Source organism: Rhamphochromis sp. 'chilingali', assembly GCF_963969265.1.
Source record: "Rhamphochromis sp. 'chilingali' genome assembly, chromosome: 1".
In the NCBI taxonomy this organism is placed as follows: domain Eukaryota; kingdom Metazoa; phylum Chordata; class Actinopteri; order Cichliformes; family Cichlidae; genus Rhamphochromis; species Rhamphochromis sp. 'chilingali'.
The window spans coordinates 9,269,028-9,400,402 of record NC_137929.1 but is presented as its reverse complement, the minus strand read 5'-3'; the positions used below and the strand labels follow the sequence as shown (position 1 = coordinate 9,400,402).

The window sequence follows — 131,375 nt, the reverse complement described above, 5'->3', positions numbered from 1 at the left end:
ACACATGGGAAACAAATGATCATTTGGCCATTTATTTTTAGCTCAAAATGACAACATTAACACAGTAAAACAGGTCTCTTTCTTAAACAGAAGCCTGTCATGCTTAACTTTTGAGAATAAAAGTAAATCTTTCTTTAAAAGAACTCTGTCCTGCTTAATTTAAAATTATATAAATTAATAGAAAACAATAGAAGGCACCATTTCCATTGAGAAAAATGGACATTCAAAGTTTGAAATTTTTTTTTTTTAAAAGAGCCATGGCTTGAAAAGTGAAAACTGCAGTAATAAAGGCCCCAAGTTGAAAAGTGCCAGAAAAATAAGTTTCACTATGTCCTGAAACTTTACCAGTGCTGGCTTAAAAGAAAGGATGGTACATATTCGAAGAGGTAAACATGTTGTTCCCACATCATAACTGGAAAACTGTTCAATCGTACAGTCTGGTCCTGAAAACCTGGGCCTTCTTTGAAAGGCTGTTCCTTTTGAGCTCCATAACCAGTTTCTATAATATCTCAAAGGTATACTTTTCCAGTGGGTAGGTGAGGTTCAAAGTGTACATTAGTCCAAACAGCATTGCAGCTGCTAGGGTATAGTTATCCAAATCCTGCCAGACTCTCTGGCCTTCAAGGACTATCCTGATGTCCTCAAGGCTGCCATTGCCATCTCTTGACTTTTTGATGTAAATTCCCATGGTTGTTTCCTTATTAGATCGTTGGATAATGGCTTCATCTGTGGCCTAGAAAATGCAGAATTCCAAAATTTAATTAAACAGAACACTGGTCAAAGAACATTATACCAAATCTTATTTTAATCTGTGTCACTATTCCAAAAAATGTTAACATTAACACATTAGGTGAACAAAAAACGGATTCATTACAGCATGTGATTTGAGTCCTCAGAATGCTTAAAAAGGTAATGCATGAAGTGAAATCTCCATGCAAAGAAGCAGAATACTGTCAGAGCATAGAGAGGTGTTCAACTATGAACTCCACACATAGTTCTAATGCAGGTAAAAGAAAAAAAAAGAAAAATAAATGCACCCATGGTAAATTGTGAAAATCCCAGGTGATTTTCAACATACTCCTGGCATAGAGTGACAAGCAGCCTTTTGTTAAAATTATTATTTTCCCTAAAGTGTATACACAAATTAATTTTTTTCTTACCTGGGCCGTGGGCTCCAGAATGTTCTGAAGTCTTCTTCCTATTTGTCCTTCTCGACTTTTCAAGACCTTTATTAGTTTGTCAGATAGCACATCTATCTGCGAGAGTAATCTGGACTGCAGTGGCATGGTGGTAATGCGCTTAAACTCTGCATTTATCTAAAAAGAGAAGTTGTCACATAAAAATGCTGCCAAAATCTCAAATCTCACAAGGTTACATCCACACAAAGTTGTTATTTTATGTCATATTACTATTTATTAGCTATGGGTCCCATGTTTTTTTTGTTTTTTTTTTTGATTTTTTTTTTTGGCCTGTCCCGTTTGGCTCTTTTGCCATCAGAATTGTTGTCTAAAGGCAAAGAAAGATGCCCAACGGATTTACTTTACCAAACTGACCATCCCAGCCTTGCCGTAATGGTCCATTTGATTCACCTTTTATTGTTTATTTTATTTTCACTTACTGAATACGGGACAGACTTGACTGGGGGAAAGAAGGTGTTAAGGTTCAAAATTGAGGAAGGAGAGTACAAACCACCCTTGGTCCAGAAGCTCTTGGTCAAACAATGATTTTTAATGAATACACACGTGTGGGAAGAACACTCTGTGCGCAGACAGCAAGTGGTCTTCGACTTCCTCAAAGCATACACAGATTTTATACCGTCAGGGCTTGATTTACTGACGCCCCTTCATGCGTCACAGACAGGATATATACACATACGTCAATATCAAAACCACAATGACTTTTAACACAGTTTAAAAGAACGTTGTCTTCGTCTCGTCTGGAACACGAGCCCCACATCCTGCCAGACGCTGTTCCTCTTTCCAGAGACAAACATGACCAACTTCTCACCTATAAATGAGTCTACTAATGTGTGTGTGTGTATGTGTTGACCTTACATGCCCTCTCATCTCACCCGTTGCACTTCTGACCTTTTACCAGACCAGAGGCTCATCCTTATGTGTAATAACCTAACTGAAACTATATGTACTATGTTGAATAAATGTTTTAATCAAGAACCTCTACTAAGAGCTTAATAAAAGAATATAAAAGTATAACAGACAATTTGAATAACCTAGTAATTCAAATAGCCTCGTCTAACCTGCTCAGAATAACTTAGACTCTGCTTTCACTTCTGCTTTCCCTTCTGCAAACTCTCTGCAACTTCCTGTCAGCCTGCAACTTATTCTTTCTAAAACACACACACTGTTTAAACCTCTGAATACAATATTAATGCTGCAGATTCTATTATTAATGCAATGGTAATGATGATTATTTAACAATAGCAGTAAAATAATTTCCCTGCTCCACACTCCCTCTCTCGACCTCTGGAACACCAGAGGTCGCAATACATTGTGTCCTCGCTCAGCAAATCAGACAACCTCATGTCATCTAATTGGTCCAGAAATAAACACCCGCTCCCATTCGAGAACACTCCATGTGTAAGCTTAGGTTTCCTTGGTCCCTCTCTTGTGGTCCATCAGGCCTCGGACCTCCAGGATCCTCACCCCCCTGCGGTCACCGAGATCTTCTGCAAAGGAAACAAAACACCTTTCCTGCACCTCCCTAACTTATCATATTTGGGACTTCTGTAATCAAAAGCCTGATCCTAATTATGTTCTTAACTTATTGACCTGTATTTATATATTCTTATATATTCTACTACAAGCTCCAAAAGAAAACAACCACTTTAATCAATTAAGTTTAAGCATATAAGAGAAACAACTCCTGTGTGTTAACACTAACTTCATTTTAACCTCACATTTCCTATGTTATAACCTGTTTTTGGTATAGCCTTTTTATTTCATTTTGCTCATTTTAATGTAACAATACCTTCTAATTCTAGTTTATCAGATTTAACCAAAATATATGCTTTCCTTCCTCTTTGGTCCTTCTTTAAGTTCAGTTAAAAGCTAAATGAATTTGAGGCCTTTTGCCTGGACTCTATACTGTCATGTGTGTTTCTGGACTCTGTGTCTGTAAGCGCGTGCAATCCTTCAATAACTTCAATAACTCATATCAAAAATTGCAATATGTATAAAAATCATTTCTATTTATAAACTCTCCCCTTTATCCTAAAAATAAATCTATGTAATATCTGTATGTGTAAGCCTACATTATAACCACTTCTTCTAGAAATCAAAAGAAATCCAACCTGTTCTCCTCCTTCAACCCTCACTAATTTTCCCCAAAGGATATCTTTTTGTCAACGTGTCCCACAATTTCCCTCTAAGATTTGTACACAGCTTTAAAACCCTGGTATTGTATCTTCTAAACAGGATTCAGTTCTTTAATCCTTTAACCTTAACATAAAAATAACTGTTTCAGTTTTACCATACCCAAATGACCAAAAACCCCAAAAAGTCCTAAAATGATCCTAAATTATTAAACAATTATTAAACCCTAAATTCCCCCTTTATTTTGACACATGAAATGTGTCACAATACTATACAAAACTTAAAATGCTCAGTTTTCCCCACTCATGATCCAATCTGTGTCTTACAAATAAACTTAAAACAGAACAATTATCAGTCATGTGTTCCTCCAATTAAGAAAATGATTCCCCTTTAACATTTGGCATTCTCCCAACCATATACTATAATCCCATAATCTAACCCCACTCAATAAAACAGAAATTTTCTCTGGTAAAAGCCAATTGTTTGTCCACATTTATTCATCCACCGTCATCCAGCCACACATTCACATGCAGTCACACCATATATTGCTAATAATGGAGCAAGTGATCAGATTCTCCACCCTCAGCAAAATGAGCTCAGTCATTTTTTATTTTCCACAGGAAAATATTTCTTTATGCTTTTGGACTGGATTGACTCGCATAAAATCCTTTTTACAGGGACTTACGACCTGAATAGTCCCCACAGGTAGCTCTCCTCAGCCAATTGTAATCTGGAAAGCCCCCTTATATTTGCTCTTCCCGAGAATTTTCAGCGCCGTTATTCACTGTTGCAGACCTGCTTAAAACAAAAATGAGAAAAAATAGAGCTGATTATTAGCTCATGAAAACACAAAACAAAATCACCTGACAGGTTTTCTTTAAGTGCACTGTTACAAAATAATGGGCCCAATTTTAGACATGTCGATGTTTCCTAAAACTCCCTCTATTAAAAACAAAAACAACAACCCAAACCTAACTGACAGAATCAACCCATCACCACAACAACCTCAACAACCTTAAACACACAAGTCTTGCCACCACATAATTTCACCTCCTCAATACACCGAAAGTCTCATTAAAACCACACAATTTGCACACAAAAATCACCCCCTTTAACATACTTAAATTCAGCATAAAACCCCCTTACGACAACATATAATCACTAAACTATAAACTATTTCCTACCCAAATCTGTACTTCTCTTGTCTGCCATGCTTCCTCTTCTGAAAGTCACTTCCTCAGTCACACACACACACACAGGAAGTTCCTTCGTCATCACTCACTCCAGCTAATTTGCATACTGAGTCATCTCTCAATGAGTTGCTGTAACAACAGAAACATATGTTTAAACATTACCAACTCATTAAATCATTTTATTTCTTTCTACAGTGATCACTACTTGATCACTCAGTACGAGAGAGCACTCCTAAGTCACTCTTTTAAAACTACTTTAATCACCGTTTGTTTTCATAACTCACTCCCTTCGTCATATAACTTCTTTGAGTTATTCCTCAGCTTCAAACTCAAGTGTATTTCATTAACCATTCACACCATTCTACCACTCATACAAGTAGCAAGCTGATCTTCATTGCGTATCTTTGTGTTCTAAGCCAGGTTTAATCAGTATCTATACAAATAATCATCATGAGCTTGTCTTGTCTTTATAAGGTTAATGCATTTTCTGTTTGTGTATGTTGCTTTTGCAGTGTGTCAGACTCCTTCATAATTCTCCACTTAAGCCGTCAGTTTCTTTCCCAAATTTACTAACCCTCATTTTGATTTCCCCTTAAATAACAGCATTCCTTGTCCTCAGCCAGAAGTTAGGGCTCCACTTGCCACTTACCCCCTCCGCCTTAGCCCAGCGGCTTTACCCTTGAGGTCCCGTCTTCTTCACTTCATCTCACCAGTGAGTCTGAGCTCACAGGGACTGAGTGAGGCCGAGTAATCGTGACTGTGCCTGCCTTAGGTTGTCCCAGGGTTTCGAGGTGGGATCTTACCCGTCATGGGCTATCCAGCCTTCCATACTCGCCTGATACGGGGACCAAGTGGGCACGGGTGCTATGAGGGGAGGGGAGACACTGGCTCTGGAAATTAAAGGAGTTTAAGCTGCTTCCTTCATTGCATCTTATATTAAACTATCTCACTTCTGATTCTTTCCAAAAATAATTTCACATGTAACAATTTGTGTATGTGTGTTTTCTATTCATTAATGTAATTGTCAGTTATTTTCTCTCTTTATTTTACTTTTTTATCTGTTTGTTTGTGACGTTCTACTTTGGTTCTACTAAATCTTGATGTAAAAACAATACACCCTTATTTCACGCACACACACTCTGCAGACTTCCTCTGTTCACACACTCGCCTATGAGTTATTATTATTAGTTATTTATTATTTTGTTCAAATCACACAGAATCATTCAAATCGAGTACTCACAGCATTCACATCACAACCTTCAACGTGCTCACTTTCAATCCTGCAAGACGCAGAGATGGACATCTCCTTCACCTAACATAAACTAAATTACCATATCAACATACAATTACTGAAATTCAGACTCAAATACACCGTCTGTTTTAATAAAGTCAAAGAGTAAACGGGTGTACCAAGTGTATGTACTTATGCGTTCTTGAACTGAAAGAAAAAGAAACTCAAACTCTTATAACATCACTCATGCCTCTCTCAAATTAAAAACACTTTCAAACTTTAAAACATCCTACTTTACATTACCAAAGAAATACCTCTCACACCTTTATTCCTCATTCAAAACCTTCTAGTCACCGCATTCACACTTAAACTGTGACCAGAGTTGAGGAATATAACTCAAAACACACTTTCCTAAGAGTATTTTAGACATGCTTGTCATAATCAGAAAGAGCAAGTCAAAAACAAACAAACGAAAAATTGAAACCTCCATTAATTCTCACCGCACACACAAGAAATTGAAAAAATAAACCACACCAGCAACTAATGCTGGAGAAAAGTTACTACTGAAAGTAATGTGTTAGTCTTAAGTATATACAGTGCACTCAATATATTTATATATCTACATCCAAACTCAGTCAATTACTATACATCCACTACGGCAACTCAAAACTTTATTTATAGTCCTCTAATAAACATAAATGGCATCTTAAACACACTCAACAATGTTTGCAGCAGTATTTGTGAAACCAACTGTGGTTTAAACAGTTCACTGCTTACTCATTTGCATTTTCACACTCACACACACTCCGTCTAAAAATAGCTCCAGCATTGCCTCAGACTCCTTTCACACAGAGATCTCTTATTTTATATTACAAAGACATCTTATATTTACAACCACTGTCAGATCTGTCAGCTTTAGCGCCTACACAATTTCGACAAATTTAAAATAACCGCCCAGCGGATAAACTCCCTGAGTTTTTTGCGACCAATTAACCAGTCTCGGTCCCGGACCGTGGCCCGATTTCTATTTCCTTAATAAATTTATAAGCGTTAACCAACCCAAACTTTGCCTGAAGCTCTATTTTTGGCATTACCTCATTACAACCTCACCTGCAGTCAGCCTGGAATCCAGAGCCACACCACTGTGCCAGCCTCTCTCTTCACATGTTGCCTCCTGTGAGATTCCTGACACCCCTCCCCCACCCATCACCTTCACTCAATACCAGGTTGAGATGCAAATGAGGAGACTTCACTCAGGCAAGTCTGCTGGACCAGACGGAGTGAGTCCCCTTGTCCTCAAGGCCTGTGCCCCCCAGCTGTGTGGAGTCTTTCATAAACTGTTTATGCTGAGTCTGAGTCTGCAGAGGGTCCCGGTGATGTGGAAGACATCATGCCTCGTCCCTGTACCAAAGACGCCTCGTCCCAGTGGCCCCCAGGATTACAGGCCCGTGGCACTGACCTCCCACGTCATGAAGACCCTGGAAAGGCTCATCCTGGACCAGCTGCGACCCATAGTAAGACCACATCTGGATCCCCTTCAGTTCGCTTATCAGCCTCGTCTCGGAACAGAGGACGCCATCATCTACCTGCTCAATCGTGTCTACACCCATCTGGACCAGCCGGCGAGCACTGTGAGGGTCATGTTTTTTGACTTTTCCAGTGCTTTCAACACCATCAGGCCGACCCTCCTGGGTGATAAGTTAGCAGCGATGCAGGTGGATGCTTCTCTGGTGTCCTGGATTGTTGATTACCTGACAGGAAGACCACAATATGTACGTCTCCCACAGTGTGTGTCTGACAAGGTGATTAGCAACACAGGGGCACCACAGGGGACTGTCCTCTCCCCCTTCCTCTTCACCCTCTACACCACAGACTTCAGCCACTGCACAGAGACCTGCCATCTTCAGAAGTTTTCTGATGACTCTGCGGTGGTTGGATGCATCAGCAGGGATGATGAGACAGAGTACCGGGCTGTGGTCGACTCCTTTGTCACGTGGTGTGAGCAGAATCATCTGCAGCTCAACGTGGCAAAGACCAAGGAACTGATCGTGGACTTCAGGAAGACCAGGAAACACTTGACCCCTGTTTCAATCCAGGGGGTCAGTGTTGACATTGTGGAGGACTATAAATACCTTGGAGTACACATTGACAATAAACTGGACTGGGCTAAAAACACCACAGCACTTTACAGGAAGGGCCAGAGTCGTCTCTATTTTTTGAGGCGACTGAGGTCCTTCAACATCTGCCAGAAAATGCTGAGGATTTTCTATGAGTCTGTGGTGGCCAGTGCGATCCTCTATGCTGTTGCATGCTGGGGGAGCAGGCTGAGGGTCGCAGATGCCAACAGACTTAATAAACTGATCCGTAAGGCCAGCAATGTTGTGGGGATGGAGCTGGACTCCCTCAAGGTGGTGTCGGAGAGGCGGATGCTGTCCAAGATAAAGACAATGTTGGATAACACCTCCCACCCACTCCATGACATGTTGGTCAGTCACAGGAGCTCGTTCAGTGAGAGACTGAGATTACCGAAAAGCACCACTGAACGACACAGGAAATCATTCCTGCCTGTGGCCATCTCCCTGTACAACGCATCCACTTAACACACTGTTTGCTGCTACAACTACACATGTTTCTTTTCCAAATATTTATTTATAAGTGACTTATGTATGTATGTATGTATATATATGTATATATTGTACTATTCTTAGTTAGCGTATTGTCTGTCTTGTCTTAATGTTGGTTTAAAATGGAGCACTGTAACAAAAATAATTTCCCCCAGGGATCAATAAAGTATTCTGATTCTGATTCTGATTCTGATTACACAGCCAAGGCTTACCCTGAAGTTTTAAGTTAAAGTTACACGCCCGAAGTCCAACTTCTTCTGACCAAAAAAGCGCAGACTACCGTTCCAAACGGTAAGGAGACTCTAACTCCTAGTTATTCTGGAGTGCCCCAAGCTCCACAGTGACCAACTGACTATCCCTCTTCGAGGACAATGCCTAAGCGTCCTTGGCATTGGCAAGCGTTACCTCTGAGCACTGCGCTTCCTAGCAGACTCTAACTGCCGTTCTAGAATAATTTATAATACTTTGAAACAACAATCAACACCCAAAACAAGTGTATGACTGAGGCAGATCGACCCTGATGGACAATGGGGACTCTAACCCACAAAATGACCAACAAAGGTCTGACCTAATGACCAACCGGGACTTTAACCCACAAAATGACCAAATTCCCTACCAAACTACTTGAGACTCTAACTCAATTTCTTTGGGACTTCAACCCAGTATTTAAACTTTTCCTAGCAGACTCTAACTGCTTTAGCAGACTCTAACTGCTTTCATTTCTTCTTGGCAGACTAACTGCTTTAGCAGACTCTAACTGCCTTAACTCATGAGATTTTTCATCAAAATCAAAACAGACATCCACCAGTAATTTCAGTGAGTAGACTTAAATTTTATCATATCCAATTTGGCACACTTTGGAAATAATTCAACAGGTCGTGCCTTACCTTTGGATAAGCCGGCTTATGCCCACTCACTTCGACCACTGGAATTCATGTCTGCCCATCAGACCACCTCAGACCACGAATTTCTCCATCTACACCTCCAATTCTCCCTCCTCAATTACCGGACGAAGCCCCCAAATGTTAAGGTTCAAAATTGAGGAAGGAGAGTACAAACCACCCTTGGTCCAGAAGCTCTTGGTCAAACAATGATTTTTAATGAATACACACGTGTGGGAAGAACACTCTGTGCGCAGACAGCAAGTGGTCTTCAACTTCCTCAAAGCATACACAGATTTTATACCGTCAGGGCTTGATTTACTGACGCCCCTTCATGCGTCACAGACAGGATATATACACATACGTCAATATCAAAACCACAATGACTTTTAACACAGTTTAAAAGAACGTTGTCTTCGTCTCGTCTGGAACACGAGCCCCACATCCTGCCAGACGCTGTTCCTCTTTCCAGAGACAAACATGACCAACTTCTCACCTATAAATGAGTCTACTAATGTGTGTGTGTATGTGTTGACCTTACATGCCCTCTCATCTCACCCGTTGCACTTCTGACCTTTTACCAGACCAGAGGCTCATCCTTATGTGTAATAACCTAACTGAAACTATATGTACTATGTTGAATAAATGTTTTAATCAAGAACCTCTACTAAGAGCTTAATAAAAGAATATAAAAGTATAACAGACAATTTGAATAACCTAGTAATTCAAATAGCCTCGTCTAACCTGCTCAGAATAACTTAGACTCTGCTTTCACTTCTGCTTTCCCTTCTGCAAACTCTCTGCAACTTCCTGTCAGCCTGCAACTTATTCTTTCTAAAACACACACTGTTTAAACCTCTGAATACAATATTAATGCTGCAGATTCTATTATTAATGCAATGGTAATGATGATTATTTAACAATAGCAGTAAAATAATTTCCCTGCTCCTCAAAGGGGAGAAAGAAAGAGGGAAAGAGAAACAGCTGAGAAGAGGGACGGGGGAGAAGGGCAAAAGACAAAAACCAACAGAACGGGCAGAGAAAAAAAAATGCATATATCAATCACCTGGATCACCTGCTGAGAAAGAAAAAAGAAAGCAAGCAGAAGAGAACAAGAGTAATAGAATAAACAACATCACAATGATATATGGGAATATGACAGTAAATACTAAATGTTAAACATTATTGTGCAGCACATAAGATCAACAGAACACAGTGTGCTTTGAGGTAGGAGCCAAAAAGGGTGTAGTTTGTGGGTGTGATCACCCGTGTGTACACCTGTGAGCATGGACGCGCTTGTTTTTTGTTTTTTTAAAAGGTTCCTTCATGTAATAATCTGCTAGAGGGTGTGGGGGGGCCACAGCCCCGTCCTCCAGGGCGTGAAGCAGGTGTGGAGGAGATCAAAACTCCAGACATCCAGAGGCCCCCAGAACACAAGAGACCAAGGAAGACCAACAGAGGGGTAGCTGCGCCACTGTCCCGGAAAGAGCTGAGGAGAGTCCCAGATGAGGGCTCACTCAGCAGCCGCGGAGCAGAAGCCAGGGGGAGTTGCAGTGACGCGCCCGTGAGCTCCGCCGGCAGCCAGCTGCGCCTGAGTGACCGAGCCGGGGGCACCCCACCTCCGAAGTGGCCCGAGCGAGCCCCAGGCTCCAGGCCCCGATAAGCGGCCGCCAAGGAGTGAGCCGGTGTGTACCTGGACGCCCATCCCCGGACACAAAGAACCACCAATGCACCGATGTCTGAGGGGGTCCGCCACTGGCAGGGGAAGTGGTGGTAGGGGGAGATAGGCCTCCAAACCTTGGAGGGCCTGAGATGTCCCCAGAGAGGTGGCGCCTGACACCCAACCTGACATATAGACACAGACATACAGGCACACACAGATACAAACATCCATTCCCACCCTCATGCTCTCATATGCACTTACTCCACACTCAACCAACGTGGAGACAGACATAAAGAGACGTTGTACACACGATCACACTCCCCAAGCGTACTCTACAAACCGGGTCTAGGTGCCCCCGCCCCTGGAGGGGGGAACTGCACCCAGACCCAGGTGGTGTTTCCCTTTTCCCTGCGGTGGGGGGAGGCAGACCGCCCCGACTCCGCAGCAGCAGGAAGGCTCCACACTCCAGACCGCAGTCGGACGGCCTACTCCTCCTCCTAGTCCTAGCCCCCCTGCTCCAGCAGGTCGCAGAGAACGGGGGTGATGAGAGAAGACTCCGAACCTCCCTCCACCCGCTCATTGTAATGTTGATGCATGTGTGTTCTAAGGTGCATTTAAAACCCAGGAGGGCTTGGAGCTACCTGCCAGAGAGCAGCAGGTAAGCGCATGGTCCCTCCTGCTAGCCCTCAATGTCTACGTGTATTTAAAATTGAGAGGTGGGCAACGATGCCAGGGGTGGGGTGTACACCCTGATGGTACTTTGGACTCCGTGTATCGTGCCCACCCCCAAGATCCTATATGTATGTGTAATGAGAGTGTGAGTAATGTGAATGTCTAAGTTGTGGGATAAAATTGAGGCAGAGGCAGCCAGAAGGGGACAGGGGGGGGGGGGGGGGGGGTAGCCTCCTCTGCACCCTGGTGACATACCCCTACTCCAAGGCCCTGCATGTGTGGGTGGTTGTGGTGGAGCGGGAAGAGGGAGGCAGCTGGAGATGGGGAGGGAAGGAAGGGAGGGGCAAGTGACCCCTCCCTGGGGCCAGCTCCCCCGCTGACCCCAGTAGGCACCCCCATACTCCGCGACCCACCAGGGAAAGTGGGCCCAGGCCCATCCAGACCGGGCCCAGTGCAGCAGCGCCGCCCGGCCCCACAGAGCCCGGGACAGTCCACCCAACCCCACCACAGAGAAAACTGCACCCACCCCACCATCCACTCATCTTCCAGACTACATAAGACAATAAACACCCAGGCTGAGATCTTCCTCCACCTCTCCTGTATCTCCCCCTCCTGCAGAGGCAGCTCCTGAGGAGAGGAAAGCTCCTGCAAGATGTGACAATCTCCCCCACCAGTTGAAGAGCCCCCCAGGTGGCTCGACGCACCGGCGGCACCCTGCTCCAGGGCTGGGCCCCCATGCACCCACCCGCCCACAACCCCGGCAACACACCAACCAGGACCCAAGCCCCCGAGGCCCGGTCCGGGTCCCAGCCCAGAGACGGAGCGCCCCCAGAACCTCACGCCCATCCCGGACCCACCCAGGGGCAGCCAGGCTACCAGGTCAGTAACCCACGTCCGTCAGCACAGACCCTCCCCTAGCCCCGCTGCACGCAGCCGCGAGGAAACAGTCACCGGAGAGCCAACAGAGCCCCTAACCGGACATGACCGCTACCCCGGGTTGAGCCCCCCAAGGAAGATGCCTCCGGGGAACCCCCCGATGCCCTAAGCCTGTCCCTACCCCCACACCAATCACAACAGTGAAGGCGGGACCAAACTATGACCCCCCCCCCCCCCCCCCCCCCCCCACTAGGTGATGGAGCTGATCAAAGGAGCCCAGAGCAATTGATCTGATGTGGTGGCAGAGGCTGTATCAAGACTAATGTAATCTAATAGATAATTTCTATATTGGTTAGAATTAAGATTATTTTTATTTTTCCAGTTCATGAGGACTGTTTTCTTGGCTATGCATAGGGCAGTGAAAACCATATGGGCGATATTCTTTTCTGAAGTGACATTATCTAAGCTGCCCAACAAACACACTAAGGGGGAAGTTGGAATGTTACATTTCAGACACTTCGATAAGTCTTCACATATCTCGCGCCAAAACTTCTGAACTGGTGGACAGAACCAAAGAGCGTGGATATAATTGTCCGGTGAATTGGTTTGGCAGTGTGAGCAGTTGTTGGTAGACGTAAAGCCCATCTTGAACATCCGATGACCTGTATAGTGCACTCTATGTAATATTTTGTATTGAATTAATTGAAGACTGGGATTTCTAATTAGATGAAAGGTTTTTAAGCAAATCTGAGACCAGAAGTTTAGGTCTAAGTTAACTGATAAATCCGCTTCCCATTTTGCAATAGGAAGTGATATTGATTCATCTGTTTTAGAAAGCATTCTGTATATTTTGGATAGTAATTTGGGGGGTTTAAGAGTAAGAAATTGAACCACACTTGGTGGTGTTTGTAGTTCAACTTGACCCGGTTTAAATTTCTTTTTTACTATGGATTTAATTTGTTGATATTCTAAAAATCTTTTCTTGTTGATCCCATATTGTGTAACTAGTCCGTCAAATGAAATAAATTCTGTTCCTTCTAGTATATGTTCTAAATATTTGATTCCTTTATCACTCCAATCTGAAAAGTTTATCATATTATTGTTTTGTAATATGTCAGGGTTGTTCCAGATAGGTGTATGTTTGCATGGGATTAATGAAGACGCCGTCAATTTTAGAAACTCCCACCATGCTGTCAGAGAAGAGCTGATGTTGATGCTTTTAAAGCATTCATGTCGTTGGATGTTTGAGCTGATAAATGGTAGGTCTGAGATCTCTAGATTATTGCAGAGTGCTTGTTCTACATCTAGCCAAGGTTCATCTAAGAGGGTGTGTTTTAGCCATCCTGAGATAAACTGAAGCCTGTTGGCTAAGAAGTAGTGCTGAAAGTTAGGCAGTTCTAGTCCTCCTTTATCCTTGGTCTTTTGTAGTGTTTTTAAGCTTATACGTGGGGGTTTATTTTTCCAAAGGAATTTGGACATACATGAATCTAGAGATCTGAACCAATCTTGTGGCGGTTTAGTTGGGATCATTGAGAATAAATAATTTATTTTTGGTAAGACCATCATTTTTATAGCGGCAACCCTTCCCATGAGTGATATGGGTAGACATTTCCATCTAGCCAGATCATCTTCTACCTTCTTTAAAAGTGGGATATGGTTTAATTTAGTTAAATCTCACAAGGTTACATCCACACAAAGTTGTTATTTTATGTCATATTACTATTTATTAGCTATGGGTCCCATGTTGCTGAGCAGTTCCATAGTTGCCCTTACTTCCATACCACCCAAAGCCTGTTTGCAACCACAGCAGTTGCCTCCTTCTGGGCCATTTTGCAGTTCTGCCAAATGACCCAGAAACTACATCTATTATTGTCATATACACATCAAGGTCTTTCATTAATACTTAGTTAAATTAGTTAATTTGACCTTTCCAGAAAATTTACCTTACAGAATGTGAGATAACATATGCAAATCTTCACTAGTAAATAAAATAATGTTATTAAAACCTTAACTGTAACACCTCTACGTAACAGCGCTAGAGAATTGTTCTGAAGCAACACCAATCTGCCCTTCAGCAGGGATAAGCACCATATATCGATACAGAAAAAATAAATTTAACATATTTATATTGTCATTATTTTTATCTCTTTAAGCCCTCCTCTCAGTCTCTCTATAAATCAGTTAAAACAATTTGGTGTCATGCCCTAAATAAACCGACTTTAGTGAAGACCCCCCCCCCCCCCCCCCCCAACCAACACACACACAGAGCCCACCCCATGGCAAACTAGCTTATTTAACTGTTTAACTAAAACATTTTAGGTGCAACCAGGGGCCCGTTCTTCGTACCTCACTAAGTAAGTTAGCTGGATTTGATTGTTGACGATTTCGCGTGATCTTGGATCGTTCGGTTCCCCGAAGCTCATCCGGGACTTGCTGTCATAGCAACAGAGCCGTAAGCGTAAACCTGCTCGGGAGCAGGTTTACTTTATGTAAACAGGATTAGATCGCGGCCACGCAGGTATGTCCGCTTCATTTATACGAAAGCAACAGCGATATTCCACCACTGTTTCACCATAAATAAATAACATCAATGTAACTAAAGATAATGCAGCACTTGATCCTTGTATTGATGTCACACAGATACATACAGGTCATTTCCTAAAAAAGGGAAATGTACTATTAACATTCTATTACATGTATGTGATTATTACAGATGTAATTCATATTTCAGAGTAGTAATTGTAAATTACTTCGTGTAATCAAGATGAGAGACCACGGCTATAAAAGCGAAGGTGGATTTGGGAAGCCTGTCGCAGCCATGTCCTGTCCGTATACGCGACCAACCCATTGCGGAAGGTGCAAGATTGATAAGGAGAGTCCCCAGAATTCAGCGTATATTGCGGGATAGACAGGATCCTTTAGCTCAGCGCGACAGTGTGCTCATTGAGAGATATCGATATTCCCGTGAGGGTATTATTTACTTAACCAACTTGTTGACGAGGGGGTGCAGGACCACCACCTGTCTTTTTTTCCTCTGCCCTTTTCTTGGTTGCTGTTATGAACAAACTAACAGAGTATTACAGGCCAGTATTACCTTGCCAAGAGACGAAAAGCAATCTAAGAGATAAATATTACCATTCTGCAGAATACTCCTGTATTCCACTTTTACTTGTTCCCATGTTCTTGTGGGTCCTGTTGTGGCTCTAATGTGAAAGGGGATATAATATAACATATTATAATATAATATAATGCCATATGATATTGGACAATATAGTGTCATATGATAGATCTACCCTACCGCCTACTGGTGTTGGCCAGAGGGGCCGATGGCGCGATATGGCAGCCTGGCTACAACCGTAGCTGCTTCCACCAGTGTGTGAATGTGGGAGTGAATGAATAGTGGTATCGTAAAGCGCTTTGGGTGCCTTGGAAAGCGCTATATAAACCCAATCCATTATTATTATTATTATTAAATTACCTACGAGTTTGATTTGTCAGCAACTTTCTGCCAGCCCTCTCTCCTTGCTTTTGCAGCCTTTGCAGTGTTCTCTTGCGTTTTAATTAAACTCTGAAACTCCTGAAATCCCTCACTCATGAGTTCTTGCTCTGCTGCCGGAAAATACCGAGCACGCCCCTTCGACATTTTCGCCGACCAATCAGCGGGTTGCCGATCAATGTTTCTACTATCGATGCGTAGCCCCTTTTACGACACCCAGTGATGTCACATTACTGCGTCCAGCTGTACTAATCGTCAACAGCAGGTGTGTTCGGGGAACCGGATTAGCGAGCTCACGGTTAGCGCGATGGTTTGGTCTTGGATGTGTCATTTGATCTTGGATGTAGTAAGCGACGTACGAAGAACGGGCCCCAGTTAACTAAATGGACACAAGTTTGTTAGTCTGTATTCACTGAGAAAAAACAAGCGAATGTGACTGGGCACACACTGAAAAAAAGCTAATGCACATAATATTGTCTCGCAGCTTAAGCTAGCATTATCGTTAGTTAACTTAAGGAATGACTTGTTTTTTACATTATGTTGCACAACAGCAATTCATGAGAAAAACTTCCCCATCTAATGGATGTTCTCTTCGTGTCCTCTCAAACATGTAGTTTTCAGTTTACCTCTACAAAGTAAAGCTCAGCACCAAACGTAAACGAAGCGAAGACAAAAAATGGCGGACCGCCACAGTGAATTTTCCCTCGCAGAACACACCCGGGGGGGGGGGGAGTTTCAACAGAAAGCATAACTATTTTCTGTTATTTTGATATGACTGGTTTTAAAAGACTGAACATCCTTCTAAAACAAGTGAAAGGCGTGAGACTTAATTATGTTTATGTTCCGTTATTTGAGGTTATGGATGTTCCTACCACTTAACATTTACCTGATACTACAGTTTAGACCAAAAATATAAATGATTCATGTTGGATATATTTACTGTATTTTTACTAATTTAACAACCTCATCATTGCATTAGTCGCTTTATGCTATAGCATTACGCTTACATTAGCTTGAAGCTCAAGGTCGTCATTTTATTTAATTTCTTTTTCTGGGCTTACAAACAGGACACACAACATTTAGATAACCGTTACACTGAATCTTGGGTCTGTGTTGAGTCTTCCAGCTGCTGACTACAGAAGCTAGATTGACCTTTCAGCATGTTTATAGCGGCTGTGGCTATGTGCTGGTAATGTTACCATGTGTGAGCAGTCACATTGGCAGCAGACACGTTTCAACAAACTAGTCATATCCCAGCCCTACATTAGCTTGTTTAATGGTTAAGACACTGCAGGTACCACCACTTACTACAGACACCGATGCAAGTTTGTAATAGTCTGTTAATTTAGACTGAAAGAATATACAAACAATATTAACTCACATTATATATGTTAATTACTAATTTGCTTATCGCATAATTTCGGTTACCATTAGCTAACTGGAGCCTTACATTAGCCTTTCATGGTTTTCGATAAACAGCCCACATACCTGTAAAATAACAACACCCCAGTAAAAGTCCACATATATAAAGGGTCTACACTCTTTCTCACTGGTGTGTTAGCTTTAAAATCTTATTTACCTTCAAGTGTAAAACTCCAGATGGTAGTAGATTTTCCAAAGCGAGAGACAAAAATGGCGGACAGTGCAGCCGATTTTTCCTTTCCAGGGGGCGGAGCTTGAGGATAAAACACGACTAACTTGTTTCTTTTCAACATGATTTGTTCTAAAAGAATGAATATTCTTAAAGAATATGTGAAAATTAAAAGACAAAAATATGTTTAGATGTGAAATTTAAATTAGTCATGCTGGATATATGAAGTAATTCTATGCAAATTCAACAACCACCCTATTGCATTTTTTTCAGTGTGCTTAACTTTTGAGAATAAAAGTAAATCTTTCTTTAAAAGAACTCTGTCCTGCTTAATTTAAAATTATATAAATTAATAGAAAACAATAGAAAGAAAAATATTCTTGTAACAGTGCACATTTAGTGCATTTAGTGCAATTGGCTTCAGTAGAGGCATTATTTCAGCTTTTGCTCCCATTTGTAAACCCGCTTGAGTACGCATCTTAACTCATCATCATTATTCATCTATGTATTACTTTTATGTATTAGTGATCTATTTGTTGTAATCATCTATCCTTGCAGTTGTCTATTACACAAAATAAATTATATTATCACACTTCTGGCCACATAGCGCTGATATTCACTGCACATGCCCATATTAACCTTAACCAGAGGGTTTAAAAAACAAACCAGTGTTTACATACCATATCTGCTTCTGCCGTGGCCTGGTGGACAAGAAATTGGTTAAGGGTTCCCCGAGCTTTCACGCCCCTCATGTTCTTCATGTGCCCACCACTAGAAGCATGCCTATGGAAAAAGTGCGCCGGCACACAGTGCAGTGCGCTTTATAGGTGTTATGGTGACCTTTTCCAGCCAGGTGTTTCCCTTTTCCCATTCCTCCTGTACTTTTGCAGCCTTTTTTATTTCTCTGAGGGAAACAAACATTTCTCGCTCGTCAGGGTGTCACCGCAGCCGCTCACACTGCTCACGCGCAAACACGTAAACGTCGGTGAAAAAGACGGAGCAGCACGGCTGTGCAGCGTGTGATCTGGACACAAGCGATGGAGACACAACTTGTAGAACTTTGGAAAGCTCATCTGAGCCTTTTCGATGTGGCATCACAAAATGATCACGACCACAACAACCGTGAAAATAGTTGGATTTACATTGCTGCTCAATCACAGCTGCCTGATCAATGTTTTTCATTAGCAATTTAGCAAAGTTGATGGTGGTGGTGTGTCTGTGTGAGTGAAAGAAAGGAGAGCGAGCGACAGATTTTCTGTTATAAGCTTCATTTTATGGAGGCACAGTGTGAGCACTCGGGTCGCATCAGAGCATCGGGCGATATAGTGTGAGACCTGCATCGTGACCTACGAACTTATAACCCCTGCGAGCCAATCGTGCAGTTTGAAAATTGCAGTGTCTGCCCAGCTTTAGGTGTACTGTCTTCCGAGACTTGCACCGCAGTGTCGGCATTTGTTTCCCCGTTGGCCAGGGCTGGACTGGGACAAAAACTCAGCCTGGGCATTTTGACTAGAGACCGGCCCCCCAGGTATTAAAGCCATAAAGCCTTTGAATGAAAACAAACGCTGTTGTGACAGTGATGTACAGTCTTGTTGGTATATGTATGATTTCTATACATTTTACATCAGATAAAAAACTTTGGTTGTAAGATTCAGATAATTATTTGTTAAAAGCGAGACATTTTAAATGAGAATAAGAAAGAAAAGTGTTTCTTTGTGCCCCCCTCTCCCTGTTAATGCCCTACCTGCCCCCCTGGCAACACTTTGCTAGACCCGCCCCTGCACAGTTACCAGCTGTCAGCTACATAGAAAAGGATCCTGGTGTAATTTGTCTCTCAGAAACAGTTCATAACTTCAACTCATTCATGTCACCTGAAAGGTAAACCTGTTTCTCCATCACCTGTTCAGCTCTGATGATCCAGTAAGGACATCTCCTGGTTTCATCTTCATGTTTCCCTCTCACCACATATCCAAACTGATATTATGACCAGCAGCTTTTACAGCTGTGGCTCAGCATGAACGTTTGTTTTGGTTTTTTTCTGCCCATGCCTGTGATGCCGCCCCCACCACGCTTTAATCATGGACTGTATTTTAGGTGTTGCATTTCTTCTTGTTAATTGCGTAGAATGATGCACAGAGTGAACCTCAGCCAAGACCAGTGCGCTGGAAAAAACGTGACAGACAGGGAGATTTTATTCCTCAAAGACCATCATCCAGTCGAAGTACTAGTTGCCATGTGGTCAGTATTCACACAACCATTGATTTTATCTCACAACTTGTTTTCACCAAAGAATTTCAGTAAGTAAATATTCTTCGATCTCTTTTCCCCCCCAGTGTCTGCAGATCAGCATCAATGTCCACGTGAAGAACCTAGTTATGTTGCCAGTGTCAACCCAACAAAAGGTACTTTACCTTCTTTTATATGTTGTGATTCCTTTTTTAAAGTTTGCTTTTATATTTGTTGTTATAGTTGAGTTAGGCAGGGCTTTTGTGCAGTCCTAAGAAACATACTGCCTAGAGTGTTTTTCACTTTGTGGAAGAGTTTCTTTATTATTTTCTGTTAGTGTGTGGAACTGAGGTGCTTCGTCAGGAGCTCCTTCAGTTGTTGGAGGATGGAGAAGAGGACGCAGCCATGACTTGTGAGACGTTGTCTGAGTCAGCTGCTACTCACTGGGCGATCAGAAACATGGTGTCCTTGCTAAAGTGGAAAGAGGCCAGGCCTTGTCTTATAGACAATATGTTAGCTACTCTGGATCCACAGTCACACCGTGTGTGTCAGTGTGGCAAACAAGTAGTTGTGAGGTGTTTGGACTGCCTGCCTCTTCCATTCCTTTGTGCTGACTGTGATATTGCAGTTCACACACGCTTTGTCCTGCACAGCAGAGAGGCAGTAACAGGAGGGTTTTTGAAGCCTTCATCAGAGTTTCACAGGCCAATAGGTACGGTTTTTAAGTCCTATGCATTTCTTGCTATGTACTATGAGTGTGTGCTGTTATTGTATATTTATTGTGTATCAGTTCATTTCTAATTCTTTTTGTATATATTGTGTGTTTTAATGTTAGTTCGGCTGTTGCCTGTGCAAAGGCCAGACTGTGTGTGACTGCCCAGCAGGTAACGTTGAGGTTTCACCCGGTGCAATTGTGGCTCTTGTAACCATAAATGGTAAGTTGCTCTTTTGTCACACACTACATACACAATAGATGTGTTTGCAGGTTTTAGTGCAAATTGTACATTGCTACATTGTTTTGAATTACCCTCGGCCCGCAGTATATGTGGGCACCTGTCAAAGGTCATTTGGATTTACCAGACCGCTTTGAAAACAACATGAAATCTAGTCTAATCTAATCTTATTATGACTGTCCTTGAATATTCTGTTGTTTGTCCTCTACTTAAAAGACTGGCCGAATATCAGCTGATGCCTTCAGTAAAAGTTTCTTGGAGTGGAGTGCTGTAAAGTGTGAAGTGGACAGGATGTGCAAGGAGCCATGCTTTAGCTGCCCTGCCTGCACTCCAGACATGCTCGCCGTGTCAGTTGATGGAAACCGCAAGCTTTATCGCTTTCAATCAAATGCAAGGTACGTTATGCATTGTGGACATAAATCAAATATGGATTTGTACAAAAATTGTATTTTGATGTTTCTTTTCAAACAACTGTCACTGTGTTCGTTCAGCACTTCAGAGCAGGGGAACTTTGAAGGTGTCTTCATTGAAGAAAATGAGGAAGTTGCTGAGTTTGTGAAATACATCCAGAGACACACAAATGATGTAAGATACACATATATATCAGTGCTGTCAGCGTTAATCTTGTTAAAATGACGTTAACGCCATAACCATATACTCATACGTGTGTGTGTGTGGATACATATTTGGATGGGTGGATATTTATTTTGTTTTTCTCTTGGTGTTGTCGTAATACTATTTACTTGACTTTATCTTAATGCATACTTCATTTTGTCACCATGTGTATTTAACAAAAAAAATGATGCAGTGATAAGTGGAACAAAATTCTTTCTTTCAGATTCAAATGATTCATGTTATGCAACAAATAATGTTTAACACATTAATTTTGAGGAAGCATTTTCACTATCACTCGCAGCTCAATTCACTTTGATTTCCTTTTGTTTCCAGATTCAGATCAATCATGGGAGTGGCTCTTCAGTTTGGTTTCTGTAGCTAACTGACCTGTTCAAATGTGTTAAGGCTTAATAAAGCCAAAGTTCTTACAGGCTACCAGCCAGTGGCAGTCAATAGTAACATTTTATCAGACCCAAAAGTGCAACAAGTAATGCTGTAAAAACAAAAATTAGTAACTTTTAAACTTTTCGTTGCATCTCACTCAAAAATAAAGACCTGCCTTACTACAAACAAAAGCTTGTCAGTCCAACAAACCCCACCCTGTAGTTGCTGTGATGCGTGTTTTCAAGCTATATAACACAGACTATTTGTTTTTCCCTGAGTAAACCAGCAGATGATAGTAACGTGCACGTGAGCCTGGTTGTGAATGTTGTACTTGTCTGAGCAACGCCCAGTAGAAACTGACTGTTAGTCAAACCTGAGTAATTATACAAGTTTGAACTGGTCTAGTTCACTGTGGTTATTTTCCGTGTGAAACTCAAGTGTATTGATTCACTTCCACACACACTTTAATTTGTAGTTCAAATGCATTCTTTGCCTTTGAACATTAAATCTGTTGCAATAATTTGTACAGAGCTGCATGAGATATCAAGACTGTAACAGTTCTCCAAAACCACATTCAAGTTAACGCCTCCATTATTGGGCCACAGTTTGTGTTGATACCTGAATTTTTATTTAGAGAGAAAAAAAAACAAAAAAACAACTTTTTACCTCAGGCCTGATCAGCTGATTATGACTACATAATGAACAAAACTCAAATCCATTATTGTAAAATGTTTCCAGTTTACTCTTCATGTGAACAACCTGCAAAGATCACAGCTTTCATTAGACCAACATGCCTCAGTGACTCATTAACAGCTTCAACTATCACAATACAAGAAGATGGAACCATGACATGATACTGGAAATGTTTCCGTTTCAGAGTAATTGAAAACCAAGATGCACCCCATGTGAACTGTTGTATTCAAGGATTCATTCAATATATTTTTTACTCAACCAAAATTTCTGTGTTTCTTGAAATTGGCAATAAATGCCATTGAAGCTGGCATTTATTTTCTGTTGAGAAGTTGTTCTCTTGTGTGTTTTCCTGAAATTTGGATTTTGGCTTTTGACTTCTCTGGATTTTTGGGTTAGCTTTTTAATCCTTTCTGCCTGTGAGTTCACATTTTGGTTCTCATATACCCACAGCTACGAGGAGTAAAAACTTTAGGACTCTAGTGGAACATTCTAAAGTGCAGATTTAAGAGTGGATATTTTTTTTACAGGTTTTATTGATTATTTGTAAAAAAAAAAAAAAAAGAAAAAAGACTAAAGTAAAAAAAAGAGTTGTCTTTAATAAGTCCCTTAAACCTTTAATGGAGTTAGATTGGTTTTAGGGATTTTTTATCATTATTTTTTTTAAATTAACCACACTAAGAAGTGTGGAAATGATTTAAATGTGTTGTTGTGCAGTTAAAGCTGTTTATGTGACACCCTGACCTCCGGTGGAGCAGCTCTGAAAGAAATAGTCAATCGGCAGAGGACACATCGACAGTTTAGTCCATTCACAGAAGAAAAGACCAGAGAAAGGCCTGGACTTCCACAGAAGACACGTGTGGATGATCCAGATCCTATCACGGTAAAAAAAAGCCTTCATCACAACATCAGCCAAGTGAGGAAGACTCTCAAGGAGGGAGACCATCATTACCCAAGTCTTCCATTAAGAGAGTTCATTGTAAATCCAGTGTTTGTAACTGTCTCTAAAGCCAAACACCAAAACAGACCACATAAAAGTAAAAATTAATACAAGCTCAATTTATCTATTCTGTTGGTTATGATTAACAGAGCAAACAGTGGATCATGACAGATACATTTTTCTGTTTCAGTAATTCTTGTTTACCTGCTGTTGTCATACACTTTCTTATGAAAAAGAGTCAATATACTTTGTTTTTTTAAAACTAAGAAAAAAGGGGGTTGTGTTTGTACAATATCTAAATGTATGTGTTTTTTCTAAATTGTGCTAAATTTGCCCACTGAAATTTGTCCATTTTGTACTGAAATCCAGCGACTGAATACCTTCTGTAACATCGCCACTTTGAATAAAATTATGTTTGTTTTTAGGCAGCAGTTCATTTTTTGGTAATTCATAAATGTGTGTAAATATGATGTTAAGACGACTGTGTATTTATCTTTCAATTTTCTGAGTGATTGACAGACTGATTTATGATATGTTAACATGATAAATTTTGTCAGTCTAATCCCATCAGGATAACAAATATTTACTTCCTGTTGTAGAAAATCCATTAGTTTGTGAAGCAGTGTTTTGAATCAGATACTTACATATTTAATATTTATCTGAACTCCAGATATCAAATGTCATCTGTTCATCAAACTATTTGATTCCAGCCACACTAGAATTTCACATGTCAAATCACAAAAAAGTGATCTATAATATAAGAAATATATAAGTTTATGGTAAAAAGAAGAGAGACTTACAGGTTGTTCAAACAGAGCAGAAGCTGAAGAATCTCTACTATACACCCAAGGTTTGTCACTGTGTTCTTGTCTCAACTTGTGTTGTCTGGCTCCAAATGTTCATCAGCTTTGCTTGTTTTTCTTGTTTGTATTTTTTTTCTCCACCCATTTGATTAAGGGTGCATTGGGAATATAAAATACCATAAAGGCACAAATAAGTCACATAAAAAACAAACAAACAAAAAACAGCACAGAGTGATAAAAAAGTTTACATTTATTTTTTATATCTCTCTTTGAATGTGTTGGTGTGAGATTCTATCCAGAAAGAAGAAAACAGGAAACTGAGAATAATACACAAATTATTTCATTTAAAAATAGTTTTAAATATTCTTGTTACTGCAGTCAGTAGGTTTTAATTTGTTTAGAATAAATTCATAATTATTCTATAGATGTCACATTGACTCCAGAAAAAAATAAAATAATATAAATATATATATATATAATATAAAAACATAATATAAAAATAAAATTAAATAATAAATAATAAATAAATGCTTCAAAGTGTTAAAAGGGCACGAAAGAGAGCATGTGAGCACAAAGGCATGACCATGGCAGTCAAGAAAAAAAAGGTTAACCGTTGTATTTCAGACCAACCCATTCTTTCTACATCTCAACCCCATTAAATGATCTTGCTGTTTGCTCTCATTTACATGTCGTCTCAGGCCTAAATGTTTGCTTATTCCAGTATCATTCCATAGATGTTTTCTAATCTAATCGAGGATGTATTCCCTGCTAGTAAAATTAATAATGTAGTTAACAAGTAGAAAAAAAAAATATGTGAGTGCCCTGTGTGAGAAAACAATTTGGTTTATTCTGCTGATACCCCTCCATTATCCAAGTGTGTGCTTTTTTAATGACTTAAAAGTATAAAACCTCAATTTCAATTCCATGAATACAAACTTTGTGTCGTGGATTATGAATCTATAGATTAAAGGTCATGATTACTTCACAGCCTGGCTTGAGACAGAGTTGTGAGACTGTCAGTCTACATTGTCTCTGCAGAAAATGACCCTATGAAACAAACTACAGCTGATTATTTTACACACACCAGACTGGATTTATTTAACCTCCCAGCTTCAGGACACATTTGATCATTTTAAACCAAAATATCAATCATCATATGTTAAAAATGGCATTAAAATCAGCTGACTACACTTCCTGCAGGTGAAGAAATAAAGTAGAATTTTATTACAGCTATAAATTTTGTGAACAGCAATGTTAACATTACTTTTATTTTTGTTACACAGAACTATAAAAACAAGAACTTGTGAGCTGCAGCCACATAAGTCTAATTTCCCCCTGTGGAAACCTGCAGATAATGTGCACTCCATGTCAGTGTTTTTTATCATGGTTTGCAATCCATACCGGGTGCTCTGCCATGGTGATGTGTCCTCATGTTCCACACACACTTTAGTATGCAGTGTGTGTTTCCTCTTTGCCTTTGAACATTAATATATTATTAAAGAATATTTCTTTAGTGGGAAGAAGGAACAAAAGACAGGGAAACAGTGCAGCTGCTCAACATCTGGAAGCCCCCCCCCCTACACAACCAGAACTTTGTTTTTGTTGTTTGTGCAACAAGGATTTCTGCTTCTTTGAGGAGCACAATGCAGCTGGAATTTAGGAGTTACCCTCCTGAGCTGAAAATTTACATTTACATTTGCAATGATTGATTACACAGCAGTGGGGAGTAGATGTCATCACAGTAGATGTCTTTCTGAAAGTGCTGTAACTAAGTTTAAGAATATAATGCACCCACTGTTATCATCTTCAATGCCCTGTACCAACATAGAGCAGAGCAGCTATCTGAACGCTACCCCAACAGAGGTCGATTATCTTGTTAATAATTTTACCTCCTCACTACGTACGACTCTGGATACTGTAGCTCCTGTGAAAACTAAGGCCTCAAATCAGAAGTACCTGACTCCGTGGTATAATTCTGAAACACGTACCCTAAAGCAGATGACTCGTAAGCTGGAGAGGAAAATTTAGAGGATCATCATTTAGCCTGGAGAAATAGTTTGCTGCTTTATAAGAAAGCCCTCCGCAAAGCCAGAACATCTTACTATTCATCACTGATTGAAGAAAATAAGAACAACCCCAGGTTTCTCTTCAGCACTGTAGCCAGGCTGACAAAAAGTCAGAGCTCTTTTGAGCCAACCATCCCTTTAATGTTAACTAGTAATGACTTCATGAACTTCTTCACAAATAAAATTTTTATCATTAGAGAAAAAATTACCAATAATCATCCCACAGATGCAATATTATCTACAGTTACTCTTAGTACCATTGATGTTAAGTTAGACTCTTTTTCTCTAATTGATCTTTCTGAGTTAACTTCAATAATTACTTCCTCACTTCACTGTTAATTCCTCCATCAACGGTTAGCTGAGCTGGTCAGAGCGTGGTGCTAATAATGCCAAAGTCATGGGTTCAAGTTTTTTTTCCACTATGTTGAAGTAATTTCTTGTAAACACACATTTCTCTTGTGTTCTTAACAGTTCTTCCACCCTCTTTTTTGGTATATTGGACAACAAAAGGGGTCGGTTTAGGCACAAGTTGTGGGCCGGTTAGCTCAGCTGGTCAGAGCCTGGTGCTAATAACGCCAAGGTCATGGGTTCAATCCCCATACTGGCCATTCCAGCAGCCATCTAAGGTGCTGTCTGGTGATAGATTATGGATTTTATTTGGTGCGATCCAAGAAAAAACCTCTGCCAACTTCCAGGTGAGTGATGTACGCAACTACAAATGACAGCAAACCACAAAATTCACTGACACATGACACGCTAATGAATACATTACATGCTTAGCTACAATCTCCAAATCACTTTTCCAGCTACTTTCTGGATAAATCACTCATTTCCAAAGTCTGACACAGCATACTGCATCAAAAACTGCTGCTTTATATCTTCACCTATCGACCCTAACAGTAGAAGACGCACACCATGTATTGTTTTGTGGCAAATTTCTTCTGAAAGCATTTTTTGTAAGTCAACAGAAGAGGTTTTTTTCCCACTATGTTGAAGTAATTTCTTGTAAACACACATTTCTCTTGTGTTCTTAACAGTTCTTCCACCCGCTTTTTTGGTATATTAGACAAAAAAAAGGGGTCGGTTTAGGCACAAGTTGTGGGCCGGTTAGCTCAGCTGGTCAGAGCGTGGGGCTAATAACGCCAAAGTCATGGGTTCAGTCCCCATACTGGCCATTCCAGTATGGAAGGTGCTGTCTCATGGTAGACTGTGGTTTTGTTTGGTGGGATCCAAGAAAAAAACTTCTGCCAACTTCCAGGTGACAGATCGGGCCACGTAAGCTTTATGACGTCCATTGGCAGTTGATACTCTGGCTTAGTGGGTGGATCCACTGTGCATGTGGCAGGTAGGACTACGTTTTTAAGAGCGTGATACATGGGAGAAATGCTGTGGCATGCACTTATTTCAAGCAACAATCAATTATTTCAAGCAACAATCAAGCAATATCCACCAGCCACGTGACCAACCCAACACCAGCAGTTGGCTCAAGCAGACTCCAACGAACGTTCGTGAAAAGTGGGAGCTTCTGCCAGACCACGTGGCCTAACGGACAAGGCGTCTGACTTCGGATCAGAAGATTGAGGGTTCGAGTCCCTTAGTGGTTGGTTGTGAGTCCTTGAGGAGCAGGCATGCGTTCGCAGCATGCCAACCTCAGCTCCTTTATGTCATCCAAAATTGCTACGCTGTTGTCAACTTCATGTCCTTCAACAGAGACTCTACGAGTTCTCAAACGAGGCTCGAATGGCCAGGTTGGGGACTGAAGCCATGAACTTGGCCTTATCAGTGCCAGGCTCCAGTAGTCTTGGCTTAGAAGCAACCATAGAAAGTCAATAACATGCCATGACCTCAAGCGACACGGGTGAAAAAATCACGACTTGGAAGCAGGCTGTTGGTGGAACTCCACCTGCATAGGTGGCTTCTGATCAGTAGGAGCTTCCAAGAGTTGGCTTTCATTGGTACAGCTTGAAGTAATTTCTTGTAAACACACATTTCTCTTGTGTTCTTAACAGTTCTTCCACCCTCTTTTTTGGTATATTAGACAAAAAAAAGGGGTCGGTTTAGGCACAAGTTGTGGGCCGGTTAGCTCAGCTGGTCAGAGCGTGGTGCTAATAACGCCAAAGTCATGGGTTCAATCCCCATACTGGCCATTCCAGTATGGAAGGTGCTGTCTCATGGTAGACTGTGGTTTTGTTTGGTGGGATCCAAGAAAAAAACTTCTGCCAACTTCCAGGTGACAGATCGGGCCACGTAAGCTTTATGACGTCCATTGGCAGTTGATACTCTGGCTTAGTGGGTGGATCCACTGTGCATGTGGCAGGTAGGACTACGTTTTTAAGAGCGTGATACATGGGAGAAATGCTGTGGCATGCACTTATTTCAAGCAACAATCAATTATTTCAAGCAACAATCAAGCAATATCCACCAGCCACGTGACCAACCCAACACCAGCAGTTGGCTCAAGCAGACTCCAACGAACGTTCGTGAAAAGTGGGAGCTTCTGCCAGACCACGTGGCCTAACGGACAAGGCGTCTGACTTCGGATCAGAAGATTGAGGGTTCGAGTCCCTTCGTGGTTGGTTGTGAGTCCTTGAGGAGCAGGCATACGTTCGCAGCATGCCAACCTCAGCTCCTTTATGTCATCCAAAATTGCTACGCTGTTGTCAACTTCATGTCCTTCAACAGAGACTCTACGAGTTCTCAAACGAGGCTCGAATGGCCAGGTTGGGGACTGAAGCCATGAACTTGGCCTTATCAGTGCCAGGCTCCAGTAGTCTTGGCTTAGAAGCAACCATAGAAAGTCAATAACATGCCATGACCTCAAGCGACACGGGTGAAAAAATCACGACTTGGAAGCAGGCTGTTGGTGGAACTCCACCTGCATAGGTGGCTTCTGATCAGTGGGAGCTTCCAAGAGTTGGCTTTCATTGGTACAGCTTGAAGTAATTTCTTGTAAACACACATTTCTCTTGTGTTCTTAACAGTTCTTCCACCCTCTTTTTTGGTATATTAGACAAAAAAAAGGGGTCGGTTTAGGCACAAGTTGTGGGCCGGTTAGCTCAGCTGGTCAGAGCGTGGTGCTAATAACGCCAAAGTCATGGGTTCAATCCCCCTACTGGCCATTCCAGTATGGAAGGTGCTGTCTCATGGTAGACTGTGGTTTTGTTTGGTGGGATCCAAGAAAAAAACTTCTGCCAACTTCCAGGTGACAGATCGGGCCACGTAAGCTTTATGACGTCCATTGGCAGTTGATACTCTGGCTTAGTGGGTGGATCCACTGTGCATGTGGCAGGTAGGACTACGTTTTTAAGAGCGTGATACATGGGAGAAATGCTGTGGCATGCACTTATTTCAAGCAACAATCAATTATTTCAAGCAACAATCAAGCAATATCCACCAGCCACGTGACCAACCCAACACCAGCAGTTGGCTCAAGCAGACTCCAACGAACGTTCGTGAAAAGTGGGAGCTTCTGCCAGACCACGTGGCCTAACGGACAAGGCGTCTGACTTCGGATCAGAAGATTGAGGGTTCGAGTCCCTTCGTGGTTGGTTGTGAGTCCTTGAGGAGCAGGCATACGTTCGCAGCATGCCAACCTCAGCTCCTTTATGTCATCCAAAATTGCTACGCTGTTGTCAACTTCATGTCCTTCAACAGAGACTCTACGAGTTCTCAAACGAGGCTCGAATGGCCAGGTTGGGGACTGAAGCCATGAACTTGGCCTTATCAGTGCCAGGCTCCAGTAGTCTTGGCTTAGAAGCAACCATAGAAAGTCAATAACATGCCATGACCTCAAGCGACACGGGTGAAAAAATCACGACTTGGAAGCAGGCTGTTGGTGGAACTCCACCTGCATAGGTGGCTTCTGATCAGTGGGAGCTTCCAAGAGTTGGCTTTCATTGGTACAGCTTGAAGTAATTTCTTGTAAACACACATTTCTCTTGTGTTCTTAACAGTTCTTCCACCCTCTTTTTTGGTATATTAGTCAACAAAAGGATTAATTTGCACACAAGTTGTAGGCCGGTTAGCTCAGCTGGGCAGAGCGTGGTGCTAATAACGCCAAGGTCATGGGTTCAATCCCCATACTGGCCATTCCAGCAGCCATCTAAGGTGCTGTCTGGTGATAGATTGTGGATTTTATTTGGTGCGATCCAAGAAAAAACCTCTGCCAACTTCCAGGTGAGTGATGTACGCAACTACAAATGACAGCAAACCACAAAATTCACTGACACATGACACGCTAATGAATACATTACATGCTTAGCTACAATCTCCAAATCACTTTTCCAGCTACTTTCTGGATAAATCACTCATTTCCAAAGTCTGACACAGCATACTGCATCAAAAACTGCTGCTTTATATCCTCACCTATCGACCCTAACAGTAGAAGACGCACACCATGTATTGTTTTGTGGCAAATTTCTTCTGAAAGCATTTTTTGTAAGTCAACAGAAGAGGTTTTTTTCCCACTATGTTGAAGTAATTTCTTGTAAACACACATTTCTCTTGTGTTCTTAACAGTTCTTCCACCCGCTTTTTTGGTATATTAGACAAAAAAAAGGGGTCGGTTTAGGCACAAGTTGTGGGCCGGTTAGCTCAGCTGGTCAGAGCGTGGTGCTAATAACGCCAAAGTCATGGGTTCAATCCCCATACTGGCCATTCCAGTATGGAAGGTGCTGTCTCATGGTAGACTGTGGTTTTGTTTGGTGGGATCCAAGAAAAAAACTTCTGCCAACTTCCAGGTGACAGATCGGGCCACGTAAGCTTTATGACGTCCATTGGCAGTTGATACTCTGGCTTAGTGGGTGGATCCACTGTGCATGTGGCAGGTAGGACTACGTTTTTAAGAGCGTGATACATGGGAGAAATGCTGTGGCATGCACTTATTTCAAGCAACAATCAATTATTTCAAGCAACAATCAAGCAATATCCACCAGCCACGTGACCAACCCAACACCAGCAGTTGGCTCAAGCAGACTCCAACGAACGTTCGTGAAAAGTGGGAGCTTCTGCCAGACCACGTGGCCTAACGGACAAGGCGTCTGACTTCGGATCAGAAGATTGAGGGTTCGAGTCCCTTAGTGGTTGGTTGTGAGTCCTTGAGGAGCAGGCATGCGTTCGCAGCATGCCAACCTCAGCTCCTTTATGTCATCCAAAATTGCTACGCTGTTGTCAACTTCATGTCCTTCAACAGAGACTCTACGAGTTCTCAAACGAGGCTCGAATGGCCAGGTTGGGGACTGAAGCCATGAACTTGGCCTTATCAGTGCCAGGCTCCAGTAGTCTTGGCTTAGAAGCAACCATAGAAAGTCAATAACATGCCATGACCTCAAGCGACACGGGTGAAAAAATCACGACTTGGAAGCAGGCTGTTGGTGGAACTCCACCTGCATAGGTGGCTTCTGATCAGTGGGAGCTTCCAAGAGTTGGCTTTCATTGGTACAGCTTGAAGTAATTTCTTGTAAACACACATTTCTCTTGTGTTCTTAACAGTTCTTCCACCCTCTTTTTTGGTATATTAGTCAACAAAAGGATTAATTTGCACACAAGTTGTAGGCCGGTTAGCTCAGCTGGGCAGAGCGTGGTGCTAATAACGCCAAGGTCATGGGTTCAATCCCCATACTGGCCATTCCAGCAGCCATCTAAGGTGCTGTCTGGTGATAGATTGTAGATTTTATTTGGTGCGATCCAAGAAAAAACCTCTGCCAACTTCCAGGTGAGTGATGTACGCAACTACAAATGACAGCAAACCACAAAATTCACTGACACATGACACGCTAATGAATACATTACATGCTTAGCTACAATCTCCAAATCACTTTTCCAGCTACTTTCTGGATAAATCACTCATTTCCAAAGTCTGACACAGCATACTGCATCAAAAACTGCTGCTTTATATCCTCACCTATCGACCCTAACAGTAGAAGACGCACACCATGTATTGTTTTGTGGCAAATTTCTTCTGAAAGCATTTTTTGTAAGTCAACAGAAGAGGTTTTTTTCCCACTATGTTGAAGTAATTTCTTGTAAACACACATTTCTCTTGTGTTCTTAACAGTTCTTCCACCCGCTTTTTTGGTATATTAGACAAAAAAAAGGGGTCGGTTTAGGCACAAGTTGTGGGCCGGTTAGCTCAGCTGGTCAGAGCGTGGTGCTAATAACGCCAAAGTCATGGGTTCAATCCCCATACTGGCCATTCCAGTATGGAAGGTGCTGTCTCATGGTAGACTGTGGTTTTGTTTGGTGGGATCCAAGAAAAAAACTTCTGCCAACTTCCAGGTGACAGATCGGGCCACGTAAGCTTTATGACGTCCATTGGCAGTTGATACTCTGGCTTAGTGGGTGGATCCACTGTGCATGTGGCAGGTAGGACTACGTTTTTAAGAGCGTGATACATGGGAGAAATGCTGTGGCATGCACTTATTTCAAGCAACAATCAATTATTTCAAGCAACAATCAAGCAATATCCACCAGCCACGTGACCAACCCAACACCAGCAGTTGGCTCAAGCAGACTCCAACGAACGTTCGTGAAAAGTGGGAGCTTCTGCCAGACCACGTGGCCTAACGGACAAGGCGTCTGACTTCGGATCAGAAGATTGAGGGTTCGAGTCCCTTAGTGGTTGGTTGTGAGTCCTTGAGGAGCAGGCATGCGTTCGCAGCATGCCAACCTCAGCTCCTTTATGTCATCCAAAATTGCTACGCTGTTGTCAACTTCATGTCCTTCAACAGAGACTCTACGAGTTCTCAAACGAGGCTCGAATGGCCAGGTTGGGGACTGAAGCCATGAACTTGGCCTTATCAGTGCCAGGCTCCAGTAGTCTTGGCTTAGAAGCAACCATAGAAAGTCAATAACATGCCATGACCTCAAGCGACACGGGTGAAAAAATCACGACTTGGAAGCAGGCTGTTGGTGGAACTCCACCTGCATAGGTGGCTTCTGATCAGTAGGAGCTTCCAAGAGTTGGCTTTCATTGGTACAGCTTGAAGTAATTTCTTGTAAACACACATTTCTCTTGTGTTCTTAACAGTTCTTCCACCCTCTTTTTTGGTATATTAGACAAAAAAAAGGGGTCGGTTTAGGCACAAGTTGTGGGCCGGTTAGCTCAGCTGGTCAGAGCGTGGTGCTAATAACGCCAAAGTCATGGGTTCAATCCCCATACTGGCCATTCCAGTATGGAAGGTGCTGTCTCATGGTAGACTGTGGTTTTGTTTGGTGGGATCCAAGAAAAAAACTTCTGCCAACTTCCAGGTGACAGATCGGGCCACGTAAGCTTTATGACGTCCATTGGCAGTTGATACTCTGGCTTAGTGGGTGGATCCACTGTGCATGTGGCAGGTAGGACTACGTTTTTAAGAGCGTGATACATGGGAGAAATGCTGTGGCATGCACTTATTTCAAGCAACAATCAATTATTTCAAGCAACAATCAAGCAATATCCACCAGCCACGTGACCAACCCAACACCAGCAGTTGGCTCAAGCAGACTCCAACGAACGTTCGTGAAAAGTGGGAGCTTCTGCCAGACCACGTGGCCTAACGGACAAGGCGTCTGACTTCGGATCAGAAGATTGAGGGTTCGAGTCCCTTCGTGGTTGGTTGTGAGTCCTTGAGGAGCAGGCATACGTTCGCAGCATGCCAACCTCAGCTCCTTTATGTCATCCAAAATTGCTACGCTGTTGTCAACTTCATGTCCTTCAACAGAGACTCTACGAGTTCTCAAACGAGGCTCGAATGGCCAGGTTGGGGACTGAAGCCATGAACTTGGCCTTATCAGTGCCAGGCTCCAGTAGTCTTGGCTTAGAAGCAACCATAGAAAGTCAATAACATGCCATGACCTCAAGCGACACGGGTGAAAAAATCACGACTTGGAAGCAGGCTGTTGGTGGAACTCCACCTGCATAGGTGGCTTCTGATCAGTGGGAGCTTCCAAGAGTTGGCTTTCATTGGTACAGCTTGAAGTAATTTCTTGTAAACACACATTTCTCTTGTGTTCTTAACAGTTCTTCCACCCTCTTTTTTGGTATATTAGTCAACAAAAGGATTAATTTGCACACAAGTTGTAGGCCGGTTAGCTCAGCTGGGCAGAGCGTGGTGCTAATAACGCCAAGGTCATGGGTTCAATCCCCATACTGGCCATTCCAGCAGCCATCTAAGGTGCTGTCTGGTGATAGATTGTGGATTTTATTTGGTGCGATCCAAGAAAAAACCTCTGCCAACTTCCAGGTGAGTGATGTACGCAACTACAAATGACAGCAAACCACAAAATTCACTGACACATGACACGCTAATGAATACATTACATGCTTAGCTACAATCTCCAAATCACTTTTCCAGCTACTTTCTGGATAAATCACTCATTTCCAAAGTCTGACACAGCATACTGCATCAAAAACTGCTGCTTTATATCCTCACCTATCGACCCTAACAGTAGAAGACGCACACCATGTATTGTTTTGTGGCAAATTTCTTCTGAAAGCATTTTTTGTAAGTCAACAGAAGAGGTTTTTTTCCCACTATGTTGAAGTAATTTCTTGTAAACACACATTTCTCTTGTGTTCTTAACAGTTCTTCCACCCTCTTTTTTGGTATATTAGTCAACAAAAGGATTAATTTGCACACAAGTTGTAGGCCGGTTAGCTCAGCTGGTCAGAGCGTGGTGCTAATAACGCCAAAGTCATGGGTTCAATCCCCATACTGGCCATTCCAGTATGGAAGGTGCTGTCTCATGGTAGACTGTGGTTTTGTTTGGTGGGATCCAAGAAAAAAACTTCTGCCAACTTCCAGGTGACAGATCGGGCCACGTAAGCTTTATGACGTCCATTGGCAGTTGATACTCTGGCTTAGTGGGTGGATCCACTGTGCATGTGGCAGGTAGGACTACGTTTTTAAGAGCGTGATACATGGGAGAAATGCTGTGGCATGCACTTATTTCAAGCAACAATCAATTATTTCAAGCAACAATCAAGCAATATCCACCAGCCACGTGACCAACCCAACACCAGCAGTTGGCTCAAGCAGACTCCAACGAACGTTCGTGAAAAGTGGGAGCTTCTGCCAGACCACGTGGCCTAACGGACAAGGCGTCTGACTTCGGATCAGAAGATTGAGGGTTCGAGTCCCTTAGTGGTTGGTTGTGAGTCCTTGAGGAGCAGGCATGCGTTCGCAGCATGCCAACCTCAGCTCCTTTATGTCATCCAAAATTGCTACGCTGTTGTCAACTTCATGTCCTTCAACAGAGACTCTACGAGTTCTCAAACGAGGCTCGAATGGCCAGGTTGGGGACTGAAGCCATGAACTTGGCCTTATCAGTGCCAGGCTCCAGTAGTCTTGGCTTAGAAGCAACCATAGAAAGTCAATAACATGCCATGACCTCAAGCGACACGGGTGAAAAAATCACGACTTGGAAGCAGGCTGTTGGTGGAACTCCACCTGCATAGGTGGCTTCTGATCAGTGGGAGCTTCCAAGAGTTGGCTTTCATTGGTACAGCTTGAAGTAATTTCTTGTAAACACACATTTCTCTTGTGTTCTTAACAGTTCTTCCACCCTCTTTTTTGGTATATTAGTCAACAAAAGGATTAATTTGCACACAAGTTGTAGGCCGGTTAGCTCAGCTGGGCAGAGCGTGGTGCTAATAACGCCAAGGTCATGGGTTCAATCCCCATACTGGCCATTCCAGCAGCCATCTAAGGTGCTGTCTGGTGATAGATTGTGGATTTTATTTGGTGCGATCCAAGAAAAAACCTCTGCCAACTTCCAGGTGAGTGATGTACGCAACTACAAATGACAGCAAACCACAAAATTCACTGACACATGACACGCTAATGAATACATTACATGCTTAGCTACAATCTCCAAATCACTTTTCCAGCTACTTTCTGGATAAATCACTCATTTCCAAAGTCTGACACAGCATACTGCATCAAAAACTGCTGCTTTATATCCTCACCTATCGACCCTAACAGTAGAAGACGCGCACCATGTATTGTTTTGTGGCAAATTTCTTCTGAAAGCATTTTTTGTAAGTCAACAGAAGAGGTTTTTTTCCCACTATGTTGAAGTAATTTCTTGTAAACACACATTTCTCTTGTGTTCTTAACAGTTCTTCCACCCTCTTTTTTGGTATATTAGACAAAAAAAAGGGGTCGGTTTAGGCACAAGTTGTGGGCTGGTTAGCTCAGCTGGTCAGAGCGTGGTGCTAATAACGCCAAAGTCATGGGTTCAATCCCCGTACTGGCCATTCCAGTATGGAAGGTGCTGTCTCATGGTAGACTGTGGTTTTGTTTGGTGGGATCCAAGAAAAAAACTTCTGCCAACTTCCAGGTGACAGATCGGGCCACGTAAGCTTTATGACGTCCATTGGCAGTTGATACTCTGGCTTAGTGGGTGGATCCACTGTGCATGTGGCAGGTAGGACTACGTTTTTAAGAGCGTGATACATGGGAGAAATCCTGTGGCATGCACTTATTTCAAGCAACAATCAATTATTTCAAGCAACAATCAAGCAATATCCACCAGCCACGTGACCAACCCAACACCAGCAGTTGGCTCAAGCAGACTCCAACGAACGTTCGTGAAAAGTGGGAGCTTCTGCCAGACCACGTGGCCTAACGGACAAGGCGTCTGACTTCGGATCAGAAGATTGAGGGTTCGAGTCCCTTCGTGGTTGGTTGTGAGTCCTTGAGGAGCAGGCATGCGTTCGCAGCATGCCAACCTCAGCTCCTTTATGTCATCCAAAATTGCTACGCTGTTGTCAACTTCATGTCCTTCAACAGAGACTCTACGAGTTCTCAAACGAGGCTCGAATGGCCAGGTTGGGGACTGAAGCCATGAACTTGGCCTTATCAGTGCCAGGCTCCAGTAGTCTTGGCTTAGAAGCAACCATAGAAAGTCAATAACATGCCATGACCTCAAGCGACACGGGTGAAAAAATCACGACTTGGAAGCAGGCTGTTGGTGGAACTCCACCTGCATAGGTGGCTTCTGATCAGTGGGAGCTTCCAAGAGTTGGCTTTCATTGGTACAGCTTGAAGTAATTTCTTGTAAACACACATTTCTCTTGTGTTCTTAACAGTTCTTCCACCCTCTTTTTTGGTATATTAGTCAACAAAAGGATTAATTTGCACACAAGTTGTAGGCCGGTTAGCTCAGCTGGGCAGAGCGTGGTGCTAATAACGCCAAGGTCATGGGTTCAATCCCCATACTGGCCATTCCAGCAGCCATCTAAGGTGCTGTCTGGTGATAGATTGTGGATTTTATTTGGTGCGATCCAAGAAAAAACCTCTGCCAACTTCCAGGTGAGTGATGTACGCAACTACAAATGACAGCAAACCACAAAATTCACTGACACATGACACGCTAATGAATACATTACATGCTTAGCTACAATCTCCAAATCACTTTTCCAGCTACTTTCTGGATAAATCACTCATTTCCAAAGTCTGACACAGCATACTGCATCAAAAACTGCTGCTTTATATCCTCACCTATCGACCCTAACAGTAGAAGACGCACACCATGTATTGTTTTGTGGCAAATTTCTTCTGAAAGCATTTTTTGTAAGTCAACAGAAGAGGTTTTTTTCCCACTATGTTGAAGTAATTTCTTGTAAACACACATTTCTCTTGTGTTCTTAACAGTTCTTCCACCCGCTTTTTTGGTATATTAGACAAAAAAAAGGGGTCGGTTTAGGCACAAGTTGTGGGCCGGTTAGCTCAGCTGGTCAGAGCGTGGTGCTAATAACGCCAAAGTCATGGGTTCAATCCCCATACTGGCCATTCCAGTATGGAAGGTGCTGTCTCATGGTAGACTGTGGTTTTGTTTGGTGGGATCCAAGAAAAAAACTTCTGCCAACTTCCAGGTGACAGATCGGGCCACGTAAGCTTTATGACGTCCATTGGCAGTTGATACTCTGGCTTAGTGGGTGGATCCACTGTGCATGTGGCAGGTAGGACTACGTTTTTAAGAGCGTGATACATGGGAGAAATGCTGTGGCATGCACTTATTTCAAGCAACAATCAATTATTTCAAGCAACAATCAAGCAATATCCACCAGCCACGTGACCAACCCAACACCAGCAGTTGGCTCAAGCAGACTCCAACGAACGTTCGTGAAAAGTGGGAGCTTCTTCCAGACCACGTGGCCTAACGGACAAGGCGTCTGACTTCGGATCAGAAGATTGAGGGTTCGAGTCCCTTAGTGGTTGGTTGTGAGTCCTTGAGGAGCAGGCATGCGTTCGCAGCATGCCAACCTCAGCTCCTTTATGTCATCCAAAATTGCTACGCTGTTGTCAACTTCATGTCCTTCAACAGAGACTCTACGAGTTCTCAAACGAGGCTCGAATGGCCAGGTTGGGGACTGAAGCCATGAACTTGGCCTTATCAGTGCCAGGCTCCAGTAGTCTTGGCTTAGAAGCAACCATAGAAAGTCAATAACATGCCATGACCTCAAGCGACACGGGTGAAAAAATCACGACTTGGAAGCAGGCTGTTGGTGGAACTCCACCTGCATAGGTGGCTTCTGATCAGTAGGAGCTTCCAAGAGTTGGCTTTCATTGGTACAGCTTGAAGTAATTTCTTGTAAACACACATTTCTCTTGTGTTCTTAACAGTTCTTCCACCCTCTTTTTTGGTATATTAGACAAAAAAAAGGGGTCGGTTTAGGCACAAGTTGTGGGCCGGTTAGCTCAGCTGGTCAGAGCGTGGTGCTAATAACGCCAAAGTCATGGGTTCAATCCCCATACTGGCCATTCCAGTATGGAAGGTGCTGTCTCATGGTAGACTGTGGTTTTGTTTGGTGGGATCCAAGAAAAAAACTTCTGCCAACTTCCAGGTGACAGATCGGGCCACGTAAGCTTTATGACGTCCATTGGCAGTTGATACTCTGGCTTAGTGGGTGGATCCACTGTGCATGTGGCAGGTAGGACTACGTTTTTAAGAGCGTGATACATGGGAGAAATGCTGTGGCATGCACTTATTTCAAGCAACAATCAATTATTTCAAGCAACAATCAAGCAATATCCACCAGCCACGTGACCAACCCAACACCAGCAGTTGGCTCAAGCAGACTCCAACGAACGTTCGTGAAAAGTGGGAGCTTCTGCCAGACCACGTGGCCTAACGGACAAGGCGTCTGACTTCGGATCAGAAGATTGAGGGTTCGAGTCCCTTCGTGGTTGGTTGTGAGTCCTTGAGGAGCAGGCATACGTTCGCAGCATGCCAACCTCAGCTCCTTTATGTCATCCAAAATTGCTACGCTGTTGTCAACTTCATGTCCTTCAACAGAGACTCTACGAGTTCTCAAACGAGGCTCGAATGGCCAGGTTGGGGACTGAAGCCATGAACTTGGCCTTATCAGTGCCAGGCTCCAGTAGTCTTGGCTTAGAAGCAACCATAGAAAGTCAATAACATGCCATGACCTCAAGCGACACGGGTGAAAAAATCACGACTTGGAAGCAGGCTGTTGGTGGAACTCCACCTGCATAGGTGGCTTCTGATCAGTGGGAGCTTCCAAGAGTTGGCTTTCATTGGTACAGCTTGAAGTAATTTCTTGTAAACACACATTTCTCTTGTGTTCTTAACAGTTCTTCCACCCTCTTTTTTGGTATATTAGTCAACAAAAGGATTAATTTGCACACAAGTTGTAGGCCGGTTAGCTCAGCTGGGCAGAGCGTGGTGCTAATAACGCCAAGGTCATGGGTTCAATCCCCATACTGGCCATTCCAGCAGCCATCTAAGGTGCTGTCTGGTGATAGATTGTGGATTTTATTTGGTGCGATCCAAGAAAAAACCTCTGCCAACTTCCAGGTGAGTGATGTACGCAACTACAAATGACAGCAAACCACAAAATTCACTGACACATGACACGCTAATGAATACATTACATGCTTAGCTACAATCTCCAAATCACTTTTCCAGCTACTTTCTGGATAAATCACTCATTTCCAAAGTCTGACACAGCATACTGCATCAAAAACTGCTGCTTTATATCCTCACCTATCGACCCTAACAGTAGAAGACGCACACCATGTATTGTTTTGTGGCAAATTTCTTCTGAAAGCATTTTTTGTAAGTCAACAGAAGAGGTTTTTTTCCCACTATGTTGAAGTAATTTCTTGTAAACACACATTTCTCTTGTGTTCTTAACAGTTCTTCCACCCTCTTTTTTGGTATATTAGTCAACAAAAGGATTAATTTGCACACAAGTTGTAGGCCGGTTAGCTCAGCTGGTCAGAGCGTGGTGCTAATAACGCCAAAGTCATGGGTTCAATCCCCATACTGGCCATTCCAGTATGGAAGGTGCTGTCTCATGGTAGACTGTGGTTTTGTTTGGTGGGATCCAAGAAAAAAACTTCTGCCAACTTCCAGGTGACAGATCGGGCCACGTAAGCTTTATGACGTCCATTGGCAGTTGATACTCTGGCTTAGTGGGTGGATCCACTGTGCATGTGGCAGGTAGGACTACGTTTTTAAGAGCGTGATACATGGGAGAAATGCTGTGGCATGCACTTATTTCAAGCAACAATCAATTATTTCAAGCAACAATCAAGCAATATCCACCAGCCACGTGACCAACCCAACACCAGCAGTTGGCTCAAGCAGACTCCAACGAACGTTCGTGAAAAGTGGGAGCTTCTGCCAGACCACGTGGCCTAACGGACAAGGCGTCTGACTTCGGATCAGAAGATTGAGGGTTCGAGTCCCTTAGTGGTTGGTTGTGAGTCCTTGAGGAGCAGGCATGCGTTCGCAGCATGCCAACCTCAGCTCCTTTATGTCATCCAAAATTGCTACGCTGTTGTCAACTTCATGTCCTTCAACAGAGACTCTACGAGTTCTCAAACGAGGCTCGAATGGCCAGGTTGGGGACTGAAGCCATGAACTTGGCCTTATCAGTGCCAGGCTCCAGTAGTCTTGGCTTAGAAGCAACCATAGAAAGTCAATAACATGCCATGACCTCAAGCGACACGGGTGAAAAAATCACGACTTGGAAGCAGGCTGTTGGTGGAACTCCACCTGCATAGGTGGCTTCTGATCAGTGGGAGCTTCCAAGAGTTGGCTTTCATTGGTACAGCTTGAAGTAATTTCTTGTAAACACACATTTCTCTTGTGTTCTTAACAGTTCTTCCACCCTCTTTTTTGGTATATTAGTCAACAAAAGGATTAATTTGCACACAAGTTGTAGGCCGGTTAGCTCAGCTGGGCAGAGCGTGGTGCTAATAACGCCAAGGTCATGGGTTCAATCCCCATACTGGCCATTCCAGCAGCCATCTAAGGTGCTGTCTGGTGATAGATTGTGGATTTTATTTGGTGCGATCCAAGAAAAAACCTCTGCCAACTTCCAGGTGAGTGATGTACGCAACTACAAATGACAGCAAACCACAAAATTCACTGACACATGACACGCTAATGAATACATTACATGCTTAGCTACAATCTCCAAATCACTTTTCCAGCTACTTTCTGGATAAATCACTCATTTCCAAAGTCTGACACAGCATACTGCATCAAAAACTGCTGCTTTATATCCTCACCTATCGACCCTAACAGTAGAAGACGCGCACCATGTATTGTTTTGTGGCAAATTTCTTCTGAAAGCATTTTTTGTAAGTCAACAGAAGAGGTTTTTTTCCCACTATGTTGAAGTAATTTCTTGTAAACACACATTTCTCTTGTGTTCTTAACAGTTCTTCCACCCTCTTTTTTGGTATATTAGACAAAAAAAAGGGGTCGGTTTAGGCACAAGTTGTGGGCTGGTTAGCTCAGCTGGTCAGAGCGTGGTGCTAATAACGCCAAAGTCATGGGTTCAATCCCCGTACTGGCCATTCCAGTATGGAAGGTGCTGTCTCATGGTAGACTGTGGTTTTGTTTGGTGGGATCCAAGAAAAAAACTTCTGCCAACTTCCAGGTGACAGATCGGGCCACGTAAGCTTTATGACGTCCATTGGCAGTTGATACTCTGGCTTAGTGGGTGGATCCACTGTGCATGTGGCAGGTAGGACTACGTTTTTAAGAGCGTGATACATGGGAGAAATCCTGTGGCATGCACTTATTTCAAGCAACAATCAATTATTTCAAGCAACAATCAAGCAATATCCACCAGCCACGTGACCAACCCAACACCAGCAGTTGGCTCAAGCAGACTCCAACGAACGTTCGTGAAAAGTGGGAGCTTCTGCCAGACCACGTGGCCTAACGGACAAGGCGTCTGACTTCGGATCAGAAGATTGAGGGTTCGAGTCCCTTCGTGGTTGGTTGTGAGTCCTTGAGGAGCAGGCATGCGTTCGCAGCATGCCAACCTCAGCTCCTTTATGTCATCCAAAATTGCTACGCTGTTGTCAACTTCATGTCCTTCAACAGAGACTCTACGAGTTCTCAAACGAGGCTCGAATGGCCAGGTTGGGGACTGAAGCCATGAACTTGGCCTTATCAGTGCCAGGCTCCAGTAGTCTTGGCTTAGAAGCAACCATAGAAAGTCAATAACATGCCATGACCTCAAGCGACACGGGTGAAAAAATCACGACTTGGAAGCAGGCTGTTGGTGGAACTCCACCTGCATAGGTGGCTTCTGATCAGTGGGAGCTTCCAAGAGTTGGCTTTCATTGGTACAGCTTGAAGTAATTTCTTGTAAACACACATTTCTCTTGTGTTCTTAACAGTTCTTCCACCCTCTTTTTTGGTATATTAGTCAACAAAAGGATTAATTTGCACACAAGTTGTAGGCCGGTTAGCTCAGCTGGGCAGAGCGTGGTGCTAATAACGCCAAGGTCATGGGTTCAATCCCCATACTGGCCATTCCAGCAGCCATCTAAGGTGCTGTCTGGTGATAGATTGTGGATTTTATTTGGTGCGATCCAAGAAAAAACCTCTGCCAACTTCCAGGTGAGTGATGTACGCAACTACAAATGACAGCAAACCACAAAATTCACTGACACATGACACGCTAATGAATACATTACATGCTTAGCTACAATCTCCAAATCACTTTTCCAGCTACTTTCTGGATAAATCACTCATTTCCAAAGTCTGACACAGCATACTGCATCAAAAACTGCTGCTTTATATCCTCACCTATCGACCCTAACAGTAGAAGACGCACACCATGTATTGTTTTGTGGCAAATTTCTTCTGAAAGCATTTTTTGTAAGTCAACAGAAGAGGTTTTTTTCCCACTATGTTGAAGTAATTTCTTGTAAACACACATTTCTCTTGTGTTCTTAACAGTTCTTCCACCCGCTTTTTTGGTATATTAGACAAAAAAAAGGGGTCGGTTTAGGCACAAGTTGTGGGCCGGTTAGCTCAGCTGGTCAGAGCGTGGTGCTAATAACGCCAAAGTCATGGGTTCAATCCCCATACTGGCCATTCCAGTATGGAAGGTGCTGTCTCATGGTAGACTGTGGTTTTGTTTGGTGGGATCCAAGAAAAAAACTTCTGCCAACTTCCAGGTGACAGATCGGGCCACGTAAGCTTTATGACGTCCATTGGCAGTTGATACTCTGGCTTAGTGGGTGGATCCACTGTGCATGTGGCAGGTAGGACTACGTTTTTAAGAGCGTGATACATGGGAGAAATGCTGTGGCATGCACTTATTTCAAGCAACAATCAATTATTTCAAGCAACAATCAAGCAATATCCACCAGCCACGTGACCAACCCAACACCAGCAGTTGGCTCAAGCAGACTCCAACGAACGTTCGTGAAAAGTGGGAGCTTCTGCCAGACCACGTGGCCTAACGGACAAGGCGTCTGACTTCGGATCAGAAGATTGAGGGTTCGAGTCCCTTAGTGGTTGGTTGTGAGTCCTTGAGGAGCAGGCATGCGTTCGCAGCATGCCAACCTCAGCTCCTTTATGTCATCCAAAATTGCTACGCTGTTGTCAACTTCATGTCCTTCAACAGAGACTCTACGAGTTCTCAAACGAGGCTCGAATGGCCAGGTTGGGGACTGAAGCCATGAACTTGGCCTTATCAGTGCCAGGCTCCAGTAGTCTTGGCTTAGAAGCAACCATAGAAAGTCAATAACATGCCATGACCTCAAGCGACACGGGTGAAAAAATCACGACTTGGAAGCAGGCTGTTGGTGGAACTCCACCTGCATAGGTGGCTTCTGATCAGTGGGAGCTTCCAAGAGTTGGCTTTCATTGGTACAGCTTGAAGTAATTTCTTGTAAACACACATTTCTCTTGTGTTCTTAACAGTTCTTCCACCCTCTTTTTTGGTATATTAGTCAACAAAAGGATTAATTTGCACACAAGTTGTAGGCCGGTTAGCTCAGCTGGGCAGAGCGTGGTGCTAATAACGCCAAGGTCATGGGTTCAATCCCCATACTGGCCATTCCAGCAGCCATCTAAGGTGCTGTCTGGTGATAGATTGTGGATTTTATTTGGTGCGATCCAAGAAAAAACCTCTGCCAACTTCCAGGTGAGTGATGTACGCAACTACAAATGACAGCAAACCACAAAATTCACTGACACATGACACGCTAATGAATACATTACATGCTTAGCTACAATCTCCAAATCACTTTTCCAGCTACTTTCTGGATAAATCACTCATTTCCAAAGTCTGACACAGCATACTGCATCAAAAACTGCTGCTTTATATCCTCACCTATCGACCCTAACAGTAGAAGACGCGCACCATGTATTGTTTTGTGGCAAATTTCTTCTGAAAGCATTTTTTGTAAGTCAACAGAAGAGGTTTTTTTCCCACTATGTTGAAGTAATTTCTTGTAAACACACATTTCTCTTGTGTTCTTAACAGTTCTTCCACCCTCTTTTTTGGTATATTAGACAAAAAAAAGGGGTCGGTTTAGGCACAAGTTGTGGGCTGGTTAGCTCAGCTGGTCAGAGCGTGGTGCTAATAACGCCAAAGTCATGGGTTCAATCCCCGTACTGGCCATTCCAGTATGGAAGGTGCTGTCTCATGGTAGACTGTGGTTTTGTTTGGTGGGATCCAAGAAAAAAACTTCTGCCAACTTCCAGGTGACAGATCGGGCCACGTAAGCTTTATGACGTCCATTGGCAGTTGATACTCTGGCTTAGTGGGTGGATCCACTGTGCATGTGGCAGGTAGGACTACGTTTTTAAGAGCGTGATACATGGGAGAAATCCTGTGGCATGCACTTATTTCAAGCAACAATCAATTATTTCAAGCAACAATCAAGCAATATCCACCAGCCACGTGACCAACCCAACACCAGCAGTTGGCTCAAGCAGACTCCAACGAACGTTCGTGAAAAGTGGGAGCTTCTGCCAGACCACGTGGCCTAACGGACAAGGCGTCTGACTTCGGCTCAGAAGATTGAGGGTTCGAGTCCCTTCGTGGTTGGTTGTGAGTCCTTGAGGAGCAGGCATGCGTTCGCAGCATGCCAACCTCAGCTCCTTTATGTCATCCAAAATTGCTACGCTGTTGTCAACTTCATGTCCTTCAACAGAGACTCTACGAGTTCTCAAACGAGGCTCGAATGGCCAGGTTGGGGACTGAAGCCATGAACTTGGCCTTATCAGTGCCAGGCTCCAGTAGTCTTGGCTTAGAAGCAACCATAGAAAGTCAATAACATGCCATGACCTCAAGCGACACGGGTGAAAAAATCACGACTTGGAAGCAGGCTGTTGGTGGAACTCCACCTGCATAGGTGGCTTCTGATCAGTGGGAGCTTCCAAGAGTTGGCTTTCATTGGTACAGCTTGAAGTAATTTCTTGTAAACACACATTTCTCTTGTGTTCTTAACAGTTCTTCCACCCTCTTTTTTGGTATATTAGTCAACAAAAGGATTAATTTGCACACAAGTTGTAGGCCGGTTAGCTCAGCTGGGCAGAGCGTGGTGCTAATAACGCCAAGGTCATGGGTTCAATCCCCATACTGGCCATTCCAGCAGCCATCTAAGGTGCTGTCTGGTGATAGATTGTGGATTTTATTTGGTGCGATCCAAGAAAAAACCTCTGCCAACTTCCAGGTGAGTGATGTACGCAACTACAAATGACAGCAAACCACAAAATTCACTGACACATGACACGCTAATGAATACATTACATGCTTAGCTACAATCTCCAAATCACTTTTCCAGCTACTTTCTGGATAAATCACTCATTTCCAAAGTCTGACACAGCATACTGCATCAAAAACTGCTGCTTTATATCCTCACCTATCGACCCTAACAGTAGAAGACGCACACCATGTATTGTTTTGTGGCAAATTTCTTCTGAAAGCATTTTTTGTAAGTCAACAGAAGAGGTTTTTTTCCCACTATGTTGAAGTAATTTCTTGTAAACACACATTTCTCTTGTGTTCTTAACAGTTCTTCCACCCTCTTTTTTGGTATATTAGTCAACAAAAGGATTAATTTGCACACAAGTTGTAGGCCGGTTAGCTCAGCTGGTCAGAGCGTGGTGCTAATAACGCCAAAGTCATGGGTTCAATCCCCATACTGGCCATTCCAGTATGGAAGGTGCTGTCTCATGGTAGACTGTGGTTTTGTTTGGTGGGATCCAAGAAAAAAACTTCTGCCAACTTCCAGGTGACAGATCGGGCCACGTAAGCTTTATGACGTCCATTGGCAGTTGATACTCTGGCTTAGTGGGTGGATCCACTGTGCATGTGGCAGGTAGGACTACGTTTTTAAGAGCGTGATACATGGGAGAAATGCTGTGGCATGCACTTATTTCAAGCAACAATCAATTATTTCAAGCAACAATCAAGCAATATCCACCAGCCACGTGACCAACCCAACACCAGCAGTTGGCTCAAGCAGACTCCAACGAACGTTCGTGAAAAGTGGGAGCTTCTGCCAGACCACGTGGCCTAACGGACAAGGCGTCTGACTTCGGATCAGAAGATTGAGGGTTCGAGTCCCTTCGTGGTTGGTTCTGAGTTCTTGAGGAGCAGGCATGCGTTGCTAAGTGCTGCTGGATGTTTGCTGGAAGCTGAGACCTGCTGTTATTTGACAGCTACTGGAAGTTGCAGGTGACTGCTTGAAGCAGAGTGCTGCTAGCAGCTGAGAACTGCTGCAGGGTGAGATCTGCCAGAGGTTTAAAGCTGCTTGAATCTGCTTGAGGCTTGAAGCTGCTTGAGTCACTTGAGTTTAAATTATACTACTCCTCATATTCAGTATGTTTGAAACCTTTCATCGGTCTGGTTAGTGCTTTTATTCTGTTGTTGCCAGAGGCGGAGCCAGACATTTGAAACACCCGGGGCTTAGCCCAAAAGGGTAGTATGCATGTGGGATTTTTTTTTTTTTTTTTTTTTTTTGGGGGGGGGGGGGGGGGGGGGGTAGAAATTACTGAAAGATTAATTGGCTCTGTTTTGAGTTTTGTTCAAAAAACAATGACTTCATATAGGGAAAAATATATATCACATGTGCAGGACACCTTAAACTAGTTTTTTAATTAGGCAGCAAGGCAGAACAAAATCGGGGCTGCATCAAGACATGAGGACTAAACCCCAATTCAACCAGACCCAGAACTGATCCGGAATTAAAACAGGACTACAACAGTTCAAAATCAGGACTACTGAGGACTTAACCAAGACAGAACCAGAATCAGAACTAGATGATAGTAGCACTAAAAGTCATCATAGACCTGCAGTACATTTATTGTTTAATTCTACCAAAGTACAATATTTAGATTGAGAAAAGTTTATATAATTATTTAGCCTTGTTGTGCAAACAAGCCTGCAGAACTTAATAAATATAGAATTTGAAAAATAACAAACCTAAAAAGAAACACTAGGTACGAGATACATGAGGACGGTGATACTTTTGGTAAACAACCATTTGACTAACATGTGTGTCTCACCTGCTCTTGTTCCACCTCTGTTCTGTCCTCATTCTCCTCTCTCTCCCTCTCTGTTCCTCTCTCTCTCTTTGTGCTGACAATCATCAAATATACAGTTGAAACCACATATTTATGTACTCTTCAGATCAAAACACAAACACTTTTTTAATTGTAACATCAAATCAGACTAAATGTTTATTTTTTAGACTGATAAATCTAAAAAACATATTTGTTAACTTTAAGAGTAAAGAGAGAAACTATCTGTATTTCTTAATTGCAAATGGCACCAAATTGTATTCAAACTGAGCCACACTTATGGAGCTCCACAATTCTTTTCCTGGTGTTTTGGTTGACATCTTTTGATTTTCCCATGTCACAGAAAATTTACTCACATGGACTCTACTAACCTATCAGAAGCTTCTTCAGCTCAGAATGGAATCGTCTGGAGTTTCTTATTAGTTAACAATAAACTTAGTGTACATGTACTCCTAAATTTGATGAAAGTGATAAAAAATACAGCTCTGTCTCTCTTTATTCTGACATTTAACTAATTCAAAAGATATTTCAATATTTATCTAAAAGAAAAGTTTACTCCAAATTGATGTTGTACAGTAAAACTGTTTTATGTTTTCTCCCTAAAGTGTAAATATCTGGTTACAGATGTGAATATCCTGCTGAGTACTGAAATCCCTCTTATTTTGCATACAAATATACTGAACAACATACAAAGCATAATATATAAAATAACATTTACCTGAGTTTTTTCTTTGAAAGAACCCTCTAATGTCCATTCTTATATTTCAGTACATAACTGAAACCGATTTAGTCGGGGAGGGTAAGAACTGAAAATATGAAATAAACACACGTAAGCTAAGACTCTAAAAAAAATAGCATTTGTTCGGCTTTTCATTTCGCCATTTGTTGATTCACTTGAAGAGCGAGTAACGTAATATTGGTCAAGTGATCAGTTTGATATCAATCTTTCGTGATGCACCGTCATATTTACATTATTTGTACGGTACGAATGATTTGCTTTGGTACCTGGTCAAACTTAAGCTCTCCTTACTATGGCTGGCTCCGTTTCTCCAACAGCGCACTCACTGCTGGCAGCAGCTACCCCGCCCCCTCGCTCAGTCGCTTAGTGCCTGAGCTCGGATCATACCAATATGAGGGGGGATTCATGCACAGTCGTAAATTCCCACGGTGTGCACTATGTGCTTCGAATATTGTGTGTACTTTTTGTTTTATACAGTTGTCAGCCAGGCATCTAACTATGAAAAAAATTACACTCCAAAAGACCCCGGGCTTCTGACAAAACAACCCGGGCTTAAGCCCAGTAAGCCACCCCCACGCTCCGCCCCTGGTTGTTGCTGTAGCGGGTTGTCAAATGCAGTTATTCATCAGTTAGTCAATGACCAGAGAATTGATTGTTTTGTCATTATTTTAATCACATTTAAAGCTGGTTCCAGTTTCTGAAATGTGAAGATTTGTCACGGCTGGGGGCAGTCGTGTGGTGTATTGAGAAAAGGATCCAAAATGCAGGCACTGGCTGGGGTGCGAGTGAGTGTTTATTTACAGCGGTGATAAGGTGACAAAAACAGGAAGAGCAGAGCGGGGAGTAAACAACCTAAACATGGAAAACTAAAGAACAAAACTTAAACCAGACACTCACAATTAGGCTAACGAGACAGGGGAGAGGTAAAACTGAACACACTGACATGAGACATGAACTTTCAGAATTAAACAGGAAACTAACAGACACAGAGAACCAGACAGGACACTGAACTTGACAGGCAGACTCATGAGCAGACACAATAACTCCATGGACAGACAGAGGGAACACAGAGAAGTGGGAGCAGGCAGGCAAAGAACAGAAACCTAACAAATGGCAAAATCACAACAGAATACATACTCGGAATGAACAAAAGCATGATTTTCTTGATCATATATGATCTTAAACTTAATGTCTTTAAAGGTTTGAACTTTTAAAATGTAACAAAAGATTGAATCTTTGAGTTTTTTTTAATTGTTCTTATTGTATCTAGAGTGATGACATTTAATGTCATTTTTCAGATGACAGATGTGGAGGAGAGACATGTTTCTTTGCCCTAAGCTGTGTCTGGCAGGCAGAGCATCTCCACGCTCCACAAAGCTGATGCTTCTGATTTGGAGTAAATGAGCTGAGGGAGACATCTGGTGGACAAACACAGACATGACAAGAAGAAAGATTAAAGTGCAGAGGGGAGACAAACAGCTGGAAATACTTGTTGGAAAGGATTGTCATGCTTCAGAAAAACACACAGCACACACTCTAACAATCCTTTATTTGCACTGAAGGAGACACGTGAAGAAACCAAATCACACAATAATGACGTGAACACATTTATAGCCAGTGTTCAAGATGATGGATAGAAACGAAAATCATGGAGCATTTATGCATTTTTAGGTCTGTGTCACAGAAACTGTTCAGCTATTCTCTGTTTATTAGTCTATTTATTAGGAACCTCTGTTGGTTTTTATATGTAAAGCATTTTTCTTCTATCATTGAACCTTTTCAGGGTTTTCTCATAGTAGTTTTGGGGAGTTTTTAATTTTACATCACAAAGAATAACTTTGTGATGTCCGATTAGAAAGTCTGTGTCCATGTGGATTTTTTTATATGAATGATGAATTTGTTGTATTGCATTTGAGTTAGATTTTTACTGATGGATGATCCAAGTCAATGCACACAGCAGCAAAAAGAACTACAGCAACACAACCGAGAACAAACGAGCAGCACAAACAGGAAAGCAAACTGAGAACAAAGCAGCAGGGTATCCCTCAGCAGCAGCTACAATATCTTCAGAGTGACAAACTGCATTTAGCAGAACACCAACTTCAATTCAAAGAACCGCAAACTGCAGTTTCTACAAACCCGCTAAATGACTCCACCTGAACAGGAGAGGAGCGCTTCCTGAACCGATGTTTGTCAAAACGTCACGCCGCTGTCAGATTGGCGTTCACGCTGCCGTCGCTCCAGTACAGCTGAGCAGACTGCAGCCGTGGGAGAGAGTGACTGTGTTTCGCACGCTCAGCATTCTGATCCTGGACTTCATGACAGATCTGCCACTGTGAGTAACACTGCTTCGTCTTCCGTGGACTCTGTATCTGCTACATCAGATGACTGTGTGTTTGAACTCTACAGACATTGTTCAGAGGGACTCCTCGGTGTCACGTTATTCACCGGTTGTCCTCGCTCGTGATCTTTGTGTTCCTGAGCCGTCAGACTCTGCTAATGCTCGCAGTGTTTTCTCTGAGTTAGCCAATATGGATTTTCCAGCTGTTGAGTTTGCTGAACAAAGGACTGTTACTCCACCCCAGACTCACCTCCACACTATCACTGGCATTGTATCCCCACTGGACTGTTTTCCTCCTCAGCCTGCTGATTCTGAGGTTTCACAGCCTGAGCCCAGCCACACCATCAACAGTTGTGAATAAAACAGTGCGTGCTGAGGAGCCTGGACATTAGTAATCCTGCTCCTGCATCTGAGACTTCCTGTGTTGATCCGCCAGTTTCCCAGTTTGTGATCTTTTCTGTGCCTCAGCTGGTAAACGTAAATGGTAGCAGAGTGCCACCTGCCATAGTTAAACTGGCTGAAATGCTGGAATTAGTGCCTCAGAAATAATGAATTAGGTTGGATTTTGTGTTTCACAGCCATTTATATGTAAACCAGCTCACCATGCTTTTGTGTCAGTCACTGTTAACACTGTTGTGGTATTGTTACACCCTTGGACTGTGCAGTTTATTCTGTGATGGCCTGTGAAAATACACCTGCTTCTGTAACCTCCTTCTGAGCTGAGAGTTACTGAGTTTGCTAAGCCTGAATCTGTGTATACAAAGACTGTTTCAAAGACTGCTATTTCGAACATGGACAGCTTAAGAACAGCAGAGTTGCTAAAACCAGCCTGCCATACGTCTGTCTCCTGAAACTGTGTTTGACACCATTAACCTAGTTTACCCAGTGACTGTTACTGAGCTCCGCTCTGCACCTTGCACCTACCCATACCATAGGTCAGTTTCTAGCTCTATTACCTGTTCAGGCTTTAGCTCCACTGCTAGCTGCTGAAAGCTCTAGTGAGCTTATTCAGTCAGCTGAGGACTGCATCTTTCTGACAAAGAGGACGAGCATCAAAATTTCCCCTCAGAGGTGAAAAAGATCATGATAAAGAAGACTTAAGGCGGCACCACAGAAGAGGGAGACTTTAATGTGGCAAAAGTACACACACGTTGTACTTAAGTAGAAGTACAGAAACCTGTGTTAAAAATGCTCCAGTAAAACTGATTCAATGTATTTACTTAAGTAAAAGTGAAAAAGTACAGGCTCTGAAATCTACTCAGTGTAAGACAGTAAAAAGTAGGTGAGCTCTGCCTCGTGAGCAGAGAAAAAGAAGGAAAATAAAACATGGCTCTATTTTCTGTTGCCTACGTTGTAGAGGGCGACTTTGTCCCTAAACAGGAAAATGAGGAGTCAGGAGTTAAAGTGGATTCAGCAGGTGGAGGAACCCTAAAATCAGCTGTAATGGCTCAGTGCCTGGAAAAGATCACAAATCACAATCATTTCTATTCAGAGCTCCAGTGGATTTTCTGAATGTACAGGCTGTGATCAGCTGACCTGCTGCTCTTTGTGGATTTACACAAGTGAATTCAACCAGATGTCAGCTGATGATTTTATGAGTTGAACAGGCTGATTTCCATTCTCTACACTGACAGTAAATTGTTTATGCTGTCTTTAGATTAGACACTATTCAGCTGCTCTGAAGGTGGAATTCAGTGAATCTAAGCGCCACAGTCACACACTGTTCTGTACTTTAAATCCATCACAGTGCAGCAAACTAACCTGTTTATCCTGCAGTAGCATGCAACCTTTAAATAACACAGTTAGTCTTCATCAGTTTGTTTAGCAGCACGTTTCAGAATATGAAAAAACATAATGTCACATGTACAGACCCAATATTTGATTTAAAAACTGAGCTTTAAATGTTACATGTGAGCTTTACCCCCTCCCTGTGAAATACAGCAGCTGGACCTTTAGCTACAACTCACTGTGACACAAACTGCACATGAAGAGTTTGTGTGTTTGCTGATGTTTGTTGAGCTGATAGAAACGTTGCATTTGAAATGTCCTCACGCTTAAAGTTTGATGCTTGAAGGCTGTCTTCATCCTGCTCTCTCAGGCTTTGTTCAATGTTGCAGTGAAACAGAATTTACAAAGACAAAAACAAAAAAAGACACGAACTGATCCACATCAGTTTATAACAATATTGAACACAGGCTGCAGCTGGACACTGACAGGTAACATCATTTTCACCTGCTGTCGCCTGGATGTGGAGCTGCACTGTAAACAAACACTGAAGCCCAATTCCATCAGAGTAGGAACAGAAATCTTTAACGAACTAAAATAATAAATTTCATCAGCTTCTCAGCCCCTGAATACAAGCAGACTAGTGGATCAGAAGGTTAGAGTTAGCTAATAATCTCTAATGTTTTTGATGCTATTTAGAGAACAGATAAAAACTTTTTTTCACAGCAACGTCGCCGTATTATCAGGACAGTTTGAACTTTTGCTGTATTTCAGTTAAAGTGTGTTTTAAATCTGCATCACTGATTTGTGCCATGACATGATCTCTTCATCGTCTTTCTGCCACAGCAAAGAAAGTCTTAATTAGGCGATTAATGACAAACCAGCCTCTGTGTGAGCGCACTGTAACATCATGATACCATAAACACTGCATATGAAACTTGTTCTCATCTGTCCTGTATGTCATCATTAGGCAAGTTAAGAAAATATAATGTTTAATGATAATTCCAGAAAATAATACTAACATCTGGTATTATTACTAGTATTAATATAGTAGTAGTAGTATTTTTAGAGGTGCTCTGATTAAATTTGGGGGCGCTTGAACACCTCATAGGAGGAGTTATGAAAAAAGTGAAACCAAACGGAGCAACTTGTCATAGTCGACCTGGACCGGTTCTAGACAAGCATATATAAGGGGGCAGACCGAAATGTAAAGGGGGCAAATGGTGGAAGTGGAGGCAGGAAAGGGGTGGGGTTGGGTGGGGTGTTCTTAATAACTGTTTTTGTCATGTAACTGAATTGCACTTTGTCAGGCCTCTACCCTAAGACTAGACCAACTTGGGTGTCCCACCTGAAGGCTGGTCTAACTCTTAGGGTCACCGAGGCACGCAAACCCCCTGACCACATTAAGGTGGTAATCCGTCAGGGGGGAAACAGAAAAACAAAACAACCAAAATATTCCTCATCTATCACGGTTTGCCGGGGCAGGCCGTGTGGATAAATAACGGACCCAAGATGCAGACTGCTTAAGTGGAGGGTGAGCTTTATTTACAACCGGAGAAGTACAACAAAAAGGGGTGGCGAGAAACAGAACGGTAAAAACTCTAAACTGGGAAAACTAAACACAAAACCAGAACACGAGCGAGGGTACCTTGCAGGGAGAATGACCAGGAAGCCGGAGGCATAAACACAGAATGGCGTAAGGGAAATGACGCAGACGAACCAGCAACTACCATGACAGAAGACACAACTTAAATACACTCAGAGAACACAAGTGGGGAACACAGCTGGGAGGAACTAGGCTAACGAGACAGGAGAAAGGTAAAACTGAACACTTTGACATATGACACAGACCTTCACAATAAAACAGGAAACTCAGACACAGGGAGACAAGACGTTGAACTAAACAGACAGTTTCACACACAGACGGGGTGACACCATAGACAGACAGAGATACAGATGCAGACCGAATATAACACGTAGAACTCAAACAACAATAATCATCATGATAATAAACTGGAAAATGATAATAATAAACTTAAAGGGCTGGGTCACCGACCCAGGACCATGACATCATCAGATTCTAACAACAACTAACAACTAAAAGCACTAATTAGATGCCTTATATTAAATATATCCAAGCCCAGCAATAATACATCTTACTATTGCTAATATTAACAAAACTAAAAAGGGTAGGCGATGTTATTTAAAAAATACAGTTCACCAAGTCTTAAAAAATAAAACTCAAAAATAGAATTAAAAAAGAAAATAAAGAATAAATTAAACTATCCATCCAGATCTTTACAACCAACAACATCAAATCCATCTTCATTGAATGGCCTAATTCTCAAATAAATTTGTAAAATAAAGATTAAAATAAGACTTCTCAATATAGCCAATATTTACAAAACTAAAACGGGTTGGGATAGTAATGAAAAAAAAAATCACCAGCTCTTGAACAAAACAGATTTTGTCATGCTTTAAACTTATTTGTTTCGCAAGGGACTGAAGTCTGTTTGCAACTAAACAGCTCCACTCTCCTTTCTCCTCGGTCCACTCTACAACAACAGTCTCCTGTTTACCTTTCCAAAAACACTCTTACAGAGTCATCCATATCCAACTTATTTGTTATGGACTTCTCATGGACCAAGGTCACCAAATTCCTCTTTCTCTTATGTTGCAAAACTAAATAATCTTTGCTAAAATCACACTTTGTGTCGCGTCTGACAGACACAAGTCCCCCAGTCGGCAGCTGGCAGCAGACAGGCTCACAGTGGTGCTTGTGGGATTGAGAAACACGTCTTTTCCAGACTGAGGCCACGTCCACACCAGCCCGGATAGATTTGAAAACGGCGTCTTTGTCTGAAAGCACTCCGCGTCCACACTAGTGTTTTCAGCTGTTTTCACAGAGTTGTGCATCCACATTGAAAGGGTTGAAACTCTTACGTCCCAGTACTGCGCATGCGTGAAACGCAAGACGATTCGACCTGCCTCATTTCTGTCTGCCGCTTATTTACTTCCCGGCTCTTAGAAACGTCTCTTTGAAAAGCGCAGAGTTTTTTTAAATGGACTAACAATGAGGTGGAGTTGTTGCTGCGAGTAACACAAAAGTACAAAGTTGCAAAAGCGAGTGAGAATCATGAATCATGCAGCGGCCAACAACGGTCCAAGCATGGGATTTCTCTCCTGGAAATGTGCACATTATCTTTTCCTTTCTATTGGTAGGTGGCACAGTGCACGTGTGGCAAGTAAGCAAGCTAGAAGACTGGCAATGCTGGGTATCCAGTTACAGAAGCAACACATTAACAAGAGAAGTCTGAGTAAAACCAACGTTACTTTCCCTAGTAACTAGTTACTCTGAAAGTAATGAGTAACTTGAAGTAACTGAGTTACTTTTGATATAAGTAACTAGTAATGTAACTAAGTTACTAATTTAAAGTAACTTACCCAACACTGTACATAACATTCATCAATCTTCAAACATTAAAGAAGGAAAACCTCTGGGGGACAAACCCAGTTTGATCCGGATGGATAATTGATCCAACATGTCTATTTAATCTGTTTGCCAAAATTTTAGTGGAAATTTTCATATCCAAATTCAACAAAGCAATATGTCGATAAGAGGAACATTCTGTTTCATCCTTTCCTTCTTTCAATAACAAAGAAATATTAGCGCACGGCGGAATGCTTGAGTATGGAAAGAATGCTTAAACATTCTCAATAAAAGCAGGGCCACCTTTTCAGAGTATTTTTTATACAATTCAATGCCAAACCCATCTGGGCCTGGGGACTTTCCACTGGGGAATGACTTAATAGCTTTCGAAACTTCTTCAACAGTAATATCTGAGTTTAAAGCCTCTCCTGCAGCGTCATTCATTGTCAGGAGATCCTGCTTCCCAAACCAATGAGAAATATTGCCCCAAGATTTCGACATATAGAGCTCTTCATAATATTCTCTAAATCGCTCATTAATAGCTTTAGGGCTAATTAAAATTTCGCCTGATCTTGATTTTATTTTGTGTATAGCCCTACTAGCCTGTAGGCCTCTCAGCTGCCGAGAAAGAAGCTTATGGGGCTTATCTCCAAACACAAAATGCTTCTGTCTGATCCTAAATAGCTGATCTGTTACTTGACACGATAAAATTGTGGTTTACTCAAACTTCCTTTTAATGATGTCTTGAAACAAAGAGGGACAAGAGGAGGCCTTGTGGTCCTGTTCTAACTGTGTTAATTCAGCTTCTATTTCAAACAGGCGTTTCTGGCGTCCTTTTTTTAACGAGGATACAAAAGAAATAATTTCTCCTCGCATGTTTCCCATAGAATCGAATCAGAAACGTCTTGTTTATCATTAGTTTCCAAGAATTCTGATATTTTAGTTGTCATAAATCGGCAAAAGGATTTCTCAGACAGGAGTGACGGGTGAAAACGGCAGTTGTTTCGTACCACAGAAGTCCAGGACTAAAGATCCAAGATCAAGATATTATGATAAGTTGAGCATACAACTTTAGACATCAATTTAGAATCAAGCAAAAAAATAATCTATTCTGGAGTACGATTTGTGCACTTGTGAAAAACAAGAGTAATCTCTATCAGTGGGGTTACACAGTCTCCAAACATCAACAGGTTAGTAGAACTCAACATATTATTATTCAGAACAGTCGAAGCGTTAAACAACTGGGAGGTTTGAGTGGATCTAACCAAGAGTTTATCAAGTACACAATTAAAATCGCCTCCTAAAATTACACGAGTATCAGCGAGACTAAGTAATAAATTAAATATTTGTTGAAAGACAGATCATAATTATAAAGCCAGGACGGTTTGCCACTTCATTTTACACGTTAAAGCAGGGGTGTCAAACTCAAATACACAGTGGGCCAAAGTTCATAACTGGATCAAAGGAGCTTGCAAAGAAAAGCGTCTGGACTTCTTTAAGTTACTTGAAGACGTTTCACCTCTCATCCGAGAAGCTTCTTCAGTTCTGCACCAGTTCATAACTGGATCAAATAATCATTGAAAAAAAATCTTCCTCCAAATATAACAAGGAATCTTTTCTTATGGACTCAAACAAGTTTTGCTGAAAAACGAAATATGGAACAAGCAAAGCTTAATACTAAACAATATATAAAACTAATATAAACTTAATATTGCACACATGCAAAATCAAATTTCCAATTAAATAACAGATCAGTTGAAGTCATTTCTTAAATAAAAATTGCATTTGCAGCATTCTGAATTAAATTTTTAATTTAATTAAATTAATTTTTTTCATCATATTCTCCCACCTGTTCAGAAAGCTCCTGTTTTCTCCCTTTCTTTTTGCCACTTTGGGATTGGTAGCATGTAGGGATGGGTATCGTTTAGGTTTTATCCAATACCAGTACCAAACCAGTACTTTTGAAACGGTGCCGGTGCTTAAACGGTGCTCAAACTGGTGCTTAAAGAATGGAGAACACAAAATTGGTCCAAAAACCTCTCATGTTCAGCTGTTTTTTTGTAAAAAGATAACAATGTTAGCCTTTTCTGCAGCTATAGGGGCATATATGGTATCACTCTTGGCTGGAAGCAGTGCTTAAACAATGGAAAAACACAAACTTTGTCCAAAAACTTCTCATGTTTAGCTGTTTTCCACTTTTTCTTTGGTCATTTTAGCCTTTTTGGCCAGGGTGAAGGGAGTATCTGCCATCAAACAAGAAGACAGCCGCATGGTACAATGGTGTTTGCTAGTTCACCTTACATGCATTAATGTAATAACGTGGTTAGCCTACTCAACGTACATTACACACGAACAACATTAAGCTACTCATGCAGAGAAGAACACCTGCTGCTGCATCATCATCCTCATCATTTCTGCTACACTGGCAGGGCTAGGGGCCAGGACTCTGCTCTTCTTTAGAGAACCGTCTCTTTCTGCTCGGCTCACTAAAAAGAGCCGGCTCTTTCGGCTCCCAACTGGCTCTTCAGGTTGTTTTGTTGCTTTAATTAATTTATTATTAAAATCATGCACAAAAGGAATTTCTAATGTAAAAAAAGTGGTTACGTACAAACTCCAAAGAGCATGTACAAAGTCCAAAACACATTTCTAGCGTTAACTGAACTTCCAAAACACAGCTATCGAGATCACTTAAATTACACAATTTAAAGCTGTGTTCTGTGGCTGTGATAAGATCCCCCGTGGGCAGTCCTTGGACTGTTTCACTGTGATGTTTTCTTTTGCAGTGGTTTTAGTTTAGCTTCTGTTTACAGTGAGGACAAATGATTATGGTTTTCTTCTTGTGTATGCTCTGTGGAGGATGCACTCAGAAAAATTCATCTGATTCTGTCTCCCTGTTCATCTCTGTCCCTACAAACACACAAACGCAGTCAGGTCAGCCCAAACTTTATAGTCGATGCTCATTACCACAGTATTGTTAAGTAATGCTGCTGCTTCATTTGGGCTGCTAACAGGCTGCAGACATTAGCATGGTGGTAGCTGTGTTGTAAAAATTGTGCTGTTTTTCACATCTTGTGGACTTCTACCTTAATAAAACAGTCAGTTTGAGATTTACCTGGTTTAGTCTGAGTTTGCTGAACTGTAAAAGTAGCTAAAACAAAGCAGAGCCTGCGTTACCTTTGACCTGCTGTACTTACTGTAGCTGTTTTTGGATCAGCTGACTGCTTGTGTCTTTTGCCTCTCGTTTCCAGAAGTGCACAGTTACTTACTGCAAGTAATTCTTCAAATACAACCCCAGTAAATTAAATAAACATATCCGATGTTAGATTTTTATAAAAGCTTGAGAATGGAGTAGAAACTGGCACGCTAAAAAACAAATGCGGCGTTGGACAACACAGACAATGAGGCGGTTTCCAGGAGAGCGGGGACTCTAAGTTTGGTTTTTCTTTCCCTTCCCGCTTCCTTGTTCAGACGCACCATCACACATGACTAATTTATCAGAACAGGCAGCAGCAACACTCACGGTGCCTGTAATCTGTGAGAGATGAGACTGTATTGTCAGCACACTGGTTTTTTTCCCTTATCAGCTTTCTTCTTATTTCCTGTTTTATGGCAGTTTGGCTTTGTCTGCATGTATGACTGTGTGCTGCCTCATGCAAACAGGGTGGGCTGCAGGGGTCACGGTTTGCTACACAGCGTAGCTCCATCAAGACGAACAAAGCAAAGAAGGAGCAGTGCCAAGACCGCTGAAATCAAAGACCAGGTTCAGGACTGGGCTTTGTTCCAAGAGGCTGGGTCCGTTTTGCTGGTGCAGGGGGTCTGAGTGCTGAAAGAAGTGTCTGGAGCCTTTGTATGCAGCATGTCTCCTCATCCCGCCCCTTTGAAGTCTGCTTGCTTTTGTCCTTTACATAACTTGATTGAATTTTTTGAACAGCTAATTCTTATGGATTTTGTGAGCAAAAGGGTGGGGGAGGGAGGAAGACAGAAATGCCCCCCACCCAGAATTCCACAGGAGAGCAACAGGAAGGCCAACATGATTGGCCACAGGGGAAATGACGGACACGAGCGAGCCAAAAGCATAGCATCCATGCACGTGTTTGAATTATGGCAGCTCTTTGCAAATTTGATGACAATGGCTGGGAGGTCGAGGATCCCTCTGCAAACAGAGGCCACGTACACTCTGGTGGTCTTCACTTTGTTGTCAGCTTCCCCGCTGGGAGAAACGGGAATGAGTTGAGGAGGAAAAACTATTCGTGAGCTGGAACCTGATTTTTTTTTGTGATTTCATTAATTTTGATTATCTTCACTTTGCAGTTATTTCTGTGTGGGTCAATGTGCATATTGTATGTTTGAGGTGAATAAATGCCATAACGTGACACGATCTCAATTCCAAGAAAAGCTGGAACGCTCTAAAATGTAAAACTTCATATTTCCATATTTTATGGACAGTAGAACAAACGTTTCAGCTGAGATCCCTGCATGTGTATTCTGTTCATCTGGATGTTGCATTTTCACTGAGTGACCACATCACTGCTTCAGCCTCAGCTGACTGCAGGTCACATGATGACCAAAACGTGGTCATCATGTGTCTCTCTTCTGGAGAAGAGAGACACGTATGTGAGAATGCTGTTTGTAGATTACAGCTCAGCATTCAATACCATCGTTCCCTTGAAGCTGGACAGGAAACTGCAGGATCTAGGACTGAGCAGCTCCCTCTGCAGCTGGATCCTTAGCTTCCTGTCTGACAGACGCCAAGTGGTCAGACTGGGCAGCATCACCTCATCCCCCATCACACTGAACACTGGTGCTCCACAGGGGTGTGTACTGAGCCCTCTCCTGTACTCACTCTACACCTACGACTGCACAGCCACTAACAACTCCAACATCATTGTGAAGTTTGCGGATGACACTACAGTGGTGGGTCTTATCACCAACGGTGATGAGACGGCTTACAGGGAGGAGGTCAGCGCCCTGACCCACTGGTGTCAAGACAACCATCTCACCCTCAACGTCGCAAAGACAAAGGAGTTGATAGTGGACTTCCGGAGGTGCAGAGAAGTACACACCCCCATCACCATCAACGGCGCTGCTGTGGCGAGAGTGAGCAGCTTCCGGTTCCTTGGTGTACATCTGGCTGAGGATCTTACGTGGTCAGTACACACAAACAAAACAGTGAAGAAGGCGCAGCAGCGCCTCTTCTTTCTCAGGAGACTGAAAAGATTCGGCATGAGCCCCCGCATCCTCAGGACCTTCTATCACTGTGCCATTGAGAGCATCCTCACTGGATGCATCACCACCTGGTATCGCAACAGCACCGCCTACAACTGCAAAGCTCTCCAGCGAGTAGTGCGGTGCTCTGAACGGATAATTGGAGGTGAGCTTCCCTCCCTCCAAGACATCTACAGGAAGCGGTGCCTGAGGAAAGCGGGGAGGATCATCAAGGACTCCAGTCACCCCAGCCATAAACTGTTCAGACTGCTTCCATCAGGAAGGAGGTTCTGCAGCATCCGGTCCCGAACCAGCAGACTGAGAGACAGCTTTTTCCATCAGGCCATCAGACTGCTGAACACTTCATAGACACCTCAGCTTCACTACTGGAACTTCAACATTATGCACTCCATACTGTACAGTAATGCCACTGTTTTGCACATATTCAACTCTGTATATTTTTATATATTTTATTTTATTATTTTTTTTACTATTTAATTTGTAAAAATGTGTATACACACACACACACACACACACACACACACACACACACACACACACGTAGAAAAACATTTAGTATACACATCCAGAAATGCATACACTATTATATATTGTACATATATTTATTAGTTTCAGGTTGGCCATTCTTGTATTTTGCTCGTTTGTGTTGTTGTGTTTTGCACATCTCTGTTGCTTGTGGGGCTCGCACACAAGAATTTCACTCGCATGTGCTGTGCCAGTGTGCCTGCACATGTGATGTGACAATAAAAGTGATTTGATTTGATTTGAAAACTAAACTAACAGTTGGTCAAAAGCTCTGTTTCATGGTCAGCAGTAGAGATGGCCCTGTCCCAACTTTGAGATGCATCGGTTAATATTTTATTAGCTTAGTTATCCAGCTTAGAGTAATTAACCATTTAACCAAATTGATGATAGTAGCATTCATTGCATCGGTCCTATTAGCACTGCAGTCCTCAAGGAACTGTGTTATTGATGTCGGATATCTTCTTTATCTGCAAGGCTTCATCTCAACGGATTCACGTCACTGAGCCAAAGTCTGATGAGTCTGTATGTGGCTGCTTGAACTTGGTTACTTACAAAGGGTTTGTAAACATGCAGATCGAGCTGCTACTGTGTTCAGTGATAAATCCGCTGTGCTAACATGCTTGTTTGTAAACAATATGCCAAGGTAACTCAAAGAACACTTTTTTAAATGAATTAATATTTATTTTGTTTACAATTTACGATGAAATCAGTCAGCTGCACTTGCTTATGTGTAGAAGTGAAGGAAGTGTGTTTTCCCCAAGCAGCCTGCCTTCACAGCTGCAGGCAGTGATACGAGTGAGGAAGGGCAGATGTGTCATCATGTGCAGAGGTTTGTGTGGAGGTGAGGGTGGGGTTTGGTGGGTGGGCAGTTTTTCACTTCCTTGGCCTTATGCCAGTGTGACAGTCGATGTCTCTGTGTCTCTTCTGCGGGAGGTTATTTTGAAGGTCTCCCAGTTTTATTGGAGGAAGTGTTTGCCGGACCGCTGAAGCGTTCTCCCACCCCTCGGTTCCATTCTTCCTTTGTACCCAGCTCCTCTCCCTCAGCTACATTTTCTCAAGCGAGAATGGCTTAAAGGAGTCTCAGTGGGGACTTTCCCTTTTAGTTTAAAAAAGCAACACAAAACCCTCGTGGCTCGTAATGAAGCCTTTATCGTGTCCACCAGAGATAATGCAGTTTAAATAAATGATTACAATAGCAGTAGCAATGGTAGCATGAAGGGGAGACTACAATGATCCTAGCACATGCTTCCACTATGCTGTGCAGATGAGCTCATTTAGAACATCAGCAGAAACATGGCACCTCCATCCCCGGGATGAAACATCCCGCTGTTTCCTGCAACACCCAAGATGATCGTCCAAGACGTCTTATCCACAAAGCAGTTGGAAAACCTGACGAGGGGTGGGGGGTGTTAATGTCCATCTAAGAGATCAGCCCACTGTGGGTGGGCACTCCACCCTTTTCCTGCTGAGGACCATGGCCTCAGATTCAGTTATGGAAGTAAATACAGAAGGTACCAATCCTCCAGCTGCAGGAACATGAAGGAAGTCCAAAAAACCCAAAACTACTTTTGCTTGTTTAGCTTGTAGGAAACGAGGGAACTGATTTTACCAGTGGCGCTGTCTGGGTCTCCAGGCTCTGAGTACATCACTACAGTTTAGCAGCTGCACTACTTAAGTTTGTTGTTGGAACAGGCAGGTTAGTTTTAAGGATGCAGAACAGCTACTGTAATCTAAACAGGGGCCTCTGCAGCTGTCAGCCATAACGAAACGCACTGTTTATAAAGCATCACATCAAAAACCGGTCAGATAATCACATTTTTATTAGTGTCATTGATGAGTTTATATTATTTTAAGGTGTAGTACAGAAGGGTGAAGCTGTCGGCCTGTACTAACAGCCAATAGGGGGCAATCAGTCTATTTTAGCTTCCTTTACGGAGGGCTGTCCTGTGACTGCTTTAACCAGGAAACAACATTTTACATATTTTTAGGCAAACACATCGACTTTGGGGGTAACGATGGTCACAGAATCGTGGAGTAAGTCTGCTTGAACCAAAGGCAGGGCTTTGTATGCATCATTCACATTAACTTAATATAAGCAGTGAATAAAGATGAGATGAATCATTTAACTGTGGATTTCCCACTTCAGGGAGCTGTGCAGCAGTTTTAACATGCTACCACTAGGTGGAGCTAAAAGCTGATATTTTGAACTAATGATCAGAGGCTGCTGTAAGATGCACACAGCAAACATTTTGGGCCTGACACCACAATTTGTGCACAGTGTACACAGCTACTTCAGACGCACATACAAAAACCAGCTCATCCACATGTGTGCGATCTGCACATCATACAGAACATTTATAGTTCATTCAATCCTCAAAATACGAAATCATCCTCATCAGACTGTCACGTGTCCCTGTGGCGACTCCAAGAAAGGCCTCGTCTCACGCCGAGCTTTGATTTAACAGGTGAAACACATCCACACCTCAGAGTACCTGTTAACGGTTCCTCCTGCAGGTTTTGGGTCGGTTGTATGACTCCACGTGTTAGTGGATCTTTGTCTACAAACATCCTAAACCAACTGAACCCATGATCTGTGCTTAGGCAGGCGATCAGAAGCAAAAGCTTAGTGGGCAGGACCTCCTGAGAGGCAGCTCTCCTGTACCAAAGAGGAGTGCTCAGCACAGGCGAGCAGCCATTCATGCCCTGCTGTTTAAACAACATTAAACAGGTTTTTAAAGCAGCCGACATGAGTTCATCTGGTATTTAAAGCTGGTAAATTGAGTTCACTTTGTAGAGCCGAATAACAGGACCACAGTAAGATTAAAAAACAATGTCGATCGTTTTGAGAATAAAGTCAAAAATCTTTTTAGAGAAAAACACTGAAATGTGACGATTACAGTCGTTTTAAGTGCCACGGCTGCACTGTGAGCTGGTGAAATGCTTCAGGATCAGGTTTAGTTGCAATAACTAATCTGCACATTTCCACTTTATTCTCAGAAGGACCTTTATGTTAATGTGCTCCCTACACTCCTATGTAGGAAGGACACTTTCAGCAGGAGACAAGGCCAAAGATTTTTGTAAAGCTCCAGTGGATTCAAAGTTCAGAGTTTGCATAAAGGTGGCTTTAATAAAGACACACTTACAAATAAAGTTTTTTTAAAGCTTTAACTCCAGAACAAACTGGAGAAACTTCTCAACTTTTAGTTTTCAGACGACGGCGCTCTCAACTCAGCACGCTCGCCATGATGTGTCACTTTGTATCCAGACCTCCTGCTGGATTCTTCTTCATATTTCACACGTCTTTGCAAACTGTGAGGTCGCACACAACAAAACAGAACAACAGAGATGCATCTGTGCGGACGCTGTTTGATCCCAGGGAAATGAATGAATCGGATATCTGATCGGAGACCGAAGCAGAGTAGTGTTACTGGTCAGACTTGTGCCTTAGAGCTCTTCAAAGTCCTGTTTCACTTTTTTCCACCCAACACACACGCACACACACCTGCAAACTAAATTTAATAAATAAGACGTACAATGTTGTAAGGCAAAGTTGATCATGCACTTGTCACGATAAACAACAACATACATGGCAGCAGAATCACTCCCACCCACCAACCCTTCATATCAAGCTTTCAGATTGTTGCCTGCTGACATCCTGATCTCGTACATCTACCCCCGATTTCTGCAGCAGGGTGAACTCTTTGTTCAGGGGGGTCGAAGCAGCAGGCTGGACCCACTGTGAGGTTTAGACACGCCAACTACAGCTGGAACTGATACAGGACGAGTCAGAGGCTCGGATCCAGCACCCAACTGCTGTGTGCCTCAGGACGTCCCGAGATAGCTCTGCAGCTTCCTTACTGTACTTCTGTCCAAAGAGCAAAGGTCAAAGTCAAACGTAGTGTTTGTAATGTGGAAGTGTCCGGTCTCTTCAATCAGGTTTACAATCTGCAAGACAGAAAGTGAGAGTGGTGGGCACAGGCTGGGTCAAAGTAAAGTCTGCAACTATTAACTATTGTTATACATTACTACTTCATCATTATTATTTCGTCTAAGGTCTAATATTTATTTTAAACAAGCAGATTTCTTTATGCAGTCATCTGCTGCAGGCACACCATGCTCTCAGCTGGCCAATCAGAAGAGAGCTTCGACCTGCGCTAACGTGTTTCCTCAACTGGTCGATTTAAACCGTGTGAATAAAATCTGAGATCTGAAAATCACTGAATTCAGTTTTTACATCTGACACGGATCCCAAACTTTGTAGAAGTGGGTTTGTGTCTGATGGACGTATCGGACACTGCTGACATCAGCTCACCTGTTGCAGTATGTGACCTTCTCTTAGTGTCATTAGTCTTTTATGCAGCTCCACCAGCTCATCCAGGTAAACCTGAAAAGCACAAAGCAAAGACGGCTGTCATGATGTAGCAGTGGCTGATGGTAACAAACCCCAAGACATAACAACACTTTCCATATTTCAGAATATTTACTAGTCTAGTCCACATTACACGCACTGTTTCTAAAAACCAAAGACACTCGTTCTCACCTTATCACACTCCATGCTTTTGTCTTGCTTGCTCTGCTTGGTGGGACTTTTTACTTCCACTATCTGACAGACAGAAGAGCAAAGAGTCACCCAGGGTCACGCACACACCTGGATACTGTGGCTTTCAATCATGCTGATCTAAGACATAAGCCAGTATATTACTGATATGATTACCTGGTTATTAGTAGACTTTAATAAGGGCGGGGCCTCACTGCACGACAGCGGGGAATGGGAGGAGCTGTCACTTCTGCTGCCATCACTTAAACTAATCCTAAGTATGAAGTCACAAAGAATAAAGACATTAAAACTGTTGTCTCAGCTGTTAGCTAAAAACCGCTAACAATGAAAAATCCCCCATCTGAGAGAGTGGGGACGAAGGACGGTCTTTAACATGAAGATGACTCTCGCAGAATCAGTGTCAGGGAGGGGCCTGCTAGATCAGGGGTGTCCAACTCCAGGCCTCGAGGGCCGGTGTCCTGCAGGTTTTAGATCTCACCCTGGGTCAACACACCTGAATCACATGATTAGTTCATTACCAGCCTCTGGAGAACTTCAGGACATCATGAGGAGGTCATTTATCCATTTGAATCAGCTGTGTTGGATCAAGGACACATCTAAAACCTGCAGGACACCGGCCATCGAGGCCTGGAATTGCCCACCCCTGGCATAGATGATAGAAAACCGGTCAACTGTTGGAGACGGAGACGATCTGGTTAAGTTATGCTTTTTGGCCAAGGTTGACGGCACGCCTCCACCAACAGGATGGTGGAGAGAGTTGGAAAGAGCTTACATGAAATACTTGAAAAGTTAGTAAAAGGCACGTTGAAAGAACCTTTAGAAACTGTCCCAAGCAATTTTAACCAAGATTTAAATGGCGGCTCTTCATCATTTTACAGGTTTGTTGTTAAAGGCTGGCTCTACTGCACAAACATGTGAGATACAAAGTAGCCCTCATAATAGCAATTCCTAGAAGGAATTCATTACCAATGTCTGCACACAGCTCTATGAAACTAAACTAGTGTGCGGTTCAGCCATTCGAAAAGCTGCCCTCGGGTTACTAACCTGTGCTGGTGGTGTGTGAGGTGTGCTGCTCGATCCGTGTCTGAATCCACGTCGTCGTTGTTGTCCTCTGAATCGTCGTCGTCGTCCGAGTGCAGATCCTGCATCACTGACTGCAGCGGGCCAAGCACTGAGTGGAACAGTTCAATAAAGCCTCAGTCATTGCAGTTTAAACCTCAGGAATACAAGCAGAAAGCTGCAGATTGTGACGTTGGTACTGTAAAGCTCAGCAAATGTGGACTGGTGATCTGACTTTCAAAGGGAACATGCACACATCTCGAACTCTACATAGCTGACTTACAGCTCTGGTTTTCAATTGTTCTCATTGCTCAGGAAAACAACATGATTCTTTCATGTTCTTCAATCTCAAAATGATTTAGCAGCCTCTCTTACGACGTCTTCAACTTTCTGAACCGACTCAAAGTAAAAGTTTATAAACCAGGGCTGTGCCCGTTTGTTTACAGGCTCAAAGTGATACTTTAAGAAGATTTGTGGTAATAATGTTTCTGATCATTTACACAAAAAGATATTTTCGGCAGCATTTCTAAGTTTGATTAAATGAAGGGCATCCCATGATTGCTTCCAATGAGCTACTGTCACTGATGACACAGTGCCGTTTGCAGCAGCGTGAAAGTGGCATGGCACTGCAACACAGAATAAGTCAAATGTAGTATAGAAACAGTCGTAGTTTGGCCTGGAAACTTTTGTTAAACAGTAACTAAAGTAACTTAACCTTGTGACTCTTTAGGAACCTGCACAATATTTTCACAATAAAACTGAAGACTCTCTTCTACCTGGGATGTTGGGTCATGAGTTGAGCTTTTTAACCTGCTGCTTTGGTCTTGCACCATGTACTGTATCAGTAACTTTCATCCACTGTTTGCTCTTCCTGTCACATGACGTCCTTCAGCCACACTTGGTGGAGTCATTTGTTTACATTTGGGTCACATGACACCAGCAGCTAATATCTCCCCACACACAGCCTGACTGTAGCGCACAGTTTTTTCACCTGAAGGGCTGAAACAGGTTCTTGCATATGTTGCAGAGCACTGTGATTGTTGGAGGTTCCTGAAGTTGCTCCACTGCAGACTGACACATGTGGCTCTCACTCCCAGACATGCCCAGGCTTGTCTCTTAATTACATGCACTAGGGATCATAACCACCTGGTGTTGCTATAGCAATGATATCTCAGTACGACAGTTTTGTATCACGTAAGAATTTGTGTATGATTGCAGACAATATGATATACACAGCTAGTTAATGCTTCCACTTTACAATAATAAAGCTTATGGTTCATATTAGAATATGTAGGAGGGATCACTCTCCTCAGCCTTCCCGGGAAAGTCTGTGCCAGCGGGCTGGAAATGAGAGTTCGTCCACTGCAGGAGCACGATGTAGAGTGGCTACATAAGATGCAGGTTCAGGCATACCAGGCGAATTCAAGGTCTGGCTATACCAGCATGGTATAGTACCAAGACTCATTGGCAAGTCCTGCATGGGGCGTTAGGGACTCGGGTCCACCCACTTCCAACAATGGGCAATAGCTGAGCCCTGGCTGAGGAGAGGCATGGTCCGAGCCGAGGTCCGGCAGCTAGAGGAGGAAAGCACGGAACTGGGTTTACAAGGAATCTGGACATAGTGGGACCTGTCAAAGCAGACGATTAATTGGCTTTAACTTTGGAGCCTTTCCACATCTTAATATTGCTCCGCTTAGTCTACAAGTCAATGACGGAGGAGCCACAGTGCAGGTTATGTGGGGCGATGGCGCACAGGCTGGAAGAATGCAAGACTACTGTTAGCCAGGGAAGACAGAGATGGCGCCATGACCAGGTCCTGAGACTGAGCAGTACTGTGAGAAAGTAGCATCACACAACACCAACATCAGGTGGCTGGAGGACCCAACAGCAGACCAAAGAACCTCCCAGAAAAAGCCAACATAACAAACACAGACATCCAACAATGACTCCACAATGAAGAGCTGGATAGTACTGGACACCTACTGGCTAAAGAGGCAAACAGCCCTCCAAGAACACCTGGCAGCAGCTGCTGGCTAATCAACCACACACAGTGGTGCTGGACAAGGAGCAGAAGGCTGCAGTTGTGATAGATGTGGCAGTCCCAGCAGAGAGCATGTCAGGAAGGGGAGCATGAGAAAAACTGGAGGAAAACTGGAGCCAACGTAGAAGGTCAAGAACGAAGTGGTCCCAGTAGGAATGAACGCGTTAGGAGCTGTAATCCCTAAAGTGGAAGAGCCAGGCACAACATTTCTCACATGACCGGGTCCACTGCCAGAGACCTCGAGGTCGAGGTCACCGAGATTCAAACTCGTCGACGTCGTTAGCTTAAATCCTACGTAGCCTCGTTCTTGAGGTACTGCATGCACAAACCTGGCTCTCCACCCCAACCATCCGACCAGCGGGGTGATGACAATCAGCCTTTTTACAGCCGAGAGGAAAAACACAACATGCAGAGATATGTCAGGTTTTCATGATCCAGCCATTCATCCTTCCTTCGGTGGGTACTTCTTAACTTCAGTTCCAGACTTTCTCTTTGATATTTGGTCACATTGGGGCCCGATGAATGTAAAAACAAAGAATTACCAGATTTGGTTTTTTACCTTTTTTTTTTTTTTTTAAGAAAAATATCAGCCACATCTGATAAAATTTTGATAGAACAGCAGCAGTATAATGTCCTCGTAAGTGGATATCAGGCCCTTGTAGAGCAAAATTTAGTATTTTGGTCTAAATAACCCAAAATGTGATGTCCACATATGTGGACGCCCGGTCCTAGGAGATTAACATGAGCATAACATTTTTCAGGCAAACGCCTCCATGTGTAATTAACATAGAGCCACAGTATTGTTACTGTTTTGTAATCAGCCATAGGCACTAGCACCGACTATTTTAAAGTGTTACTGTTACTAGTAAGCTAACATAAACTAACCAACCCAGTGACATCACATGCTGATGTCGGTAAACGTGTTATATAAACTTAAACTTTAAGCACTTACTTCTTAAATCGAGCTGCACAGACAGCGTTACCTTTGAGAGCAGGGCTCAGTGGTGTAAATTAGCCTTCATACATGTAGCGTTTCATGTCCACTTTAATGATAACAGCTAATTATCTCAAATCGTGAGCATGTTAAATTCCCACCAAGCAGGTTAACGATTATGGTAACTGTGTAACACTTCAGTTTTCTTTACATTGGAGTTTTGCTGAGTGCTGTGCATTGTTGTGAATGTCAGCTACATGTGTCGTAGTGAGGAAAGAGGTTGTGTGTCTGCCTGTGTGCAGGGGTGCTGCGTGTCAGCTGGAGGCGGTGAAACAACACTGTTCAATATCGATCCTGCTGCTAAGCAGCGTTTAATCCAACAGGAAATGTTAGTTTTAATTTGTAACAGTGTAGCAACCTTATGACAACCATACCACAGTCTCTACAGGGCACACAATAAGTGTTAGGCTACCACTGTGTACTTGGTGTTACGCTGTGTACTTGGTGTTACGCTTGCATGACAATCACGAAAACAAACAAATCAAAGCGCTGCAGTTTATTGGTTACATCGCTTTGACTGCACGAAGTGTCACGTATGATGTTAGTGTCACTAACAAACAGCACAAACTAAACTTTGTAACTTGTGTGCACGGTCCAAGTCGGTTACCTTGTCGTTTGTGGGGTGTGGGAGCAAAGCTTGAACTGGAGCTGGAACCCGCTGGACTGGGCTGCTCAGACTGGGAGGAAGAAGAGAAACAGGCAGCGATTAATGATAAAAATATGACTCAAACTGCTGTTTGACTGAATGTGGCGGTTCTGCAAACACAGAAGCAAATGAATACTATTCGAGCCCCGGCTCCGACAGTCTCGGTCGTTGTGTCCTTGGGCCGTTGCCTACTGGTGGTGGTCAGAGGGCCCGGTGGCACCAGTGTCCAACACCATCGCCTCTGTCAGTGCCCCACAGGGTGGCTGTGGCTACAATGTAGCTGCCATCACCAGTGTGTGAATGGGTGGATGACTGGATGTGTAAAGTGCTTTGGGGTCCTTAGGGACTAGAAAAGCGCTATACAAATACAGGCCATTTACCATTTACTGTTATTATTATGTATGTGCTGAAAGAAGACCAAACCCAGCAGGAGTGGACCAACCTGGACTCACCAGTGTTCCCACTTTGAACACGTTCGGCTTTCAAACCACCTCCAAGGGACAGGAATTAAGAGTTACAGTGAGGGGGACTCTCTTTATTAAAAATATGTTTATTTATCAAGGTTTGTATTTATTTTCAACAAATACAAACATAAAACAAACGAGGCTGCAGAGAGCACTGGATGTCTTTTTCCAACTAATGTCAGAACTATCTGTCCTGACATTAGTTGGAGAAAGAAAAGCTCCAACAGGAGGTTTCATAGTGCCATCCATCGTCTGTTGGGTCGGCAAAGCATCAAGAGAAAATTAGATTTCTGTGTAAATGTTCAAGGTTGAAGCAGTACCTTTTATAACAGCACACACAGTTCACAGTGTGTGCTAACATTTCCATACAGTCCTTCCCTTCATGTCCATGTTTGTGTTTGACACGTCTGTAGTTTGGATTCATAAAAGCCAAAAATGAAAATCGTTCTTTTAAACCCTTTCTTGAAGCAGCATCTGCCCACAGGCAGCAGAGGCTCACACAGCCCAGAGTGAGGATGTTTGACTCTTTCAGATTGACTGAGATGTGGACTTAAACAATGACAGTGCACGTTTAAACGTGTTTCAATGTACATGCACAGATACATAAGGAAACCCTCACAGTGCAAAACATGGTGAGGAGAAACGTGAGAGAAAGAGCGCACAGCTGCTCTGCTGGTTTACAGGCTTCTTCAAAGTGTCATAAATCTGACCGGCACTCCTGTTTACGGCTTTTGTTCTCCTTTACTCCAAGTAAGCAAACCCAATCACATCAAGAGACAATAAACCGACAGCACATCCAGGAAACTGTCTGACGGTCTAGTTTAGAAACCACGGGGAACAAAGTGGGAAAAGTTGATGCCTGCAGCCGCTCTCACATCCACAGCTCGCAGCGCTCTGCCTCAGCTCTGCTCCTCACGCTCGAACCATCCGATTCATCTGCTCTGGATTTCCTCTGATTAGTTCCCAACAATGGGTTCAGCTACGGTTCCCCCGCTGCTCTGCACAGCGAGCAACCCGCTCGCTCCTCCACGCGTCCACTGTCACAGATCAATATCCCATCTGTGATCTGTTCAGCCTACAATAATGAATCCCGCTAACCTGCAAAGCTAATGACAACAGATGGCTGGCACTCATTTCAGTTTGAAAATAAGAGTGAGAGGATTGTCCACAGCAGCAGACGACATCTCATGAAGAGCAAACAAATCTGGGATGTGATTAAAACAGCTGAATGTAGAAAAACACTGCACAGACTCAGGATAACATGAATACTGTCATTCAAAATAAAGATATTATTTTTATCATGTTTGAAGTTTAAGACACTCTTCCATAATTAAATGTTCTTCTCTTCGTGCTGTGTGATGATGATGAGTGGACACTTAAATCAAATAGATGATAAACTTTCTTTTACTAAATTTATCTGTCACCAGAACGTCACCAGTGTGACATCGTCAGCATCCTGAGACACCAGCATCTCTGTGGGGTCCTGACCATCCAGCACAAAGCGCCTCGACGATGCGGCGCCATGGAAATAAAACTGATTCGTTTTAAACAGACGTGTGCTGGTCGGAGGCCACACCCAGTTTCCCTTCCTTCATGTCATCACCTCGTCCGCGTTTCCTTCTCTGCCGTTTTTATCCGAGCACTCGCTCCCAAACTCTGAGATCAAAGATGAAGCAATGGGAGCGCTGGGCTGTGTCGCCTCAGGCCCACCAGGGTTGCTAGCCTGGGCACAATCAAATGCCTGGAATTTGTCAGCCCACATGCTTTTTACAACCAGTAGCTGCAGCAGCCCCCACCCCAAAGCTACTTTCATGACAAAAACACAGGTTTCGGTGCCACTCTGTGAGAACTCCTTTGACTAACCACGCGGCAGAGAACGATGCATGAAAGAGCTGCACTTCATACAATCACTGACAACAGAAATAAAAACTGCTGCAGAAAGAAATGCTGTGAAGCACAAACACGCAGCCATTTGATTCTTTCAAAGCTAAAAGAATTAAAGAGGAGCTGTGCTATTTACGGCCCTCGTTTCTCCTCAGGTGCCGTAAAACCATAAATCTTTCTCGTCTGTGATTTGGCTTTAAAACTTCTTTATGGGGAGGCTCTCTGCAAACCAGCGTGGGCATGGCAACAAGGTCAAATGTCAGCCTGTTCATGAAGCTGCAGCATTTTCCTAATTTGGCTCACGGGTTTGAAGAAGAAGCAGACACTCTGTTAGACACTCGACATCATCATCAGCTGTTTGCTCCCAAACCAATCAATGTGCAGACGAACGCACCAGAACTTCCACCAGGTTTACTGGTGGAAGTTACCAGTAGATGAGCTCATTCCCAGCTGTAACGACAGTAAAGCGTCACGTTTACTCACATCCGATCTGGCAGACTGGTCCTCCATATCAGAGTCATTAGCATCAACCAGGTCCTGGAATGGCGGCAGCGTGGACACGCTCCTGAGGTCTGCGTCCTCGCTTTCTGCTCGTAGCTTACTGCTGTGCAGCTGCGATCTGTCTCTCAGTAGTTTCTTATCCAAACACGGACCGTCCAACTCTGAAATCTGCATTTCCGAGGAATTCACAAACCCCTTTTTGCGTCTTTTGGTCCCGTGATCGTCACCTTCGAGGCCGGACAAGCGCTTGTTTAACCTCGACGCATGAGTTATCCCCTCAGTCCTACGCTCCTTAGACAAAGACTTGGGCTGCTTGAAGCCCATCTTAGGATTGATCTCTCTAAGTGGCTGGTTCTCTTTGGGTTTCCTGGAAGATTCTTTGGGGGCTTTTCCGGGTTCCCAGCCTGAGTCCCTGAAGGCACTTTTGGGGTCTTTTAAATCTTTTGGGGTCTTGTCTATATGGTCCTTAAATGGCTTGTGGAGTTTGGAGATGCTGCTGTTGTCAGAGCTGGTGGTTGTGGCCATGATGAGGAAAGTGTTTCCTGTAGAGCCATCCTGCAGATTGAAACAAACACAGGAGATCAGATAGTAGCGTCGGATATTTAAGTAGCTGGAGATGAAAAGTGACATCAAGCAAAACAATAACAAAAGAGAAAGAAAGACTGAAGCTACACGGGAAAAACACGTAAAGCTCAGAGTGTTCAGGCACAAGGCAAAGGGAAGCTCCTCGCACTGTCAGGGCGCTAATGAGACCATACCGCTGTCAGCTGATACAGTATCGAACACGCCACCGATTTTACAAGCAAAGATGTTTTTAAAGGTGCCGTGGACATGAAACCCACTCAGTCCACACATGCAAAGACATCATACACGTGCACATATTAAGTTATGCATAGTAATGAAAAACAATGCAGGGAAAAGTGCTGAACACACTAACTGAAACTTGTACAAAAACCTTTATTGATAGTACAGCTTCAAGACGCCTCCTTTATGAAGGAAGCAGTCACACTGCTCAGGTGTGGTTTCGTCCCAGTCTGTGGGATCGTCCCAGTCTGTGGGATCATAATCTGAACAGGTGATTGGCTCTAATCCTGTCCCTCACGCTGATGTTGAAACCAAAGCTGATTGGGCGAAACAAAAACACAAAGTGTGGAACAGATCAGCTGATTCTGTTTGCTAATGTGTTGCTAATATCTTTCTACATTTTCTTAGTTTAAACCAAGTTTTTCTGAGTAAATATGAGTTCTAAATCAGTGCATTCTGTTTTTATTTACATTTCACGCAGTGTCCCAATATTGGCTGACAAACACTGCAATGATCAACTGTACAGCGAAACACTGATGCTGTATTACTGTAAAACACTAAATATCTGTTTCTTTGTCCACAAACATCCACACGGGTAAATCTTCGGCCCCTGACATTCTGATGTACGTCAGATATTATAAAGTGGATCCAAACAATCTCAGAAAAATGAGGGATGTTCCTGACCACTCATTTCTAAGCCGACTAAACGAGGAAAGCCAAACGGCTGCTGTGAAACTAAGAAACACTGCAACACACTGTGGGTTCAGTTTGAGGGCTGTATAATGGACAAACACTGTAAATGCTGCTCAGCTGTGTGGCGTCTCACATCGTGCATGATGAACACGTTATCCTCCAACACCAGACTAAACCCAGAACAGAAACAGGTAACCTGATGGTAACCCTCAGCTGCATCAGAGGCTCCAAACTAACCTGCTGAGGTTGGTTTTAACAGCAGTTGTTCTGGTTTAATGTTCCAGCTATAAAAACATGATTTTGATATCAAGCCATCTTAATTTTAAACTTACCACATACACTGATGTACTCATGCATATACACACAACGGACGATGACATCTTTGCTGCTGAGGAATTATTTTCCCTTTTTCCAATTTTAAAAATGTTTAAAAAAAATGTTTAAAACGTTAAAAAGAAAATATTTCAAACATTAAAGCACAACATTGGTTACTAGTAACCAAAATAACACAGGTGGCATAAAAACACTGATTTGAACATTTGTGACCCACCTGTGGAAGACTGTAGGGTCCAGTCTCTCATCTAAAGGTTAAATATGATGTGAAGATAACTTTCTACTAAAGATGTTCATGCACTATTAAATATGACAAAACGAATACACTGTGGCACATTGTGCTGTGCATTATTAATGATGCACATTGATGCAATTCATAGAAACCATAAATGATCATCCATTTCCTCTGACGGGTCGTTGCATTAAAATAAATATATCAATAATGACTTTGGTTTGCAGAGCGCCTCACATGAAACCCAAGGACGTGCTAGAAACAGTATAAATGAAAATATAGTGAAGAAGCCCACAGCTCCCTCACAACAACCGCCTTCTGCAGTTTATCCAAGGAAACACAGAGACATTCCCAAGCCAGCCGAGAAGCAGCCTCTCCTGGGACCGCCTCCCAGAAGGCCACGCCCTGAACACCTCACCCCGGCGACAGCTGACTCAAATGGTAAATGGCCTGTATTTATATAGCGCTTTACTAGTCCCTAAGGACCCCAAAGCGCTTTACATATCCAGTCATCCACCCATTCACACACACATTCACACACTGGTGATGGCAGCTACATTGTAGCCACAGCCACCCTGGGGCGCACTGACAGAGGCGAGGCGCCACCACTGTCCAAGCCGGGGCTCAAACCAGCAACCTTCCGAGTACAAGGCGAACTCCCAACTCTTGAGCAGTCCGAGTCCCTCTTGAACTCGTCACCCTATCACAAAGCAAAAGCCCACCTTCGGAGAAAGCTCACGTCTTGCATCTGCGATCTCATTCTTTGCACTTCAGCAGTGAGTAACAATAACAGGCCTAGTTTTATAAGCGTTGGCTGCTTTGCCATTTGCTGGCAGACGACTGCGTATGGGAGACACAATTTTCTCCCATTGGGCACCAATTAAAGCGTTAACATTAAACAACTAGTCCTTCTGATACGTCTAATGACAGCAGCTCTGATGAGTCAGGCACATTCCTGCTAAGAATAGGCCGAAGCACCTCGGTTCAATTCAATTTTATTCATACAGCCAAATCACAACAAGCTTTACATTGTACAGTATATCCTATAATAACAGATACAGAGAAAACTCTTATCCACATACAACACCATCTCAGTTCTGTTCACCACAGCTCAATTATACACATTATGACAATCATTTTGCCTAGCAACAAGCTTTTAGCATATATAAACTTTACCACCATATTATTATTTATTGATTGATTTTTTTTACTTTTTTAATTAAGTATATCAACTAACAATATTGTAGTTTTAGTGATTCATCAAACAAAATAAATAAATTAGTACCAAGCACCGGTGCACCCTGGGAGAGGCTCCAGGCCCCGACAGGCCAAAGCGTTTAGTGCAGTACAAGCCGGAATCACCCTGAGGTTTAAAAAACATATTTCATGCTTGTGCTACAACTTTTTTGCAGCAGCTGGTCTTTGCTGCAAAACGAGCGACCTTTGTAGCAGCGGTGCTATAAGCTAGCAAGGTAAAGAGCAGAGACACTGACCTTGGACGCATTAAAGCCTTTGCTTTTCTTTGTGTCAGAGCTGTTGGGAAGTGTTGCCAGCTTGAGGTGGGAGCCAAACAGGGAGGTTGAGCCCTCCTGCATTATCATCACCTGCCAAAGGAAAATCAGCAGCTTAAATGAGCAGAGAGTTCTTTGCTTTCAGTAAATGTAGAGTGTTCAGTCTCTACCAGGACAGCTGATAATAAATCAGTCATTTACTGAGTAATATCACTGTGTTTGTAGAGTCAAGTACCAGAAAAAAGGACATCAGTAAAGAATGTTCAGCTTTACTGTCAAGCAGCTTGTGTGAGCACTTTTGTACATATTTGTTCTATATTACATCGATTTCATCCCAGTCATCCCAGTGACATCAGTGCCTCACATGTACATGTAACTGACTTGGCTCAAACCCATTCCCATAAAAAAAAAAAAAAAAAAAAAAAACTGCATCAAAAACAACAACAACAATCAAAGAAAGAACAACAAAGGATTCTTCACTTGTACAAGTGAAGATGGATATCATGAAGATTTAGAGTAACACATAAATGCCACACAGTTACCAAACACACACAAAACCATATGACCATAGACTATACTGGCTGCACTCGAGGTTCACCTGAAGCACAACAAGTGAGCACCGCTCCAACTGCAACTCCAATCCCCAAACGTTTGATCGAATGCTTATATAGGTCATCATGTGCTACCACATGCCCCTCTTCATGAAACGCCTCACGTGGTCTGAAATCTTACTCAAGAACAGAACCCGATTCCTGCCTAGCCTAAACATTTAGCTAATTACGGCTAATCATGAAGTCGACCTGCTGTCATCTTAGATCGCAGTGCAGGGGCGGGGCCGGTGTCCTGCAGGTTACAGAGCGCAACCTGGGTCAACACACCTGAATCACATGACTAGCTCATTACCAGGCCTCTGGAGAACTTCAGGACATGTTGAGGAGGTAAATAAACTGGATTAAAATGAAGTCAGTGCACATGAAAGTCCCAGTGAGGGAATTGAAAAGCTTAGCAAAGGATGGCAAGTTAAAGATGTGTTTATTGAACTCATTATAAACACTTTATCAACATTTTAACAACATAAACTGTTGTTCCACGATTTCTGGCACAGCTTTAAAAAGAAACACATGCTTTATGTTTAGCAACAGCGTTTTTGTACTGCACATTATAGCAAACATGTCCACTTTGGTCCTGTCCATACACAACCACAGGTTTGTGACTTTGTAAAGCTCAACTGTGCTGCTCTGTTATTTTTGGCAAACTCCAGGAAGACAGTCGCACTATGTTAACGTAGATGTAAAAGCTCCAGACAAGAAAACAACCAAAACCTCTGCTGGTGTGGAGCAGCAGGGCCGTACATACACTGCCCCGTGAACGCCGTGTTTCCATGACTGCAGGCGTCTTATGTGGATCTGACAGTCGTTCAAGTGCACAATTTAGTAACGGGACACATTTGAAACAACTGGTTTTGACTGAAATCCCTTACATTAAAGTGCTACAACAAAGTTCAACATCTGCAGCAACAATAGCTGCTACATTGTGTCATTGCTGAGGTGGTAACAGTAACAGGGAGGAGTCGTCATGAGCTACAAGCCTGTTAGAAATCTTACCTTTGAGTCTTCTGAACTTCTTTTGTGAGGATTTCGTTGCTGTGAAGGACAACAGAAGAACAGGGTGACAATCTTGGTAAACAGAAAAATACAAACTATTCATTACTATTCATATCTCACATATGCAGGGTAAACTAGTTCAGCCATTGACTGTCCTCTCCAGACTGACTGTAGCACTTCAGCCCACTGTGGGGCCAATCAGAGGCTCCAGACATGTCAAATAAAGTGAATCAATACTGAAGTGCAGTTTTAAAACCCTCAGATTTACTGAGGAACGTAAACTAATGTCATTGCTGTAAAGACTATACACATATACTGCACACATACTACATCCATGATATAAAGCGACAGCCCAGGATGGACCTGGTCTGTCACGCCCTCGTGCCTACCCCTCCAGCTTTCAGTAACTTCCTACGAAACTCCTCTGTTGGATTGTTGAAGGTGAGCTTCTCACAGCGGAGGTGATTGACGGGCGGGTGACCTTCCAGGTGGAGGAACAAGTCATAATCAAAGCGAACTTTCTTCGGTTCTTCCTACGGAGAAGTGGAAGGAAAACCACGAAAGGGACAAACAATAAAAACCCGTCATGCAGCACGTTACCCACATCATGCTCTGTTTTTGACTGCATCATTTAATTAGATTCAATTCAATTTTATTTACACAGCATCAAATCACAGCAAAAGTCGCCTGAAGGTGCTTTATATTGGACAGTAGATACAGAGAAAAGCCCAACAATCACATGACCCCCTATGAGCAGCACTTTGGCGACAGTGGGAAGGAAAAACTCCCTTTTAACAGGAGGGGCGGGGCCATCTGCTGTGACCGGACTACCTTATTCAGATCCCAAACACCCTCTGAAGCCTGAACCATGAAATAACAGACAGAATTTTTTTTTTAATTAATTAATTAAAATTTAAATTTCATATAAACCCTTCATTTTGATTGAATTTGCTACATCTGGCAAAAATGTGTTGTGCAATTTATTTACTTTCTTCAGGGGAAAATAAATAAATCACACTGATTATGTACAAGAACTGTATTTGTTAAATATGATACACGAGGCACTAAGTAAGTACCACAGTAACACAGCAAACTCAAGTCCTGATTGTAATTAAAAAAATAAGTTGAGAAATTTAAGGCAGCTTTCAAATGAACATCCATGTTTTTCCTGGGTTAAGATCAACTTTGATTTTTTGCTTTTGGACTTAGTTTCATTATTTTTACTAGCTTTTTTAGTTTGAATCACCATTTGATGAAATGATGACAGTTTGGGTTGAGACGACCTTTGCTCAGGAGTCAGCATCTGTTAGATGTGTTCGAAAGGCTCTCTGCTAGAAAACGCCAAAGAAAATGGAGCCAGTGGAACCAGTGGAACCAGTAACAAGCTAAAACTCTGGAACAAATGCTGCTTCTGAATTTTGCACCAATAACCAATAATGGAGCTCTTCCAGCACTACAAAATGCACCTTTCTCTCCACTGGATGTGCCAGTTCATGGCTCTGACCCAGTATCTGTGTGGGGTCGTTTAATTTAAATCTCTGCATTCATGACCTACGTTACCAGGTGTCGTCACCCAAAGAGAGAACCAGTTCATCTAGCCTTTACCCTCACATGGCAAAGGTGGCATCGCCTTTAGGCCCAGCTGTGTGTGTGACCTGCTGCTTTGTTAGAGCTGCACACACACCTCTGAGTATTGGTAGGCCAGTTTTTTCTCTTTTCCAGCAAAAACACTTTCAAGAGAGCACAACTGAATCACGCGTACACTCCTTCAGTAACGTCGCTGCAGAAGCTTCCACATAATACATAAAATGTTGCAACAGCTTGAAAAGACGTGACTCTTGATAGAAAAATGAAAACAGCTCTGAATGGACACATTTGACAATCAGCCTCTCCAAAGCTGCAGTTCAGGAACGACCTGGTGCAAACCCGACACATGTTCAGAGCATACACAAAAACCCCTTCATGGTTTAGAGGTTCAGGGTCTTACAACAATAGTGCATTACCCACAGACACAAACCCTGGCAGCTGATTGCTGCTTGTTAAATGTACCTTGTTTCTGAAATAAACTTCGATGGGCAAGATGAAGCCTGCGTATCCAGATTCCTCCACTTTGTACGGTGGATCCTTGCACACTGAAAGAGAAAACTGCTGTTAGACTTCAGCACCAGGAGGCTGACAGTTCACAAAGCTTGCTTTAAATTCATGCAGTTACATGAAATGCAGAGCAGCGCTGAGTGTGCTGCAGCCATCTGGTTGGGTTGCTGGGAGACGGCCGCTCTGACAAACACAAAAAACCCAACCATTACATAAATCACATCCCCTCCACACCTGAACCAGGTGACAGGACTGTATTAAGACTGTTGCTTCATTTATTGTGTCATTAAACACACTAATCCTGCAGCTGTGTTCTCATGAGACCTCATTAACTCAATTTCTGCAGCCTACTCTGATGCATCGATACAGAGAGCGGGCGTCCATTAGAGCCAAAGCCTTAAACACACACGACAAGGCCAAGACGTCCACGCATGCTCGTAGAGGAGCACACGGATCACAGCGGATCCCTCCTGAGTCACAAACTGTACCAATGCAGGAAATGTACTAATTAAGTTACGTGTGCTTATTGAACAAAGGAAGCTTTGCTTAATTCTCAAATATTGTCCGTTTGACACATCACAGCATGCAGCTACGATGGTGATGCGTGTGAATGTGTAGAAATGCTGTACGGATGGATGAGAGTAGAGAAGGACGACATCTTTCTCACATCGTCCCTCTGCTGCCTCCAACATCTTCGTTCCTGAAAATCACATCTTTTCAAATTATTGTTGTTAATAAGTTACAAACTATTTTACTTACTGGTCACGGATCTAATCCAGTAGTCTAGAACTATATCTGTCCATGTATTCATACTATGACAGCAGTGGCACCTCTCAGTGTCCTTGTATACACAGCTATGTGCTCAGTTTGAAAATCCTACATGTGCTCAGGTTTCAGTGGTTTAGGTTGAAAAAGCAGCCATGACCTGATGGAGCACATAATGGTTGTTGTGAAACGTTAGCTTCATGCTTTTCAGGATTTTTTTTCCTTCCACACTTTTAAATCTGCAGCTGTTTGACAAAATTAAATGTCACAGCCTTTGTTACCCTCAAAATGAACCAGGATCCTTATTTTAGGACAGATGTGTCATAGACACTAGGCTTGTAACAATACTACAGTTTCAGTTTTAATACCAATACCCAGAAAAATAGCATGGTGAAGAGTATAACTGCATCCTACACCAACAGAAGTAATGGTGAACAAGTTCTATCTTGAAAATGTCAAGTTGTTACCGTTCAACTAATTCTTTCAAATATAAAGTTGATTTAAATAAAATCAATCCTGGTGGCCTGCAGCGCTCCCCCTCAGCCAAAGACACGAATTTAAAAATCAGAGCTGATTTTCAGAGATGTTGTCCTCCAACCACGAGGTCAGCGGGATTCAAACTCATCTGAGATTTTCAGCAGATACACCTCTGGTATCAAGTTGAAAATCTTAGGTGACCTCCTCCTTGAGTTATCACATTCACAAGACTTTACAAATCCTTGATCCCCGACCTTGACGCTGAGCTCTTTAGAAGAGCACCTATGGCATGAACTTCCCAACCCTACATCCCCTCATTCTTGATGTATCACATCTGGACAAAGTGTGGTATTAGCTGTGTTGAAATGAAGAAGACAGAAAACAGAGTGCTTACTGTGAACGCTCACACCGCTCACTGCCTGGATTTCCAAACTGACCTTTCAGGCAGCTCTTTACATCCTGGTAATTGCTAATACCGTAGTTAAACAGCAATGCTGACATGTGCTCCTGCCAGGTTAATATTTATGATAATTTCTTAATACTTTAATACTAGTGAAATGCAAGCTTCACTGATCTCTGGAGATGCCTCTGAAAGGACTGTTCGGTGTTAAAGACAGCTGTTAGCTGCATGCCTGACTTACTGCAGCAGTGCCATGTGAAAACAGCACTGTTTGTATTGATGTTCTTGCAAATATGTACCATTGGAGTCAGTGATTAACATCTGAGTGCCTATTTTTTGACAGCCCTAATAGAGACATTGCTTATGTTTGGAGAACGCAGGGACTGATGTAGACCCCAAAAACACGTCCCCACAGTGAAACGAGGGCGTGGGAGTATTAGGCTGTGGGTATGCTTCAGTCCATCTGGAACTGGAAATCTTGTCAAGGTGGAAGGAATTATCAAGAAAGACACACATGTGATAGTTTGGAAAGAAAAGATCAAGCAGCCAAACCTGGATCTAAGTAATCGCTTTGTCACATTTTCCTTTGTCTGAAAACGCCTGCGTCTCATCTGTTTGTGGGTTTATATTGGTGCTAATGTAGGACCCTTACATTCATACATCCCTGTAAAGAGGCACTTTGACGTTCAATCACTGTTGCTCTACTAGAGACAGTACTTTGGAACAGTTTTAATAGCACTGACTAAGCCAATCTCAAAGAGCAAGGACCGACCAAAGCTGCACATCAGCATGAAGCTATGGTCCAGCAGGCAACAGTTGCTCCTGTTCTCGGATGAACGCTACAAAAAGCTGAGCAAAAGCATTCTTCTTATGTCATGGTGAATCTGATTAGTGCTTATTTATGCACAGACAACACTAATTCATCATGATATTCACCGCAGGTGATGAAGAGTGTCTGTGGTTGACTGAGCAGAGCACCCAACAACAACCCTGCACTCCCCCACCCTACACGACCTCTCCTGACTCTACATCACACTAATCAGGTAACAGCAAGACCCTTCGACAAAATGAGGTCAACATTAAGCTCCTGAGCAGCAAGAGCAGAGCAGGGATGAACGCACACGCTAAAGTTTGTGTTGGAGGTCAGTTAGGCCGTACGGGTGGAGAGCCTCAGCAAGTTAAAGGTTAGCATCCTCCTCGCTGCTCGTCGTACCTCTCCCACCCCGCTAGCACACATGCTAATGCAGGTCACATACAGAAGCAGGCTGCATACACACTATATCACATATGTCAGCCTGTTAAGATACACACACCTCCACAGAAACGCACTGAAAGAAACTCCTGATCAAAGGTCTGAGACTAACAGCACACACAGCAGGGTGAAACTTCCACACCTCACCTACAAAACCACCACAGAAGTGTTGGATGCTCAGTGAGCTCCGGGGTGGCAAACTTTAATTCTTGCAAAAGGTTGATCAATTTCCTATTATTTGATCTGATTTTATTAGCGTCAACATCATCAACATGTTTGATGAAGAGCAAACATGATGCAGACGATGTAGGACAACTCGAACATGCCTGAGAAGGACCGTTTACGAAGTTTGGATGAACCTTCAGAGTCGTAAACTGAAATCACAGCAGAGAACACTCAGATCTGATTTATGACAACATCTGCATATCATAATAATGATAACGAAAGTAGCTCCTCAGACGTGTAACTGATGAGTCCGATGAAGAAGGAAGTAATAATGGAGCACATTATGATTCTTTACGTCCAATAAAAGCTGCCAAACCAGTGTTAGAACGAATCTAACATTACGAGAACCATCGAGAAAAAGTGAACAGCAGAAAGAGACAGCAGGTTGGTCACATCAGCTCCAGTCGGTGCTGCTCCTCGATATTAATGTTTTCCATGGGGGGGAATAAAGGATATGCAGGGTGTGATTGAGGTGGGTGATCTGCTGCACCCTCAAACGAAGCAGCCACAAGAAGAAGAAGAAGACGAAGAAGAAGAGTGGTTTATTTGTACAGCGCCAACGCGCAGTCGATTTAATGTGCTTCATATTTTAGGGTAAAGATCCAACAGACAATCTACGCACGTGGAAACCAAACTACACCACCATCAGAGGTGGGCTTCAGGTGTGCACCAGTACTTCCTGAAACTATTGGCCTCCTGTTACCTCACGAGGTAAGACATGCTGCACTACATCTGCTTACTAGCTATCATGTACTGGATATAACGTCCCAGTATGGAGAGTATGGCTACAACAATGACTTATTATTCAGACTTATGGATATATTCATGTCAAAAAGGTTAACAAGTAATAATAAATGAATGCATAGGCTTTCACAGGTTTCAGGCCCTAATAAAACTCCACCAGCAGGCCACGAGTCTCAGAGCGAGTCCTGACTCAGGCCTCGGAGCTTTGTTGTGGGGAGGGACTGTAAAGAAAGACAAATGTTTTATGGTAAGGCCAACTGAGAGGAGTGAAAGAGCTTTCAACAGACACCCCAAATAAATCAAGCTTCAATAAACCACTTCCTCAAACTTCCTTTCATTGATTGAACCGAGGAAGAGTTGGCATTTACAGCCCAGTTCCTGTTCCTTGGAGGTGGCCGCCTTGTTTATCGGCACCTCCTCCTAACCCCATGCTTTCTTGTAAACAACAGCAGCCAGCCTGGAGCTTTCTTTGTGTTTCACCTTCATGAGTGGGAAGCATTTTTGAGGAATCAAGGAATAATACCGGCAAAATCCCGAAGCCCTTCAGTTTCTCAGAGCTTATTTATTTTTCCTCCACGTTACAAACTACACGTTTCACGCAGTTTTCAGGGAGATGAACCATTTTTTTTATCTTCCAACTTTCCATAAAAGTGACAATTCTCTGAAATATCAAACACCTCTGAAGAGATTCCCTCCATCTGTAGATTAAACGGCACTACAGAATCCAAATGAGGTGCTTAAGCAGCACGAGCCTCTGCTGCCAAAAACAGCACCGCCTTCGCTGCTTCCTAACAACGTCTTTACCTCCATTTGTTCAGACAGCTTTGCCATTTGGCTGTCACCATGGAAACACCTCCATGCTGGCCTGCTAACTAAACAGCAGCAATGATGAAGCGCAACGGCGGCTTTACTCGCCGACTCGGGGAGCTTCTCCGAGCTACACACCCAATCGTTTGGAGAGTGAGAAGAAGTTAGACATGCGCCATCTTTTGGCGTTCTCGCTCTGACTCCCTTCGATGTTTGGATTGATAAGAAAACACTGATGTGCTGACATATGAAGAAGACTATATTGAGAGCACTTAGGATCTGAGATCTTATCAGTGGACCTAGTTTGGTTTGGTATTGCTACACAAGCCAATAAAGACCAGCTGACAACTGTAAACAGCAGCAGAGCTACAGGACTGATGTTCAGCACCTTCTACATTTTTTGGCGTCCCGACAGACCCCAGATATGTCCAGGTGGACATACAAAGCTTATATTTCATTTGACAAGCCAAGTGAAATGGAGACATGTTAAAAGGACGTCCACGTCCATTTAGTCCCCCCCACCTCCAAACCCTCTGGTTTCCAAGGCTACAGTTTATAACCATCTGTAGTAAATACTGCTGCAAAGGTTATCGTATAAATCAGCACACGACCTGCTGCCATTAAAGCAAACTGTTAGTCCTCACTTCAGTTTGTAATTTTAATATCTGCTCGTGACGTCTTTAAATGTCTCCGTTTTATTTCAGTGTGTAGGTGGAGCCTGTGTGGCTGTTTCAGTTAAACTGGAAAGGAACCATGTCAAGAAAAACAGCTGAGCTCAGATCTTTGTGCGAAGCACACAACGTCCAGGTGCAACAACATGTGCTGGTGACTGATCTCTTAGTTGATTAAACAAGGAAAACATTAGACTAACCAACTAGTGTAAAACTAGGAAATACTCAGGTATAAAGTTCAGTTTGAGAACAGTTTAAATGAAAATGTCAAAAATGAATTATAGGCCAGTCAGTGAGCCATCGGGGGGCAGATTAAACTGGAGCAGCAGATCCTGGAAGTCATGTAAGCTGTGAGGCAAGGCCTCCTTGGACTGGACTTGTTTGTCCAACACGCCCCACAGATGCTCGACTGAACTGATATCTGTGGAATCTGAAGCCCAACTCAACACCTTAGACTTGTCCCAGTTGTTCCAGTTTGTGCTACTCAAAGAAGGCACCTTCTCCCACTTCTCCATCATCCTGTCCTGATGCTCAGGTGTCCACTGGTGACCCTTTTGGCAGTAGACGGGGGTCAGCGTGGACATCCTTACTGCTGTGCAGCTCCATGTGCAACAAACTGCGACACGCTGTGTGTTCTGACACGTTTCTATCAGAACCAGCATCAACGTTTTCACCAGTGTGAGCTTCAGTAAGTCACCTGTTGGACTGGCACACACAGGTCAGTCTTTGCACCCCACTGGTTTACTAACACTAACCCTACCTTCATTAGATCACTTTTGATAGATACTGACCAGTGCAGCCTGGGAACATCCCATAGGAGCTGAAGGTTTAGAGATGCAGTAACACAATCTTAAACCCTTATGCTTGCTCATGTTTCCTGCTATTAAAGAGAAAACCTTCACATGCTCCCTGATCTATGCCACTCACCAACAGGTGCATTGATGAAGAGATGACCAGCACCATCACCTCACCCGTCAGTGGTGGATTTCCATATTACCACACTAAGCCTTCTTTTCCACAGTGGCTCTAGTGTGTAGGGCTGTGTCAGCTGGGTGCCGTGTTTCATTAACAGTTAATCTTGTACTTGTACTCCTCTAAAAACTCAACTGTGTGTCACTCCAAGCAGATGATGTCTGCCACTGCTGAACAGGTTGTCAGGATACTACAATTTCAAACTCAGTACTGACACCACAGGGTCGATTCTGACCCCCTCCTGCAACAACACGTGGTGAAGAAGTTGTACCTTCAAAACATTAACTTGTTCATTTTTCAACAAATTTTCCCAGTTATATGTTAGCTTTAACAAAATAACTATTGAAGCTTAAAGGTTTTATTTATTTTACATAATTTCATTACAGATTATTGCGGTAAAATATATTTCAGGATCTACTAATGAACAATGGGCGCAAACAAACAACGCTTTACCATCTACATGACTGAATTATTGTAGAAGAAGAACATAATTAAAATGAGTTTGAATTGGGGTCGGGCGACTGGATGAATATTTCGACTATCGCCGATAGGCTGAGCATACTCAGCCGGATGGTGGACACGTGCATGCTCATGTTAGTCGAGTTTGAGTACTTTGCTCGTACTACACTGATTACATTGCTCTGCAATCAAAAAGTCTGTGGACGCACGAATTTATCGCCCATCGCCGATTATTGGACTGATGATTGTCGGTTGGAAAATTTTTACATATCGCCCAACTTTAGTCTGAATAAAGTCTCTCATTTGTTTCCTAAAATAAAAATAATGATTAAAAAATTTAGACAAAGTACGTGTTATGTATTTAGGATGAGTACAGGATAAGATAACAAAGTTAAATACATTTAGAAGACTATATATTACTTATACTTATATACTTATATTATATAAGATTATATCATACAGTTTTGGTTTGATTACAGACCAATTTTTCTAATAATTTCATTATTATTATTATGATCATCATTATTATTATTATTATTATTATTATTATTATTATTATTATTATTATTAGTAGTAGTAGTAGTAGTAGTAGTAGTAGTAGTAGTAGTATCTGTGTGGCCACCAGTATTGTTTTAGATCAGGGGTGTCAAACATAAGGCCCGGGGACCAGGATCGGTCTAGCAAAGACTTCAGTCTGACCCACTGGACAGCTGTAAACACTGTGAAGGCGTAAACTTGGCATTTTTCTCTACATTTTACAGCTTTTTCCGATAGATAAAGGGCACTGATACTACACTAACATAATAAAACAACAGAGAAACAGTTAAATCTGATAACTGTGTAAATTAAAAATGTCCAGTTTTAGATTTATAGGTCAGTAAGTGAACTACCAGAACTTTACTAATTTATCTGAGACATTTTCTTAGAATTTAATTCCAAAGAGTCACGCTGACAGATTTCTTTCTTTATCATGTAGAAAAGTTGAGACGTCCTGTTTTCCTTATTTTAAGATACCTCGGAGTCTAACTTCTTTGCACTGACACAAAGGGGAGTTTCACTGATCTGGCCCAGGATAAAGGTGGGCTGTATGAGCTAAATAAGTTCAACATTACTGATCATCCTTACTGTCTGTGGAGCTATGTGATGAACACTGGGTGGACAGTCTGAAGGTTAACTGTGGGCTTCTCCAAGGTTAGTTGTTTACACTGGTTTGTACTGGTCTGGGAAACGTTTGGAAATTCATAAATGAATGTATGACACACTAAACTATTTATACTTAAATAAAGTTTTGTATGTAGTAATATTATTGTGTCTATTACAGCTACTACTAATGTTATACTAATTACTACTGCTGCTATAAATAAAAAAAGATGCATGTAGACACAGACTTCACCTGATTATATGATTATTGTCATCATTGTTATTACTGTATTATAATAAGCCGAAGCACCAGCCTGCACCTCTTCACTCACTAATTTGTGTTGTCTGTTGTTATTTATGTGATTATTGGTGTCAAAACATGAAAAGTGAAACGACACCAGGACGTAACATTACACAGACAACAAGACAGAAAGGACTTTAAGTGAGAACCTGACTCTGCAAACGCTGCACTACAGGTGTGAAATAAATGCACGCACATGAAGAAACAACACACATTAAAAGTATACATATATATACACATATATACACACACACACACACACACACACACACATATATACATATATGTGTGTGTGTGTGTGTGTGTGTGTGTGTGTGTGTGTGTGTGTGTGTGTGTGTGTGTGTGTGTGTGTGTGTTTGATCAATTACAGATGTGAAGCCCTTAACCTCCACCCCTCCACACAAAGCACCAGGGCAGCTCTCCTCACCTCGCTTTGGTTTCGGGAAGCTTTCGTGCAGATGAAAAACCACTTTCTCCACAAAGTGCTGGATGTTGCTGTGCTCTGGTCCTCGCACAAACACCATCCAGTCGTGGGTGAACCCTTCCACCGTGGGTTTCTTTCTGACCTGGGCACGATGACCAAGTTCCAGTTTCACCTGCACAGCACCCTGCAAAGCACAAAGACGCAGGGTTAGCGTTACTAAAGACGGGTCACGGGTCCATGTTTCATGCAGGTGTTTGTTCCTGAAACACTGCAGTCTGCTGCTGTCGAACAACGTCTGTTTCCTCTCAGCTGAAGCAACAGGTACACGCTTACACACGACGAGCTGAGCTGCTCACACTTCAACCTTCGTGTGTCCTGCGCTTTGTTTCCTGAGCTAACGTTACACAACTGTTAAACCGTAACATCGTAAGAATAAAGAGCAAACTTCTCAACAAAGTTGGCATGTCTGCGTTACCGGCCCAGCGACTCCTCTCACTGACTACAGCCGCTCTCCAACACTCTATCGGCGCATTAGCCAAAACGTTTTGGGGGTTTCTCCCGAAAGATTTTCCTCTGTCTGTCTCTGAGGGGAATTTAACATCTCTATTATTTCATGTGGTAGCGGCGCGCTAAGTAGCAGTACAGCCCGAAAACCCTTGTTGCAGAAAAACCCACGGACCCCTCCGGTGTGCCATAAATGTCCACGCGTATAGTGTTTAAACCCGAGCCGGGAACAGCAAAGCACCGTGAGCAGCTACTTACCGAGCTGGCCATAGCTGAGGCCGAGCCTTCGTGTTATTTCATGGAGACTTCGTTTTATATTAAATGAGAGGTGAGTGCAGTTTGCCTATGACGGCCGACATGGTTTCTTAGGGACTCAACTCAGACCCAAGACTTTGAAAGGTTCGCCGGCTGTAAAGCGTCTGTAATGACGTGGACAGTATCCGCTTGGGACTTTTCAAAGTAAAACACTTGCGGTAAAGATGCACTCCAGGTCCCCACATACCTAACATTCTCCTTATATATATTTCTTTAGATTTGTCTTTCTTTTGTTTTGTCTTTCAGACAATCTCCACGTGTGTTTATTTGAAAAGATTCAGGTTTCTTAACTACTTTTCGACTTTGTTGTTAGCATATATACACACAGCTGTTTATAATCCTGGCGTGTATGATTTTAACCTGTATATGCATGACCCAGAATGAATCATTTTAATTAGTAAATTACTTTTTTTTTATACCGTTGCCAGCAATCCAGCTGCACAGACATTTACTTCCAACATTAAGCTGTTAATGCAGCTCCAAAGACTTCTCCACTCTGCCAGGATTAAAACTAAGCTATGCTTCTCTAATTTTATGACTGTAGGTCCTTTTTGTGTCTCCTGAAGCTGTCCGTGCATTCGACAAGTCTTGCTGGTACTGAAGCTCTATTTTAGTTGAATTGCATGTTTTCACTGTGCAGTATTAGTAAGGAATGTAGGAGTGCCTTCACTGGAGTCTCTGTTCTCTTACTGCGTGTCTGTGGTTCCCAGCACTGATACTGGAGTGAGATTTACAGTCTATAAAGTCTTTAAAGGACTTCAGCGGCAAAGAGAATATCTTCACACACTTACTGGATGTTAAGTCTGTTTGCCATGACTTTAAACCAATTTGTTAAGAAAGTAAAATATCGTGTAGCTATTGTGATATTAATCAGAATCAGAATACTTTATTGATCCCGAGGGGAAATCATTTAATATTAATAATTAATAATTATATTAATACTCAATATTAATAGTAATTATTAATTAATAATATTTAATATTAATTATCACTACAGCGTCATTATTTATCTTTAAATTCATTTTAATGACTGCTAACTACGGTGCACTTTTTCCAAAAATTATCCAGTATTTTATTTTGAGCATGAAACGCGGTCACTTCCGTTACGGTCTTTGTTACGTTCAACAAACCGGATCGCTTTAAGAGGCACAGCGCACGCGCGGCTTGGCGTACCCGCTTGAGGCCTCAGAAAGAGCACGAGATGCAAAGAACCAATAAGAGAACAACAGATCCACAGATCTCCAATCAACTACCGGCAACCTCCCGTAAGAACGCTACGTTCAGGTCCCAAAGGAAACCTGATGTTTCTGCCTTAAAACAATTAAATGTAACGTTCAAAGTCGCTCGAACTGGAGTTTAAAATGATAATCTGATTGTTCCAGGCTAACGAAAAGAAGTAATTCAGTGAACTCCAGTTTCCCCTTTTCTGTGCATATATGTTACTAAAAAGGTTTTTTACTATACTGCATAATAACGCCCAAATTTGGACAAAATAATAAGAAAGTCTATGAAAAACCCTCTTATACAAACTAGCCTTCAGTGTACTCCAGAGAATTGGCTTAAAGTGTCATATAATAACAACAATAAATAACCATCATTATTGTATAGCACTATTTAAAACACATTTCTGAAACTCTTAACACATCACAGAGAGGTCTACATATCGCATCACACAGTATAGAAATATGTATATTCAACCATAAACTGTTACAGATCCTTCTTGCAAACATATTAACATTAAAGCAGTGGTGTGAATCATAGTCAATAGGAAATGGATAAATGGATGGAGATAGAAGGAAATCTAATCTATCTATCCATCTAATTATTACTGGTACATAGTACAGTATAGGACTGCTGCATATTCTTCCCACTGAATGTGTCCAGTTACCCTTAATTAACATACAATGAAAGCTGAGTTAGTCTGAGGATTGACCCTTGTGGGATCCCATAGGAGTGGAGTAAGCCCTGTCGTTATTTATATGAATTTTGAAGTGTTTGTGAGATAAGAATGATGAAAACTATGTGAGAGCATCACTATAACTATAATCTCAGTTCACTATTCTGTTTGTTAGAATGGCATTAATCACCTTACCATTACTCAAGAATATTGTTTTGGAGTTTCAGCAGGCACAGTGATTTACACACTGGTGCCTTCCTGCAAAAAACCTGTTCCTGGTATTAACGCCTGTCAGCGGGGGGGGGGGGGGGGGGGCTGTATTCCTGTTTTCTCCCACAATCCAAGGGCCCTAAATTTAATTGACCATAGTGTGAATATGAGTGTGTGGTTCTGTCTCTCAGTGATGGACTAGTGGCAGGTCAAGAGGTACCCATGACAGGTGGGATGGGTTCGTGACACCACAGGTTCCTAAGTTGGAGGAGAGGTTAAGAGGATGGATGGATGGATGGTGTTTTAGTGCTGTGACTCTGAGAGAAACTAGATTAGAACTGATGCAAGGTGCAGGGTTCCTTAACCAGTTGAAGAAGCAGGTTTTTGGAAAACTTCAGTAACGACTTGTATTTTAGAAATGTGGCTGTAATTATATAACAGTGGAAGACACAGGCTGCCTTCAAGTGTTCAGGTATCCAAAGCAAAAGCTGATAACATGAAGGAAAGGGGAGATGACCAGAAAGGTATCTTTGAGAGATTTACCAGGAATAATATCAGCAGAAGGCTATGCATATGAAAATTGGTATTCACGAAATGGAAACTGTACATTCAGGCAACAGTTATTAATTAAATTAATGTTCAAAAATATTTAAAATGAAAGATTTTACTACTTTGTGAAAAGTATTAGTTGATCTTGAATTTAAGGGCATCACCTCATCTTTCTAAAGGTGGGACGGGGACAAGAAAAACCCAGAGAAGTAAGTGTTGGAGGGACAGGAATATTTTGCAACTCATTCGCTTATCTGGCCATAGGGAAGTCATTTAATTGTGTATAAAAGGAGCATACTGGAAGAACAGGGCTCTCATTGGTTTACCCATCTACAAACTGTGGCACAATATCAGAATAATGTTCTGCAGTGTAAAATCTTTACTGGGTAAATCTAGTAAAGATCTGAAAACCAACATGATCTTCTGTTACTCAGGTGGCGCGCTGTCATGGAAATCACTGCATGGGTTTAGGAACACCTGCACGTTCTGCCTGTGAACACTGACATATCCAAATGGTCTGAGCTGAAGTTTGTTATCAGTGTTTAAAAAGGCTGCATCTCTGATGGTTGGCATTAGATCAGTGCCTATGGAATTGGCACCTTGCACATTTGGAAAGGAACCAAGACTGAATTATATACACAGGTTTTAGAGCAACATGTGCTCCCATGGAGATAAGATAAGATAGAACTTTATTAATCCCTCGGGTGGGTTCCTCTGGGAAATTCGACTTCCAAAAAAAGCACAGCAACGACCAAAGTTACAGTTACAGAACTGTTATATATATACACACACACACACACACACACACACACACACACACACACACACACACACACACACACACACACACACATATATATAAATACAGAGACAAATATAAATAAAATATACAAAGGGGATAAATAGAATAAATAGGAATAAAAAATAAAAATACAAGTGAATTGCACATTTCAAGTATTGAGTCTATTGCACTGTTGACTATTTACAAAAAGTATTGCACAAGTGAGGTGCAGAGGCACTACAGCTTAGTTGTTCCCCCCTCCTTTGTCCTCCTGTTTCCCCTCCCTCTCCCCTCCAGAGAGGAGTTAAACAGTCTGATGGCGTGTGGGACAAAGGAGTTTTTGTCCCACACGCCAAAAACTCCTTTACATGATGTCTTATACATGTTTATGGAGGATGTTGCTAAGCTGCACACTACAGCAGGGCTTTGTAGTGGAAGACCGCAAGTCCTGAACCAGATATTTGATGATATTTGTGACATCACGAGAGGAAAAGCCGCAGGACTGTTGAGCAGCTCTGTCCCTTATATCAGACAAAAATGGGACAACGATGCTCTCCGAAAAGTCCAGCACCTGGTCTCCTCAGTTCCCAGGTGTTTATGGATGGTTGTTGAAAGTAGAGGTGATGTTGGAAACATGGCCATGCTGCAAGCTTTTTGGGATGTTGCTGCCACCAAATTCACAATGAGCTCATTTGTTTTCTATGTTGCGTTATGAGTAAAGTATGGGTTCATGAGATTTGGAGGAGGTAAAGTTTTTTGGACAGCATGTATAACTTTAACTGAGCTTCGTTAGTCTTTCTTAGCCTGCTGCAGTTACAGTTACAGCCGCGTATCTGTTACAGTGAACCTGCCGTCAGCTGTATAACGTTAGCATTAGCTTGTGGTGATGCTAAGCTGCTATTAGCAGGTCCTGTTCAGCGCTAAGTTGTGTCCGGACGACTTTACAGTCTAGTTTTCTCCGTATTACGATCACCAGATAACTGTGGATGGCCTCGTGTGTACGGAAGCTTCGTGGTGAAGCGCTTTGGCCTGTGGGAAATGTAGGAAACACCAGGACGAGCTGCGCACCGCAGGAAACAAACATGCTGCTCTGTCTTGGGTGGTCGGCTTTGCCATTTCCAGCGTTGTTATATATCTGGGGGATTACTCCTGATTAATTATTTGAGCTGTCACGTACTATGTGGCTGTATCAGTGTGAGTGCAGCTCATCATGGTGTGTCGCACTAATTTAATAACAGTAGATGTTAGCCTGATGTCCTCTTAGAGACCAACAGAGCAACGCTGCTGATTTTATTTTTGTATTTTATAGTTTGAAAGTGACACTTGGGACACAATGAGTGTGCGTCCCAATGTATTGTGCTCCTTCAGACACAGATCCACACAGCATGTGTATATAAACCATGGAAGAAGCAGGAGCTTTCATAGTGATACACTGCTTAGCTTCACAGTGTGTGTGACACAGGTGGGTCACTTGGATGGGCAGAGGTGAGGCCTGGTAAAAAGCTACAGCTGTAAACTGTGACAGTGCTCATATAGGGGGCTGTTGGGGTTGTCTCACTTTTGGATGCAGGCTCCAGAGGCCGTTAGGGGAATTGCAGTTTTTGGCACTTCTGCACAGGTTTCAGTTTTCAGCCCTGGAGGTGCCGCCTGATATGAGGCGACACTTTTGTCTTTGTCCTCTCACCGTCTGTGAGAGATGAGTATCCACCATGTGAGTCCCTCCCTCTCCACCAGTCGGTCAGACGTCTGCCCGTCCTCCAGTCTGTTTCGGCTAAAAGGGAGATTTTCCTTCCTGCTGTGGCCGAGGCCTTGCTCATTGGGGTTGAGCGGTTGGTGGGATTTTCTCTGTACTTCGTGGTCTGTGCCTTCACGTGACTGTTGTTGTGATTTGTTGATCACAGAGACCTAAAAGACCTGGTGACCTCTAATTTCCTGCTTCTAAATCCAGACAGGCTGTTGTGCTCGGCCCTAAAACTCTTAGAAACAGCATCATCGTGGCCTCCAGTGAAGCTGTGAGGAGCCATCTTTGAGCAGAATATATCATTCAGTGTGCACAAACAACCACGTAGGTCTGTGAACTAAGCTGAGAGTGATTCTAGCTGCACGATTGTGAGTCAGTGTTATCAGACAAGTGCCATGAAAAGCCTCAAAGCCTCCAGTTAAGCTGAAACGCTGCAGCACGAGTACCAACAGGAAGTAGAAAGAGAGCATATCTGTCACATATTAGCTCCTCTTCACTGACTCCCTGTTAAATCCAAGATTTAAAGTCCTCCTTCTGACAGACGAGGCCTCGAATAATCAGCCTCTGTCGTCTCTTAAAAAGCTTGTAGTACAAAGTTATACTGATAGAGCACTCCCTCCTCAGACTGCAGCCTTATTTGTTGTTGCTAGGTAGAATAGGAGGCAGTGCCTTCAGCTGTCTCTCAGTGGCCCGTCTCCTGTGGACCAGCTCCCAGCTTGGATTCACGAGACTCCCCATTTAGTTTTTGTGTTTTTTCTCTAAAGCTTATTGTTAGAACTGGATCAGGTGTCTCTGAGCCGTATCCCAGTAACACTGCAGTAGGAGGGCTGCTGGGAGACTTCATCATCTATCACCATGTTCTCTTTGAAAGCTACATATTTGTTATATAAGATGACGTAATCAGGCACTGTTAGCATCTCTGTTTGAACACTTATTGATAGATGTACATGACAACACACTGCCACAGTACTAAAATAGTTTAGCAAAATGCATTTGGAAACAACAATGTACACGTCATGTAAGTTCATATAAAGTTTCATCCAGACTGATCACATGTCTCTGAGGTGAGGAGGAGCAACATCACCTCATTACATCATTTTATTCCCTGTTCACAACCACAGTTTAAATCATGATTCAAGTACAGATTTGAAGCTTTAACAAAAGTATTGCTTTCATTTCTCATAAATATTTTAATGCTCTCACCACATTTATTGGACAGATTCATTTTAAATATAAAGATTGTTTTTAATACCTTGATGAAAATCCTTTGCAGATGATGCCTCAGGTCTAAAACTGTATTCCCAGTGTGCCTCCTTAGTGTCATGGTAACACGTTGGCTCAGGAAGTGACAAAGTCACTTTTTAAAGGCAAATAAGAAGCTTTAAAAAATAAAAGCTGCCATATGAAACAAATGGAGCTTCCTGCTGTGGTGACCCCAGAGTGACTAAAGCATTTCTATAAACTAACACAAGAATAAACGAGAACATATCAAAATGAAAAGTAACTGCCATAAATCTCATGTACTTACACAGAAAAGTCAAAGCTCTGCCCATCAAAGCCCCGACTGTGATGACCTCAGGGCTCCACCACAGCAATCACAGGCTGCCACTGTGCCGCTGAGTGCTCTCCCAAAAAGCCGCGGCCCGTCAGGCCCGTCGGGCTCGTGCAGTCTGAGTGTTGCACAGCAAAGCCTCCGTGGTGTCATTTCTAAAGCATCGTGCTCATGCATTGTTCTGGCTTGTATTGCTAGTGCAGACCTAGCATTACAGCACAGCCTGTATTGTTTGCTGTATAGGCAACATCCTGTAGAAACCGCTGGCACTGTTTGGTTTCAGACTTTCAAACCATTCACAGCCATGAAACAGGACTGAGCTTATTTTCAGCATCACCTCAAATATAATGAAGGCTTTCTTTATGTTGTTGGAACGTCTTCTTTATGTTGGTGACATGTTTGAAAGTGTTCAGATTTAAAGTGCAGTGATGTGTGTGTGTGTGTGTGTGTGTGTGAGTGTGTGTGTGTGTTTGCGTGTGTGTGTGTGTGTGTTTGCGTGTGTGTGCACGTGTGTGTGCGTGTGTTTGCGTGTGTGTGGGTGTGTGTGTTTGAGTGTGTGTGTTTGCGTGTGTGTGTGTTTGCGTGTGTGTGTGCGCGTGTGTGTCTGCATGTGGTAGTGCGTGTGTGTGTTTGCGTGTGTGTGTTTGCGTGTGTGTGTGTGTGTGCGTGTGTTTGAGTGTGTGTGCGTGTGTGTGTGCGTGTGTGTGTTTGCGTGCGTGTGTGTGTGCGTGTGTGTGTGTGTTTGCGTGTGTGTGTTTTCGTGTGTGTGCGCGTGTGTGTGTGTGTGTTTGCGTGTGTGTGTGTTTTGCGTGTGTGTGTGTGTGTGTGTGTGTGTGTGTGTGTGTGTGTGTGTGTGTGTGTGTGTGTGTGCACTGTCACGCTGCTCTGACTGGTCAGTGACTCTGTTCTACATATTGTAGTAAATAAGCTGTTGATAAGATGAACAGGTGCTGACTTACCTGTTCCTGTTTTTGGGAGCCAGTAAACAGGCTGCTGGTAGCAGGTGGACAGTACAGCCTGGCTTATCGTTATGGTAACAGCAGGTGGGTGGGACTGGGTGTGTTTGGGGAGGGGCTTGGGTTACTGTGTTAGTATATTAATAGTATTCAAAAGCAATATGTGTTTACTGATGCTGCTCATCCCCTCATTGTTTAGTATATGTAATAAATAATTGTTATTATTATCAATATTATTATCAGGTTAAGTGAAATTCATTCAGTCCAACTCAAAGAGAATTTCTATTTGTGCAAAATATTCCGTTTGCATAACATCAAGAAGCATAAATTCTTATTAAAATATATAAGAAAACCAAAGTGTTGTTTAGTTAGTGGGTGGATGGCTGAAGGGTAATCTTGGTTTCCTTTGTTTGGGACAAACATTTGGGAATATTTGTTTGAGAGGAAGAACTTTACATTATATATATTATATATATTATATATTATATATATTGTAACACACGATAACTTTAAATGAATGTCGTGTTTTTAATTCCGCTCCGGACTCGTGAATCTCAACCCAGCAGCAGCGGTAACGTTTGCACGTCCTCTCCCGTTAATGCGGCAGGTAAATAATCAACTAACAGTGCATATTATGTTAGCGCGATCTGCCTTATTACAAACCTGCCATCACTGTGCATTTAGGTGACCATGATGAGAGAGACAGAGTCTGGCTCAGACGCTGGCAGTTCTCGCTGCAGTCTGCCGGTAGCGTCTCCTTTCAGGCAGGACAGACGAACGTCACCGAGCAGTGACTCAGTTTGTGGTCAAAGGCTTGCACCGATTTTCGGTAAGTGAATGTGTTTAATTGTAGGCAGGGACATTACTGGATATTCTTGTGTAATTGCTACAGAATAATTTATGTTAAACTTTGTTATTGCTACAGAAGAATATTTATTTTATTATTTTACATTTACATATTTTTTTCCTGGGGACCCTGTGACACCCCATTGAAGAGCCGTAGGCTGGATCTCTTAAGATCTCACTGTTGGGTTTGTAAGGCCATGTTACTCCTAAATTTCTATCTTGTTCAAAGAGAAGATATAAAACAAAGTTCTAAGATAATCGACCTTAGTGTTCTCCTTTTTTAAACAGAATCGATAAAGAATCGAAAATGGAACCGGAATCGTGAAAATCTTATCAATACCCATCCCTATTTGTCGGTACTGCGCAAAGTGGCCAACAATCCAGCAGCAGCGACCGATTGGCTGTTGGCGGTCAGCTCCGCCCTGTCGTCCAGCCAGCGCCTGTCCTCCTCTCTTGTCCTGATTGTGACTTATCTCATCATCATGGGTCAGGAAAACATCTGCCAGCTGGCTTTGAAAGCAAGCCAGGCTGTCGCTGCTGCCGACCCCTGCCAGGTAGATAACCCACACAACTGTTCTCTTAAATCTGTGGACTGAATATAAAGTAATGCATGTTGTTCCCTCTGACATGTAGATATGTTGTATGTGAGGCAGCTAGCTTGTGTTTGTCTTTCTAAGAGCAGTAAACACATGTTGATAACCTGGTGTTTTGGCACCAACACATGACTTTGAAATGGTTCAGATCAGCAGGAAGATAAAAGCTGTCACTGCTGTGTGATTGCTGCTGATCTGCTGCCGTATAAAGGGAGAGGTTAGGGAGTGCTCTAAGGGGACAGACCTCTCTCTGGACTTGTGTTGGAGTCACTAGCTGCAGATGAAGTGTGAAGTTTACCCCTCATTACTCAAGCGTGCACCGGGCCCCAGAGGATTCACCTTCTGCTCTAATTGCTCCCAGAGTGCTGCACACACTGGTGTTTGGATGCACTGGTTGAAGGTTGTTGGCATATTTGAGTCCTCTGGAGATCTCTGCTCGCTCGTACTTGTCATGTTAAACGTGCAGCAGCAGGTCTTTGTTACAGGAAAAGCCAGAAGCTAACCACTATGAAACCTAAATGATGATTTACTGCAGTGATGTTGATTCAAAGTGATGTTTTTGGCTCGACAGCATTAAACGTGTCATCGCTCAGCTTTATTTTCTTTGCCCCTCCCTCTCGCTCTCGGGCCGTGCAGGTGAAGCGGTCGCTCTGCAACAGTTAAGGCTCGGAGTGCCATTAGGTGTGTGGTGGTAATTAAGCTGTGACACTGCACAGCAGCGTGGTGTACCTAAGGACCGTGATGCTGTCTCACTGTTTCCTTATTTGTAACCTGTCTCATACTAAAGTGTCAGGACTTCATGTGTGATCTATGAAGCTTTAACTGACTGCAGAGTACAAGATGGGCACCACACATTTAGTATCACAAGGGCAGACTCAACCCTGCTCTATCTGTTTATGCTGAACATCCTGTGAAGCTGTCGGTTTGTGTGCACGTACAGGTCAGTGATGCAGCCTCTGTACGGTCTGACAAAGTGCATTTGATGTTTGGTTGGTGTGTTTGCTGATGTGGGTGTTTCCCTCTGCAGGTCCCGCCCCTCGTGCTGCTTCTTTTGTTCAAACTGACCAAAGAAAAGAATCCCGTCCTGGCTCACGCTGTTCTCACAAGCCTGCCAAACCTCGGCACTCATAAGGTACGCAGCACGACTAAGAAGAACCTGTACTGACTGTGAGCGTCTGGAGACGGGGCTGGAACATCAGCAGCACCTTTCTACTTCATCTGAGCGCTCACAGTGTGTTTTAGTCCATCATACACACATATGAGCTTTTATCTGTGGGGTCATCCAGGTCATGTAGTCTGAGGAGCTTCTCTTCATCCAGGAGGCTTCTAGAGTTTAAAAACCAGGGACCCGCGTGTCCCAAATACCAGCCTGTGAGCACAATCCACCAATAACAGCGAATAACTGAAATGTTCCCCTCTCGATGTTTAGCACTTTGACAAAGGAGCAAAGAGAAATTCCCACGTCTGCCACACAGTTTTCTCTGTGTGAACACAGACAGTGGTTCTTGTACCCAGTTTGTAGGAGCTGGGATTGGACTCCACCACAGCAGCCTCTGTGTGGGATAGATGCAGTGCTCTGTAGTATAAAGCACTCTGTCAGTGAGCTGGACTCTCCAAACCAGCAGTCATCGTCTAACATCTGCCTTCTTCAGCTGTAACCGTGTGTTTCTCTTGTAAACTTGGCTCTGATCATATGTGCTGTAATATTCCAGCTGTGCTTCCCGATCGTGCTGCACAGTCTGCACATGCTGGCCGGCTCCCCCAAGCTAAGAGCAGTGGGACTGCGCCTCATGACCGCTCTGTGGAAAAAACAGGTTTGTAATAATAACGCATTACTATAAATGTCATATTCATGTGTTCAAAGCTTCTGTTTGTCTTTGATTGTGTGCTGCTTTGGTCATGTCTGTAAGGACCGGGTCTACCCAGAGCTGCAGCGTCTAATGAGCCAGCAGGACAGCAGGGTGGTGCTGGGGAGGGACGCCCAGTGGGAGCAGATCCTGGCCAGGGCCGCCTGTGTCAGGGACGTCTGCAGAGAGAGGTGGGTCCTCCCATACTTACAGAAACAGTGGGCACTTCCTACATTCACTGGTTCATTCATTCAGTGGACTTTGCATGCACAGTGCAGACAGTGTGAGCTTCCAACACCAGGATTCTTCATCTTCCCTTCTAATGAGTAATAATCACTGACTGGACTCTTCATAGATCTTTCTGCTCAGCAAGCTGATGAAAGTTCAGAAACATAGAAATATTTGTTTTTTCAGTCACATCAACTTTGCTTGTTAAGATAAATGAATGCACTTTGTAGCTTTCCAGTGAATGAAGCCTCAGCTCGACGCTCCACTGAGTCCCTGTTTCTCCAAAAATCAGCAGGAGTCCAGTTTTAAATGTTTCCGTACAAATGTCCAGAGCAGCTACACGTGCCTGAATCCAGAAGGATCAAAGTCTTACAAAGTTCAGTTCAAACAGAGAGACTGAGAGGCAGCTAACTTCCTGTCTCTGCCAGACTATCAAAATAAAAGCATACATTTGAAGCAAAAGAAATCCAACTATGTCAGTCTGTAAGCACTGCTTCCCATATAATACAACTCTAAGCAAGTGAGCCAGAACTTTATAGTTTTAACTTTAATCCAAACTATATTCATCATATAAACTCCACAAACTGCATCCAGGCTCCTGCACACGTCCTTTACATGTTAGCTGTTAGCTAATGCTTGTCAGTTTTTGTGAACTGGCCTTTATGTGTGCTGATGAAATAAAACGATGATTTTATTTGATTATTTCCTTTGTTCTAACCAGCTGGTGCACACTGTCCATCCTCCCGGGGCCTGTTACGCCTGCTAACATGTACATGCAGCTTTTTTAGCAGCATTAGTGAAAACCTGGGAAACCCTCTGGATGGATGCTACAGTACAAATTTAGCAAATCATTGAGCTGTTTCGTTGTTTTCACAAATGCTTACGTTTGCTTTTATTGTAAAACATTTGCAGCCATAAGAGTTTGCAATGATAAGAAGCTGTGTTTGGCATTTACTTACTTACACGTGTCCTGGCACTTTTAATGCTTTTTTCTTAAATAAAAATGGTAACAAAATTAGAAGAAACACATTTCCCACTTTGTTCACGCTGATGTGTGTGTTAACCAGGCCTTACCAGCATGCAGGGGACATGGTGGCTAAACCTCCTTAGGAAACTCAACTCCTTTGGAGTCAGCACACCCATCATGATGACTTTTTACTACGCCTTCCTGGAAAGCATCATGACCTTCTCCATCACCTGCTGGTCCCACTCCCTCAGCCTTCATACAGGAACAGACTGCAGCATCAGTGTGCTCTAAAATCATTGGCCTGCCTGTCAGAACTCTGGCAGGTTTTCATCAACAGGCCCTTAGACAGGCAGCCAAAATCATCAGTGACCCCTCTCACATTCTTCACCCTGCATTTCAATGGCTCCCCTCTGGGCGACGCCTCCGCTGCATTTCCTGCAGGACTGAGAGGAGGAGGAGCGCCACCTTTGTCCCCAAAGCAGCTCTGCTTTTTAACTCCAGCTGATAAGAACATTTCCCACAGAAACATAAACTACACTCTTATACTACCAACACTTTACTCACTTTTAGTCACTTACAGTTATTTATTCACCTTCAGTCACTTTAATTTTAAAACTGTGTAATTTTAAAACTGTATATTCTGTGTATTTATTATCTCACTTTTATTGTGCTTATCTTCAACGTCATGCTGCTCTGTTGTATGTTAATTGGCCCTTGGGGATAAATAAAGTCTCTCTGATTCTGGTCTTGTTTTTTTATATATTGGTAGTTTGATAGGTTTCGTATTTGTTTTCTTTTACATCATATTAAAATGTATAAATATATAGATTTAAATATATTTGTGTATTCATGTCTGGATTGTGTTTGGTTTTCTTTTATTTATTTCTGCAGTGGTTGTTGTGTATTACTATTTAGATTGTCTTTTTTCCATTATTGTAATTGTGTATAAAGTTTGATTTGAATGAAAGTTACACTCAAATGCTTTCAGTGTTGCTGTGTTGAGTGTTTGCATGTTTAATGTTTGTATGGAAGACACAGAAAGACATTCGGCTAAAGAAATCTGTGCTAGAGTGACTTTAAAAAAATAAATAAACAGAATGTAAATAATGATGTTTAGTGTTTGAGATGGAAGCTGTTTCTACAGGATCCTGATGGACACTCAAAGGTTTATAAAATGTTCTCATTAGTTGTTTACAGCAGAATATCAACCGATGTGAACCAAAACAACAAAAGTGTGTGAGACTACAGATTCTAGAATCAGAACTGCTGATTTCATTACTCTGAACTTTTAAAGGCAGGTTTTGTATCTGAGAGCAGGGACACTTGCTGTGTTCAGTGTGACTCGTCTCTGCAGAAGGTCAGGGCTCTGATAGTTGCAGTTAGCGGGTGACTTACTGGGCAGGTGGCTCCTGAGTGTCTGTTGGAGTCAGGGTTCATTATGGTCCTGGTTGCTACTGGAAATAAAGAAACAAAAGGAGGGTGTGATGTTCAGGAAGTACAGACTGTAGCTCAGCAGGTAGAATTACTAACTGGAAGGTTGGAGGTTTGATCCCTGGCTGCTCCAGTCTGCACGCCACGGTATCCTTGGGCAAGATGTGGAACCCAGACTTCCTCTCCGATGCATCCATCATAGTGTCATTGTTAGAAAAAGAAGTGCTTGTGTGAATGAAGCACGCTGTATAAAATGCTTTGACTGCTCATATTGAAAAGCAGCTCATAAGAACTGGTTCATTTTCCAGATAATTCCACTATTAAGACAACAGACATTTGGGAGGCTTTCTCTGAGAGTAACACTGAAAGTCTTGCTGCTCCTCCACAAAATGAACTTCAGATTAAAGACACAGCTCAGCTAAACACAACTCAAACTAATCTACACTATTTTTCTTTATTACGCAGCATTTTTATAACTATTTCCAGATGTTTCTAAAGATGAAAACAGAATTAAACTCCAGCCTGATGCGTTTCTGAGGTTCCTGACTCTGACCGTCCCTCAAACGCCTCTCTGGACGTTTCCTTCCGTCGCTTTTACTTTCGCTTTCGTGAATGTTGTGGCGCAGTTGATCGTCTCGAAGTTAAGGTAACGTTAGCAGTCTGTACTGTTTTCCTGGCTGACATCAGCTGTGTGCAGCTTAGTTTCAGCATAAATCTGCTTCGTTTTATGTGAGATCAGAGTCTGGGAACGAGACAGAAACAGTTGATGATCAGCAGCTGAACTCGATGTTACTGTGGATCCACTGACTGATGTCTGTAGGCAGCTTCTCCTGCCGCCATCAGTCTGTTACGGAAGCCCGTTTCCGCCACAAAAAAGGATCCCTTCTCGAAATTTCGACTTATAACTCGAAAATTTTGAGAAAAGTAGCTCGAAATGTCGAGTTAGTTCTGCCAATCAGTAATCCAGCTACAATGCGCACTCAAACCCGCATCGCAACAAACCTGCGCTTTCGAGAGTACGTTAGCTGATATTAACGCCATGTGATTCAGCTGATAACAGAAGGATTTCATCATTTGTGAAGCCACACAGACAATAATCAGCGACTTGTGCATTTATGACTGGCTGTTATTCTGGTGTCTTAGCTGTAGCATTTGTAGCTGAGGGCTTCAGCTTCCGGGTAACAAGGAAATTACGTCATTCACGTAAATGACTGATTGACAGCACTAACTCTTAATTTTGAGTTCGTTTTTTCAAAATTCCAAGTTAATAAGTCGAAATTACGATAAAATAAGTCGAAATTTCGAGTTCTGGATCCTTCTTTTTTTTAGTGACGCAAACGGGCTTCCAGTGTGTGGATGTTGTTTAACTGCTGACAGTGAGACAGGGCTGTCCTAAGAGTCGCTGCCAACACTTCATCTATAAAATGCATTTCTCTGCTCGTTCGCTATAGTCTGCTGTCGTATTTGTATGCAGGTTATTTTCAGTTTAACTGCTGATGTTCATTCGTGTATTGTAGGTGAATGCGTTGATGATTGATCATAAATTAGTAAACTGGCCGTTTTTGCTCAATAATTCCTGTTTCATGTTCAAACCGTCAGACAGAAACTCTGCGTTTGTTTTTATGTTCTTCAGCCTGTTGTTCTTGAGGTAATCTGTGATGCGTTCAATGACCCTCCACATGCTCTGAGGCTCATTTGAAGAGAAACAGAACTTCATCTTTAGAGCATAAGTGGGTTTTTGCCCTCTTTATGCCCGCGGTCAGGCTCTGTTTATTGTAGTATAACACTCATAGGACACAGTGACCCGCTGCACACACACTGCACACACACTGCACACACACTGCACACACACTGCACACACACTGCACACAATGACAGCTGCAGAGTTTGTGTCTGATGTATTAAGTATGAAACACTGTTGGGCTAAAATCTGGTCAGAATGAATCCAGGTGCAGGTGTGTCAGTTTAGGACCACTGGACTAACATCCAAGTGCTCACAATATAAAGTGTATTCTGTAGTAACATCCTGGTGTTGCAGCAACAGTCCCACATGGAAACGTCAACACTCAAACTCAAAGTCTCTTTTTGTCAACAATAAAATGACAGCAGACCAATTTGAACAAAGTTGGTAAAAAGCTTCAGAAATTAGTAAAATATTAAAAAGTGTCTTGATGCTCAATCATCCAGTAAATCCCCAAAGAGTTGATTCTGTTCATCTGGACGTTTTCAGCAGCATGGATCAGTGTGAGGACAGAGAGGAGGGAGTCCCTCCCTCTAAAAGCACTCTGTGTGGGGAACATGAGAGCCAGACCAAAGCTCAGAGGTGAGATGACCATCTCTAACTGTCCATGACTCTTCTCCATGTCACAGCTCAGCACTCACATCACTGCTCCATCATTATTCACACTCATACCTCTGTGTGTGTTGTTTTAAAGCCCAGAGCTGTGGGGCGTACCAGGCTCAGCTGGACATAACCCTGAAACTAATCCAGAACCTGGACCTGAACCCAGCTGTGTTTCCTTAAAGAGCAACGTGTCGAAGGATATCGGTATAGATTTTAAGAAAAGACTGTTATGTGACAAAGAGTAAGTACATTATTTTTATGAGATTGTTCATCATTTCTTTAATTTAATATTTCCAGTTTTTCCTTCCTGTCTCATGAAGCTGTTACATTTATTCTTTTTCTTTTAGGATCAATAAGAGGCCAGAATCTCCTGGACCTGAACCCAGCTGTGTTTCCTTAAAGAGCAACATGTCGAAGGATTTTTATATAAACTTTAAAGGCTGTTCTTCTGCTGCTGAGAGGTAATGTGTGTCTAGATGTTGTTCCTGACTCTGTATTTTTGAATAAATCCTCATGTTTAATATCAGCTCAGCTCTTTTTCACACACATTTCTATGTTGGTATGTGAAGCGGTGTGTGTTGGAGTGTTTCCACAAACACAGCAGTCAGAGTGGAAAGAGTGGATGTTGTAGGAGGTGTTTGTGTAGTGAAGAGGCTGAGTGTCTGTAGGACTCCAGCTGCTCCAGCAGGTGTCTCCTTTGTGCTTTGCTTCAAACACAGTGTAGGGAGGAGCTTCCACTCAGGTGTTTCAGGTGTTGCTGGATGGAGGAGGACAAATAGTTTTTCCCTTCAGTGACACTTCAGCAGCTCAATGTTCTGGGAGATGTTTGTCTTTATGAAGGTTTATGGATTCTTGTTCTTACTTTGGTTAAACTGAGCAATACATTTTCCATCTAACATTTAAAGTAAATTTCCAGGTGAATAAAAGATCTGCAGCTGCAGCCTCTGTGATGTTTCACAGTCTGAAAGTAACAAATTCAACCAGAGTTCAAACAAAGGCTTAATATACGTGTGTGTTTGATATAATGCCAACAAGTACAAACAGGTGTTCTTACAGGTCTTAATCACAGAGGTCTGATAAGTCTGGTGACTTTCACACTCAGCAGTTTTGCTGCCTTTTATTTTATATTGGCCTTTTTAAAGCCCTTCAAAGTCTCCCACATTCATACAGAGCTTTTAACACCAAACTCCTTTACAGTCCTTCTCCTCTCACACACGATCACACGACTGATTTGTCTGCAGCAGCTGTGTTACTGCTAGTATTTTATTATGTGTGTAATCTCCTCATATTGTTCCTGTGGTTTAGTTTGACTTCCTTCTGCAAACTCAGCTGCTCTGTTGCTGATACACGTCTCCATGAATATGATTGATCAGATGCTGCCAACACCATGTGTTTCATGTGAGCGCTCAGCTGAAACCCTGGGTTGACTTATCGAGTTAATAACAAGCTTCACGTGACTGTGAATGCTAAAGTGAATCCAGATAAAGGAAAGAGACCCTGCTAATGTTGGACTCACTTCTTAGTGTAGATCCCAGGAGGAAGTTCAACATAGCTATTCTTTGTGCTAGCTCGACCAAACCTGAGACCACAGTGCAGGATAATGATCATCATCTGTCTCTGTCAAGGACATTTAAAATCCACAAATAACAAACATAATTATATTTGATCATTAAAAATATGTTTTCAATTAAAAAAGCATGAGCACACTGGTGGATTACAGAAACATGAAAACTCGTTAACAGTAAAGTTAATTTAGGCGTAAACAAAGTGGCAAACATACTGAAGTAGAAGGACTGATGTTTGTGTTAAAATACCCTCTTAAAGCTGAAATACTGATTCAACTTCTTTCTCCAAAAGTTGATTCAGTTCATCTGGACGTAGCGTTTTGTGGGAGAAACATTTCGTCTCTCATCCAGGTGACTTCTTCAGTCTCAGCTGACTGCAGGTTTCAATCGTATAAACAGGATATTTGCATAATGACTGAAACCAGCCCACTGAAGGAACAAAGGGCTGGGAGGTCAGTTCCTTAATCTTAATTATGCAAATTCTCATGACCATTGACCAAAACCCACTGAGCAATGGTCATGAGTACCATTCAAAGAGATTTGGGGAATGGCTGCAATCACAGCATGTAAGATGGTGACAGATGTACCCTTAGGCCCCCTCCTCGATTCACAGATGGTCTTTCCCTTTTCACCTAAATGGCCTCTTTGACTCCGCCCTCAAACCAGCGTTCCTCCTGTCCAGGATGTGTACATCCTCATCCTTGAAAAAGTGTCCACTGGCCTGTAGGTGTAAATAGACTGCAGAGTCCTGGCCTGACGAGGTGGCTCTTCTGTGTTGTAGCCAGAGGTTGTTTGGTTTCCCCGATGTATAAATCCTGCCAATCGTCCTGCACTTAACAGCGTACACTATGTTACTCTGTTTGTGTCGGGGGACCCGATCCTTGGGGTGGACCAGTTTTTGGTGCAGCGTGTTTTGGGGTTTAAAAGCCACAGAGACCCGGTGTTTAGAAAAAATGCATCTCAACTGTTCCGATACTCCTGACACATACGGGATCACTACAGGATCACTACAGGGCAGCGGTTGTCCTTCTCACCTGGATCGGCTGGAGCTTTCTTTAGGAGCCTTTCCAGCTTTGACAAAAGTCCAGCTGGTACACATTTATGTACGTCCAGATGAACAGAATCCACTTTTGGAGATTTACTTTCCTGGATGATTGAGAATGCATCAAGACGTTCCTCCTAAAGTGTTATTCAGTGTTGTGACACTCAGCTGCTTCAGCTGCTGCTGGGATGGGCTGTGGCAAAGAGAACAGAGAAAATCCAAATCAGAGTTTTTCTCTGAATTAAAAGCAAGGAAACAACAATATATTCTACATGGTGAAACTGATGGTTTCTGGTGTTTGGGTCTGTTTTTCTGTATTTATGCAGATAAAGTGTAAACTCAGATGAATTATACCATCAAATGTTAAAGGAAAACATCAGGATGAGTGTCTGTGAGCTGAGAAGGACGTGAAGCGAGCAGTTTATCCCAGAGCTGAAGCTGCTCTGTGTGCAGAGATGAGCTCAGATTCCTGCTGTGATTGATCAACAGTCACAGAAATGTAGACTTGTAGTTATTACTGCAGTATGGTCACAGCAGATACTGATAAACATGTATTATGAGGATGGATGATCAAGTTTCTCACTCTCTCCTTTAAATCTCAGTTTTTTCTTCTTCACAGTTTATCTGTTAATTTATTAATGAATAACACTGAAAGAGTTTCTGTTATATTTCCCCTTGAACATCAGCTTATTAGGGCGGCATTAGGAAATAGCCCCCCTCCAAAGAATGAATAAATGAATGATGATAATAATAAAATGATTCAAAAGCAGAGCTCAGAGTGGTAGAATGGTCAAACATGGATCCACGGGTGGTTCAACTGCATTTGGTGACGTGACTAAAGCAAATCTTTCAAATAATCCCACCATCAACGGGATGTTGTCTCCTTTACTACGGTTACTTTACTTGGTCACCGTGTGAATTTCTTTGAAATGAACCAAATTCTTTTATTTGTTGGTTGTTGCATATTTAAGCTCTACAGTCAGCAAAGGAGGAGATGAGGCCTCAACAATGTTGGGTTGTAGCTGTGGTTCAGGTTAGAGTGAGTGTCCATGGAATAAATGTAAGTCAGTGAACTGGAAACATGACTGTGTTCAAACTTTGTTTTCCTTTTTATAATGAGTCTAATCAAAGGTGGACAGAAGTATCTCCACTTTGACTTTTCTGTGTCACCATCAGAGCTTCTGCACAGTGTGGAGAAAGATCCAGAAGCAGAGCTGGACTGCAGACAGCCAGTCAGAGCAGCTGTGTACAAAGTAAGACTGAACATCTGTCTGCTGATGGACTCATTTCTGAAAACTGGACTTCTTGTGTTGTTCAGACATTGAAGAGTTTTCTTTCTCTTTAGTCTCATTGTTTTTCTTTCTTTCAGCAGATGTTGGTCTGCAGGAGGTTTTAGATGAACATAAGATCAGTCTGAGGAGGAGATGTGAACGTGTGACTGAAGGAAGTGATGAAACAGGAAGTAGAACCCTCCTCAACACCATCTACACTGAGCTCTACATCACAGAGGGACAGAGTGAAGAGGTTCATACCCAACATGAGGTGAGGCAGCTGGAGACAGCTTCCAAGATGGACGCCCTCCATGACGCTCCAATCAGGTGCCAGGACATCTTTAAAGCCTTACCTGACCAACAGAGACCCATCAGAGTGGTTCTGACCAACGGCGTGGCTGGTGTTGGAAAAACCTTCTCAGTGCAGAAGTTCACTCTGGACTGGGCAGAGGGCTTGGAGAACCAACATGTCAGTGTGGTGGTTCTGCTTTCATTCAGGGAGCTGAACCTGATCAGAGATGAGCAGTACAGTCTTCTGGAGCTGCTCCATGTTTTCCATCCAACATTACAGAAGGTTACAGCAGAGAAGCTGGCTGTCTCTCAGCTTTTGTTCATCTTTGACGGCCTGGATGAAAGCAGACTTTCATTGGATTTCACCAACAGGAAGCTGCTGTCTGATGTCACACAGAAGTCATCAGTCAGCCAGCTGCTGACAAACCTCATCCAGGGGAATCTGCTTCCCTCGGCTCTCGTCTGGATAACTTCCCGACCCGCAGCAGCCAATCAGATCCCTCCTACATGTGTTGACAGGCTAACAGAAGTACGAGGCTTCACTGACGCCCAGAAGGAGGAGTACTTCAGGAGGAGATTCAGTGATGAAGAGCTGTCCAGCAGAATCATCTCCCACATGAAGACATCCAGGAGCCTCCACATCATGTGTAGTATCCCAGTCTTCTGCTGGATCACTGCTACAGTTCTGGAGCACATGTTGACTACAGAGCAGAGAGGAGAGCTGCCCAAGACCCTGACTGACATGTACTCACACTTCCTGCTGGTTCAGACAAAGAGGAAGAAGAACAAGTACCATGAGGGACATGAGACGAGTCCACAGGAGCTGACGGAGGCTGACAGGGAAGTTCTTCTGAAGCTGGGGAGGCTGGCGTTTGAACATCTGGAGAAAGGAAACATCATGTTCTACCAAGAAGACCTGGAGCAGTGTGGTCTGGATGTGACAGAGGCCTCGGTGTACTCAGGAGTTTGTACAGAGATCTTCAAAAGAGAGTGTGTGATCTTCCAGAAACCAGTCTACTGCTTTGTTCATCTGAGCATCCAGGAGTTTCTGGCTGCAGTCTACATGTTCCACTGTCACACCAACAGGAAGACAGAGGTGCTGAAGAACTTCCTGGAAAATAATCCAGATGATCCTTACTATTACATTTCATTTTCTGATGATTTGCTGATGAGAGCCATGGAGAAATCCCTCCAGAGTAAAAATGGCCACCTGGACCTGTTTGTTCGCTTCCTTCATGGCCTCTGTCTGGAGTCCAACCAGAGACTCTTAGTAGGTCTGCTGGGTCAGACAGAGATCAGTCCAGGAACCATCCAGAGAGTCATCAACAACCTGAAGAAGATGAACAGTGATGAAATCTCTCCTGACAGAAGCATCAACATCTTCCACTGTCTGATGGAGATGAACCACCTCTCATTATTTCAGGAGATCCAAGAGTTCCTGAAGTCAGAGAACAGATCAGAGAAGAAACTCTCTGAGATCCAGTGCTCAGCTCTGGCCTTCATGCTGCAGATGTCAGAGGAGGTTCTGGATGAGTTGGACCTGCTGAAGTACAACACATCAGAGTGGGGACGACAGAGACTGATTCCAGCTGTGAGGAACTGCAGAAAGGCTGGGTGAGTCCAGATGTGATCATTAACATCATTGATCAGTGTAGGTTAGTAGTTTAATGTTGAAAATAAAATCAGATTGTAACCACAAAGTGTTTGTGTCCGTACGCTGCAACCTTCCACACCATTCCTTTATTGTACAGACTCAGCAGCAGCTCCATGGATCCCAAATCCAAGAGTGGAGAACAGATTTGAAGTGTGTCACATCCATGCAGTCACAGCTGTTTCCACCATGTTTCCACTGATATTAAACCTGTTCAATGACACGTTTCATATCAGTGAATATGTTCTTTAGGACGTCCACTGACATGTTTAAGTGTCCTGCTGGAAATCACTCAAATCATCCATGAAATCCATGAAAAATCCTTTTAGTGTTTCTAACTTCACCCTCTGTCCTCTCTCTCTCTCCATTCTCCTCACTGCTTCTTTCACTGATAATCACACAAACATCGTATTCAGCTACAAAATAACACAATAACATCATCTGATGATCATTATTATAAGAGCAGGATCCATATTTGATATCAGAGTAACACACTGCTTGGTTATGTGCAGTCATCATCAGTGACTGTGGGTCAAACAGAAGCTCTCTGATTGGTTGCTGACCTTGGTCACCTGTCCACTCTCACCTGTTTGTGTTTGCTCTCTCTTTGCTGTCTCCATCCTCTCTCTCCTTTCTCTCCCTCTCTGTCTTTGTACGTCACTCAGGTCCAATGGAAACAGTGACATTTACAAAGCAGAGTGAAGCTGACCCCCCACCCACTTGAAACGTAAAGGCAAATAGGCGGAGCGGTTAGTGCTACGTTTGTGCAGATTTGTGCAGGTAAAATTAGCGTTTGTGCTGCTACGGTTTTAAAGATATTAATGAAAATGTAAAGGTCAACCAGCCCCCCCACATTACCCAAATCCAACAAAAGTGGTATCAAACGTTTGTGCTACGTTTGTGCTGGTTTGTGCTGCAAAAATGTTTGTTTGTGCTGCTAACATTTTAAAATGTTTAATAAAATAACGTCTTGATGCGTGCTTAATCATCCAGGTAAGTAAATCCCAAAAGGTTGATCTTTCGCCATCCTACAATGCTGTGATTGTAGCCATTCCCCACTTTCTGTGAATGGTACTCATGGCCATTGATCAATAGGCTTTGATTAGTTGTCATTGATCAATGGTCATAAGAATTTGCATACTAACAATCATGGAATTAACCCCTCGCCACATTGTTCATTCAGTGGCGCTAGTTTCCTTCACTATGCAAATGTACTGTTTATATGGTTGGGGAAACCTACAGTCAGCTGAGACTGAAGAAGTCACTTGGATGAGTGACGAAACGTTTCTCCAACTGAAAATGTCCAGATGAACAGAATCAACCTTTTGGGATTTACTTACCTGGATGATTAAGCACGCATCAAGACGTTATTTTATTAAACATTTTAAAATGTTAGCAGCACAAACAAACATTTTTGCAGCACAAACCAGCACAAACGTTTGATACCACTTTTGTTGGATTTGGGTAATGTGGGGGGGCTGGTTGACCTTTTGACCTTTACATTTTCATTAATATCTTTAAAACAGAAGCAGCACAAACGAAAATTTTAGCAGCACAAACCAGCACAAACGTAGCACAGTTGATTGACACCCATTTTGTTTGATTTAATTAATGTGGGGGGGCTGGTTGACCTCTGATGACCTCTAGAAATTGTTATTAATATCTTTAAAATGATAGCAGCACAAACGAAAATCTTTGCAGCACAAACCAGCACAAACGTAGCACAAACGTTTGATACCACTTTTGTTGGATTTGGGTAATGTGGGGGGGCTGGTTGACCTTTACATTTTCATTAATATCTTTAAAACCGTAGCAGCACAAACGCTAATTTTACCTGCACAAATCTGCACAAACGTAGCACTAACCGCTCCGCCTATTTGCCTTTACGTTTCAAGTGGGTGGGGGGTCAGCTTCACTCTGCTCATTTACAAACCAATCAAAGACAAACTGATCCATGTCAGGTTATAACAATATTCAAAGTGAATACAGGCTGCTGCTGGACACAGACAGGTAACATCATTTTGACTTGCTGTCATCTGGATCTGGACTCATAAACACTGAAGCCCTGAACAGGAATACAAATCATTTTCTGCCAACTAGCGACACACCAGCAGATAATGGCTCAGAAAGCTCAAATGAGCCAATCATTTCTGTGTTTAGTTCCCCTGAAATCAGATCTGATATCAGCAGCTCTGAGTTCATTCATCATTATTGTCCAGTGATGAGATTTCTGCTCCGTTTGGTAACAGTCAGCAGGTTTTTCCTGCGTGTGGACGTGAACAGTCGTACCTGACAGCAGGTAGCAAACAGAGATCATCTTTCCAGCTGGAACTCTTCACTGAGCTGAACTCATTCAAAATGTTCTGGAGTCAAAACAGGAAACAGTCCAAATGTGTGTCTTCACTCTGACTCTGGATCAGATCTCAGTGACAGACTGTGGACATTATGGAAGCCTAAATGTGACACCATCTTCCTCCTTCATCTGCAGATTAAAGCCAAACAAAGATTCTCATTAAAAGTCTGCAGGTCTGAGAGAGACTCAATCGTTGTGTCATGTCAAACACAGTAAGAGGAGCTGAAGCACAGATGTGAAGAGCAGATTCATCAGATTATGACCTCACTCGGTTTTGTCTTCATATATATTCAGTCTGTGTTTATAATGCAGATTTTCTGCTTTTATAATAACACATTTTATATTTTCTATCATCACAGACTGACTTGGTGTCGACTCTCAGAGTCTCACTGTGAAGTTGTGGCCTCAGCTCTGAAGTCCAACCCCTCCCATCTGACAGAGCTGGACATGAGTGGAAACCAAAACCTGCAGGATTCAGGTGTGAAGCTTCTGTGTGCTGGACTGGAGAGTCCAAACTGTCGACTGGAGACTCTGAGGTGAGTTCACTGACTGCGGCTGTTGTTGTTTTTCTATATTTCAGGTCTTTGATGTTTGAAACTTTCTTTAGTTCCTAAATGTTCAGGATGTGTCTGAAGACAAATGTGAAGAAGTTTGAGTGCTTTCAGAAATGTTGTCTTTCCAAACGACTGAACAACAGTTTTTCCTTTTGGCTCCAAACAGAAGTGACAGACTTGAGCAGGGTTCATTTAAAGGCTGACAGAAGTGGAGTGGTGACGGGGAGATGTTTGACAGGACAGCTTTTCAGCCTCCACAGGTTCATGTTGTGCTCCATCAGTCAGTGAAGATGAAGTCAGTGCTGATGAGGCTGTAGAGTGTGTGAGGGATGTGAATGAGGATGATGAAGATCTGATGATAGCAGATAAAAACAGGCTGCAGAGACTTTGAGCCATACAGGGCACACAGTGTGTGTACAGAACAGCTGAAATCATTATGGAGGCCTCACTGGAATATGGAAGCATCACAGTACAGCTTCAGTGAAGCATTAAAGTCTCTGATATGAGATGAGAAATGAAGCAGCCAGAGCTTTTTCATGAGTGGAAATCCACTGTGACTGTGAGCTGCTGCTACAGCCTCCAGATTAGCCAGCAGCTCATCCTGCTCAACATTTCCTCACCAACTTTAATGGAAGTGTGATGTTTTCAGCTGGAGTGATGGTCAGGGTGGCCTCCCTCTCCTCTTCTTCTCCTCTTCCTCTTTCATTTGTAAAGCCACTTCTGCTGCTTTCATTCATTTGGAAGTCCTGTAGCTGAGTTTGGGAGAGACTAACAGCCTCGGCAGCAGAGGGGAGAAAGGCTGTAACACCACCACTTTACTCTGTTCTACCTGTCACATCATTTTATCAGGAAACAAATATGCTCATGTTTTTACTATGTTTGTCTTGAAGATGTAAGAAGATCACATGGTGCTTTTTATTATTGTGTTGGTTTGTTTTCTGTCTTTTGGATGGAGCCCAGCTGTGCGTGGCCCCTGGGCCTGTGGTCAGAGTGTGTGCTGGATAATCCGGCCCAGGATGAGGCCAAACTGACATGGGATGAAATGTCTGTCACATAATTGAGCTTAGTGTAGTTTCATTTCTGCACAATTTAAAACAACCAAAACTTTGTTCTGTGTTTTCAATGTTATACTGTAGACTTTCTTTGATACTGTGTCCAAAAGGAGCAGCTTTTACTTTGAAGGGGAGGCGTCTCTGTTTCCTCTTCAGGTTGGATGATGGAAGCAAATGAGTGTGTGATGTTCTTTCAGTGTTGCACTTTGTAGACGCTCCCTGAGCACTGGTCTCACAGCCAGCTGCACATAGAGACCAGTGTTGTTAGTCCAGGTCAGAAGATGACTTGTTGGAATGAAAATGAGCTTGTAGTTTGTCTGCTTTAATAATGTGACTGGAAAAAGGAGTTGGACTTCAAATATGTCCATTTCTTTCACACTTCACCTTTAAAAGTGAAGCCTTGTGGTTCCTGGAAGGAAAAACACGACTTTTTCAAGTCTTTGTCCTGTTTTTATGAGAAATGTACGACTTTAATGTGAAACATTCAGAGTTTTTTCTCTTGTTGTGTTTGTTTGAAGCTGCTTCCTGTTGGCTTCAGCTGTTTGGAGTTTCCATTTTCTAAACTTCTACATTCTGAACCCTCTTCAGCTCTGAACAGATGATGAAACACTGAATGATTTCAAGCTCACACTTTGTATAATAAACTTACATCTTTCATTCTTTATACAGATTGTGGAGCTGTGATTTGTCAGAGATCAGCTGTGATTATCTGGCAGCAGCACTGAAGTCCAACCCCTCCCATCTGAGAGAGCTGGACCTGAGCTACAACTACAACCTGCAGGATTCAGGAGTGAAGCATCTGTGTGGTTTCCTGGAGAGTCCAGGATGTGGACTTGAAACTCTGAGGTCAGTCAGCATGTTTTAGTTGTGCTGAGATGAATATGATGTGAAAGTTGTGCTGACACTAAACTGCAGACATCAGGCTGATATTATACTGATCCACACTGAGGATCTTCATGGTAAAGTCTGTTTTCTTCTTCTCTGGTTTAGTCCATTGACTGCAGCAGAACAATGTTCACATTTCAAACAGTGAGACTCAACGTATGGCCCGCGGCCCACACGCGGCCTGCCCACCTTTCCTGATTCAGAGAGAGGGGACCCTGATTAACTGTGTAGTGTTCTTCCTCACAGTTCTAAGTATCAGACACAACAATGAATAATCCACAGCTGACTGTCTTTAGCAGGTCAAAGGTCACGGCACACAGCAGACAGTGGGAAATATTATAACTCTGATCATTTATCAGCACATATCCATATGTATAAAAACAAAGCTGACACTGTGAGACTTGATCAGAGGTGTGATCATCACAGCAGAGGCCTTTGTGTCAAAGTCACTGAGGATCAAACAGAAACACATGAAGCAGATTTTCCTGTTCTGGCTTTTTATAGCAGATAACCTTCAAAATATTCTGCAGTCCATCAAAAACTGAAGCAAACCATGAATCAACATGTGAACATGAGCTGATGCTGCTGAAGGGAAGCAAAGTTACAGAGGTTTGATTACAGACACAGCTGAGAGTTTGTAATCTGTCATCATTTTAAAAGGTTTAAATTTCTTCAGTATTGAACAGGAGAAATGAGGCTTTGTTTTTGGAGGCCGACAGCAGTGAACACAACAGCAGACTGGTGCGTAATAAGCAGTGAATAATGCAGGAAACAGATTTTTGAAGGTAAACTGTTCTTGAAGTACACTGAGAGAGAGAGAGCTGTGCAGGAAGTAAACGTCAAAGTCAGAGAGAATTCATGACGATGTTCATCAAACGTAAAGCGTAGTTTGGATCTTCTTCTGCTGCTGGTTCAGTCAGTTTTGGTTGGAGACAGATGAAACCTGCAGCTTCAGGATCTGTGAGCTGTCCACTTTCAGCCCCGACGGCGTGTCCGTGTACGTGCCGTCGAGTGAACGATCCACGCTCTGTGTTTCCATCTTTGTGTGTTTAGCTGCTCTCATTTACTGTTTTATCTGTTTGCTTGTTGTTGAAATACTTTTGGGAGCTTTAACCTGAGATTCTGGCAAAATACATTTATATTAAAAAACGATTCAGGATTGAATGAATCAACATCGCTTTATTCAAATTAAAACCATTTAAATAGGAAAATCCATTTTTTTACACCCGCCTCTAATGCTGGGTAATGTCAGCTGGTCCATGTGCAGCTGGCTGTGAGGCTCAGGGAGCGTCTACAAAGTGCAACACTGAAAGAACATCATCCATAAATATTGAGTAATAACTGGACTCTCATACAGCGAGACTCAAATGCCTTTAAACATCAGCTTATCCTGCTGATCCAAGTCCAACACTGAGTTTGTAAAAACATGTTTGTCAATCATTTTGTTTGGTTTCTGAGGAAAATGATTCAATAACTTGCTGCTAATACACAACATTTCATCATATTTCCTCATAACCCTCTTTTGTCTGACCATTTGATCCCATTTGAATTTGCAATAAAGGATCCACAGAGTTTGGTGACAATAATGACAGTAGATGTTTGTGTGAAAGTGCTGGAAGCAAATGAGTGTGTGATGTTCTTTCAGTGTTGCACTTTGTAGACGCTCCCTGAGCACTGGTCTCACAGCCAGCTGCACATAGAGACCAGTGTTGTTAGTCCAGGTCAGAAGATGACTTGTTGCAATGAAAATGAGCTTGTAGTTTGTGTGCTTTAATAATGTGACTGGAAAAAGGTGTTGGACTTCAAATATGTCCATTTCTTTCACACTTCACCTTTAAAAGTGAAGCCTTGTGGTTCCTGGAAGGAAAAACACGACTTTTTCAAGTCTTTGTCCTGTTTTTATGAGAAATGTACGACTTTAATGTGAAACATTCAGAGTTTTTTCTCTTGTTGTGTTTGTTTGAAGCTGCTTCCTGTTGGCTTCAGCTGTTTGGAGTTTCCATTTTCTAAACTTCTACATTCTGAACCTTCTTCAGCTCTGAACAGATGATGAAACACTGAATGGTTTCAAGCACTTTGTCTAATAAACTTACATCTTTCATTCTTTATACAGATTGATGGACTGTGATTTGTCAGAGATCAGCTGTGATTATCTGGCAGCAGCACTGAAGTCCAACCCCTCCCATCTGAGACAGCTGGACCTGAGCTTCAACAACAAGCTGCAGGATTCAGGAGTGAAGCATCTGTGTGGTTTCCTGGAGAGTCCAGGATGTGGACTTGAAACTCTGAGGTCAGTCAGCATGTTTTAGTTGTGCTGAGATGAATATGATGTGAAAGTTGTGCTGACACTAAACTGCAGACATCAGGCTGATATTATACTGATCCACACTGAGGATCTTCATGGTAAAGTCTGTTTTCTTCTTCTCTGGTTTAGTCCATTGACTGCAGCAGAACAATGTTCACATTTCAAACCTTCAAAGAAGAAGAAAAATCCTCCACTGGATAATTCACTGTGAAACTCTCAAACTCTTCATTCCACCTTAAAGTCTGTCTGACACTGAAATCCAAAGCAAAATGTGCGTTTGCTTTACAGACAGCAGTCCAACACAAACATACACACATCATCCAAAACACAGTCCAACATCCAAATCTCCTCCACTGCCAGCATGAATGATGGGAAAGAGAAGGAGGAACACTCTGACATTCAGGGTTAGAATGAGTTTCATGAAGCAGACTGTGAAGATCAAAGCTGCATTAGAAAGCTTACATGAATGAATGAGTGGACAGAAGTGGACAGAGATCATCTGAAGCACTTCAAAGGCTTTAAATCAGCACATTTCTCTTTATTCTTTATCAACTCTGTTAGTTTCTTTCAGTTTTCTGTGGAATGAAGCTAACAGCAGGCTAATAAGATGCTGACCAATAGGTTTCTATTAAAGGTTGTAATTTGTATATGAAAAAGTGCTTTGGCTCAGCAGGGATCAGCTTACAGGTAGAATACAGCTGCTGGATGGGATTAGCATGTCATAGCTATCTACCAAACTGCTAACTGGGGGATTTCAGGCCATCTATGGATCATTTTTGCTAACTGTTTATTCAGCTTAGGCTCACAGGGCTGCAGCCTGTGCCCTAGCTGTCATAGGGCAAGAGGCGTGGTCCACCTGCACAGGTGAGCAGTCCATCACAGGGCCAACAGAGAGAGACAGAGAAGCACTCTCTCACATCCACACCTACAGCCAATTTAGAAGCACCAATGAACCTAAGCAGCATTTCATTGGACTGTGGGAGAACATCCAACCTCCACAGAAAGGCCAACAAGCTTCAACCTACAACCTTCTTGCTTTAAGGCACTAGTGCGAACCACTTTTCCCCATTTCAGCCCAAATCCTGCATCTTCCTGTTTCTGACTCCAGGCCAGCTCCACTAACACTTTCTCATCAGACACTGCCACCTAGTGGAGGAAGTCTTACTTCCATTTGAAGCTTCAGATTACAGTTAGTTCCTTTACAAAGAGGTGGAGGTGGTGGGGCCACAGCACCATCATCACTGAGTGCCATAGGACACTTAACCTTTGTTTCCATATGCTGGGAACTTCCTGTTGTTCCAAGGAGGACGGGAAAATGTGTGAAGATCTCCCAGTCAGTTCCTCACAGCACACTTCAATCATTTCCCTCCCACAGCATCAGGACCAGGGCTTTTTCTCTCTTTGGTCCCACTAAGAGATTTCCACACAAACACCTCATCAGTGGGACTCTCAGAGCTACCAGCCCTTTGCTACAATCACAAAGCTCTTCATTGAAATCAATGATATCAAAGCTGGAATCCAATGAGTCCAAGTCTTCTGCTGATTCAGCATCACATTCATCTTTGCTCCTTGTTCTGCATCCCCACCATGGACTTCATTCCTTTCCAAGCCAGCCTTGAGTGTCCTTTATTCAGCTCATCCTCTGCTTTACTTTTACACCTGATTTTAGCTGCTTTATCTCTCTTTCAACAAGTTTCTGTGCCTCAATCTTTTTCTTCTCTCCCTCATAACAAGACAGCTTCTTCTGCCTGAGAACATGTTGGAGTGATTTACTAATCCAGGGCTGCTTATTGGGGAAAATACTTCCTGTTTCCAAAGTAATCCCCATTTTTCCCAGAAAGAAATGTAAGTAGATATCGATGATCTAAGTGAGAACATGAGCCTTTAAAAAGTCCCAGTGGGTGCAGTCAAAGCAGTCCCTCAGTCCCAGTATAGAGTCTTTGGTCCAGACTGGAACAACTGTGTGCCCAGTTTGAGCTCTCTTCAGTGCTGTGACCTGACAGACCCAGAGGGGCCATCACATCACATTTAGAAGCTCCCCTAATGGAGCCACAACACATGTCCAACACTTAGTCTGTCTTGTTGGACCAACTGGAAGAAATGATTCAAGGACTTAGTCACAGAACAGAGATTCAAATCTCCAAAATCCAACTGGCTGCATCAGGACATATAGTCTGAAACTCTGCACAGTTTCCTGTTTGAAGCTGCTTCCTGTTGGCTTCAGCTGTTTGGAGTTTCCATTTTCTAAACTTCTACATTCTGAACCTTCTTCAGCTCTGAACAGATGATGAAACACTGAATGATTTCAAGCTCACACTTTGTCTAATAAACTTACATCTTTCATTCTTTATACAGATTGAGGGACTGTGGTTTGTCAAAGATCAGCTGTGATTATCTGGCAGCAGCGCTGAAGTCCAACCCCTCCCATCTGAGAGAGCTGGACCTGAGCTACAACTACAACCTGCAGGATTCAGGAGTGAAGCAGCTGTCTGATCTTCAGCAGAGTCCAGACTACAGACTGGAGACTCTGGTGTAAGTAGAGTGATGGAGTGAGTGGGTGGTGCTGTCAGCAGTATTGTACTAAACACAGTCAGTATGAAACAAAGATCCAGTGTTTCCTGTAAAGCTGCAGCTTCTCAGTGAAGCTGTGAGAGGAGAATGGTGACAGGCTTCAGGATTGGACACAAACACTTCCTGTTTCTGACCTTTATGGTCACCATAGTAACAGCTGACACGCTCTGATCAAACACTGTCAACAGCCAATCAGCTCTCTGAACAAAGCAGCACGCAGACCAATGACTGCATTCGTTTCCAAGTTTAAAGCAGTGAAGAACACAGTCTGTAGGTGAGGAAGAATTTAGTGAGAGCAGATGTTTGGATGGAATTCCTCCAGTTAACAGCTGGAACCGTCCATCTGGATTGTTGGGCTTGTTGTTGGGGTTCCTACAGAGCTCAGAGTGGACACACCAAGGTTCTTCTAATGAATGAAAGTCCAAACTCAAACTAGGAGGGAAAAACATTTTCATCAACTTCAATAAAAATCCAAAGATTAGAAAAAGTGAAGCAACAATGAGTCCTAGTACAGTCCCAGCACTGAAGTCCCTGCTGCTCTTTATACTGGATGTGCTGCATCACTGACTGACAGCTGATGAAGAGTCTCTGGAAACACTCGTTTATCTCCTCTGCTCTTCCTTCTTCTCTCTGCAGGTGGAGCTGATGATGGTAAACAGGACGGTGTGTGTGCTGAGAGAGGAGGAGCTGTGTCCTGATGATCCAGAGAGGTTGAAGCAGCAGCAGCTTGTGTGTAGAGACGCTCTGACTGGGCCATGTTACTGGGAGGTGGAGAGGAGAGCTTCATCCAGCAGTGACTGACAGAGGAATGAGAAGAAGTGCAGATGACTGTCAGTGCTGCAGAGTGAACTGCTCTGAGAACAGCTCCACTGTCAGACACAATGTAGAGTCCAGCATCATCCCTGTGTGTCCCTCTGGATCTGACAGAGGATCATCAGTGTATCTGGACTGCTCTGCTGCTGCTCTGTCCTTCTACAGTCTCTGCACAGTCTCTGTCTGACTCTGGCTTCAGACCCTCCTGGATCAAACTCACCTGGAAAGACTTTCAAACATTGCTCAATAGATTTGAATACAGAATATATTTGATATATACTGTAGATGTATTGTAGAGTTGCAGTTTGTCACTTGTAAATACAGTCTGTGAGCAGCTGTGAGCTGAAAGATCTTTCTAGAAACACGAAATGTTTTCACTCTTCTGTTGCTTTTTCATATATTTCCACAACATTAATATTGATCCCACCTGTCTCACCTGTTTCATGCTTTTATACATAATAACAGGACACGTGTGATCTGAGCGCTGCTGTGGTTGCTGTGCTGCACGTCTTCATTTAGATAACAGAGACATCTAGTGGTTCAGAGGGAGAACTGCAGGAGGTGGAGCTGTGTTTTAGCATGGAAAACTTTTTATCTTTTAGGCGCAGATACAAATATGACAAGTATCAGTGTGAGATACAAAAGGTCACATCAGTCAGCAGAGGGAACAGTGATCACACAGCAATGTAAGAATAGAAACATAACAGTGAATCTGGACATGTATACAGATGGAAGCAAACAAACAGGATAAAAAGTCTTTTTTTGTTTCAAAATAGCTGATAAATATTCGCTGATAGCTGCAAACATCTGCAAACAAATATAATCCTATAAAGTTGGTCTATATAGTGTGTAATTTATTGCTAATGCAATCATATGGCACATTGACTTCTGAGGAAATGTTAGATGCACTCATCATCAGAAAGGTTGCCGACCTAAACCAGGGGGTTTAGAGTATCATAGAGTTTTTGTGGTTTGTTTTCTTTAAGTCATTTCACAGATTTTCTCTATAATTTCAATTCCTTGAATAAAACAACAAACTTAGGGGATGATTTTGTAATCCGACTTTATGTATGAAAGATTTGACTAAACATAAAATAATTTTCCAACTCAGTCGTCATTCTTATCTTGTGAAATCAAACCAAATGTTCTGTTGTCTCTAAATCAGGGATTGATGAAATCTTTGGTTGCATCCATTTATGAACATGTTCTCATTCATATTAAATCGTAGTCTAAGTCCTTCTTTAGAGGGATAAATGTCATTCATTGTCTTCAAATGTGTTTCTGTTGTTTTGGGGGGAAGTTTGAAGTCCATTGTTCAAAGTCTGTTAATGAAACTTTATGAAGTTTATGTAGGATGTTTTTCCTATTTTGTATTTGTTTGAATTATGATGTATTTCTGACTCTTGCTGCCATGATGCCAGGTCTCTCTTGAAAACAACATTTTTAATCTCAATTAAATTTTCACCTGGAGAAATAAAGATGATAATAATAATTTTGTCTTCAGGGAATCATTTCTCTGTAAAACAGCTTCTTCTGAAACTCTTGTTACATTTCTTGTTTATTGTTTGCTGGTTGTAGAAAAATGTCATCGTCTCTGTGTGAACTTAAACTCTACATGTGGTGTCAGCTATAAACGAGCTCTAGAGTCTAATAACGATGCTTTTATTATTGTCTGGTATCCAACCTAACCCTGGGCCTCTGGCTGAATGTGAAACACCAGCAGATGTTAAAAACTGTCTGGGTTACACGTGCATCACGTCGTGTGCTTCCTGACATGGATATGATTGGAATCTGGGCCTGTTCAAGCGGTGCTGGTATCGTTGTTGTTTCTGAGACTTTCCAAATCTTTACTGGATAAAAACGTAGCAACTGATGGATTTAACATTTAGCTCTCAGACTGTCCCAGAAAAGGCGGAGGTCTGGAAGTTTATGTGAAGGTCTGTCTTGCTGCTCAAGTCTTGTTCTCTCCATCTGCACCGCAGCCATTTGAAATCTTGGCCTTAACTATTGATCTGTTTGGAAATCAGACTGTTGTTGGCTGCTATCAGCCTCCACCTGCTTCCCCCAGCACATCACCGTCTCTGGTTCAACTTTTATCTGAGCTGCATTTTAATGACGTCTTTCAGATGGATGATTTTCATTGGGACTGGCTTTCTTCTGTGTCTGATGATTTTAAGGCACGCTGCTTGTTTTTAAAACTAACTCAAATTATTTAAAGCCTCACACGCCTTGATCCTAAACACCCAGATAAATCTGCTCTTATTGACCTTTTTTAACTAATATGCTGCGTAAGTTTTCCACATCTGCAGTTTTTGCCAACGACCTGAGTGATCACTGCGTAGTTGGTGCTGTGAGAAACACTAAAATCTCACGCTCCAAGCCCGCATCAGTTTGAACTGGGGTCGTATTAAACAGGCTGACAATGTCAGTTTGGGAACATTTACAGGAGAGTTGTGTCTACTTTGTGAACAGACACGCCCCTTTTTGCCAGGTCAGGGTGAAAGGTCGGGACAGGCCTGGTTTGGTTCAGTACCGGCCGATCTCCTACATGAGAGAAACCAGGCCTGGGCAGGAAGTCTGGCTCTGATGCTGATTGGCTACGTTTTCATTAGCTGTGTAATCGGATTACTGCCTCCATCATCAAGATGTAACTATTTTTTACTTTAACGACTGACAGTCCAAACGACCGTAGGAGGTTTTGGCAAACTATAAAGTGTCTCTGCCAGCTGTGACTCCTCAGAGCTTCCTCCTCACTTAAATATCGACTCCACTCCTGTGTCACACAAAACTGAAATGTTGCTTTAACAAACACTTTGTTGCTTCTTGTTCTTTGTTCAGCACAGTATCTGATGGTAAACCTCTTGCACACAACTCTGCTCGTAGTTCCTGCTTACTGATACCTTTTCCTTCACACCTGTCACAGTAGAAGAGGTTTGTAAGGCTTTGAATAGCCCCAACACCAGAAACTCGTCCTCACAATCGTTCTCCTTCCTTCTTGCACTTGGCTGCAAATATCATAGCTGAGCCAGTGTCTTATATTTTTAATCTTTCTCTACAACAGAAGGCTTTACCACAGATGTGGAAGTGTGCCTCTGTACTCCCCCGCTGAAAGCTGGTGATTCTTCAACAGTTAGTAATTACAGGCCAATTTCCAAACTCTGTGTCTTATCTAAGGTTCTTCAAAGGCTGGTAAATAATCAACTTCAAAGTTATCTGGATGAAAATAGGATTTTATCTCCCTTCCAGTCTGGTTTTAGGAAACTGCACAGTACTGGAACTGCTTCGATAAAAGTTCTCAAAGACGTCTATGAAGCGCTGGATGCAAAGAACTACTGTACAGCTCTTTTTATTGATCTATCAAAGCCTTTGACACTGTCGACCACAACAAAAACTCTTCTGGCACAACTTCACCTACTTCCAAGCTGCGTGGAGAGGATGAGGATCTAACAGCACAGGAACTCCAGCAACACTCAGCAGCAGCTGCTCCCAGTCCCTTGGTTTATGAGCTGAGCTGCTGACCACAGCATTTTATGTCAGAGATTACTGGAAATAGGCCTTTCAGACCGAGCAGCTGGCTGCTTCTCTAATGTTCTTTTGGACATCAGCAGTGCGTTCAGCTCAATGGTCTCTCTTCCAGCTTTTTAAATGTCACTGAACGAGTGCACAGGGTTCTGTCCTGGGCTACTTATGTCAACGGTGTGGCACAAAATCTAGATGCATCTGTTCATTTTATACCATCAACATAGTTTTCAAACCATTACAGCAGCTGTTGATAGTATTCAGTCTCAGCTGGCTCAGACTGGCTTTAAATGTAGAAAAAACCAAAGTCATGTTGTTCACAAACAGAAAGAGGGTCCGGCTTTATTTCCTTCTCCTGTATCTGCTCAAAGTATTTCTATTGAAACTGTGGCCTCGTACACATACCTCGGTATTGTGGTTGATGACAGTCGTTCCTATAAGCCACACATTGAACATCTAATAAAGACACTGAGGCTGAAGTTGGGCTTCTCTTCCAGGAACAGATCATGTTTCACAGGAAAAAGCTTGTTGCTGCCACCTTTTCTTTACCTGCCCTGGATTACAGTGACATGATTTATATGAATGACTCTGCTCGCTCTCTTCATCTGTTGGATTTTGTCCATCATGGGGCATTAAGATTTATAACTGTCTGTAAACCTTTAACACACCACTGTACTCTGTGTTCTCTGGTTAACTGGTCCTCATTGGTCTTACACAGGATGGTCCATTAGTATCATTTTATCTATCAATCTGTTTCTGGGTTACTGCCTCCTATTTATCAGAGTACATGTTAGGCAAACAGTTTAGTCACAGCCTGCAGTCTCAGGACATCATTACATCCACTGTTCCATCAGTTCATGCAGAGCTTGGGAAGAAGGCGTTCTCCTTTTCTGCTCCGTCTTCATGGAAAACATAACCGAAGGATTTAAGGCTCTCCGTTGATTTCACTTGCAGACTTCAAAAGACGTACACATGTTTTTGTGAAACCATCTCTGGGAACTTGTTCTCGTTTTTAATGTGACTGAGTACATTACACAAACTTTTCTTTTATTGTTGTAATTTTAATATGTTTGTCTGGAACAGGTCTCTCTTGTAAATGAGACATTGAGTCTCAATGAGCCGACCTGTATAAATAAAGCTTCAATTACAAAGTCCTTTGTTTAAAAGTTCCTTCAGCTGCCAGTGGGACGTGCTGTGGCTCTATCGGTTGCAGAGCCTTTATATTGTTAGTTAGAAACTACAAATATAATGGCTCACTGTATTTCAGAATCAGAGAAACTTTATTAATCCAGGAGGGAAACTGAGTTGTCATAGCAGCAAATATACAAGAAACAACAAGCACTCATATAAAGTGAGTGTAGAAACAGTTATGATAGATTAATATTCAGATAAATAGAGAAATACAGAAATATAGGTATAAATTGTTACGAAATCAGTTTTACCCCGGTTCTTTTATTCGTCGAGGCATCCAGAGACGGCACCAGAACTCAGTAGTTATTTCACAAAACCTTTATTCATCTTCATTTAAGAATAAGAATCTTTACTCTTTAATGTCACAAATTCCTCTTTGTATGTAACATAACAACATACATGATACAGCTGCAGCAACTGAGGCGAGGAGAGAGGCAGCAACAAGAAAACTGGAAGAAGGAGACCAACAACACCACCTGTGGAAATCTTTCCCCAATCAAGCGTCATCATATCAGCATTTCATCAAAAGCACACATGCTCCGAGCTGACAATGCAGAGGTGTGGCAAAATCATTGAAATCATTTATGAAACAAATGAGTGCATCAAAAATAAGAGTGGAGCTGCAATGAAAGAGAAGTGAACTTTCTTCAGTCAACACAAAGTTTTCCCTGACAGGTGACATTTAATTAAAGTGACTTTATCACCACACACACATTCAGAGGCAGTCTACAGGAGCAGAGCTGCAGCTATTCAGCAAATGTCTCCCTGCAATCCTCACTGCAACACCTACATGTGAAAATGAAACCACCTCTACTGTTCACACATGAAAAGTCGTGTGAAGAACCAGTTTTCCTCAGATCTCTGTTTTAGTAACTCTGAAGTCTGAACTTTGGATTTTTGCATCCTGTTTGTACTGATAACTGTCAGTGGATGGTTTTGATCCCAAAGAAATCTTTAACACACATGTAGTGATGGGACGTGTTACTGAAACAATGGTTAGGAAACAGAAATCGCCTGAGAATCTGCTCATGTTTAAGATTTCTTCTTTACAAACATTTTCTATGGCTGTTCCCAGTATGACCAGTGATACAAAGCATGGGAAATGGGGATTAGTTCATTCAGACAAATACACTTTTTAAAATGTAAAAATAAAGAAATGAATCAATAAAATAAAAAGTCAAAGAAATAAAAAATAAGGGTCTGAGGCGTCTGTCTCACTGTATCCATGGCAACAATTTACTTTCTGTTTGAAATCAAAACATTTAAGATTCAAATTCAACCACAGATGTGTTCAATTAAATATTAAATGAAGCAGTGCAATGTTTTTATCACTATCCAAGTTTGAACTCTAAGTAGAAGATTTAAAAAAGCAACACACACACACACACACACACACACACACACACACACACAGTATGCAGACATGATTTAGGTGATGATAATATAACGACTGCACAGACCCGTGGGATGATTCATGTCCTTTTTCTTTCTCTATGCAATGATGAACTTCTTGCTTCAGGACCTTCTTGATGAATTTGTTTTCTAATCCACAGTTTTCTACCTGATCTGTGTGTTTGAAGTAAAATGTGTTGCTTCAAATGTAAAAGTTAAACAGACAGAAAGCATCAACGTGGACTTCAATCAGTGTTTTGTGTTCATACAGGTCAGCTGTTGCACACAGAGCTCCTGGATTTACACTGTGCCCTGGTTCCTGTGTTTCTGTATGTAGTTTAGTCTAAAGTGGATCCTCCTCATGCACAGACTGAATTATCTGTTCAACAATCAGCATTTCTGATTCATGGATTTCATTTGTTTTTGCTAGTTTTGACTGAGATTTTAACATATCTGTGGTGGCATCTGTTCAGTGTTATGGAAGTTTTACAGCACTAATCTCACTTCACTGCTTTCTTCCATTTGCGCAACATCTCTAAAGTTAGAAATATCCTGTCTCAGAGTGACGCTGAAAAACTAGTTCATGCATTTATTACTTCCAGGCTGGACGACTGTAATTCATTATTATCAGGATGTTCAAAAAGCCTTCAGCTAATCCAAAATGCTGCAGCAAGAGTCCTGACAGGGACTAGAAAGAGAGAGCATATATCTCCTGTTTTGGCTTCCCTTCATTGGCTTCCTGTTAAATCCAGAATAGAATTCAAAATCCTGCTCCTCACGTACAAGGTCTTAAATAATCAGGCCCCATCTTATCTTAATGACCTTGCAGTACCATATCACCCTATTAGAGCACTTCGCTCTCGCTCTGCAGGCCTACTTGTTGTTCCTAGAGTATTTAAAAGTAGAATGGGAGGGAGAGCCTTCAGTTTTCAGGCCCCTCTTCTGTGGAACAAGATTCCAGTTTGGATTTGGGAGACAGACACTATCTCTACTTTTAAGATTAGGCTTAAAACTTTCCTTTTTGCTAAAGCATATAGTTAGGGCTGGACCAGGTGACCCTGAATCCTCCCTTAGTTATGCTGCAATAGATGTAGTCTGCCGGGGGATTCCCATGATGCATTGAGTTTTTCCTTTCCAGTCACCTTTCTCACTCACTATGTGTTAACAGACCTCTCTGCATTGAATCATATCTGTTATTAACCTCTGTCTCTCTTCCACAGCATGTCTTTATCCTGTCTTCCTTCTCTCACCCCAACCAGCAGATGGCCCCGCCCCTTCCTGAGCCTGGTTCTGCTGGAGGTTTCTTCCTGTTAAAAGGGAGTTTTTCCTTCCCACTGTCGCCAAAGTGCTTGCTCATAGGGGGTCATATGATTGTAGTTTTTTTTCTATGTATCTACTGTACAATATAAAGCGCCTTGAGGCGACTGCTGTTGTGATTTGGTGCTGTATAAATAAAATTGAATTGAATTGAATTGAAGAATTTTATAATGAACTATTTACAGGTGTATACAGACGGGTCGAAAGATCCCAAACCTGAAGCAACAAGTGTAGCAGTGGTAATTCTGCAGTTAAGGCTCAAGATTGCAAAAACAACATCAAATCTTCTGAGTATATATGCAGTTGAGTTATATGTCACACTGTTGGCTTTAGAATGGGTGGAAGACAGCAGAATTTCAAAAGTAATAATATGTAGGGATTCATTGTCAGCATTGAAAGTAAATTTGTATGACGTCCTTTTGCTCATCATAAAGTGTCTGAAGAAAATAAACATATAGTGATAATGTGGACTCTGGCTCATAGAGGTATTGTGGGTAATGAAAGAGCAGATTGGCTAAAGCAGCTGTTAAAAAAGTAGACATAGATGTGCAGATACCATTGTTGAAATCTGAGGGAAAAGAATAGTTTGGCCACAAAGTAAGAACTTCTGGAGAATGGCATGGGATAATGGAACAAAAGGGAGACATGGGTACAAAACACAATAGAAGTTAAGAGGAGTAGTGGGTTAAATAGGCAGCAGGAGAATACAAACAGGTCATTACTTCTGAATGGTTCTCTTTTTATGATGGGGAAACATCCGACTG

At 42.6% G+C, this 131,375-nt stretch overlaps 3 protein-coding genes across 8 annotated transcripts; 2 read left to right on the top strand and 1 right to left on the bottom strand.

The window, feature by feature from the left end:
* Window positions 1-63,828: 63,828 nt before the first annotated feature.
* Window positions 63,829-90,997, bottom strand: mllt3 (MLLT3 super elongation complex subunit). The gene is made up of 13 exons (XM_080893212.1): window positions 90,841-90,997; window positions 90,082-90,262; window positions 81,397-81,479; window positions 79,737-79,880; window positions 79,348-79,386; window positions 77,726-77,836; window positions 74,153-74,725; window positions 71,283-71,352; window positions 67,626-67,752; window positions 66,738-66,834; window positions 66,564-66,626; window positions 66,336-66,407; window positions 63,829-65,968 (listed from the first exon to the last, which is right to left on the bottom strand). Exons 1-13 carry the CDS (start codon window positions 90,850-90,852, stop codon window positions 65,846-65,848), a joined length of 1,695 nt encoding a protein of 564 aa, XP_080749338.1. The 5' UTR covers window positions 90,853-90,997; the 3' UTR covers window positions 63,829-65,845.
* An 8,253-nt stretch (window positions 90,998-99,250) lies between these two features.
* On the top strand, window positions 99,251-104,130 carry LOC308403741 (focadhesin-like). Its single transcript, XM_080893432.1, has 6 exons — window positions 99,251-99,412; window positions 99,718-99,983; window positions 101,050-101,154; window positions 101,735-101,836; window positions 101,933-102,060; window positions 103,165-104,130. Exons 1-6 carry the CDS (start codon window positions 99,274-99,276, stop codon window positions 103,205-103,207), a joined length of 783 nt encoding a protein of 260 aa, XP_080749558.1. The 5' UTR covers window positions 99,251-99,273; the 3' UTR covers window positions 103,208-104,130.
* A 958-nt stretch (window positions 104,131-105,088) lies between these two features.
* LOC308403473 (protein NLRC3-like) lies at window positions 105,089-123,427 on the top strand. Of its 6 annotated transcripts, none has more exons than XM_080892925.1 (11): window positions 105,089-105,141; window positions 106,729-106,818; window positions 106,931-107,080; window positions 107,187-107,300; window positions 110,623-110,699; window positions 110,816-112,622; window positions 115,372-115,548; window positions 117,288-117,464; window positions 119,617-119,793; window positions 122,164-122,340; window positions 123,016-123,427. In XM_080892925.1, exons 2-11 carry the CDS (start codon window positions 106,730-106,732, stop codon window positions 123,023-123,025), a joined length of 2,955 nt encoding a protein of 984 aa, XP_080749051.1. In that variant the 5' UTR covers window positions 105,089-105,141; window position 106,729; the 3' UTR covers window positions 123,026-123,427. The 6 variants fall into 6 exon arrangements, with proteins under 6 accessions (XP_080749051.1, XP_080749050.1, XP_080749053.1 ...); XM_080892924.1 differs by having other exon boundaries at window positions 105,091-105,141; window positions 106,726-106,818; XM_080892923.1 differs by lacking the exon at window positions 105,089-105,141 and having other exon boundaries at window positions 106,390-106,818; window positions 110,819-112,622.
* Window positions 123,428-131,375: the final 7,948 nt, after the last annotated feature.

Bases quoted from the DNA above. Each gene is read 5' to 3' on its own strand.
- mllt3 (XM_080893212.1), bottom strand. The intron at 77,837-79,347 runs GTAAGATTTCTA...TTCCTTTGGCAG, and splicing joins GAAGTTCAGAAGACTCAAAG to GTGATGATAATGCAGGAGGG. The intron at 74,726-77,725 runs GTCAGTGTCTCT...TTCAATCTGCAG, and splicing joins AAGGCTTTAATGCGTCCAAG to GATGGCTCTACAGGAAACAC.
- LOC308403473 (XM_080892922.1), top strand. From the start codon at position 106,667: ATGCTCAATCATCCAGTAAATCCCCAAAGAGTTGATTCTGTTCATCTG. The intron at 110,700-110,815 runs GTAAGACTGAAC...TCTTTCTTTCAG, and splicing joins TCAGAGCAGCTGTGTACAAA to CAGATGTTGGTCTGCAGGAG. The intron at 119,794-122,163 runs GTCAGTCAGCAT...TTCTTTATACAG, and splicing joins TGTGGACTTGAAACTCTGAG to ATTGAGGGACTGTGGTTTGT.
- LOC308403741 (XM_080893432.1), top strand. From the start codon at position 99,274: ATGATGAGAGAGACAGAGTCTGGCTCAGACGCTGGCAGTTCTCGCTGC. The intron at 99,984-101,049 runs GTAGATAACCCA...TTCCCTCTGCAG, and splicing joins CTGCTGCCGACCCCTGCCAG to GTCCCGCCCCTCGTGCTGCT. The intron at 101,837-101,932 runs GTTTGTAATAAT...CATGTCTGTAAG, and splicing joins CCGCTCTGTGGAAAAAACAG to GACCGGGTCTACCCAGAGCT.